The sequence below is a fragment of the Mauremys mutica genome, chromosome 3, assembly GCF_020497125.1.
Source record: "Mauremys mutica isolate MM-2020 ecotype Southern chromosome 3, ASM2049712v1, whole genome shotgun sequence".
Classification (NCBI taxonomy): Eukaryota; Metazoa; Chordata; order Testudines; family Geoemydidae; genus Mauremys; species Mauremys mutica.
In genome coordinates, this window is record NC_059074.1 from 130161399 (window position 1) to 130305577 (window position 144179).

General features: G+C 41.7%; 3 protein-coding genes across 4 annotated transcripts; all 3 read left to right on the forward strand.

The window, feature by feature from the left end:
• Positions 1–4087: 4087 nt before the first annotated feature.
• ABCB10 (ATP binding cassette subfamily B member 10) lies at positions 4088–44083 on the forward strand. Of its 2 annotated transcripts, none has more exons than XM_045011660.1 (13): positions 4088–4104; positions 16748–16948; positions 17329–17531; positions 20470–20604; positions 24123–24269; positions 25368–25503; positions 26471–26566; positions 32497–32706; positions 33472–33551; positions 35831–36011; positions 36273–36316; positions 41238–41272; positions 42116–44083. In XM_045011660.1, the coding sequence occupies exons 2-13, from the start codon at positions 16786–16788 to the stop codon at positions 42369–42371; spliced, it is 1686 nt and encodes a 561-aa protein (XP_044867595.1). In that variant the 5' UTR covers positions 4088–4104; positions 16748–16785; the 3' UTR covers positions 42372–44083. The 2 variants fall into 2 exon arrangements, with proteins under 2 accessions (XP_044867595.1, XP_044867594.1); XM_045011659.1 differs by lacking the exon at positions 4088–4104 and adding an exon at positions 4247–4753.
• Positions 44084–56289: 12206 nt separating this feature from the next.
• On the forward strand, positions 56290–113458 carry NUP133 (nucleoporin 133). The gene is made up of 26 exons (XM_045010925.1): positions 56290–56529; positions 59287–59405; positions 60482–60585; positions 62370–62477; positions 67347–67478; positions 69310–69480; positions 71577–71732; positions 71818–71888; positions 72503–72650; positions 75553–75697; positions 77729–77886; positions 78681–78772; positions 82721–82884; positions 85112–85206; positions 85306–85530; positions 86659–86781; positions 89781–89880; positions 95273–95524; positions 96871–97004; positions 98216–98374; positions 99582–99717; positions 102871–102989; positions 104541–104621; positions 108606–108670; positions 112057–112145; positions 113175–113458. Exons 1-26 carry the CDS (start codon positions 56357–56359, stop codon positions 113309–113311), a joined length of 3456 nt encoding a protein of 1151 aa, XP_044866860.1. The 5' UTR covers positions 56290–56356; the 3' UTR covers positions 113312–113458.
• A 5784-nt stretch (positions 113459–119242) lies between these two features.
• On the forward strand, positions 119243–124130 carry ACTA1 (actin alpha 1, skeletal muscle). Its single transcript, XM_045010956.1, has 7 exons — positions 119243–119689; positions 120987–121127; positions 121584–121908; positions 122270–122431; positions 122953–123144; positions 123261–123442; positions 123716–124130. The coding sequence occupies exons 2-7, from the start codon at positions 120999–121001 to the stop codon at positions 123857–123859; spliced, it is 1134 nt and encodes a 377-aa protein (XP_044866891.1). The 5' UTR covers positions 119243–119689; positions 120987–120998; the 3' UTR covers positions 123860–124130.
• The last annotated feature ends 20049 nt before the right edge of the window (positions 124131–144179 follow it).

Here is a 144179-nt window from a genome sequence, read left to right on the forward strand (position 1 = left end):
GTAGTAGGGAGATTACTTCAGGAAGCCGAAGCACCTGGGAGTGGCCCAGGATGGCATGGGGGAGTAGCTGTTTGACATCTGAACTACACCCTGAAGGCTCTGTGTCAATGACCATCTAAAAGCTGGGAATATATATAGATATAAAAAAATTTAACTCAGGGAAGCTGTCTTCATGTTTTTTAAAGGTCAAGTTGGGGTCATGGGATTAGTCTTTCACATCTAGGTCACTGATTCAAGAGTCCCAATGTGGTAAACACTGAAAGCTGTTTGTTTGATGGCCTGTTTAAATGAGTTGATTACTTCAGTCCAGACCTTAGAGGAAAAGTCTCCACGTAACCAAAATCACTGTCAGAACTGACACCCTTCTCCACAGAATGAGGAGAAAAGCCAAGGACTGGGTGAGGAAAGTGATGGTCCCTAAGAGTTAGGCTTGAGGCATAATGGCAGAGCAGGGCAGAGTAGAGAAACTTTTACTGCTGCTGCCTATCCTGTCCCTGTTCTTGAAATTAAGGTGGGCTTAGTCAGAGTTATCAACGGGGCTTCTTTCACAAACTCTAAATTATCTTTAAAATGTAATTTGAATTGTCTTTTTTTTAAAGTATGGTGTTTTATCTATTCTGAGAAGTTTGAAAGGGTAGGAATATTGTTCTCCTAACCACTTGGGAAACATGCAGTGTTCCCTGTGTATCTAATGGAGGAGAAGGTAACCTAATTCTGTGTATATGTCCCTGTATATTGATGACATCAGGAACATGCTCAGCTCTAGGAGTATCTATTGGGTTCCTGGGAAACGGGGCGGGTGGAAGCCTGCCCCATGCTAACGGATCCCCCCCTCAGCCTAAGGGGAGGATCTACAGGTCCTCAGAAACCCACTAATTGCGGGGGACAACTAATAAAAGAACAGGGACAGGAGTGCGGTCAAAGGGTCATAAGAAGAGAGCCTGACGGGGACACTGAGCAGAGAACCCCAGACAGCGCCCACTGCTCTTCGAAGGCGTCAAGGGAGCCAGCGGACGCCGCCCAGAGGAACTCCGCCTGGAGACATGAACGGACTAAGGATCGGAAACAAGCCCCACAGTCGCAGGAGTCTCCATTGGCCAACCGCCTCTCCCTGGTCGCGTAGATGGCCATTTTAGCCAGGGCGAGGAGGAGGTTGACCAGGAGGTCCCGCGACTTTGTGGGGCCACGGATAGGGAGTGCATGGAGAAGGAGGTGAGGGGAAAAGTGCAGCCAGAAACGCAACAGGATATTGGTGAGGAGCCGGGTTACTTGTCTTCTTCATTGTTTTCAGTATCTCATCCATACCTTTAACCGTTGTCACCATAATTTCATTTCCTTAAAGCTCCTTATTTGCTGTAAATTATCCCCATTCCTCTTCCTAAAAAATAAACATATACACTTGATTTTGCTGCACTTGCCAGCTACCATTCTTTTTTTAACTTATTACTGAGCAGAGTACAAAGTTTTGATAACATCCTAAATGTGGATGACTTAAACTGATGAGTAAGAATTAGAGATGATAAATTAAAACATTATTTCTAGTTTTTTCAAATTTCTCCATATTTTTTACAAAAATTTTTTTCCATATTTTTTAAATAATTTAACATTTTTCTAACAACTGTATTTTCTTACTGAAAATTAGGTTTTTGATAAATGAAAAACTTCAAAAATTATTTTGGGAAAAAATTCAGTACAGTAAAAATCACTATTCCTGGAAAACGTTGATAATACTGGCAATTTTTATATTAAAAATATATTTTTAAAAAGTCACGTGGGAGGAAAGGAACTTTTTAAGCACAAAATTTCAATCCCACTCTAGTGCGAATACAAATGCTTCATGGAAACAAGCATACACAAATATCATCCTTTTTCCACAGGAGAGAGTAACATACAGCACAATTTATCTATCTACATCCCCATGAAAGGACAGACTGTAAAATATTGTTGCCAAATTAATTCCCAGTGAGGGAGTCTGCTTCGACCCCTAAGGAAGCAATAAGAATTAGGGCAGGTCTGGATAATGCCTTGCAGTTTACATTATTCCAGTTAAAGATTTTTCATTACCTTCTCCCTGCTGCTAGCTAATGTTTTGGGAAACACACTTGGAAAACAGCTGCCAGAAATAGAGGAAGAGAGCTGGTTACACGGCATTATTCAAGGAAAGATACAAACCATGCTCTCAGTTCCGTTCATTTAAACACAACGGGGACAGAAGCACCAACTTCTGTTCATCTTTCGCCCAGGGATAGTTTGCTCCTCATCTGATCAATTGGTTGCGTCTCTGTGGCATCCCTGGCAAGGAGGAGCATGAGAAATATCTCAGTGACACTCTTACCCAGAGAGTGATGTGAAATTAGTCTCGTATGTCTCTACTGCACACGTGCACAACTTGTCTTCCTCTCTCAGGTAGGTTCTGCCCCATTCTGTCCTGGCATGAAAAGAAAACTCAGGTAGTTTAGACCCCAGACCTAGCTTGTTTAAAAAAACAAACAAGAACTTAGTACTAACAAGTATTTGAGTATTTGGTTTTAGATCTCATCAATAAAAAATAAGGAGTTGCCTACAAGAAGTGGGCTGAATCTCTCTTCCTCTCACACACACACACTCTACATAAGAACAATCTGTGGTAATAGTAAAAATTTATACTATGGCAGCGTCCAATGGCATAATTTGTGATTGAGGACCCCTTGTGCTTGAAGTTGTACAAACGCAGCTGGGAGACAACCCCTGGATACTTTACTAAGAGAACCATAAAGATGTGCATATCTAAATTTAGGAACTGCCCCATGTCATTATCCCCCTCATCTTTGTTACCCTCACTATGTGCCATTCTAAAATTATATTTTAAGCTCCTTGAGCCAGGGAGTTTGTTTTCTACTTGTTCTATAAAGTGTCTAGAACACTTTTGGGTGCTGTGAAAATAATTACAATCCCAGGATTTTGTTTGGATGTAATATTTTCCAGGTTGTTTTTGCAACCTAAAGATTTCAGCTGGGGGAACCTGAACCTGGCCTGAAAAGCACTCAGAACTATGTACCTAAACTCTCAGAAGTCATTTAGAGTTTTGAGTATGTGAGGAATACAAGATCAGAAATGTAGATAGTACAGTAGTAAGCACTTGTAGTTCTCCATTTCACTCTTTGGACCAGTGTAGAATAGTGATCTCCACAGAGACCTCCCAATTTGCCAGTACAGCTTAGTTCTCAAAACATTTTGTGGGCCACCAAAGAGGATGCAGTGGATCAGAGGTGTTTCTCAGGCCACTGTTCAAGAACTGCTGTTACACGTTGCCATATGTTTTAAAGCAAATCTCATCACTGATTTTAGCAGGGAATTTATTTGACTTAAACACTCATGCCAGTTTATGGCCTTTGAGTCTGATCCTGGAGCCTTTACTGGTAGGAGCAGTCAGGGCTACTGGAGGGGGGAACTAAAACATCTATGTTTGATTGCCCGCTCTGCCGCTGATTTACTATGCAACCCCGAGAAAGATGATTCTTCTCACTGTGCCTCAGTTTTCCATCTTGAAAATGGGGATAATAACCCATAGCTACTTTTGGAATGTGATTTGAGGTCTGAGGATGGCAAGTGCCATGTAAGTGTTAAGTGGTGGTTATTATTATTATTATTATGATGTATGTAGTCTGAGTGAGGGGCCAGGAAGATGGTGGAACTTAAGTTGTCAGCTCTTCAGGCCACAGAGCGCTCCTCAACAAGGCTGAGATTACAAATTCTGCCCATGTGAACTGTCACAACGAGACACGGCTCGCAGTAGACTGGGCAGATAATCAAAGCATGAGGGTGAGTTCCAGCGCTGCTGGGCTTCCTCCTGGGGGCCCCGAACGTGCCCGTGGGCTCTGCTGGCTCCTCCGCGACTGGAGCAAAGAAGAAGTGTCGGTAACCTGTGTCTCCACCTGCGACGCCAGAATGAGTCGTGCCCCGCGGTGCATGCTGCTGATCCGTGACCTTCCCTCTCCTTTCTCCCCCGGGAAGGCAGCTGGCTGGAAGGCTAGATAATAAGGAGCCCGTGAAAGTGACGCGGCGCTGAGAGGAGATTGGCGAATAAGGGCCAGGACGAGGCAGGGGGCGCAGCAACCCCACCCGGTACGGGGAGGAGTTTACCCCTGGGGTGTATTTGAACCATATTACACGTTCCCGCCTCCGCCGCCGTGGTGAGCCGGGCAGGGGCAGCAGGGGGCGCTGGCCGGGGGCCGGGTTCGCTCCTGGGCTGGCGTTGCGGCGATGAGCAGGAAGCCGCAGCCCGGCCCTTATCAGCGGGCGACAGGCGGGGCCGGGCCCCAGGCCCTGCGCTCCGGCTCCATGGGCGGCGGGGGGCCGCGGCTGTAGGCGCCTCCTTCTCCCGCGCCGCGCGGCAGAGCCGGGAAACAGCAGCGGCAGCAGCAGCACCGCCGCCAGCGCGGCCTCCCCTGCCCCATGGCGGGCTACGCTCCCCGCCTGCCCCTGCTGCTGCGGAGGCTGCTGCCGCCGCCCTGGGCTCGGGCCGCCCGGCTCCCCCCGAGCGGCGCCCGGCTCCTGCTGCTCTCGGCCGGCAGGTGCGGGGCCCCAGCCGAGCCCGGCCCCTTGCGCCTCCTCTGCGGCGGCGGCGCTGCCACCCGCTCCGCGTCCTCCCGGGCTGCGGCGGCGGCGGCGACCGGGGAGCCGGAGAGGAGGAGCGGCCCCCGGGGAAGCGGGAGAGACTCGGAGGTGAAGAGGCTGCTGGCCCTGGCGCGGCAGGAGCGCTGGAGACTGACAGGTACCTGCTCCTGCCCCCTCCCGGCACCGCCTGCCCCCCCGCCCAGTGGCTGTTACCTGCCCCAGCGCCCTATACTGTCAGCCACCCCAAGCTCACTGTGACACCAGCACCCCTTGGCAAAGGGCCCCCCATCTTCACAAACAGCTGTCACCGCAGACCTGACAAACTCATTGCACCCAACATGTGTCTTACAGGGCACTTACTCACAAAGAGGAAGGTGGAAGGGAGGTAGCCTGTCAAGAGTGAGACTCTTTGTGAGCTGTGTGCTTGGGTAATATTGAAGGAATAATGTATTTACCTTAAAAGTCTGCTTTATAGACTTGGAGTAGAAATTAGTCAGCAGGGGATAATATGTCTCCGTAATGGTCCTTTTGGGCAAGGGGGATTTGTCACCCTGACTATCCTGGCTGGTGATGCAATGCAAGGCTCAATTGTTTAGCTTTGCACAATGGTAAGACTTTGAATGGGACACCATCAGAGGCAATGGCAAACAACTGAAATGCCTTAAAGGTAAATAAGAAACATTACAACAGGACTGGGGTTTGCCCTGTCTGCAAATAGAAACAAAAGGCTGCTTTCAGTATAACAGAGGAGGGAGTAGCACTCTGTATCCTTTCACTGAGGAAACCCCTTGTGAAACAGGGCTGCTTTCATAAATGTTTGGATCCTGGTGTTTAGGACACCAGCCAACTCTGCAAACAGACTGAACTTTGAGGGGAAAGGAGGAACCTACTTTATGAGATAAGAAAGATAACTCTTGATAAGTGTAGGCCCAGGTTCGCATTATGGTTTTGTTTTATATTGTAATCTTTTATTTCCATCATTCTTGTTTCTAGTTAAATCCTCATTCTTAAATAAACTCTTTTGTTTTATTATAAGTGCTTACAAGTGTTATATGGTTTAAAGGGGCAGTGCTTTAAGGTAAAACGGGTAAACTGCACTTTTGGGTGCAGAGGCTCTGTGATTTCTGTGAGTAGGCAATTTCAGGCTCGATATCACAGGGGAACAACTAAAAGGGACTCGGGGATTGGAGTGCACCTATTAACCTGAAAGGCGAAGTTAGGGTTGACAAAGTCCAAAAGAGAGTGCTTGAGTGACTGAAAGGCTGGTGGTGTAACGAGCTGGCACCCAGACAAAGAAGACTACCTCTCACTGGAGGTAGGGAATAACAAGATGACTCAGGGTATGTCTACATTATGAAATTAGGTCGATTTTATAGAAGTTGATCTTTAGAAAGTATCAGAGGAGTAGCCATGTTAGTCTGGATCTGTAAAAGCGGCAAAGAGTCCTGTGGCACCTTATAGACTAACAGACGTATTGGAGCATGAGCTTTCATGGGTGAATACCCACTTCATCGGATGCATCCGACGAAGTGGGTATTCACCAACGAAAGCTCATGCTCTAATACGTCTGTTAGTCTATAAGGTGCCACAGGATCTTTAGAAAGTGATTTTATACAGTCGATTGTGTATGACCCCACTAAGCGCATTAAGTCGGCGGAGTGCATCCTCAATACCATGATTAGCATCGACTCACGAAGCGGTGCACTGTGGGTAGCTATCCTTTAGTTTCCTCAGTCTCTGCTGCCCATTGGAATTCTGGGTTAAGCTCCCAGTGCCTGATGGGGCAAAATGTTGTCGCGGGTGGTTTTAGGTACATGTCGTCAGTCTCCTCCCTCCCTCCATGAAAGCAACGGCAGACAGTCGTTTCGCACCTTTTTTCCTGGGTTACCCATGCAGACGCCATAGCACGGCAAGCATGGAGCCTGCTCAGCTCACCACTGCTGCTATGAGCATTGTAAACACCTCGTGCATTATCCTGCAGTATGTGCAGAACCTGGCTAGGAGATGCCAGCACGAGGACGATTGTGAGGAGGACATGGACACGGACGTTCCTGAAAGCATGGGATGTGGCAATTGGGACATCATGGCAGCAGTGGGGCAGGTTGATACAGTGGAATGCCAATTCTGGGCCCGGCAAAATAGCACAGACTGGTGGGACTGCATAGTGTTGCAGGTCTGGGATGATTCCCAGTGGCTGCGAAACTTTTGCATGCATAAAGCCACTTTTCTGGAACTTTGTGAGTTGCTTTCCCCCGCCCTGAAGCGCAGGAATACCAAGATGAGAGCTGCCCTGACAGTTGAGAAGTGAGTGGCAATAGCCCTGTGGAAGCTTGCAACACCTGGCTGCTACCGGTCAGCCGGGAATCAATTTGGAGTGGGCAAATCTATTGTGGGGGCTGCTGTGATCCAAGTAGCTAATGCAATCACTGACGTTCTGCTATGTTGCTGTTTGGAGGCCTTGAAGGAAGTTGATTTGCTGAACATTTAGGTTTGATTTTCTTTTTTTTTTTCCTTTTTGTTAACCTCTTCCCAACTGACATCTTTAATGCCAGATTTTGGCCTGAAGCAATTTTTTTTTTTACTGCCAAGTTATAAGCGGTTGGCATCCTTTCGTCTGTGAGAGACCGTGGGAATTGCAGCCTGTGATGTAGATGGTTTGCAATGTCTCCTGTGACTAAATAGTCCAGTCCAAGATTTGCATGATCTTTGGCAGTTACTGCAAATGTGTGTGTCTTGGTTGGGAGCCGCTTGCTTCCTACAGGCTCTTTTCTTTTCAAGCTGTAGGAGCCAGCTTCTGTCATGGACTTTGATGCCCTAATGGAGATGACGGCACCACTTGTTATGATCACTTGCCAAGGTTTCCCATTGATTAAGATAGATTACAAATTACTTCATATCTCGCTTGCATGTGCCTTTATAGCGAAGCTTGGGACATCCTGTTGATCTTGTTCCCTCTGATAGCTCCCCATATAGTATGTCCTTGGGTATGCTTCCATCTTCCAACCTACTCAGATGGCCCAGCCAGCACAGTCGTCTTTGCTTGAGCAGAGCTGAAACACTTGGTAAATTTGCCCTTTGAAGAACCTCTGTGTTGGTGACTTAATCTTGCCATTTGGTGTTGAATATGTGGCATAAACAGCGTAGGCGGAAACTGTTCAACCTTTTCTCCTGATGAGTATAAGTTGTCCATGTTTCCCCATACATGAGAGTGCTGAGGATGCAAGCTTAATACACTAGCGTTTTGGTTTTAATGGTAAGTTTTGGGTTGTTCCATGGTCTTTTAGTTAGTCTGCTAAAAGTGGTGGCAGCCTTTCCAATGCGAACATTTAGTTCAGGGATCAGCAACCTTTGCCATGCGGCCCATCAGGGAAAACCCGTGGTGGGACAGGTTGGTTTGTTTGCCTGTCGCGTCCGCAGGTTCGGCCAATCGCAGCTCCCACTAGCTGTCCCAGGCCAGTGGGGGCTGCGGGATAGGCAGCCAGCACATTTCTCAGCCCGCGCTGCTTCCCGCAAACAGAAGTTCCCTGATTAGCACTTGCCAAGTTATAAACACCTGAAAAACATTAATAATGAAAACTCCCGCAGGCATTTAATTACAGTAGAAGTAGCAAATACTGTTGTAGATGCGTCTGTAAAGGGAAAATTTCCTGTGCTGTTTTTTCTTTTTTGTTCATAACTTAAATTTTTTTTAAATAAAAACCAACCAGGGTTTGCAACTATCTTGTTACTACTGTGGGTTGGGAAATTGACCCTCAAGTACTCCTTGGTAGTTCTTTTACTTTTATCTGAGAGAGTTTTTTTGTGAGAAGACAGAGGCTTACTGTTGGGTAGCAGTTTCACTGTACGAAACACACTGTGGATATAAAATGCTGGTTAATCTCTTCAGTGTTCTTAGCTGATACAAATGGCAAACAAATGTTTTAGTGTCTATATTAAAACGTTTGTATGTACAGTTTTGTTTTATAAAAGTTAGACTCTTCAAAATTCCTTTCATACACACAACAATAGTGACACCTCTCAGGTGCAGCACCATCGCTTCAACCACTACACTTTGTAGTTTAGTCATTTGGGAATATTTTTTAAGCACAGAACACGAGTTTTAATCGTATTTTCATTAATGTTAATGAAAAATATGATTACATGCCATGTTGAGAATTTACTCCATAGTTACTCTGTTGTTTTCAGGCTGGATAAAAATCAATGATTTAAAAAAAAAAAAGGATTTTTATGATTTAAATAGGTTTTTTCTCATAAAGCATTTTATCAAAAAAATCCTATCTAAAGATACTTTTAATTAAGATACATTATAGCTCAAAGATACCTCATCATGGAATTGGGATTATAAATTATAATTCTATAGTATGAGACAATATATTCATGTAATGTTTAAGAAAAGTTTTGTAAATGAGTTCCAATAGTTCATGGATTAGGGACCCAATCTTATGGGGTTCCAGGGGCTTCTATATAGATGATTTAGGTTAATCTTTCTATCTACCCAATGGGACTCAGTGCTCAGTCTAGAAGATACCATCAGAGATGCTTAGTTTTGCAGTTCTCAAACTGTGGATTTGTGTCTCCAGAGATAACATGCTTGTTAACAACAAAAATGTTTTAAAATAAATAAATAATATAGAGAGGTGAGAAATAACAGACCTCAACCCTATTGTCCCTCTGCAAATTTGTATACACAGAGTCAATCCCTTACCTCTCTCTAAAAATACAAAGTTTCAGAAAGTTCAATGAATAGAAGATTGTTGGGGGTGGAATAGATCTGGATAAGGAGAAGAAGTCTGGAGATAAATGTGAGAAGGGAGGGACAAGCAGTAGAAACCAAAGTGAAACTGTGTGAGCGGCATATTCCAGAAGTCTTGAGGTCTTTCTGAGTGTAGCCTTCATTGATTTGAGATCTACTATACCATTCTCTCACTAGAAGGGAAAACCTATAATGGCAGCAGGCTGTAAAAGAGACCTAGTTTGGGAATAAGAACCATTCAAGAAATATGTTTGCTGCTGATGTTTTAAAGAAAGTCACACCAGTGAACTGGTGGAATTCACTTAAGCACTTGGATTCAGAGACTGTTGAAGTGAGAATCTCACTTTAACAGCAGTAGCTTCTTCTGCTGGTGTAGAAAGAATATTTTCTTCCTTTGGACTAATTCATTCCAAATTGAGAAATCGTTTGGGACCTGAAAAAGCAGGAAAGCTTGTTTTTCTTTTCCAGATTATGAACAAACAGGAAAATGAAGGTGAAGACAACTGAGTTAGCTGCAGAAGCCAGTATTTTAAGTTTATCATGTTGACTTGGCTGACACAGTCGATTTAATTAATTAATTAATTAATTTAAATATTTCATTTAACTATTTTAGTTAAAAACAATTTTAATAAAAACAAACCTGATTTTAAACAACTTGAATGTTTAACTAAATTCAAAAATTCATATGCTTGTTTTGTTAAAATATTATGTTTGTTGTTGAAGAAGAAAATCCAGAATACATAATGTTGTTGTTTTAGTTAAATATCTGTCTGGTGATGTTCTCTTCCTAATACAGCATGGCAAGAAAATCCTCCAAATATTAATGATTAACTTGTTGAATTGGAGATAGTTCACCTCCCAATGACTTCATAAATATCTGCTTCATTTACCTTTGGTAAATGAAATAACCAATCATTCATTCTTTTTCTGGTAAAACTAATCTGACAAGTTTTCAAAATAAATGACTTAAAAATGTATTGTGTGTACCTTCTAAAAATGAAAACTACATCTATCTCGGAGTTGTGAAGAATATGTATTAAGGTTATAACAACCAACAATTATGCACTTTTATGTAGAAATCCATGATTAAATCGGGTCTTCCTGACTAGTGATTTAAATCAAATCTACCCTGGTTGTTTTGTACAATGAAGTTACAGGGTTCTTAATTCTCTAATGTCTCCAAGTATTAAGGAGGGTGACTACTATAAAGAAGATAGCTTCAGGACTCTTGTGTTTACCTGATTGCATGAGACCAACAAATGGTGCCTTTGGCTGTCTAGGATGGCACCTTGATCACAGAAGTTAAAAATAGAAAATATGAGATCAAGATCACAGGAGTTAAAAATAGAAAAGATATGAGATCAAGTCCAGCTCCTGGAGAGAGAGGATGTATTCATTATTAAACTGATATTATGCTTGACCTTACATTGCGTTCTAGGTCACTAGCATTTGTCTTTTACTTTAGTTTCTTCTGCTTTTCCTTCTGGCCTTTTCCCATCTCATTTGTCTGCTGTGCTATGCCCAATCCTACACTCTAATTACTTGTAGTTCCATTCCTGACCTGCATGCAAAACTAGAGGTATCTTCTTGCTTTCCATTGGTAGAGTGTCTCTTTCCTATAAATACTCAGTGCTTATTTGCTCAGAGTAAAAGACAAGTGTTTCCCCACCAGGCTCTTCTGCAAGTGAGTAATGTTTTGGAATTGTGTGCTCATTCACCATAATCACTTCTTCATAAGTAGGGCCCTACCAAATTCAGGGCCATGAAAAATACGTCAGAGACCATGAAATCTGGTCTTTTGTGTGCTTTTACCGTACACTATACAGATTTCATGGGGGAAACCAGCATTTCTCAAATTGGGGGTCCTGACCCAAAAGGGAGTTGCAGGGGGGGTCAAAAGGTTATTTTAGGGCGGTCATAGTATTGCCACCCTTACTTCTGCGCTGCCTTCAGAACTGGGCGGCCGGAGAGCGACGGCTGTTAGCCCGGCGCCCAGCTTTGAAGACAGCACCCTGCTATCAGCAGCGCTGAAGTAAGGGCAATACCATACCATGTCACCCTTATTTCTGCACTGCTGCCTTTAAAGCTGGGTGGCTGGAGACTGTCGGCTGCTGACTAAGGGCCCAACTCTGCAGGCAGCCGTACAGAAGTAAGGGTGACAATATCATACCATGCCACCCTTACTTTTGCACTGCTGCTGTTGGCGTCTCTGCCTTCAGAGCTGGGCTCCTGGCCAGTAGCCGCTGCACTCCATCTGCCAGCTCTGAAGGCAGTGCCACCGCCAGCAGCAGTGCAGAAGTAAGGGTAGCAGTATCACAGCTCCCCTCCCCCTACAATAACCTTGCGACTCCTCCCCCCTTCCCCTGACTCCTTTATGGGTCAGGACCCCTACAATTACAACACTGAAATTAAAGATTTAAATAGCTGAAATAATTACATTTGTTATTTTTAAAATCCTATGACTGTGAAATTGACCAAAATAGACTGTGAATTTGGTAGGACCCTATTCGTAAGTGACTATAAAAATATTGCTATCACCACCTCCTGGTTCATGCTAATAATTATCTTATTTACACTTCAGTTGTGGCAAATGACACTTTTTCATTCTTCTAAAAAGCTGCATAAAATTGCAGTAGGTGGTTGTTTTTATACCTTTGTATAGGAAATTTCAAACCCTATAAAAACATAATTTTTTGGAAAAAAACCTTAAAGTTAAGGAACAGTATTACCAATTTATCCATGTTAATTTTTCAGACTTACACTCTAATTTTTTAACAAGATTAATGATACAATCTAGTATACGTTCAGTAGTTTGTGATTTCTGGATGGGGTCACTTCCCTTCCTCTTCTGCATCGTGCCCCCTGTGTTCAGGACCCGCCTTACTCCAAATCTCCCTGAAATTAATATGAAAATGTTGGTCAATATGACTGCACCTTAACCTAAATTCACTGGTGGCATGATTTATCATTTTAAAATCACGTTCTCTTTTAAAACATCTTTCTCCCCTGTTGCTGTGAGTACAATCCAACCAATCAGTTTCCCCTGTTTATATAATTACAGAGGTGAAACAGTTCACCTATATAGAAAGTGCTATCAAATAAACCAGACTAGCTTAACAACTTTTTTTTTTAGCATGGTGTTTTGTTTTTTTGCTACAGTGTTTTGTTGGTATTACTAACAAAGGTATAAAGTTTTAAAAAGTAATTCAATCAGCAGTGTGATTTAAGGTGGTAGTGATCCTTTAAAAAGAAAATTGTGGTAATGGAAAAGTGCATTGATCTTACTTGCAATTCGCTGATTGTTTAAAAATTAATATACTCAGCTTTCTCCAGGGAGATGCTTTTGTCACACCAATAGGTTTGAATAAGTTAGGGAGATAGTGGATAACAATTAGATTTATGTGAATTATGTGTGTTTTTATTCAAGTTCATATTTGCATTATACCTATTTGAAACATTTAATGGTTAAAATAAAATCGGGATAAAGTAGTACTTCATATGATACTGTACACTTGAAGGTTTCTTATTTCAGTCCCAATGTTGGTATGTGGAAACTCACTGCATTTTTATTGTTGAGATAGACTAGCTTATATCTTAATTAAGGGAACATAATTGACATTTAAAAAACAAACGTGTTTGAAATAAATTCTATACCTATTATTAACACCTCTTACTACTAAAATGACATACCATAAATGCCTAATTTACTTGTAACCCTTCATATATTTTGTTTGTATCATGTCATGTTCTGATTTCTCTGCCAGACTTTGGAGCACGTGAATGTCTGGTGTTATAGGCTGAACAACAGCACGGAGTCATCTGCATATTGTTGGCATCTGAGCCCATAAAGTTTCACTACTTCTACTAGCAGATGCTATTGTGTAGATCCCTGTAGTACGCCACAGGTAAACAGGGCCGGCTCTGGCTCTTTTGCTGCCCCAAGCGCGCAAAAAAAAAAAAAAAGGGGGGGGGGGGGGGGGGGGGCCGCCAGAGCAGCAAAGCCTGGGAAAAAACAAAAACAAAACCACAGCGGCAAAGTGGGGTGGGGGGGACAAAAAAAGGCGCGGCTGGAATGGCAAAGGGGGAGAGGGGGAACTGCAGCACAGCCGTAGCAGCAAAGCAGGGGAAAAAACAAAACAACAACATAAAACCACGGTGGGGCTAGAGCGGTAAAGGGGGTGGGGGGGAACAGGGCCCTGGAGCGGCAAAGCAGGTGAAGGGGGAAAAAAAAGAAAAAGAAAACACGTTGCAGCTAAAGCGGCAAAACAGGGTGGGGGGAAACAAAAAAACGGTGCAGCTGGAATGGCAAAGCAGGGAAGAAGAAAAAAAAACAACCCTGCAGCACAGCTGGAGTGGTAAAGCAGGGTGGGGGAAAAACAAAAAAAACCCTGCACGGCTGGAGCGGCAAAGCAGGTGGGGGAAAAAAAAAAAACCTGCGGCGCGGCTGGAGCGGCAAAGTGGGGGTGGGGGAACGGCACGGCCGGCAAAGCAGGGGAGAACAAAACAAAAAACCCTACAGGGCGGCCAGAGCCAGGGGACTCCCTGTGCTGCAGAGTGTGTGCCCGGTCTAATGTGGGGGAAGGACAGGGAGCGAGGGGGGAGAGAGAGAAGGGGGGCAGCCAGGGCTTCAGGGGGGCGCTCACCCCATGGCCCCGACCTCCACGCTGCCTGCCGGGAGGGCTCCGAGTTGCTCCGGTTGGTGGGGAGGGAAGGACGCGGGCTGCCCTGCCAAATTTGCTGCAGGGCGCTCCCCTCCTCTGCCCCCTACAGGGTGGCCAGAGCAGCAAACAAACAAACAAAAAGCGTCAGTGCCGCCCTAGGTTTGGGCGGAATGCCGCCCCCTAGAATCTGCCGCCCCAGGCACCAGCTTGCTCAGCTGGTGCCTGGAGCCAGCCCTGCAGGTAAAGGAACCAATGACACAATTGCTACCCTCTGGATATGTCCTGTGAGGAAGAACTCAGTCAGTTTCATAGTGTGCTTTTTGGACCCCTGCCACTTCTCTGAGACAGGATAACAGTATCTGTGATTGACTGTACTGACTGCTGTGGGGAAGTCAAAGAGTATGAGTATAGATCTTTTCCCTTTTTCCATGGAAAGAAAGAGAGCAGCCATCAATACTAATACTAATACTGTTCCAGATTCTGGCCTGAAACCTGACTCTAGGATCGAGGCTACTGATGTTGGGCAAATGTCTGAAGATGTCTCTTTGCTAGCTTCTCAATATATTTATGAAGGCAAAAGGGATTAGTAATACAGTAACTCCTCACTTAACGTTGTAGTTATGTTCCTGAAAAATGCGTCTTTAAGCGAAACGATGTTAAGCGAATCCAGTTTCCTCATAAGAATTAATGTAAATGAGGGGGTTAGGTTCCAGGGACTTTTTTTTTTTTACCAGACAAAAGACTAATACACACACACACGCACAGAGTATAAGTTTTAAACAAACAATTTAATACTGGTACACAGTGATGATGATTGTGAAACTTGGTTGAGGTGGAGGAGTCAGAGGGTGGGATATTTCCCTTACTGCTAAATGATGAACTAGCAATTGGCTGAGCCTTCAAGGGTTAACTCTCTTATGCTACAAGACAGTAGGAATAGTATGCACATCTCCCCTTTAAGTACACTGCCTTGTTAATTAGATCAACTTGCTGAGACTGCAGCAGCTGCAAGCTCCCTCTGTCCTGAGCCCTGGTGTGTCCCCCCTGCTCTATGGAAGGCAGAGTGCAGGGGCAAGGGGGACACCCTGACATTAGATCCCTCTTCCTCCCCTCCCCCCCCGCACAGCAAGCAGGAGTCTCGGGGCGCAGCTCCAAGGCAGAGGGCAGGAGCAGCACATGGCAGTGGGGGGAGGGACAGCTGCAATTGCTAGCCTGCTGGGCAGCTGCTGCACAGGGAACTTAGGGAAGCGGGGAGCTGATAAGGGCAGCTGATAGGGGGGCTGCTGATCCAACCTGGTTCCAAGCCCCCACCAGCCAGCTGCAACGGGCTGCTCTTCTTGCAAGCTGTAGACAAAGCAGGCGGCTGCCAAAGGACGTTAGAAGGGAGCATTGCACAACTTTAAATGAGCATGTTCCCTAATTGATCAGCAACATAACAACGTTAACCGGGACAACTTTAATTGAGGAGTTACTGTAACATGGATTACTTGGTTTTTCACCTTCAAGACAATGTTTAGAAGTATTAACACATTGTATCTAGTATTTAAATAAATGGAATAGTTCTGTAATCAGTAGTTTACTACGCTGGTAATATTTACTTTACTAGTATCAAAGTAAACTAACAAAGAATTATAACAAAACCTGCACCAATGATGAATGAAGAATAGCTGATTGAAGCTGAACCCAAGCAAGACAAATTATACTGCTGGATAGAGGAGAGTGCTTTGAAGAGTTTGTAGACCTGCATTTCAGTTCCTTGTCTACTCTACAAAAACTTTTGAAAAAATAACACTGGAAGTCCTAGCATAATTAGGCTACTGGCTGCTAACTATTTCCACTACTGTTATTTAACCTAGCTGGTAGCAAGTCTAATCTGCATTATGCTGAAAAAGGTGTCAGCAGCCACTGGGCTTGCTAAAATAGGGTTGGTGTTAGTGAAAAACTTGTCTAGAACTTCCCTAGCATAAAGAGGGCCCGAGGCAGTGAAGACCTCACCTCAAATTGAGAAACACTCTCCGTCTCATAAACATTCCAGTTCTTCCATGTTGGGCAGTACAGACCTTTCAAGATCCAAAAAAGGAGCCATTGTGGTTTTTGTTCCTCACTGTACCTGCCATAATTTCCCTTGCAAAATAAGGTGCCATCCAATTGGAGGGGAAAGTTTGAGCCCAGACTAATTCTCTTAGGTGCTCATGAGAAAGAAAGCAGCACACAACCACCAGAGTGTTATAAAAGGCGGTTGATGTAGTAATAGGGTGGCTGCAGATGCTGCTCTGACCAGATCATTTTTCCGCTCACTGAGTGTTCTTTCAAGAATGCATATACCTTTTTGTTCTACTACGTTCTGGGTTATGGATTCTGTTTGACTAAACCACCAAGACACACAAGCTTTGTCTGGAAGAGGGAGCTGTATGTTATTCTGCCTGTTGAAAATACATCAGGAATCTTCTGTATTAGACAAGATGCTTTTTTTCCCCCCTTCCAAAGCATCTGTTTGTGAGAGACACTTTTTTGAAATAGGCTCTGCCACACCTTCCTGCATACAATTTTGCTGAGGCTGGTGCATTTAATAAGCAGTGTAAAATTGATTTTACAGCATTCTATTCAAGATTAAGAGCCAAAATAGAGCCCTGAAATACAGTTCTGGAGAACTCAAGTATTAATAGAAAGTAAAGGACAGTTTATAGGTACTATTAAAGTTTACACAAACTGAGTGACTTTTTTGTTTTGTTTCCAGCTGCTGTTGGCTTTCTGACAGTTTCCAGTGTCATCACCATGTCAGCCCCTTTCTTCCTGGGGAAAGTTATCGATGTAATTTATACAAATCCCACTGGAGATGTCACCGACAGCCTGACCAACCTCTGTGCCTTGCTAAGTGGAATTTTTGTGTGTGGTGCTGCTGCTAATGCTATTCGTGTCTACCTCATGCAGACTGCAGGTAAAAACAAAATGGGGTCAGGAGACTGTCTCCCTTTTTGCCATAGAAACAAAGTATTGTATAATGGTCTGAAAGAAGTCCCTGAAGCTAGCTGAGATCTTCTCTGACATAACCGTCAGTGTACTTTATCACATAGGATGCGTGTGTTTTATCCCTTCCAAGAGAGTTGTTAATCATTTTTATTTGATGAGAGAGATCTTAAAACTCATTTTGTATTGATTCCAGCTTTTTATAACATTGTAGCATGACTTCTGTGTTGCAGAACCTTGTATGAAGTCAGTAACTGGTCTGTGTGTGTGTGTGTTTGTGGCTATTTCTGTATGTAAAGTTTTGGTATGTCATGCTTTGCTGGAAATAGTCATCCTTTTTGCTCCTTATAGGACAAAGAATTGTGAAACGACTGAGAGCAACTATGTTCTCTTCTATTCTGAAGCAAGAAGTTGGGTTTTTTGACAAAACCAGCACAGGAGAACTGATTAACCGCTTGTCTTCAGACACAGCACTGTTGGGCCGTTCCGTGACCGAAAACCTTTCTGATGGACTAAGAGCAGGAGCTCAGGCATCAGTTGGGGTTGGAATGATGGTATGTCTGTCATCTTCTGCCTCTCCCTCACTGCTCACAGCAGGTTCAAGGCTGTATAACTTGCTATCCAGTAATGGCTGTGTGTGTGAAGGTTCTGTAGTCTGCTATAAAAGCTGTTTGTGCTTTGTCGAGGCAGATATATTCCCCTGTTTTCTTAATATCTACAATCCCCTTTACACTTATAAAGTTTGCGGATGATACCAAGATGGGAGGGGTTGCAAATGCTTTGGAGGATAGGATTAAAATTCAAAATGATCTGGACTAGTGGTCCACAACCTTTTTGTGGCCGGTAGCACATTCATGTTTTCAGAAGAGTGTGGCGGGCGCCAACAATTTTTCAAGGCTTATTTTGTATTTGTACATTAAATAATATGAAAAACATATTTAATATTACTAATATATGAATCTATAAGATAAAAAGGGTAATTTTACATGGAAAAGGTATTAATTAAATTATTCAGCAATTACTCTTTCACCTTATCATGTGAATTTGCTCTTTTTTATCTACCTGTAAGAAAAGTTAAGGAGTTTTTAAAAAATAAATATCATAAACAGTTTTCATCTTATTTATTTTAAAAAAGTAAAACATTGTTGAACTGCTGGTCCAAATATATTTATTATTCTTACTTTAACATAGAATGAAGCCTGCAGCCCCAGAGTTCTCTGTCCCTGGCAGGCACAGGGCCGCGGCTTCTCTCCAGTTTAAGCCGCGGCCCCGCACCTGCCGGGGACTGAGAACACCGGCGCCTGCCAGGCAGGGGCAGGGCTGCGGCTTCTCTCGGGCTTCGAAGCCGGAGAGAAGCTGCAGCCCCGCCCCTGCTGGGGACAGAGAACTGTGCCTGCAGCCCCGGAGAAGCTGGAGAGAAGCTGCAGCCCCACGCCTGCCAGGCACAGAGAACACCGGCGCCCGCAACTTGCAGCCCTGGAGTTCTCTGTCCCTGGCAGGCACGAGAGAGCGGCTTCTCTCCCCTGCTGGACACTACGCAGGCGCACATAAATGCCCCGGCGGGTGCCATGGCGCCTGTGGGCACCACGCTGGGGACCACTGGGATAGCTAGTCCTGCCATGAGGGCAGGGGACTGGGCTAGATGACCTCTCAAGGTCCCTTCCAGTTCTATGATTCTATGTACTCCATTGTAATAAACTGTGCCTGCAGCCAGTTACGAGTGTGCTACAAAGTGGATACTCACTTCTGTATGACAAGCCATGATGAGAGAGATGGGGGAAGAACTCTCATTGTGTTCTGTCCTTTTCTTTTTTTGAAGGATCAAAAATGAACCGTGTGCCACATTTCTTAGGTTTCCCCATTCATATATTACCCAGAATATAGCTGTCAAGTGGCATGCGCCTGCATCCACTGAAATTGTAAATGGAAGTGTTGTCATTGACTTTAATAGGAGCAGGAGAGGGCACAAGGGGCCTGATCTAAAACTGGGTGAAGTCATGTGCGTTGGGCCAAAGCCTCGTTGAGCAGGGTCAGCCTTAAATATCAAATTACTGATAAGAATTTTGCAATGGATAATAGACTGAGGCAATGGCTTGCATGGGTAGAATATCAATAAAGGGTTTCAGTGTTACTGATGCACAGCAAGCAAAACACTTTCTGGTGGTGGGTCAGGTTCCTAATTTTTAGTACATAAAAAACTGACACTTCCCTCTCCTCCCCCTGTTGTTTATCTAGACTGAACTTTGTTATGCTACCTTATCTCAGAGAATTGGCAACTTGGTGGCAATCCTTTTAAATGATAAGCATGGTGGTTTTCTGGTGTCTGTTGAGGAAAGACAGACAGGAAAAAGTCACTTAATAAAAAGAAAGGCTTTCTAGTTTGGCAGTGCCAGCAAAAGTTGGCAAGAGTTTCTACTCTCTAAAAATGTAAAGCATTATTTAAGTCTTAAAATTTTATCTCTGATAAGATATATGACTTTCAGTCCTCTGTTAAAGTAAATGTTATGGGCCTGCCCTTATCCCACAATATAGATTGTCTAAGAATAACTTCTCATTAATTTCCATGAGGAGTTCTGCTTAAAAATTGCTGGCATGGTATGGTCCTACTAGGTTAACAGGAAAAATAAATTACCTGGGGTGGAAAGGCTATTGTAAAAGTGCCTTACAGTCTATCATATTAGTAATACATCTGTAGGATCATTTTTTAAATGTATCTGCCAAATTTTTATCCAGAACACCAGAAGGAAAACAACCAAATGAAATAACATGCAATAATAAAATTAACACTTTTTAAAAAAAAAAAGCCGCCTTATAGTATTCGGCTACTTTTGCATAGATGCTTTGCTGCTGCTTGTTAATTGTGGGTGATGACCTTATAGTATAATTAACTAAATCCATTCTTCTGACACACAAAAAAAGTAAATAGGAATTACCTTTGCTGGTACTGCTAGATGGTAAAGAATATTGGTGGTCTCTTCCATTCCTCAACCCCACTAAAATACTATGCAATATGTCTGTTCTCTACATGCCCTTACGCCAAACTTTCTCTTCAGTATTTCATTGTTGATGGTGATACTTTGCATTTCTCTAACACCTTCTGTTAAAAAAGATGAAACCTTTTACAAATATTAAAAAATTAGGCTTTTTAACACACTTGAAAGGGTGCTAAATAGCATTGTCATTTTTACAGACAGGTTAAGTGACTTGGCCAAGCCCATACAGCAAAGAAGTGGCAGAGTCAAAAATTGAATCCAGACCTCTTGACTTGCAGTCCCTTGTTCTGACCAGTAGCTAACATTCCCCAAATGCAATAGAGGAATGGGCATTTTGTCTGTACGAAGTAGAAGACAAAGGGAAGAATTTGTGATCACGCTAATTTTACAAACGTCTGAAAGCAACCACACTGCATTAAGTCTATGTACTAGTGTATTTTAGCAAGACTTCTTTATTTGTATGCCAAAATATTAACCCCTGGACACTTACTTCTTCTAGTTTTTTGTTTCTCCAAAACTTGCTGCATTTGTTCTGAGTGTTGTGCCCCCTCTGGCTATCATAGCTTTGATTTATGGAAGATATCTGCGAAAACTTACTAGAATGACCCAGGATTCCCTTGCAGAAGCAACACAGGTAATCTTGTTAAGAAACTTGAGAGATCATGTTAGCTAAAATTAAGTTAAATAAATATTGTAGAGTTGCCGAGGTGCTGAGGATAAGAATACCTTTCATTGCGCTGAGTCAGACCTGTATTTCAGTAAACATTTTTTTTTTTAAAAAGCTTTATCTACAATGTAGCATGGAGTATCTAAGATCATACAAGATTTAGGAATTCTGCTGAGGAAAGGTTAAGGGAATTGGGTGCTTTCTCAATATGACGTATGAAATCTTATATGGTTTGGGACCTGGCTGTATGTGGGACTACATCTCTCCTTGGGCCATAGTATTGCATTTGAGATTACTAGAGTTGCTCCAGCTGAGCTTCTTAGTATAAGAGGTAGCAGCCAGCAAGTCATTCTTTGTGAGTGGCCTTGATCTTGGAACTGACCCCACACTCCCCCTTGGAGCCACCTGAGCCCAGATTTGTTAACCTTAAGGGCATGGTGCAAAATTAATCTTTTTCTCATAGACAATTGGCGAAGGGTTAAGACGCAAGTTGGAGGGACCTCATTATTAAAGGGACATTTTGTGGGAGGGGTTTTGTTATCTGTGCTGGGGCATTTATATTTATATATTGTAAAATAAAACTACTGAGAAGATGGTAGCGATCTCCTTTAATAGCAATGCTGGGGACAAGATCTAGCTGAAATATCCACAGCCCTCATCTGTGTAAGCCCTGGAATTGTCATAGTTATAGACTCCTTGGCAAATTGACCTGTGCAGAAGAAAGATTAGCCTTTTGTTCATCTCTCCCATCCAAAAGAAGCTGATCTCTTTGAAAACAGGTTGGAGATTTGCCTCTTATGCTTTGAAAAGGAGGTAAAATTGTACCGTTTTCCAGTACTTTTGTTCTTGTAGATATGCTGCTCCCAAATCCTGTCTTACCTCTCATGTCGGAGCATTGTTCTGGCATAAGATCATGTTGGTGTCTGTTAGTAAGCAGTCTGATTGCATTTGGATACTTCTAGAACTAACATATTTGTTCATTTGAAGTGAAATTTACCCACTTAATTGGAATTAAGACTAGTCGGGCTAAATTCATACCTAAAGCAACTCCATTGAAATGAATGGCGTTATGCAAGCAACGAATTCAGCCTTTTCTATTTAATATAGTATATACCAGAGTATTTGTTTTGTTTTTTCTTCAAGTCATAAGAACATAAGAACTGCAATACTGGGTCAGACCATGGTCCATCTTGCCCAGTTTCCTGTCTCCAGCAGTGTCCCATACCATAGTTGCAGGGGGAGCGTACAGAACAGGGTGATTATGGAGTGATCCATGCCTGTCTTTTGCTTCCGGTAGTCAGAGGTTTAGGGTTACCCCAAGCATGGGGTTGCATTCCTGACCATCTTGGCTAATGGCCATTGATCGACCTATCCTCCATGAACTTATCCATTTCTTTTTTGAATCCAGTTATACTTTTGGTCATCAAAACATTCCATGGCAATGGGTTCCACAGGTTGGTTGTGCATCATGTGGAAAAAGGGCTTCCTCTTGTTTGTATTAAATCTGTTGCCTGTTAATTTAATTGGGTGAGCCCTGTTTTTTGTATTATGTGAAAGGGTAAATGTCACTTCTCTATTAATTTATTTCCACACCATTCGTGATTTTATAGACCTCTGTCATAACCCCCTTTGTCCTCTTTTCTAAGATGAAGAGTCCTAATCTTCTTAGTCTTTCCTTGTATGGAAGCCATTCTATACCCACGATCATCTTTCTTGTCCTTCTCTGAATCTTTTCCAGTTCCACTATATCCTTTTTCAGATGGGGCAACCAGAACTGGACATTGAGTGGAAGTTTTCAGAGAAATATCCATGGTGACTCAAGATCTTTCTTGCGTGGTAATAGCTAATTTAGACTCCATCATTTTTTGTGTATGTGTAATTATTTTTTCCAGTCTACATTGCATTGCACTTATCAATGTTGAATTTCATCTTCCATTTTGATGATCAGTCCCCAGTTTTGTGAGATTCCTTTATAATTCATTGCAGTCTACTTTGAATTTAATTATCTTGAGTAATTTTGTGTTGTCTGCAAACTTTGCCGCTTAACTATTCACCCCTTCTCTGTATCATTAATGAATGTATTGAACAGCACAGGTCCAAGTATGGATCATTGGGGGACCCCATTGTTCACCTCTTCCCATTGTGAAAACTGACCATTTATTCCTATACTTTGTTTCTTATCCTTTAATCAGTTACTGATCTATGAGAGGACCTTCTCTCTTATCCTATGGCTACTTAGTTTCCTTATGAGCCTGTGGAGAGGGGCCTTGTCAAAGGCTTTCTGAAAATCCAGGTACGTTATATCTACTGGATCACCCTTATCCACATGCTTGTTGACAGCCTCAAAGAATTCTTAATAGATTGGTGAGGCATGACTTCCCTCTAGAAGAGCCATGTTGACTCTTCCCCAACAAACCGTGTTTATCCGTGTGTCTGGTTCTGTTCGTTAGTACAGTTTCTACCAGTTGGACTAGTACTGAAGGTTCATTGGCCTATAATTGCCAGGATCACCTCTGGAGCCTTTTTGAAAAATTGATATTACAGTTGAAACGTCAATTTGGGACAGTACTTCAGGTTTGTCATCCAAAAAGAATAGTACTGATGTGGGGTTCTCTTCTCCCCCCCCTCCACTCCTCTGCAGCAAAGACTGATGCAAAGAATTCATTTAGCTTTTCTGTCATGGTTGTCTTCCTGGAGTGCTCTTTTAACATCTTTGTTGTATAGTGGCTCCGCTGCCTTTTTAGCAGGGTTTCTTCTTCTGATACACTTCCAAAAACTAATAGTAATTTATTTATTTATTTATTTATTTTTTACCTTTAGCAAGTTGCTTCTCAAATTCTTTTTTGGTCTGCCTTACACTTTTACTTGCCGGAGTTTGTGCTCCTTATTTTCCTCGTTAGGATTTGACTTCCAGATTTTAAAGGATGTCTTTTTACCCGTAATGGCCTCCCTTATGCTGTGGTTTAGCCATGGTGGCATTCTTTTGGTCCTCCTGCTGTCTTTTTTTTTTTTAATTTGGGGTATACATTTATTCTGAACATCTATTAAATGGTGTGTTTTTAAGTAGTCTCCATGCTGCTTGTAGACTTTTTACCCTTATGACAGGTCCTTTTAATTTCTAACATCCTCATTCTTGTCACAATTACAAATAATGATAAATAATCCTTTTTAATGTTCACTCCTTTCTTGGGTGGCTTGTTTTCTCTAAATTAAGATGTTTAGAACTCCTTTTTCTAATCACTTGGCACAATCCTTTCATGCTAATACTCCAGCTAAACCAGTTTTGAAACTCTTTTTTCAAACTACCTTGACATAGTTACTGTTTCCAGCTTAATAGAATTAAAAAACAGAAGTGAGGAAAGGGCAAAATTTTCAGTGGTATTGAGAGACTAGGATAGTTGTACTGATTTTACTTTCAGGCATTCCAGAATGTGAGCCTACCATGAGTATCTGTATGTGTGTTTTGTTTTTTTGCTTTAATATAGTTAGCTGAAGAACGTATCGGAAACATAAGAACTGTTCGAGCTTTTGGGCAGGAGATGACCGAAATGGAGAAGTATACAAGCAAAGTTGATTACGTGCTGCAATTAGCTAAAAGAGAGGCATTAGCTCGGGCAGGCTTCTTTGGTGCAGTAAGTATATTATGGTAGCGAAGAATCCACAGAATATGATCAAGTCCTGGAAACCTGTGATTCTTTTAAATACACACAAGTGTGCTTTCAAAGTTTTAGACACACACACACACACACACACCCAATTTACTTTAAATTGGATTCCTATAAAGGTATGAGAAGAATTAGTTTTTTCAGTTCTTTTCCTCTTCATATCATTTGGTTAAGTAGGGAGCTGAATACCAAATTCTACTGCATTTGCAAAGTCATGAGGCTTAATTCACATTTGTAGTTTACACCTCCCTGCACCAGCAGAGACCACTGTCTCACAGGAGATTCACCTTTTGGATAGGACAGGTAATGCATATGCTTCCACCCTCCTTCAGGGTTTTGCTTAGGGTACCACAGTTCTAAATTGTGGATTGGGGTTCCATAGGTGTCCTGCCAGAATTGGGTGGGTGAATTAGCTCGTCTCAGGGTTGTCCTAGCCATGGGCCAATTCCTAGGCTAACATTGGTCATTGTGCCTCCCAGTAGAGATATAGGTGCTTGTGTCCTAACAAAGTCCCTCTGGATAGACTTTCTGCTGCCATGGGCCCTGTGCCACGAGTTTTATCTGCAAAAGGTGGTGTTCCACAGGATTGAATTGTCCCATTGTGTGATTTTTATTTTGAGGTTCACCATGGTTAGGCCATTTTGTATCTAATAATTGTTGGAGGTGGGGCACAATTTCTTCTAGAGCCCATCACAGCTGTTCCTGGGTCGGGGAAGAGATCAGTTGGGAATGATACAAAGCTGTCCTTTCCAGCATGGAGAGTGAAAGACTGGTCTTCAAGTGCCTGCATTCCAAACCCTGCACAGTAGCATTTTACCTGGCGTCTGCCTCACCAGACTGATTATTTACATTCTAAGAAACAAAGTTAGGAAACTAAACATGAGCAAAATTTAGTCCTATAGAATCTTAAGATTACACTAAAGTCCACTTACTATGGAGAATATTCTTTTAAAAAAAAAAAACCTAAAACCCAAAAGCCTTAACTTAGAGCATTTTAGAAGATGAAATTGAATTTATAAGGGAAGATCCAGTTTTTCTTCACTGTCGTTTTTTTTTCTTTCCCAGACTGGGCTTTCTGGGAACATGATTGTCCTTTTGGTTCTGTACAAAGGAGGATTACTGATGGGTAGTGCCCACATGACTGTTGGTGAACTCTCTTCCTTCTTGATGTATGCATTCTGGGTTGGAGTTAGCATTGGAGGTATGGAATATGAAAGACACAATGTAAAACATAGGATAAAGGAATTTTTTTGATGTAAGGGAAAACATTGGTTTTAAAAACAAAACAAAAACCTCAAGTGTGTTGTAATTCTTAGACCATTCTCAACTGAAGACATTCATTCTGAGAAGATTCATAAGAATTTTTCCAGTGAGTATGAGTCAATCAGTATTAATGGCTTTTGACTCATTAAGACCATATAGTTAGTTTAAAGCTTTCCCAAGAGAATGCAATGGTTACATTTTTCAAGGTGCATTTCTTCAGTGTCTGGTTTATAATGCTAACTTTTCTTGATGATGATCTTTCTGTAGCCTATGATGGTGTTTATAATTTAAACAAATATTAAGGTTTTATTTGGAATAAAATGTCTTGGTCTCTGTTCAAAGAAATTATTTTACAAAGGAAGGCATGTAGGAGTTAGCTGTAATTCCACACGGATAATTGTCTAAAGCTGCATTGGATCTTTAAGTGCCAGCAGAAGACTATTGTAGGGGATTGCCTTCTAGTGCAAAGGCAGAAAAGGACATCTCTTCTCTTTCCTGCTTTGCTCCGCTTCCCCTGTCAGTGAAGATCAGAAACTGTAATCTGCTGACCCAGGGACTAACTGCTCCTCTTTAGGGAACAATCATCACTACTGCACACAGGCAAAAATGAAGATAAGGTATTTCAAACAGCTAGCTTGTCAACTACTTGGAAGAGGAGTTTTTAAAGTGAGTCTGTTGCTTCTGATACATTATTGTGCCTTGTTAGTTTGAAAACAGACATTGGCTCAGTGTTTCTGGAAGGGCAGTGAGGTCTACTTATACACTTTTATTTTTCACTGGGCCTCTTTACTAAGCCCATCTCCATGTTTTCCATGATACTCATGGATGCTAAAAAACGGGTTATTTTTTCTAATATAATGTCTTCCATGTTCTTGGGCAATGCATAATGTTGTTGTTTGTTTTAGGTTTGAGCTCTTTCTATTCTGAGCTTATGAAAGGATTAGGAGCTGGAGGACGTCTGTGGGAACTTATTGAAAGAAAGCCAGAGCTTCCATTTAATGGTGGGTTCCTGTTTCTTTACCATTTTGCATTAGTGTTGTCTCTGACTGGTTATCAGGCATTTGACAACAGGTTGGTATTACTTAAAATTAACACCAGCTTGAAAATTCTCATAAAGAAGCTAGATTCAATAGAAATCTTCCTTGGCTACTGTCAAGTTATCTGGAGTGGCTCAGCAAAAGTATCAACCTAATGGCAGACAGAAGCAGGGCACGCACCTCAATTTGGTTGTGAGTTCTGTATTTACACTTCACCAACCAAGTATCGAGTGTGAGCTCTGCACAACAACAGCCTCACCATGGAGTGTCTCAGCCTCCTTGGGTACTCTGAACTATCTTGCCACCCAAGTAATCTTGCTGTTGTGATTTTTTGGTGTAAGGGACCATCTATCACAATAATATTCAGGTAACTCCCAGCCCTAAAGGACCAGTCACTTACCTCAGATCAATTGCACTTTAGATCCTATATCAAAGACTATGCTTGTAGCCAATCCTATAATTCATTAACTAAAGATTTATTAACTATGAAAAAGTGAGAGTTATTTACAAGGTTAAAGCAAGTAAACATATACACACAAATTAGTTATAGTCTTAGGCTCCAAAAGATAATAGAAGCTGCTGTAATATGCAAACGCTATAAATCCTCTAGGGTTAACCTAGGCTAAGCACTGGGGATCCCTTGCTCATGCTTAGAAATCTTGCCCTCTCCAAGTCCAAGAAGCACAGAGATGCAGTTTCTTCCTGTCGGGAATTTCTGTTCTCTTACCCTAGAGTTCCCATGCACGTCTCCTCTTCATGGGTATGGGGGGAGCAATCAACAAAGTTTTATTTTGTCCTCTGATGTTCCACGACGTTTGTCTGATATCTATGGGCTGCCTTTGGTTGGGCAGGAGATAACACCTCCTGTGGTAAACTAGTATTTCACACTTGGAAATGTTTTTCTCCTGAGTGTGGGGGTTTACAGTTTGAGAGCATACACTTAAATATTACCTTGTAACATGGGATACATATATAAGTGAGTTGACTGCATGCAGCAACTTACAAGCATTTCATAAAGTCTAAATACAGTTTCATAAACCTAATACCTATTTTAAGAATACTAACATGCCAGTTGAGCCAGACTGGTTCCAGCTTATGGATTTGCCAGTGTTTCGTTGAGGCCCAGGGTCCTTAGCATGAGCTGGCACTCGATCTGCCAGCATCACATCTACATTCTTTGCAACAATATTTTATTGATTAAAGAGATTTTCATAGAAATTATAAACACAGAATTTGAATTCAACAGTTCTTCATTCAGGGTGCACTAATGAGTTTATTACCTGGCCTGGTTCTAATTCTTTAGACACAAAATGTATTACTCATCAGCATATTACTCTAATGTTGATGTCTTTCATATTGGGCCATCTTTACAGTATGAGGATGGAGGAAGAGAAGGGGGTTTTGGTCAGGAATGCACTTCTTAATGTTCAGTATTTGTGCTAAAGAAGATAACACATTACTGTCTTTAATTGCCGAATAGATAAGGGACTAGAAGGGTGAAGAAAGGACTCCAAATGGTACAAATGCTTCTCTCTTAATGAGGCAAATCTCTAACTTACTACAGACAAATGTTCACATTGATCAGGTTAAGAATAGCTCATTGATTTATGCTGTTAAATATTACACAGATTTAATAACCTAATGATGTGGATATAACAAGTATATAGATGAATATAGTTTTCACGTGTTTTAGTTTACTATCTAAGTTTTCTTCTATGGGTGTTATATTTTTCTCTTTATAAATTTGAGTGATACAGTTGTTTTTAAAAAAAAAAGCTCTCAAAAAAGTTAGATGTGCAAAATCCATCTATAAATCTGAGTGACATTTGTTCCTTGATGTTGTAATAAAGGTTTGTTGCCAGCAGCACCTGAAATGTATTGCTGCTTTCTTTAGTCATTATCACCAGTGTGAAGCCAGCAAGGGTCATTCAGTGGTTGAACCCATTGAAGAATTTTTGGATAAACACCACTGATCAATGTGTACTTAATTCCTAATCTGCATTTAATTAGTTCAGTGAGGTTATCATAAAGACAGAAACTGTTATTTGGACTTGATCAGTTAGATCCCACTGAACAAAAATCATGTATCACTTTTGGCACCATGTATGTAGATAACAAACATCATAAAGCAGTATTTTTATCTTGGAGTTCAAGTGACATGTAAGAAAAACACTCTAGTTTTCTTCTCGAGATTTATATTGTCCTCAGAAATTCTTGATTACAAATGTAGCTATCAGAGTGGGAGGGGAGAATATGGCAGCAGACCAAGTAGAAGTGTTTTGAGTGAGCTCTGGCTATAAGGAATAGGTTTTTCATCTTATTGTATGTTTTTAGTTTTGTATCAATTGTTCTGTTTCTGCTTCTTTGGCTAGAAGAGCTAAGAGTTCTAATCCTGGCTCTGATGCTAATTCACTATGTCGCCTTTAACCTCTTTGCATCTGTTTCCTAATCTGTAAAATGGGGATGACTCTTCCGTATTTGAAAGGAGTGTTATGAAAATTGGTCTGAATGATGCTTTTGAAGATGTAAACCCTCTTTTATATAAGTGGAAATGAGTATTAAATCTGATGAGCAGGGGTTAAGATTTGGAGCAGAAAATCTTTTGTCTCACAGGTAACTAACAATTTAGCTAATGTAACCTCCTCCAGCAGTCTTAGACTTCAGCGTATTACAAACTGGAGGTAACTTTTCTAAATTAAGATAGCTAGAGGTTTTTAATTTCCTTTCAGCATGAAACAAATTCGTAGAGAAGACTATAGGTCTCTGCCTCAAGGAGTAAATATGGAGGTGATTTCAGAACTAAGCATACAGTAAAGGCAAAACAGCTTTGTTGCCCACACTCAAACAAAACATCTGCTCACTCTTCTGCATGGTTCTGACCTTCATTTACTCCAATGTTTTTCCTGACAATATCTCAGTATCCTAGTTAGACTGTTTTTCTACGTGTCTCCAGAATCCAAAGAGAGGAAAAAGAATTGTGTATAGCTTTGATATTTTTTACATTAATATATGGGGAAATATAAAGGAAGGACTTGCTGCATCAGACTTCCTGTACTGTTGAAGCATTACAGTGCAGTTTATGGGAGGCATTCCAGAATAACCGGACTCAAAAAGAGAGTTCACTGATATAGTAACAATTGTACTAAATAACTTTAGTGTTGTTAAATTGCTATTGAGCAAATGCATCTTTAAATGAACACTTAATGAATTTACACATTTATCACACAACTTAACATTAGTACCTCCATGGTTTAATGTCGGAGAAGCAGTTTGAATCCACATGCAGCAGCTATTGACAGAGCAACTACAGTTGAACTGAATGAAGATAAAAGACTGGGAAAGAGGAGGAAATCTGAGCGGAATGGAAAGTGAAACAAAGAAGCATTACAAATATAGTTAAACTTGCTACAGATGATCACTTATTACTATACTCACCCATGCCTATTGTCTATCTACCTGCTTACCAGTTTAATAAAGTGAATAAATTAATACCCTGATTGCACTAAATTATCCTTTGCATAATATGATTATCTGTTATACCTAGGGCTTTACTAAATTCATGGTCCATTTTGGTCAATTTTACGGTCGTAGGTAGGGCCCTACCAAATTCACATCCATGAAAAATGTGTCACGGATCATGAAATCTGGTCTCCCTTCATGAAATCTGGTCTTTTATGTGCTTTTAGTCTACGCTATACAGATTTCATGGGGAAGACTAGCGTTTCTCAAACTGGGGGAACAAGGAGTAATGGTCTCAAGTTGCAGAGGGGGAGGTTTAGGTTGGATATTAGGAAAAACTTTTTCACTAGGAGGGTGGTGAAGAACTGGAATGGGTTACCTAGGGAGGTAGTGGAATCTCCTTCCTTAGAGGTTTTTAAGGTCAGGCTTGACAAAGCCCTGGGTGGGATGATTTAGTTGGGTTTGGTCCTGCTTTGAGCAGGGGGTTGGACTAGATGACCTCCTGAGGTCCCTTTCAACCCTGAGATTCTATGATTCTATGGGGGTACTTACCAAAAAGTGAGTTTCAGGTGAGTCGCAAGGTTATTTAAGGGGGGTCGTGGTATTGCCAGTCTTACTTCAGTTCTGCCTTCCGGGCTTGGCAGCTGGAGAGGGGCAGCTGCTGACTGAGGGCCCAGCTCTGAAGGCAGCAGCGCAGAAGTAGGAGTGGCCGTAGCATACCATGCCATCCTTACTTCTGCGCTGCTTCTGGCGGCGGCTCTGCTGTCAGAGCTGGACTCCCAGCCAGTGGCCTCCACTCTCCGGCCATCTAGCTTTGAAAACAGCATCGCAACCAGCAGCAGTGCAGAAGTAAGGGTAGCAGTACCACAACCCCCTCTACAATAGCCTTGCGACCCCCCCGACAATTCCTTTTTGGGTCAGGACCCCTACAGTTGCAACACCATGAAAGTTCAGATTTGAATATCTGAATTCATGAAATTTACAATTTTTAAAATCCTATGACTGTGCAATCCTATAACTAGGGCCTTACCAAATTCACAGTCCATTTTGATCAATTTCACAGTCATGAGATTTTAAAAATTGTAAATTTCATTATTTTAGATATTTAAATCTGAAATTTCATGGTGTTGTAATTGTAGGGGTCCTGACCCAAAAAGGAATTGTGGGGGAGATCACACGTTTATTGTAGGAGGGGTTGTGGTACTGCTATCCTTACTTCTGCGCTGCTGCTGGTTGCGACGCTGCCTTCAAAGTTGGATGGCCGGAGAGCGGCGGCTGCTGGCCAGGAGCCCAGCTCTGAAGGCAGAGTCACCGCCAGCAGCAGTCCAGAAGTAAGGATGGCCTGGTATGCTACTGCCACCCCTACTTCTGCCCTGCTGCCTTCAGAGCTGGGCCCTCGGTCAGCAGCTGCTGCTCTCCAGCTGCCCAGCTCTGAAGGCAGCAGCACAGAAGTAAGGGTGGAAATACCCCAATTCCTCTAAAATAACCTTGCAACTCCCCCTGCAACTCACTTTTGGGTCAGGACCCCCAACTTGAGAAATGCTGGTCTCTCCAAGAAATCTGTATAATATAGACTAAGAGCACATAAAAAAACAAATTTAACAGAGGGAGACCAGATTTCACGGTCCATGATGCGTTTTTCATGGATGTGAATTTGGTAGGGCCCAAATGTACTAAATTACTTTCACTGCACCTATTGCAGGCTCCCTCTTGATTTCCTATCCTCAGACAGTGAACTCACATAACATATAGGTTTTTTGTTGTTTTTTTTCAAAGTTGGTGTACTCTATACATACTTTGTAGGATTTACCAGGGCCTGAACTGCTTGTGATCCTTTAAGTCTTAGGTATTTACAAGCTTTATGCTGTTTCAAAAAAAGAAAAAAGTGACATTTTTTCTTTGACCATTCACTCACAATAGCTTGTTCTGGTATTTCACAAACTGAAGACTTTTTCAGTTTTTACTGAGCTGTCGCTAAAGGACACTGTATTGATTGGTCTGTTCTGCCTTGGACTTCAGTTAATTCCATCAACCATTCTTTTTTATGTTAAAAATCTGAAAAAGGCCGTTAGTGACTTGTTTGAATTCAATCTGGAAGCAGATTTGTTCCAGTGACAGCTTGGCTGAGAAACTAAGCATCGAATAGCCAATGGAGATTAAACTACTCTTATTGGTAAAGGTGCAATATTGTACGCTAGGAGGTTTAATCTCCATGTGTTACATGTTAAAAATGGTGGGGGATCCACTACAGTTTTGCATAACAGGTGCAGCACTCAAGCACCTGGTAAATTGGTAATGTGATCTGTGGTTTGGCAAATGTTGGGTGCCTCTGTAGTAGCCAGCAGGTTTTATGGAAAGCTGACCTGCCATTGTGGAGGTTGATATATTTTTATTGTCATTCAGCTTCTTCTGTATTTTAATTCTTCATCATTCAGATGGAATTGTATTAAACAAAGACATGTTCAAAGGTGCTTTGGAATTCAAAGAGATCCACTTTGCATATCCAACACGTCCAGAAATTTCACTTTTCCAAGACTTCAGCCTTTCCATTCCGGCTGGCTCTGTTATGGCATTGGTTGGCCCAAGTGGCTCAGGCAAATCAACCATTGTATCTCTTCTGTTGAGGCTGTATGATCCCATCTCAGGTACGTTTATATGTTTCTGTAACTGCCATTAGAAATCATTAATATTCTGCATCTAAGAAAACACTTTTCTGAACAACCAGTGGGGGTGTAATGGAAGGGTTCTGAGTTGAGGTCCCAGCCTGAAAGCTAAGCAGAAGCAACACTTTCCTCTTTACGAGAGAGTGTGCCTCAAATTGCTGGGTGCTTGATGCAGCAGTTCTGTAGAGTCCTGTGCTGTTCTGTGTAGTCATGGTCACTGCGACATGGGGCAAAACCGATGTGATAACATTAAAAGGCAATCTGTGGAGTAACCTGCCAGTCATTGCCTCAGAGAGGGGGAAGAATGGGCCCCAGCAGCTTAAATAAGGAAAACTCTGTGTATGGCATGGCCTTGCTTCCTCTGCACCCACTGGCGAGAGACTAGCACTGCCAACGGTACTAGCCTGTGTCAGCCCGTGCACTCAGAAGCGCAAGGACAACCACTGTACCTGGCCCCTGCACCCAAGGAGATTCTGTGGACACTTTTCTGCTTCACCCCCGCCACATCTCTACTTTCTTGCACCTGACAGACTGAGGCGCGATCTTGCCTCGCATGTTTAAATGAGCACAGTAGAGTGCCTGAAAAGGGACAGGATAAATAATTGCTCCATCAAGTACTCCACCTTTGTAGGACTGAGAAAGAGCACATCTTTTATGAACACCTGAAAACAGAGTATTTTCCTCCACTGCTTTCTGCCTTTTGTCAGTATCTTATATCCTGTATAACTTAATGTTTCTTAAATTAAGGTACTATCACCGTTGATGGCGTTGATATCCGGCAATTGAATCCACTCTGGTTCAGGACTAAAATTGGAACAGTGAGTCAGGTAAGGAATAGGGGAATTTCTACGTGAAAGAAGAAATCTGTAATCAGTTACTACTGTCTCACTTTCTAATTTTGTACTGTTAAAGACTTGTTTACATGGACACTTAGTGTGCGGCAAACTGGGGTGAGACTCTACAGCACACTAACTTGCCATGCACTAACTAGTCATGTGGACCCTGCTACCACATACTAAAATTTTGTAGATTCACACCCCAGCTTGCTGTACACTCCAGGCAACTCTATGCTTAAAATGGTGCAATGGCGCAGCTCTGGTGCTTTAATGAAGACACTCTCTGCCAGTGGTGGGCAACCTGCAGCCCGCGGGCTGCATACGGCCCATCAGGGTAGTCTGATTTTGGGCTGTGAGACATTTTGCTGACGTTGACCGCACGCAGGCATGGCCCCCGCAGCTCCCAGTGGCTGCGGATCGCCGTTCCTGGACAATGGGAAGTGACAGTGGTCCGCTGCTTCCCGTAGCTCCCATTGGCCGGGAATGGTGAACTGCAGCCGCTGGGAGCTGCGGGGGGGCCATGCCTGTGGATGGTCAACGTCAGCAAAATGTGTCTCAGCCCAAAATCAGATTACCCTGATGGGCCGCATGCAGGCCGCAGGTTGCTCACCCTACTCTATGCTGATGGGTGAGAACTCTCCTGTCGGCGTAGCTAATCCACCTCCCTGAAGCTATGTTGATGGGAGAAGCTCTCCCACCGACATAGCGGTGTCTACACAGGAGGTTAGGTTGGCATAACTATTTCATTCAGGGGTGTGGATTTTTTTCACACCTTTGAGTGATGTAGTTATACTGATAAAGGTCTGTAGTGTAGACAAGCCACTTGTCTTGTTTTTTCACAAAAAGAAAGAAACTCCCTCTTGCCCTCATATGTATTAATTAGTCACTGTCATGTTATACTATATTCTAAAATGGTAAATTCCCAATTAGTCCCAAACTGCTTGTTCTGTGGTCTGCAAGTGTCTGATTGTGTAGGTTAGGTAAGTAGCTCCTGAAAGATAGCAATCACTGGTAAAATACCTCTTGTGTAGGGCAGTGTTTCTCAACCTTTTTGATACCAAGGACCGGCTTGCTGCCTTCCTAAACTATGTCAGGGAGATTTCAGGGACCAGTGCTGATCCACGGACTGGTCATTGAGAAACACTGGTGTAGAGGACTGGAAAGGACATGGTTCACAACTGAGAACATAAGTTGCTTGATTTTTGAGGGACTTTCTTATGAATAAATAGTCAAGAAAGGACCTCCAGAAGCTAATGCTGCAGATATGCATGACTGCTTAGCTCCATGACTCCCACTGATATTAATCAAAGTTACACAATCCTGTGCTTACATGCTGCTTTGAAAACTTACCTTCTATTGGCTAATCCTTTTGCTTCCTTGCTTACACAATTATTTCCATTATGAAGGCATGCTAATATGACACTGTTGGCGCTTACTTTTCTTTTCTCTTGTCCCCCATGCTAAAGGTGCAGAAAGTACACATTCAATTATCCCTTAAAGAGGAGCCACCCAAACAGTTTGAAAGTAGTACAGGCTTTTTACAGAAAGTCTTCATAACATGACTGGCTGGCTAGCTAACTGGGGTATCACAGCCCAGTTTTTTTTCTAATCCAAATGTACTTCACAATCCAAAACATCATCTGTATTGCAAGACAGTACCACTGAATATCCTTCATGTAGGAAGAATCTCTTTTCCTTGTAGGCATGTCAACATTTAGTTTTTCTTAATTTTTAAAAATCTCACCTTGTCCAGTTTTGAGTTACCAATAATAAAAGTTACAATAGGAAACCTTTCTGTTTCATACAGAGAGCAGTCTTATCTTGTCCTGAATACCTTCTCATTGTACATCATTTGACTTGCCTTCTATTTCCTATGCCTGTGTTTACACTTTCTTGCTGTTTCAGTACACAAAGCATACAATGTAGGTAGCTTTCATAAGAGATGACCTGGTATCCTAGAAACTTGGGTTTTCTGAATGAACAGATAGCCTTGAACTCCTTCTGGAATATTAGGAGTCAGTGGTCATGTAAAGTGTCATTTGAAAAGTTTTCCTCAAATTTTATAATCTGGACTTACCTTTGACCTCTGACCTCAATGTTAAAATAATTGGGACATTATTCATTAACCCGAAAACATTAGAGTGTGCAATAAATCTTAAAACTCTGTCATCTACTTGATGCTTTAAAAGGGACTTATTTTACTCGAGATTTACTAAGAAAACATATATACTATAGAGATACCATATGAGCTATGTTTTTGCATTTATCAGGAACCAATTCTGTTCTCCTGTTCTATTGCTGAAAATATTGCCTATGGTGCCGAGGACCCTTCTATGGTAACTGTTGAAGAAATCCAGAAAGTTGCTGAAATAGCTAATGCTGCCAGTTTCATCAGAGACTTTCCAGAAGGATTCCACACTTTAGTTGGAGAAAAAGGCATTCTCCTTTCAGGTATACCTCTGACTTAAAAAAAAGATATTGCCACAGTAGAACAAAAAAAAGGCTTTATCCAGCTTGCTTTTTCAGTCAGTAGCTTTTGTTGGAGTACTGTTGTCCTAAGCACTTAATCCCTTCTTCCCCCAACATAAAATCCATTTCAGTAACTAGCAGAGATCTGTTCATGTCTAGTTACAGTCAGTTTAGATCTTTAGTTACAATCAGAACCTCTTCTGTTTTACCTTTCAGTTTAATCTAATAAAACGTTTTTCTTAGGTGGGCAGAAACAACGAATTGCAATTGCTCGAGCGCTGCTCAAGGTAAGCTTAAAAAACAGCTATTCTTTATTTAATTATTTCAAGAAGGAAAAGGAGGGGATGTCTCTCTCTCATTGGGGGGAGAAATATTTTGAAATATTCAAAGTTCTGTATATTGATGAGGGAGTTGGAAGAGGAAGAGAGATATGGTTAAGGCAATATATTTATTTCAAGTTTAATGCCCTTTAATTTCTATTATGCCTGATGCATTCTTTTTCCTGTGGTTAGGCTCTGACTAGAGCCACTCTATAAGGAAGACTGTAGGCCAAGATGGGATGGTTCACTTAATAAGCCTTGCTCAAGACCAAGGATGATTTCCACTTTAAATATGGTGTCAGTGTCCTCGCACAACTTGGTTTCCAGCCAGATTCATAGACTTAAGGTCAGAAGGGACCATTATGATCATCTAGTCTGACCTCCTGCACAATGCAGGCCACAAAATCTCACCCACCCACTCCTGTAGCAAACCCCTAACCTATGTCTGAGTTATTGAAGTCCTCAAATTGTGGCTTAAAGACCTCAAGGTGCAGGGAATCCTCCAGCAAGTGACCTGTGCCCCATGCTGCAGAGGAAGGCGAATGTCCGAGAACAATTCTAGGGGAAGGTGAATGCAGAGCAATAACACTGGAGATGCCCAGACCTCCAGTGGGGGCAGCGTGGAAATTAATAATGGGAAGAGCATTTGCAAAATTAGTCGTCACCAAAAGATTTGTCTCTGTTCCTATTTCACGCTGCGGTGTTAGTTAGAGGAATCAGTACAGATTTTTACTATATTAATTAAACACTTAATTTTATTTAACCAAGCCAAAAACTTAGTGTCACTTATTTGCTTTGGCTGTAGTCTTCTACTTCACACTGGTCACTTAGAAATTGAGTGTCAGAGCTGGAATTGTAACAGAGTTTGACTGGGGAAAAGTAATGGTACTGCCTACCATAACAGGAGCTGAATACTGCCCTTGCCTGGGGCTAACTGCATCACCACTTCCCTATCTTTGAGCCTGGATTCCAAAAATCCAACCACAGCTTCAGCTTTAGGAACACAAGACAAATTACGAGTGAGGTTTTGCTTCTCTCCCACACTCATTCTGCTCCTCATACAGCAATATGCTCATTGCTGCCATTTTAATTTGATTAAACTGAATTGGTACCAGGAATAGGAAAGTAAACCAGAACTTTAGCAATCTGAAGCCTGGTCTACACTAGGCGTTTAAACCGGTTTTAGGAGCGTAAAACCGATTTAACAGCACAACCGTCCACACTAGGAGGCACCATATATCGATTTTAATGGCTCTTTAAACCGGTTTCTGTACTCCTCCCTAACGAGAGGAGTAACGCTAGTATCGGTATTAACATATCGGATTAGGGTTAGTGTGGACGCTGATCGACGGTATTGGCCTCCGGGAGCTATCCCACAGTGCACCAGTGACCGCTCTGGACAGCAATCTGAACTCGGATGCAGTGGTCAGGTAGACAGGAAAAGCCCCGCGAACTTTTGAATATTTCCTGTTTGCCCAGCGTGGAGCTCCGATCAGCACGGGTGGTGATGCAGTCCGAAATCAAAATAAAGAAAGAGCTCCAGCACGGACCATGCGGATGTGATCACTGTAAGGGCAGGCAAATCCGTTCTATCAGCGCTCCGTTACAGAAGATGAAATTCAGAATCCTTTTTTAAAAATCTCCAGACAGACGCCATAGCAGGGACTCAGCGCACTGCAGCGTGACAAGCGTAACGGAAAGCCAAAGAATCAAATGGATGCTCATGACCTGGAGGACTGGAGGACTGAAGCTATCCCACAGTTCCTGCAGCCTCCAAAAAGTATTTGCATTCTTGGCTGAGCTCCAAATGCTTCTAGGGTCAAACACAGTGTCCGCGGTGGGTCAGGGCATAGCTTGGCAATCTACTCACCCCCCCCACCCACCCCCAGAAGCGAAAGGGAAAACAATCCTCTGACTCTTTTACATGTCACCCTATCTTTACTGAATGCTGCAGATAGACACGATGCTGCAGCCGTCAACACCAACATCCTCACTCCCCCCCTGCCATGGGTGGCTGATGGTACAAAAGGACTGGTAACCGTCCTCGTCATCAGCCTATTGGCACATGGGGCAGTAACCATGCTGACTAGCATCCGTCAGGTCGATCAAGGGTGCCTGGCCCTAATTTTTTCTGGTGGATGGTGGATGGTGCAGTATGGCTGGTAACCATCGTCATCATAGCAACAGGGGGCTGAGCTCCATCAGCCCCCACCCTTCATGTGTAAAGAACAGATTCAGTTGCCCCTGGACTAGCAGAGGGATGCTGGGCTTCTCTCCTACACACTGCTTAATGTCCTGTCTGGACTATCATAGCAGCTGGAGGCTGCCTTCCACTCATTTCTCACTAACAAGTCACCATGACTTTTTATTCCTGCATTCTTTATTACTTCATCACACAAGTGGGGGGACAATGCTACGGTAGCCCAGAAAGGCTGGGGGAAGAACGGAATCAACAGGTGGGGTTGTTACAGGAGCACCCCCTATGAATAGCATACAGATCATAGTTTCTGCAGGATCTGACACAGAGCAGCTGTGCTCTCTGGTTCTATGATACAGTGGTTATCTAGTACACTTGCCTATATTCTAGGCAGGACTGATTCTATTTTTAGATACCAAAAAGGAGGGATTGACTCAGGGAGTCATTCCCAATTTTGGCTTTTGCGCCCCTGGCTAAGAGCAGCCAGGGGCACTTATGACAGCAGCAAATGGTACAAAAGGACTGGTAGCCATGATCATCTTAGTTCCAATTTATGGAAGGGTTTGGATGGTGCAGTATGGCTGGTAACCATCTCTGCTGTCATGCAAAAGCAAAAGCATGCTTCTGTGTAGCGCTGCTGAATCGCCTCTGTGAGCGGCATCTAGTACACATACGGTGAGAGTCACAAAAGGCAAAACAAGCTCCATGATTGCCATGCTATGGCATCTGCCAGGGCAATCCAGGGGAAAAAGGCGCGAAATGCTTGTCTGCCGTTGCTTTCCCAGAGGAAGGCGTGACTAACGACATTTACCCAGAACCACCCGCAACAATGATTTTTGCCCCATCAGGCACTGGGATCTCAACCCGGAAGTTCCAAGGGACGGGGGAGGCTGCGGGAACTATGGGATAGCTAGGGAATAGCTACCCACAGTGCAACGCTCCAGAAGCCGACGCTAGCCTCGGACCGCGGACGCACACCACCGAATTAATGGGCTTAGTGTGGCCGCGCGCAATCGATTTTATAAAATCGGTTTTACAAAACCAGTTTATGCAAATTCGGAATAGTCCCGTAGTGTAGACGTACCCTGAGCTGATAAAAGGCCTGTTTAGGTCATTTTATGCATTTTCATGGCGTTGCTAATTATAGTTTGCAGGGCACTTTGGATAAAAAGCTTGGTTTGTTGAAGTTTCTGTAGAATATAAACCAATGGCTCTCCCATGTCTTTTGGGGGAACTCCTTGATGTCATTAAGAATAGAAACTCCATGCCTTTTATGAAGGAGAGTGAGGTTTGGGGTGAGTTGACCATCTTCTGAAGATAATCTTTTTTCAGCCTGTAAGTTCTAGTGATTGTTGACCAGAGGAAGGGGGCCTTTATTTTAATGCCTAGAATCTATAAATTACTTTTCATATATTTCAACACCAGTGGATCCTCATTACCCCTAGTAATGCACACTGATAGATTCCATCTTAACATAGTCTGTTTGGTGTTTGCTTTGTTTTTAGCATTTTAGATGACTGCAAATTGTGTTTCTTAGGATATGTCTGCATTGCAGTTAGATATCTGTGGCTGGTCCGGGGCTGCGCAGCAGTCTAGTTGTGATGTAGATGTTCCTATTTGGGGTGAAGCCTGAGTTCTGGGATCCTCGCAAGGTTCTAGAGTCCGGGCTCCAGCCCAAGCCAGAACATCTACACTGCAATTACGCAGTCCCGCAGATTGAGCGCTGCACATAGGCACGGGCCAGCCAGGGGTTTTTAATTGCAGCATAGACCTACTCTTAAAGCTCTTAGGAAGTTGAGCTGCATCCAACCCTCTCCAAGAGAGATGAAGGAAGAATGTGGTGTTAAAATACAAATTGCATTGTTCCTTTTGTGTTTAACTAAATCTCTTCTGCTTGTTCAGTCTGCTTTTGGAATAGTTCTTGGAAATGCATGCTGTGGGCAATTCCACCGTACACTATGGTTCTTTATATTTCCAGTGTGTGTTCTTGGCCTCTAGTGGTATGTCTACACAGCAAAGAAAAACCAACATCTGGCTCAGGTTGTGGGAATGTTTCATTGCTGTGTAAACTTCTGGCCTCCAGCTGGAGCCTGGGGTCTAGTACCCTGTGAGGTGGCAGGGTCCCAGAGCTCTGGCTCCAGCCCGAGCCTGGTAGCCTGTGCAGCAGTGAAACAGCCCTGCAACCGAAGTGGGCCGGCCACTTTTTTTTCCCTGTGTAGACATATTCTCAGTGGCCTGGTGCATTCCAGCCACGCAGGAAGTCCCAGGTGCAAGCTAAATGTTGTGTTCATGTGTAACAGGAGTGAGACTGATTATAAACAAACGATAGATGGACCCGCATGAAAGATTCTAAAATCAGGGGAAACAGTGAAATCAACCCTTAAGTGCTGCCAAATGCACAAAGTAAACAAACTGAAAAGATGAGATTTATGATAGTGATTTTTAGGTGTTAAAGTAACAGTAGTAGGTGAAAAAAATAAGATAGATGTGATATTTTTATTTATATTCTATCCTTTTACCGTCTAGACTTATTACCTACTGAGTCTCACGTTGTATTCAAGTCTTCTGATGAAGCAAATAATTTTGCTTGTAGTTTTAGTCCTGTTTGTGAATTTTTATAATAAATAGAATTTGTATCCTTCAGGTCTTGTATAACTTTGATTTTAATCATAATTTTACTTTGTTCTTCAGAATCCTAAAATTCTTCTTCTAGATGAAGCAACAAGGTAAGGAATAAAATAAAGTAAAGCTAGCAAATGTCCTATAATTAGAGCAGGAGACTTGGAGTCAGGAGATCTATGTTCTGTTCCTGTCTGTGTGTGACCTTGGGCAAGTCGTTTAACTTTTTTTTTTTTTTCCCTATCAATTGAATGGAAAAATACTTAAAGATGCTCTGATGAAAGTTACTAGATTAAGTGCAACAGACAGTACCTTATTACTTATTAAATAAAATGTAACTCCTATGAAATATTTGTGATTTACATTAATACTAAAGCATTACACAATCTCAAAGATTTTTGTATCTCCACTTTATGAAAATATTAATGTTTGTAAGTCCTGAGTGGATAGGCAGAAGTACACCACATCCACTGTAAGTTATTCAGTGTTAAATTTCAGGGGTGTACGTGTGTGTGATCTGCATACTCAGGATGGACTGTCTGCACTAGACTTTTTCACTAAAAATTTCTCACCATTGCTACCACTGGCTCAGCTTCATTAATGGTAGCAGATGTAAGAGCTCTAGTGTGAAATCCTTGCCCCACTGAAGTCAGTGGGAGCTTTACTGACTTCGGTGGAGTCAGGATTTCACCCCTGGTGTAGAGAACTCTCCAGCCAGCTGCCAGTATTGTAAGCACCAAGTCAACTAATTCTGCTCACAATGAGTCTACATGACTCGGTGCTTAAAATGCTGGCAGCTGCCAACACTTTGTCTTCACTAGCAACTCCACTATTATTACCCTGTTGGAAAGGCAGTGATGGGAGAGCTTAGAGAAAGAAGCCTAGTGTAAACTAGGCTATACTGATTTTAGAGAATAATGACACTTATTTTTTCTTTTCTTCTGAATTAGTGCTTTGGATGCTGAAAATGAGTATCTAGTGCAAGAAGCTCTAGATCGGCTTATGGAAGGGAGGACAGTCCTAATTATTGCTCATCGTCTGTCTACCATTCAGAATGCTGATTCTGTTGCAGTTCTTGACCAAGGCAGAATTATTGAATGTGGAAAACATGAGGAACTTCTTGCAAATCCAAATGGACTTTTCAGGAAACTAATGAAAAAACAAGCATTTCTTCAGAATAGTAAAACTTTTGCATTAAATGTGTAAAATCCAGAGAAAAGGAATTTTTAAAAGGAAGTATAAGGAATAGAAATTTACAAACTACGAAGAATATAACTTGTTTCTAGTTATGTAAAGTAAATGTTATATTTTTTCCAAAGTGTACAAAATATCATTTTGAAACGTAGATGTGTTTAAACTTTTTATTCAGAGATTTTTAATAATTATTGTGACTTTTTAAATGTCCACAGCACTGAAATTGTTTTCAAAGTGTATAGATTCTTCTGCTTTGTGGTAACTTAATTGATTCAGTATGGCATTTTCTCTATTTTAACTCACTGTATAGCAATGAACTTTATTCTCAAGCAAGTTCCTAATTTTAGGGAAATTAGAAATCCAGAACCTGGTAATTTCACCACCACCATCTCTTGCATACCAGGGACCTTTTGTTTTCTGGGCTTGTCACTGTACTTTGGCTTTAAAAGACTGAAGTTCAGAATTGTGTGACAGTAGTGGCAGGAGAAAAACTCTTCAGTCTCCTTTTTCACATGCTGCTTTTTTCTCTTCCCTTTCAAAATAAAACTGGAAGTTGAGGGGTGTAATCACCATCTGCAGTAACTGTAGATAATTATTTATAAACAGAAGTTATTTTAAATTATTTGGAAGCTTGGATGGGGAGTAGTACTCTTGAGAGCTTCAGGTTTTACAGCTAGGGCAAAGGGAGCAGAATTCCTGCTAAACATTAGCTTGTAGTAGAAAATTCTAAAATTTGCATGCATCTCCTCATTTCTGTATTCTTCTGGTCTTTACTTTCATTACACTCTAAAGGTGACCTTTAAAGGAACAAACAGTGGGCTTGTGCACTTTTTTTGCCTCCTTGTAAAGGGTATATAAATCATGCTCAAAGCTTTATTTACAACTTTTTTCTATTCTCTGTTAGAAATTCAAGTCTTGTTTAGCTATGAAGACTCTGTGGCAACCAGAAAATTAGTGAAATTACAATATCACAATAAAAGACTGAAAGTTGAGCAACTGAGATGGGAGGGAATATTTAGTCAGTGTTTAACACTTCCCTAACTCCCATGACTACCTGAATGCTTGGGTGAAAAGATGCCTTGTTAGATATGCAAAACCCTTGTCCCTTCAACTAAGAAGAAGTACACAAAAGTGTGAGAGCACCAGCAAAACCAAGCAGGACCAAATTTGATGTTCCTGATACTTAAGTTTAAAAAAAAAAAAACCACACACACACACCCGTCTAATACGGACCTTTTTTTATTCATTGTGAAGAAATAAACAAAAATCCAAAGCCACTTTAAAAAAAAAATCTTTTACAACTCACCTTAAGAGCAGTCTATGCTGGCGTAAGCCTATGCATTGTTAAAATAATTGTAAGCAGCAGGTGAATTTCCTAGTACAGGGTAAGGCCTCAGTAAAATGTATGCTTGAGAATGGTGTACTGCAGCTGCTTGCAGTTATACATTTCAGGAACAGCTTGGGGTAAATAAGAAAGAGAGCAGGCAGCTGGGGGAGGAGGGGAATGTACCAGACAATGAACTTTTCAGCATGAATATTAAACGTCCCTGTTTTAGGAGGAAAAGCTCTAAGTATTTTACTTTCTACCTTAGTTATGCCAATAATTAGGGTTGCCAGGCATCCAGTTTTTGACCGGAATGCCCAGTCGAAAAGGGATCCTGGTGGCTCCAGTCAGCACTGCTGACCAGGCATTTAAAAGTCTGGTTGGTGGTTCTGCAGGGCTAAGGCAGGCTAGTCTCTACCTGTCCTGGCACCACACTGCGCCCCGGAAGTGGCCAGCAGGTCTGGCTCCTAGGTGGGGGGGACATGGGGCTCTGTGCATTGCCCCCACCCCAAGCACTGGCCTCTGCACTCCCATTGGCCGGGAACTGCGGACAGTGGGAGCTGGGGGAGGACGGTGCCTGCAGGCAACAGCAGCACGTGGAGCCTCCTGGCCCCTCTGCTTAGGAGCACGGTGCCTGGACAGGCAGGGAGCCTGCCTTAGCCCTGCTGCACCCCTGACTGGGAGCCGCCTGAGGTAAGCCCCTGCCCCGAGCCCCAGCCTTGAGCCCCCCCAAACCCAGAGCCCCCCTGACTCCAAACCCCTCATCCCCAGCCACATTCCAGAGCCTGCACCCCCTAGCTGGAGCCCTCACCTCCCCCTGCACCCCAGCCTAGAGCCCCCTCCCACACCCTGAACTCCTCATCCCAGAGCCCATACCCCCTCCTGCACCCCAAACCCCTCATCCCCAGTCCCACCTCAGAGCCCGCACCCCCAGCCAGAGCCCTCATCCCCTCCCACACCCCTGCCCCAGCCCAGAGCCCCCTTCTGAGCCCCTCATTTTTGGCCCCATCCTGGAGCCCACAACCCCAGTTAAAGTGAAAGTGAGTGAGGGTGGGGGAAAGCGAGCCACCAAGGCAGGGGGAATGTAGAAAGCAGGGGGTGGGACCTCGGGGAAGGGGTGGGCTTAGGTTGTTTAGTTTTGTGCGATTAGAAAGTTGGCAACCCTATATGCCATTGTGTGAAACATTAAAAACAATTCTAAAAACCACCACAGGCTAAAAATGCTGACAGAAAATGCTTTAACTTCAATACTTCCTACCCATTATCTCTCTCTGTACCCTTTCAAATGATGGGCTTGTTCCTAAAAACCATTACTCATATGAATAATCATTCCTCAGGTAAGGTGCAGAATGAGCTCATAAACTGTGCACTAGGTGTCTGGACCCTGCTGCCACACTGTAAAAGTTCCATAGCATGCTTTAATCTATTTCCATTTCAAAACAGCCTAGATTAAAGCACACCATGAAACTCTTACCACCTATACTGTTTTGAAATGGGAGTAGATTTAAGTGCACTGCGGAACTTTTAATGTGTGGCGGCAGGGTCCAGATGGACACCTAGTATGTGGCAGGCTAACATGGGTAGATTTACACACCAGTTTGCCACGAATTAAGTGTTCCTATAAACAAGCCCTAAGAGTCATTGGGATTTGGGCTCCTAAGTCACTTAAGCCTTTTTGAAAAATTTAGCCAGTTTGAAAAGAGAAGGTGTATATACCATAACCACCATGCACCTGCTGCAGGGAGCTGTCATTTTCATTGTGGGTAGGTGCCCAATCCACAGATCCTGCAGTGCATGCTGGGAGTACTGTATGTGGATGTGGCACACTGTATGTGGCCAATACAGCATAGCTAGTGACGTTCTGCAGAGTTTTGTTTTATATCACTGCAATCCTACTAGTCCAAGCTTCAACAATACAATTCTTCAGCTTGGAGGCTTTGTTAGGGAGATTTAATCTTTCTGCTAAGAAAACCAGTGTATTTTTTAAAACGCTCACAGTATTGCATTCTGGCTAATTAAGGAAACCTTCAGTGGCTGACCGTATAGGCTAAACCCAGCAAACTGTTAGTGTGCATCTGAGACACTATCGACAGACTTGCTTTGCCAAGGACAATTTTATTTCATCCAGTCTGCTAATTCAATGTGGTCTTATGAAGGAAAACGGGCCACGCTTAGTTGGAGTATCTGAATAGTGCACTATAGCACCCTGTATAAAACAAACTTGTTTGTTATACTCACTGATTGCATTTTCCAGCATTGCCCTCTTCAGTTGTTTTTAGTAATTTTTTTGTATCCTGAATTAAAATTTATAAATAAAAATTGTATTGCATCTGTCATCTCATGGTAAGACATACTGCTTCATAATGATGTGACAAGAACTTCAATCATTTCAAAGAATGATTAAACAGTTCTCCTTCCAAAGACTTGAAATTTAGAACATTAGTGGTGATGTACTCAAATGAGAGTACATAGAACTCCCATATAATTTAATGGAAATCTTGTTCAAAACTCTGAAAGTGGAATATGGCTCTGTTTCTTGCGGTATCACACTTAAAAAAAAAGAATCCCCATTTAGTTACTCCTTCAATTTAATTATTCCATACTTGACACATTTCTTGGATTGTTGTACACATTAAATAAGATGACCAGCCTGTCCACTTCAAAAGCCAAATTCTCAGAGAGAATGAGTAACTACTTTCTTCATTCAGAATTGTAGGCACTCAACAGGGGTTCAGCATCTCTCAGGATTTGACCCTAAGAAAATAAAAACCTTTTCTGTAATGTATAATATAATTGTATTTAGTGTTGAGTGCTTGCTGCCCCAGTGACAGGCTAGCATTGACTGCCCCGTTCACTGTGTTTCTAATTTCGGATAGTATGAATGCTTTCCTGAGGGAGCTAGGACACTGAAAATAAAATCACTGTCTTGCAAGAATTATTTTGATTAGCTATATTTAAATATTGAATAAAGTATTATCACTGTTAATTATTGGCATGTGTTTGAAATAGAGAAGATTCTTTAATTCAAGTAGCTGACTGCTGCTGTCAAACTATATTTTTATCGTCTGATACATAGAACCTCCCTCATTCTCTTCAAAGACTGCATATTGGCAGTCTACTTCTTGTGCAATACAAAAGATTATCATTCCTGACAAAGTGCTTAAACAATACTGCCTTCACACCACTTCCACGCTGCTGGGGTTAGGGTAACAGTTGTTCAACTGTCTTGCGAAAGTTTAGTGGCTGTGTTAAACCAGTCAACAAAAAGTTGTCAGCACCTTAAAATGGAGGCTACGAATTATTGGAGAAAGGAGCCAGGTCAACAGTTGATTTACTCTACAAGTGAAGGACAGTCTTTTGTATTTTGTGTGATACAAGAAGCTGCATTTCTTATTTTTTGAAGAAAAACATCACTGTTCTGTCAGTTTGGCACATTAATTTGAGCCTCTGTATTGTCCCCCAAGATACCTTTGTATTCAAATAAATTAGGTTTATATGAACCAGCTGTCACAATATCAGTTCTTGAAGTCGTATACTAACTCTGCAGATCACAAGTCTGCCTGCTTGTATCTCCTAAAACAAACTGTCTTCCCAGGTAGGTAGGCAATTCCCTAATTTTCTGCTGTAGCCTTTAAACAAAAATCTAGTTTGTGCCTATTACTTTTCCAGAATTTCAAGACAAGCTTGATCTTTTTTAAGAGGTGTACCTGAATGTTAACATCTCTGCACATTTCAAATACTTGGTGATGGGTGAGGGCAGTTCTGGGGCAAGTGCACCTAGCACAATAGGGTCCTGGTACGTGACAGACTCCTAGGGGCTACGATAATACAAATAATAAAGAATAATTTAATTTCTAAGTTGCTAGTTCAAATCCAGATCAGGTCAGCATAGTCTTTTATTCAATGCCATATGTGAAATGAGATGATTGTCTAAGTTCATTTCCTAGGTGAAAATGGCTAATAGGTACAATTAGCACTAGTTGGCATTCTTTCTCCTGTGCCAAAGTTTGAATTACTGTACCTCCTTTCCCCCGGAGGCAGTGCACAAGAACAGTTAAGATGGGTTGACAAGGCAATGAGGGGAAGCTTCATTGCTACAGTAGCTGCTTTGTTAATTAGTAAACGCAATTTAATTAAGCAAACCTGTTGTAAGTACTATATTCTTTTAAAGTGTGACATAAGTTATGTGACAGGGAACTAAATAACATTATAAAGTGTTTTTAAATCTGTTTTAATGGGTGTTGGGAGGAGTAGATTGCACTCCAGTTCCTTTTTTGGTTCTCCAGCCCTCACTTCCTTATATTGTTTGCATTCATTTTTGTGGTTGTTTTGTTTTTATGAAACAGCCATAGCATGTGAGTTCCATGCCATTACATAGGGGTGAACTATCATAACAAGGAAGAACTGCAGGATAATAATTAGTATAGGATGGTACAGTGAAGTCCTATTGGACATTTCTGATTTATCCTCTCCTGTAAAGCAAGAACCAGAGGACACCAGCTGAAATGAAAAGGCAACACCTTTAAAACACCTGAAAGGAATTTTATTATAACTAATAAATCTAATACTGCAGGTATGATTGAGGCTAATAGCTTAGTAATATTTTAAAAAATGGACATATGAATATGAATAGTAACTTGTTTCTCTAAGTAGGAAAAGTAAAGGGTTGGATCCTCAACTGATATAAATCAGCAGAGCTCTATTGGCTTCAAATTATGCAAAGGAGGATTTGTCTGTCTTGAAGCAAGAGTAAGCCTATAAATAGCCTGTGGGCCACATCCACAACTGGTATAAATTGACATAGGTCCCTAACTGGGGATCTGGCTCAAGAACTGTTAAACTTATCCCTTAAAACAAGAAACTAATCCCCAAGTGAGGGTAAGGAAGAAATTCCTTATACCCTGTATTTTTACACTGTACAATTGGCCAGGTGCCATACCTCTCAATGTACCAAGGCCCAAATATGAGAAGCAATGTGTGACCCACCCAAAGCAAGAGATATAAGAATTATTTATGCAATTTGGTTTTGGAAGCTTAATGATGTAGGAGTCATTACTGTAATTCAGGGAGCGTATGAAGGTTTTGGAAGAACATGGAATGGGGTGCGAGGGATGGGGATGCTCCCTAACTTCCCTTGTGGCATGTGGAGTATGAAGAAGTGCTTATGTTTGTAATGAGAGAGGGGTGCTACTTGTGCCTGGGTTGTGGGGTTAGCGGAGTCCATCTCTACCCTCTCTACTTCAGCATAATGATGTGTGTGTGTTCCTGATGCTAGGGAGCCTGTCAACTACATCTCCTAAAACCTAGGGGCCTCTGGCTTCCCCTTCATGCTGCTCCCTGGTGGCTGCTCACCAGCATCACACAAGTAACATAGTTCCAAGTTTGTGGCCATGGTTGGCAGGGGAGACTATGCTTTGACTATATCCATGTGGTTCTTCCCAGCTGCTTGAGGTCTGTTTTATAAGTATCTAACCATGGAGATGCAGCCTGAAGTCTCCTGCTCTCCAAATCTGTTTCAGTCCCACTGGGTAGCTTCAATCCTATTAGAAATTAAAAAAAAAATTATAATAGCAGCCATTTCTTATATGGGAAAATTATGAATATAATGGAGAAGATAGGAAAAAACAGTAATAGCTTTGCTGATTTGCAACCTTATTTCTTTGAAGGTATGTTTGAAACATGCTAGCAATGATTTTGTGAAAAGTGTGACTGACGCAAACCGGCTGTTAGCAAAAAGTAAAAAAAAAGTCTTTAAAATCCTGTTTGTTTAATTTTCTCTCATAAACCGAGTAACAGATTTAGTTAAAAATCCCCAGACAATTCAATTTCAATCTCCTTAGAGTTGATGCTGTAAGTGTGCTTTCCCCAAATCTGTATTCTTCATACAAAGCATGTCTGCTTTGAATGGAAAAACTGAACCTTTACCTAATATGGAGGTGCTACTGCACATCTATAATGTTTTTTCTATAACTTCACTTTCATGATTCCTTATTTCTTATGTCATCTTCAACATTAAGGGTGAGTAACAACAAATCTGTGTAGAACATAGTTAACTTGGACAAAAATAAGTTACACTGCTCACAACAAAGGAAATTTTAGAGATATGGCACATGCATCACTGGGTTGAGTATTAGTTTGCCTTCCTCTAAACGAATGGTTTCTAACTTCAAAAGCTTTCCTAGCAAGTTGTCTCGGGTGCTTAATTTTCACTAATAAGAGTTTGTTACTTGCAACCTGTTATCTACTGCTGCTACGTATGCCCCATAAACCATTGCACTGATTTCCAAAGCAACTATTTTGAAGTACCCTGGGACTTACCCAAAGGACGTGGGTGTATCTGAGGAGGATTAGTTTGGGAAAAATCACACATGGAGCCCAGGTAAGAAAAAGGTTGATAATTCCTGTGGCAGATCTGGTAAAGGCCTCTGTTGGAGATGCAATACTAGACTAGATGAGGGACTATTTATGACATTGTTACCCCATTTGTCTAACCACTCAGGTCAAATTTGGGGTGTTGCAGGTTGCCCCAGCAAAGTGAGATGGAGGGATAGGTACTTTTTTATTTATTCTCCCCCCCCACACACACACCCCGTTTATTTACAAGGAACATACAAAGACCTATTTTCCCAAGGAAGAAATAAAACACAGGAGGCAGTTTCTTTGCTTACAGCCCCAAGCCTCTTTAGCCAGCCTCCTCCCTAGGCTTTTCTCAGAGTCACAGGTGGGCCAGGCTATCTCCTACTTTTCTCCTGAACACCGGGCCTCTCAGTCATAGGATACTCAGTGATACCTCAGTCTTGCTTCTTCCAATTGCTGGCAGCCTTGGTTGCATTAGTCTATGTGTTGGGTAGAGCCATGTGCTTGTGCTTTGGACACTTATGTCTGTCCCTTCTTTCAATGTTTTCCCCAGGAGTTGAAATTAAGGGAGGTGTTTGAATTTACAGGGGAATGAGAGGTGAGACCGAGAGGGTGAAGGCGGGCTGCATGGCACCACAGTAAAAACTGAAAAATGTTTCACGATCATTTTATTAGATTTAACTCCTGTTTTAAAATCATCACACAAAGTTGGCTACTCAAGCCTGCTATGAAGCACTACAGCTACATCCTTCTTGGTTTCTTACTGTAATTTTGCACAACTCCATTAATGAACTTCTCGAATGCAGTGCATTCATCTTTGGTAGCTTCTTGTGTGTCCGGTCTTTCCAGTCCTTCATGATATGTTCATGATCAGGCAGACGGTAACTTCTTTCAGAACACAAAATTCTATTCCGTGAGGAAAAAGAATTCTCATCTTAAACTGTAGCTGTTGTGACTGAGAGGAGCAAGAGATGAATTCCTACTTCTTTCATCCCAGGAAACCTAGCATAAAGATTGGGTCGAACCACCAGTGATGATAAAGTAGAAGCTGAAGTCAAACCTTCATTCGTTCATTGTATGATGTTTCATTCTGTGTTCAAGTTCTCTATTCTGTCCTGATCACATAGTAGCCCCATTGCTGGTAGTGCCTCACTCTACTCAACTGTCATTGTTTTATAAGACAGGCATCTGTAAAAGCTACGTAGAGGTTGAGTAGAATCCAGAAGTTGCTGTTGTAGATTTGTAAGAATCAATTCTGTGTACTTTTTCAGATGGCTTAACAAACACTTCTTGGCCTCTTCACTTAAGGAGTCAACATAAGTCTCTTAATTAATCAACTTCTGAACTGAAGTCTTTGCTGCTTCTAGTACGTTTTCAATTGATAACTCTCTGATCCAAGTACAGTTTTTATCACTGGACAAAGATCTACTATTGTAGCAGGTGCTTGGATGGCATTGTTTAATGACCCCAGTGGTTTCAATAGTAGACTTACAAGAGAGAGAATGGCAATAGTCTTCACTGAACTTAGTAGCAAAAGTAGTCCACCAGCCTTACTACTTATATCTGTCCCATCTCAGTAGATACTTTCCAAAGCCAATAATAATGCTTGCAATAATTTTAAGACAACTACCAAGGATCACTCATGATAAAGTCAGCGGGTTTTCCCAGGTTGGACTAATTTTAACTTCAGTCCCAATGTATCTTCTATTTTTTCCAAGACATTCAGTCCTTTTGGACTCTTGCTGAAAAAAAGAATATGACTAAGATCTTAAATGTACGGCTTTTTATGTCTTTTGAAGATTCTGCAACTTGTACTAGTGCTAGTTGTAGTAGATGGTGTTTGCAGTATGTATAAGAGAGATTGGGATTACACTTTTCTCTGGTCAAAGCTTGTACTCCACCATGTCTTCCAAAGTAGTTTGCAGCTCCATCAACTGCACAAGCAGCCATCTCTTTGGGGTTCAATTTACAAGCATTTAACTCTTCTAAGATATGGGTTGTAACAGAAGCAGCCAATGTCTTCTATAACCTGAACATCTAGAAATGCATCAACTCACCTACCACTGACATCAAGATAACACATACAATGACTAGGGCCCTACCAAATTCATGGCTGAGAAAAATGTGTCACGGACCGTGACATCTGGTCTTTTGTGTACTTTTACCCTATACTATATAGATTTCACAGGGGAGACCAACATTTCTCAAATTGGGGGTCCTGACCCAAATGAGGGTTGTGGGGGGGGTTCACAAGGTTATTGTAGTGGGGTCACAGTATTGCCACCCTTCTGTACTGCCTTCAGAGGTGGGAGGCTGGAGAGCAGCAGCTGCTGGCCAGTCACCCGGCTCTGAAAGCAACACCCTGCTAGCAGCAGCGCAGAAGTACAGGTAGCAATATCATACCATGCCATCCTTACTTCTGCCTTCAGAGTTGGGTCAGGATCCCCACCATTACAACACTGTGGAATTTCAAATTTAAGTATCTGATATCATGAAATTTACTATTTTAAAAATCCTATGACCATGAAATTGACCAAAATAGACTATGAAATTGGTAGGCCCCTAGCAATGACTTAATTCTTGATGCCCATTTGCATTGGTGCATTCATCAGTCATGTATTCACATTTTCTGAATGTGGTCAGAGAGTTCTTCACTTTAACTGCTGAGTCTTTCACTGTTGCATTGCATGCTTCTAACCAGTCAGTTGAGTTTCTTGCAGAAAGAGAGTGAGCATTTGCTGGTCTTGTTTAGAACCAGTGTCCAACTTCAGGATTAGCAAATGACAATGCCCCTACCATTGGCCTCATTTGTAGTATTGCTTGCTTAAATAGAAAGTATGATGCGAAAGCCATATTTGTTCACATAAACTGTGTGAGTCTCCAGAATTCTTAACAGCCTCATAAAGTACTTCTAAAATTGGCTTTGACAGTTACTGGCTTATAAGGCTTTCTGCACGTCGATGCAGTCCAGAGGCTTTGTGTTTTGCATCCTTTTCACAGAGGATGTCAACATTGGCTTTGCTGATCACTCCGGCAAACTAAGCTCCTCCACTTATACTATATAAATCCATGGTATGCCCACATCTCGAATACTGTATGCAGTTCTTGTCACCCCATTTCAAAAAAGATATATTGAAATTGGAAAAGATTCAGAGAAGGGCAACCAGAATGATTAGGGGTATGGAGCAGATTCCATCTGAGGAGAGATTTAAAAAGACTGGGACTTTTCAGCTTGGAAAAGAGACAACTAAGAGGGGATATGATAAAGGGTCATAAAATCTTCACGGGTGTGGAGAAAGTGCATAAGGAAATGTTATGTACTTCTTCACATAACACAAGTATCAGGGGTCACCTAATGAAATTAATAGGCAGCAGGTTTAAAATGAACAAAAGGAAGTATTTCTTCACACAACACACAGCCAACCTGTGGAATTTTTTGCCAGGGGCTTTTCTGAAGTTTAAAACTATAACAGGGTTCAAAAAAGAACTAGATAAATTCATGGGGAATAGGTCCATCAAGGGCTATTAGCCAGGATGGGCAGGGATGCAACAAAGAGTGGCCCTAGCCTCTGTTCGCTAGAAGCTGGGAATGGACGACAGGGGACGGATGGATCACTCCATGATTCCCTGTTCTGTTCATTCTTTTTGAAGCACCTGGCATAGGCCACTGTTAGAAGACAGGATACTGGGCTAGATGGAACATTGGTCTGACCCAGTATGGCCATTCTTATGTACAAATTAATATTGTAATAAATATTTAGTACAGAAACTCTCCAAGATAATGACCTCTTGAGATAGCGATGTGTGAGATAATGATCTTGGCAAATAAATCATTTTAAAAATCTTGGCCTACTAGGATAAGTATATTTATATGTTTCCCTGTCACAAATCAAGCATTCTGGAGCAAAATCACTAAAACATAATCCAACAAACAAGCATTCCTTTAACGTGTCCTCCCTTCTCCCTCCACTGCACCCCACTCAGAGTTGTCTTTGGTCAGTGGAGACCCAGAGTTCAGAGATGCTTTCATGTGAGTCCACCTCCCACCCTGGGGGCGGGGAGGAGAAGGCACCTGGCTTGTTCCTCCAGCTGCTTGCTCTGGCCACTGTTGTTTGTTGTGCCACTCTTCACTCCACTGCTCTATTGCCGGTGGTCCTGCGCTGTCATCTTCTGATGCCACCTGCCACTGTGACATCTGCAAGTCAGTCTCTTGAGATTCCACCCAGATCTCAGTGCTAGTGCAGGTTGGGCTGTTTTTTCCACAGAAATACTATCCCACAGCAGGTCTAAGCACTTAGACCTGATTATCAGTGATTTCAGCTCTAGGGTTACTTAAAAAAAACAAAAGACTCTCTATGGAGCCTAATCAGGTCTATCTTTAAACAGGGGAGAGGGCAGGCCAAACAGTGCCTGTGACTCTGAGCCCACCCTCTCTTGTCACTGGGATCTGGCATCCAAGCCCCCTGCTTAGCGAGTGCAGTTCAGTTGAGAGTGACCAATGCTTAATTTGTAATGAAAGAGGTGCCAGGACTCAAGCAAGTTTTTTACTTTCATAACTGATGTGGCAAGCCCAGATGTCCCAGGGCTATGAACTGCCAAGCCTAGATATGCTGGGGCTCAGTCCTGGCATACACTGGCACAAATTAATCACTGAGTGTGACCCCCCTCACTCAGGACAAGCTAAGTACAGTTCTGCTGCCCTTTACTCATACAGTAAGGATAACATTTCATTACTCCTGCATTCAATACTACAGTGATTTGTAACTCAACACCAGCCAAAATTGCACTTAGGCAACACAGCTCTGCTGGATACCTAGGCAGAGTAGGTGTGTTCATGTAACTAGTCTGGTCCTGAAGCCTTTCCCCACCACTTTCCAGCTCATTACTGGCTGTCAGATGAAAGCTCATTCAGACCTTGCTTACAAATCATATTGGCCAACATCACCAAACTGAATGTGTCAACATTGTCATAAAAAAACCAGCTGTGTGAGACGCTAATCTTTGTCCATACTTTTCAAACCTACTATGCTTTTTCAGTATTTTATCATATACTATATATGCTTTTAAAGTCTGTATTGATGTTTCAATTTTAAGTCAAATTTCCAACGGACTAAATAGGCAACACTGCATGTAACCAGTTGATCTCTGGGTGGATGATGGGGAAATTCAGAAGGGGTGTAGGGAAATCTCTGCCTGATTTCCACTCACTCAGAATGAAAGGGGGTTGGGCAAACCTCACGCCTGACACCAGGGCTGGCCCTAGACCAAATTGTGCCCCAGGCAAGGAACAGCTTCGGTTCTCCCCACCCCTGCCATTTGTTAAACTTTTGACTATCTTATTTTTTATTGCATTTTGTAGCCCATTTCACGAATTTGATGTTAAATGTAGTTCTCAGAAAGTCTGGAAGGTTCCACGAGATTCTACAAAGATCCAAAACATGGTGGTTAGTGAAAAATGAATCCATGTATCGAATACCTGAAACACGTTACTTCAAACATGCTATTTTCCCTTTTGCCGCTAACAAACCCCCAAACCCAACACCCCTCAGGCGGTCACCTGCCCCTAAATCTGGCCCTGCCTGACCCCAAGGTTTAATCCGAGCCCAGATGAGGATGCTGATGGACTGAGCGCGTCTGAGCGGAAAACCTCCAAGGCATGGAGCTCAGTTCCATGCCCCCGCATCCAGTCAGCACTCCGTCCTGTGTGCCATGGACAGAGAACGCTCCTTCCCGCTGAGACCATCCAACAGTGGTAGCGTTACTAATTTGGTTGGACATATTCCTGGAGGTTTCATCACATGACATAATCTTGGAGACTTGGTAGCCCCAGGACAGGGCGCATTGGGGCTTCCCCCACAAGAGTTCAGTCCCTGCATCTTGTCATGGGGATCACCTGGCCCTGGCGGCACCGCCACTGCCCCCGCGTGGCGCGGGAAGCTGTGCAACCCGCCCCTGCAGCGCTCTGCCCGGACGCGGTCAGGCACTCGGGACCCCTGTCCAGCCCCCTGCTTGTGCCTAGCCTGACTCTGGGCTCGGAGGCAGCGAGGTTGCTGGTGCCCCGCGCGCTGCCCGCCTCCCTGCGGCGCGAGCTACCACCTCGGCGGAGCCGCCCCTCCACTCCCCCCGCCTGCAGCCGGAGGCGCGCGCCTGGGCCCCAGCTGACTCCTCCCTCTCTCGGGGAGCGGGGCCGGGAGTGTGACGTAGGCAGCTGCGACGCCCGGAGCTGAGCGTGTGGCTCGCGTACGTTGGCGGCGCGCGCGAGGCCCGGCACCGGCAGTTGGTACCTCGCGCCAGCTCCCGCCCTGCAGCTCCTACCATGTTCCCTGCCGCCCCCGGCTCCCCGCGCACCCCGGGCGGACCGGCCCGCAGGCCCCTCGGGGCCGCCGCCGTCTCCGTTCCCCGGCCGGGCGGCAGGAAGAGCCTGGCGGCGGCCGGCTCCCCAGGGCTGTTCTCCCCGGTGGGGAGGCGGAGCGGCTCCCTGTCGGCGCGGTGAGTCCCCGGCGGGGGCGGTGGGTCTCAGTGCTCAGAGCCGGGCTGAGGGGGGCCGCGGCTCGTTTGTCCCCCCAGAGCAGCGGTCCCTGTTCCCCGGCGCTGCCCAGCTGGAGTGGGAGTGACCCGGCTGCGCCTGGCATGTCCGCGCTGTGCGGTGTAACCGCGAGGCTGCTGCCTGGGAGAGCCGCGGGCAGAGGCACTGAGCTGCCTGCCGGCTCGGGAAGCCTCTTCCCTTCCCAGCAAAGGGCTAGAAACGTAATTGGTGTTGTTTAAATTAACAGTCTGCAGCGGGCCCCCCCTCTGTTCACAACTGAAATGCCCCAGTGGGGTAGATGGGCGAGGTAGGATTTGTAAATCCAGTGTAATTTTGACGTGGTCATCTACATTTTGGGTCTCTTGCTCATTCTGTAAGCCTGCTTTACTATTGCAGTGCTCTTCAGAAACTTGTATGGTTTATTTCATGAGTATAGGGACCTAGACTGTGGTTCAGGTAATCTGTTTGATCACCCAGGGGTTTGTGCATTGGCCAATTCCTTTGTGGCGTTGTGCAGAGGACACCCCGTTCCTAACGTCGGTGATGTAAGCACGATGTCTGCCCACTTAGATTGTAAGCACTTTGGGGCAAGGATTGTTTTTGGTTCTGTGTTCCTACAGCAGCTAGCACAGTGAGCTCCTGTGCACAACTAAGGCTCCTAATGCTGTGATAATTGAGATAAACAAACAGTGTTTCCTTTAGCTCATTATAGTGTTCATTTTCTGTTTGACATTTCTAAGATGATGGAGCACAGGTCTTTGTTAGGTCTTGTGTGATCTTGTGGCTGCTGATAGTAACCCTGAAAGTTACATGAACTGAAGCCTAGCATATGATGATTTCCATTCATTTTATGTCTAGAATGATTGTTAGTTATACCTTTTTAGTTTTTGGGCCTCTGGTTGTCAAAGTTTCTGTGACTTTAAAAAATCACTTTCCAAAAAAACGTACATTGTTCCCTGTCCCACATAGGTCAGAAGTGTTATAAATCCAGAACAGTTATATGACCCTTTAGAATTCAATCTCAAAAGTAGTCATTTGCTTTTGAGACTCACAAGTGTTGCTCAGATGACATTTTCAGCCCTGGGGGATTGCTAGACTGAACTTTCAGCCTGTTTAGCATGGCAGCCAATTCTCACTTGGTTTCACGTTTGGGTTACAGAGAGAGTCTTTCTTTCTGATTGAAACATGCGATTGCAGTGTTTTCTGGCTTGTTGGCAAGGAAAGGGCACACTGCTGAGAAGCAGAGAAAATTTGTAAAGAACTGAATTAGAGTAGAAAGGAATCTAATAGCAACCTAACAACTTTCTAGAAGGAGCTGTGATAATTGAGCCTACAAATTTACCATAGTTTAGAGTTTTATGGTAAAAAGTGCAAGTTCATAAAATGTCACAATAACTTATAACAGGGATCAGCAACCTTTGGCACGCGGCTCATCAGGTGTAAGCCCCTAGTGGGCCGGGCTAGTTTGTTTATCTGCCGTGTCCACAGGTTCAGCCGATCGCAGCTCCCACTGGCCGCAGTTTGCTGCTCCAGGCCATTGGGGGCTGTGGGAAGCAGTGCGGGCTGAGGGAAGTGCTGGCCACCCTTCCCTGACGGGCCACGTGCCAAAGGTTGCCGATCCCTGACCTGTAATAACAAATGTTGATGGGAATAGATGCAAGGAAACCAGACAGAGAAACTAGATTAGTCTAAACCAAAAAGTCATTGACATCTGTTGAAATTATGCTTGTTAAAAACAGATGATGTGGAGCTGGAAATTAATGTACCAAAATTGGTTTGTCAGATATTAGGCCTAATTGGTGGACAAAATAATGAAGGATATGAGCTATTCCACCTTCACCCCCTTTTTGGGTTCTTAAAAGAGAGACTGGGGGGGGGAAATACAGAGCAAAGATCAGACTGAGCCTACTGGAGTGAGTTTCACCATCATAGCTGTCACCCCCACTGTCTCCTGGGACCCAGGCCTTTTTTGTCCTAATCCTGAGGGATGTCCTGATCAGATGGGGTCAGAGGGAGCTATCCAGGTGATATTGCTACCCCCTACCAGCTCCAGCTATATCCCCGACACCACCTGAGATAAAACAGGATCTGACTTTTACAGAAGCAGGAATAACATCCGTTCCAGCCCATCTCAACTAATTTATTTTCATTTCCCCAAAAGGAGTTTTACATTTTTAAAAGCAGCAACAGCTGTAGCTTGTACCAATCATCTTCTTCTCTTTTACCAAATAGGACAGATATTACCATCTTTAATATAATCTGACAGACTCACAAAGTATTTTTTTCCTTCTAAAACTCTTTCCAGCTAAAAGTTTTGCCGTTACAAGTGCCAGTATGACTAGCATGTTGTCGGCAGGAAAGCCGACAAACAGCAGCTACACTGCATGACTTAGCAGCACGGCTGTAGTGACACAGCCATGTCACTAAAAGCTGTGTAGTGTAGACATAGCCTTTGTTTAACACTGTTTATTGTTGGATTGTGACTGGGTTGCGTTAACACCTTTGGTCCATTTATTCCATCTAAATTAATACAACAAGGGAAACCTAATATATTGACTTGTCTTGAGAGTTCCCAAAGATATGCACTTGTGCCCCTTTTTCACAGACCTGGCCATTTAATCAAATCTATCTTTTAAATAATTAAAAATGAAATAAATATTATATATTAAAATTTCAGGAAACATAGAAAATTAATCACAGCTGGTGTGGTTTTTTTTTAGAGCAACACCCACAAGGGTCATACAACATCCTTCAGCCAGTGAGACTATCAACTATGATGTTAAGAGTTTTGGATCCTCTCTCCCTGTTAAGGTTATGGAGGCCCTAAGAATGGCTGATGGTAAGGTTTGCATTTCTTTTTTCTCCACATGGGAATTGGATTAGATAAAGGAAAAATGGTTAATCTCTTTATACTTGTAAATGCAAATGGCTTCTAAAATTCAAGACTTGGGCACCACACTACTGGAAATGATGTCTGTTTTGAGAGTGCAATGCAAAACTTTATGAAAAAGTCTTCCCTCAATAACAAAGGCTGAACTAATATAAAAAAAATCCCTTCCAAATATAAATAGCTGAATCTAGGAATGATGAAGGAGCTGGATCCTTTATGGACAAAGTTTAATGAGAGTCCTAATTTTGAATTTGGCACCTAGATAATACAGTTAGAGGCATATTAAAAATGCCTAAAATAGTGTATAAAAGGGGATTGTGTGTGTCAGATCCAAAGGATTGAGTAAAGAAATCAAGTTGTGTATATGTTTGTCTATCTTTTTTAATCTTTCATTTATTTTGTACATATCTCACACTTCAGGTGCTTTAATAGTTTTTTAAGAACACATAATCCAAACTATTAAAACACAAATACATCCGCTTGATATAACCCAATCCGACGTAATGATATAAAACCAGCAGATAAATAGAAAAAGGTACCCATTATTATCTTCTGATCATTCTCCAAAAATCCAGGCAAATGGGCTTTGCCTTGAAACCAAGAATCTTTCTTCAGAGATTTTTCTCTACATTGCTGTTTCTTTTTTATAATGGTTTACTGTTTTAGGTTTACATTATATCTGGAATAACTTTAAGTAATTTCGTCAGTGATTCTGCTGCTCTCAATTCTTATCTAATAAGATGTAAATAAAATGTAAATGGGTCATTTTCTTGGATTGACTTACTTTCAACTTTTGAGAGAGAAATGTATGTTACATTGAAATGTATTTAAACAATATTTGGTAAATGAGCTTCTTGCATTTAATTAGCTAAAGGACATAGAATTTTTCATGTGGCATTGGATCTATTAGAAAAAAATTTCCCCTTTTCCTACCAAAATGAATATTTGGTAGTTTAAAGATTATTCTACAGAGTTTTAGAAGTCTTATTGCTTCATGAAATTTTATATGGTCTTTTTGGATGTAGCTGATGACCCATTAAGCGTGCAGGTGGATGAAAGTGGATGGGCCTGGCTAGTCTACAAAGAGAGGCTGATTATTTGGAAGATTGGTCAATCACCAGTTGCTAAGGTAAATGGGCTGTCAAAATGATGATGAAAAAGTGGGTATGTATGTGTTATGCTAATTGAGCAAGTTTTTCAATTGTGTGGTTTGACCCAAAGGGTAGTCGACGAACTGAGACCTATAACTCATGTGAAAAAGATGAATGGGTTTGTACGAATTGGTGGTAGCAACTCCATAAGAAAGGTGAAAGCTTGCTGTTAGAACTTAACTCTTGTATTTTCTCTCTGTGCAACCTTAATATTATATTGGTTTTTTTTAATTTAATAGATGTCTCTCAAGGCAGATGCACTCTAGTGATTTAAATAATGTTTTTAGAAATTAGCTAATATATTAAGATTGGTTTTGATAATCCTGTGCCTGCTCTTCAACATGTACCATGAAACATGATTCTGTATAAGCCTCTTGTATTGTAAGTGGATGTTTTGATTAATTTTCTTTTGTCAAGAAAATATTTTTACTTATGCACCAAAAAACACTCAAGCGAAAAAACACTTCAGTGCATAGCAGTTAACATCTGTAGGAGCCTGTAGTTGTTATAACAACAAGGAATAGAGACATTCTCCAGTCTCTCTTGATGATAGGGAATATGTCTTTCCTCCTCAGTCAAATGCAGTGTGCATTTTCCTTCCCTATTCAACAGTCATGATTTTCTCAAGCACATTTCTTTGGATGATTTTACCATCTTGTATTTGAAAATGTACAATCAGTGTTCTGGCTAAAAGGCTTCAAATAAACCTGCTTTGTCCGTTGTAGTGTTGAGAAGCACTCTTATCCTGTGTAATTTGTGAATTGTATTTGAAAATAATGTGTAAATACATTTCTGAGCTATCAGCTGGTTATGGCAATCTTGCTAAAAATGACATTTGTGACACTCCATATGGGGACCTAATGTTAGAACTTAAGATAGTTTAAAAGCAGAAAATTGGTTCAAAATTCAGAGCTTACATTTTTTTTAAAGAAAGTGCTTGATATGTTAACAGTATTGTTCTGATTGGTAAACCCATATTAGTGCAAAATAAAAAGTAGTTCTATTATTTTTAATTGTTATTCCAGTAGCACCCAAACCCTCCCCTCCCCACTCCAACCAGGATTAGGGCTCCATTGTGCTTGGTGCTGTAGAAGCAGATAGTGATATGGTCTGTGCTCTAGAGAGCTTTCAATATAAAAGACTCGAGCAAATGAAGGGTTGGGGACATGGTAATAACATACATGCAGATGAACCTGATGATTAGCACAGGTTGTTAGTTGTATGGTTTTTTTTTGTTTTTTTTTTTTTAATTGGGGGTAAAAGTGGGGTGAATTTATGTTCTTTAACAATGGGTTATCTGAGAGGCCTCATACTACTGCCAGGCTGGGACTGTTGTATCTTCTCCAGCCTTCACCTCCTGAAGAATTTCTCCAAGTGCTGAGGGAGCATAATCTGAAAAATGGCTGGCATTATAAATCACATTTAAGACATTTTAATAAAGAAATAAGTTCAGTGAAACAATTGCCTGCTTGTTGGCAGACACAAGCTTCTGTCTGGTTGACAGAAGACTGGAATCTAGAATTCCTGTATTTGTCATTAAGATGGGAATGAAGCATGCCTGGGTAACACAAATGTGACTGTATTCTGATAATCCTCTCTAAAACCCTTTGCTGTAGTTTCATGTAATTTGAATAATTTAATTATTTTCTTTTACCTTAGTACCTACTGTCAGAACAAAGATTAATAGAATTTGTAAAATGGATATACAAATGACTTTGTCTGAGGCAGGTTTATAATAGTGTCTCTTTATTCCTTGTTGTAGTTATCTGTATGCAAGGAACTACAGTTGCCATCCAGTGATTTCCAATGGAGTTCTAGCTTGGCAGCTATATCCTGCCTCAGTACCTCAAGTGAAGTACCTTCTCTACAGGTAAGCAACTTAACAATTTAAAAAAAAAATCATCTATGAATATCCTTCTTTGTCATTCATTCATTTGGCAACTGCATTCCCTGTGTTATAATTAAGCTTGGCAGGATTCAGTTTTAATTGATAACTGTCAATAAACATCGATTTCTGTTGACACACTGAAATTGACGAAAAAAACATTGGTCGGTAACTGTCAGTGTGCCTATAGGGATCTGGTGTCACCAGCCCTCTGGCCCTGGAGGGAGTCCTCTGCAGCCCTGCTGTCACGGGAGTGAGTGGGTCAGTCTGTGGCAGTGAAGCTGCAGAGGGCTCTCTGTGCTGCCTCTGGGTTGGTGACCCCCGATCCCTGCACACAAGGTGCAGGGGGAGGCTGCAGTCTTGGAAGGGCAGAGCAGGGATCTCTGTCCAGGACTGTGAGGAAGAGGAAGAGTCCCTGGCTGTGGGTGTGGCCACCCCACTGCTGATTGGCTTATGTGGCAGTGCAGGGAACCCTCTGTAGCACTGCTGTCATGGATTCTCACTCACCAGCTGGGAGTGCTAGGTGGTCTCTGCTTTGCTCCACCAGGATGACAGCCTTCCCTGCTCCTTGTGCCTGTAGGGATCTCTCTGCAGCTCTGCTGTCACAGTCCCACTCACTCATGAGCCAGGAGTTTGGGAGCCATTCCCAGGCATGAACTGTTTGGCCGTGGGGTGGTGTCTCCTGTGGCTTGGGGCTCCTTGTCATCTTTGCTGTCCTGGCTGGGGGTCTCTGCTCTTCCATTGGCCCTCCCATTGGCTGCACAGGCAGCACCCTGCAGCCCTGAAACACTGTCCTACCCCTAGCCTCAGTCCTACTCCCCACAACTGTAAAAATAATCAACATTTTTTATTGTTTTTTATGTTTAAAGTTAGGGAAAAGAAATGAAATCTGCAAAGCCTAATTATAAGCTACATCACAGTCAAGATAGCAGGCACACATTTAATATACTTAAGACAGTTTTTAAATAATTATTCTTTGTTTGGTAATTAAATGTAGTAATTAGAAACTTCTTATATTGCAGTTCTTAAAGGATTAATTAATTAAAAAAAAAATCAGACTAGGGAAAATACCATCATTCAGCAGTGGGACGCTCAAAAGTTTAGTCCAGACAAGTGAAATTTGAACTTAGTGCTTCCTGAAAAAGTTATGCATTATCTGTGTTTTCGTTCTGGGTATGTGGACTGCCTGCAAATGAAAACTGTTTTTTTGCCTAAGTTTCATTATGAATGCCATCCAACACTGGAAGAAATAGGTGATTTGCCTGCCTGGGCCTGCTGCTTTGCTAAATACTTCTTGCACTGTGCAAGGATGAGAACCCAGGATCAACTAGTTATACACTATATTGCACTGTTGTGCACTATATTTTGTGTAACTACCATTCACAAAGAATATGAGATAGTGGCCAGTTTTCATTTTCAGTTTCAGGTTGTACACAGCATTCATTCAGTGCGCCCAGAGCTTTTCAGTGAGGGTCAGATCAGCAGCTAATCCTTGAAGGGAAGAAGCCATCCATCCTGGCATCATCTTGAATTTCTAGGTGATAAAAAGAGGAGGTAGCATTTTGCTGTCACACCCCTCCTACCAAACTTGACCCCTTTAACTCTTGCCACAGTTTAATCATACTAGAAGTAGTATGAGAGGCGAGAACATGCGAAAGCCTAAATTATTAAATTCATCTTTCCTTAGCTGGGTATGTTTTGCAAAGACATGACTGCTTTGTGGACCACAGTAGTAAGGCTGTAAGGGGAATATTAGTGGTGGGAAAACGGCAAGAGGTTGGGTCAAAGGAATAGCTCAATGACATCTTAAACTACAACATTATAAAATAAATTACTGTAAAATTTTAAAATATAATTGAACTGCTCGGTAATAGTGACCATAACGTAATTAAATTTAAGATCCTTGTAGTGGGGGGAAAATACTAAAGAAACCCACCACAGTAGCATTTAACTTCAAAAAGGGGAACTACACAAAAATGAGGAGGCTATTTAAATGGAAATTAAAAGGAATAGTCACAAAAGTAAAACGTCTTGTATACTCCAAATTAAAACAAAACAAGTCAGTAAGAGGACCAGAAAAATGCCGCCATAGTTAAACAAGAGAGTAAAAGAGGCATTTAGAGGCAAAAAGGTATCCTTTAAAAACTTTGGAAGTCAAATCCTAGTGAGGAAAATAGAAAAGAGCAAAAACTCTGGCAGGTCAAGTGCAAAAGTATAATTAGGCATGCCAAAAAGGAATTTGAAGAGCAACTGGCAAACGACACAAAAACTAACAGCAAAAATGTCTGGAAGTACATTAGAAGCAGGAAGCCTGCCAAGCAATCAGTGGGGCCACTGGATGATCAGGGTAGTAAAAGAGCACTCAAGGAAGACAAGGCCATTGCAGAAATGAATTCTTTTCATTGGTCTTCACTGCAGAGGATGTGTGGGAGAGTCCCACGCCTGAGTCATTGTTTTAGATGACAGATCTGAGGAAATGTCCCAGATTGAGGTGTCAGTAAAGGAGGTTTTGGAACAAATATTCACCCAAGAGTTCTGAAGGAACTCAAATATGAAATTGCAGAACTACTAACTGTGGTATGTAGCCTGTTGCTTAAATCAGCCTCTGTACCAGATGACTGGTACAGCCATTTTTAAAAAAAGGCTCCAGAGACAATCCTGGCAATTACAGGCCAGTAAGCCTAACTTCAGTACCAGGCAAATAGGTTGACATTAAAGAACAGAATTATCAGGTGCAGAGATAAACACTGTTGGGGAAGAGTCAACATGGCTTTTGTATAGGCAAATCATGCTTCATCAATCTATTAGAATTTTTTGAGGTTGTCGTCAAGCAGCTGGACAAGGATGATTGGGTTAGGTACAGTGTACTTGGATTTTCAGAAAGCCTTTGACAAGGTCCCTCAGCAAAGGCTCTTAAGCAAAGGAAGCACTCATGGGAGAAGAGGGAAGGACCTCTCATGGATCAGTAACTGGTTAAAAGGTAGGAAGCAAAGGGTAGGAATAAATGGTTAGGTTTCACAGTGGAGAGAGGTAAATAGCAGGTCCTCCCAAAGAATCTGTACTGGGACAAGTCCTGTACAAAATATTTATAAATGATTTGGAAAAGTGGGGAAACAGTGAGGTGGCAGAGTTTGCAGATGATACAAAATTACTCAATTGTTAAGTCCAAAGATGATTGCAAAGAGTTTCAAAGGGATCTCACAAAACTGGATGACTAGGCAACAAAATGGCAGATGAAATTTAATGTTGATAAGTGCAAAGTCATGCACATTGGAAAACATAACCCCAACTATACACACAAAATGATGGGGTCTAAATCAGCTGTTGCCACTTAAGAAAGAGATCTTGGAGTCATCTTAGATAGTTATCTGAAAACATCCGCTCAATGTGCAATGACAGTCAAAAAAGCTTAACAGTGTTAGGAGCCATTAGGAAGGGAATAGATAATAAGAAAATATCTTAATGCCACAATGTAAATCCATAGTATGCCCACTTCTTGAGTACTGCATGCAGTTCTGGTTGCCCCATCTCAAAAAAGATGTATTAAAATTGGAATAAGTAAAGAGAAGGGCTACAAAAATGATTGGGGTATAGAACAACTTCCATATGATGGGGAGATTAAAAAGACCAACGATTCAGCTCAGAAAAGAGACAACCAATGGGTGGGATGTAATAGAGGTCTCTAAAATCATTAATGGTGTGGAGGAAACGTTATTTATCCTTTCATGTAACACAAGAACCAGGGGTGATCCAAATAAATTAATATACAGCAGGTTTAAAACAAACATAAGGAAGAAGTACTTCACACAACATGCAGTCAGCCTGTGGAACTCCTTCCCAGGGGATGTTGTAAAGGCCAAATGTGTAAATAGGTTACAAAAGAATTAGATAAATTCATGGAGAATAGGTTCATCAATGGCTATTAGCCAAGATGATCAGAGATGTAATCCCATGGCCCTTAATCTCCAACTGCTATAAACTGTGATTGGACAACGGGGGATGAATCACTTGATAATTGCCCTGTTGAGTTAATTCTCTCTGAAGTATCTGGCACTGGCTATTGATAGAAGATAGGATAGTGGGCTAGATGGACCATTGGTCTGACCCATTACAGCCATTGTGATGATCTTATTATTTTGTGATTTTTGGCCAATCAGTTGATGAGACGTAGTGCTTCCTGTCCAGATCTTTACTTGGATAAAGGCACTTCACCATTCTTTGTACTTGACTTTGGGTGGATCTCCAGGGAGAGTGAGCCCTACAGAGAAGAACTCTTCACCGAAAACATCCTGATAGAAACATTTGAGAGTTTGTGTGATTATTCTCTGACGAATACATTTGTAAAAAAGGCATTGTAGAGTTTTATGTTTCTCTTAATGGTTCCAAAACAATTTTTTTTGGTTTATAGGTAAAGAGATTTTTTTCTCTGTCAGCCTCGCAGCTGACATTGGATATTCGTTAAGCTGAGTTTCTGGGGTCACATGTCATGACCAGTAACAAAGATTTTGCATCTGGAACTTAAGTCCTTTGCTGGTCCTTACAGCAACAAATCTCACTTGCACTCCATAGCTATATTGGCCCTGCTACATGATCGGCAGTAAAAACTATATATACTGTAATGACTCAGTATATACATCTGTTGAGTTAGAAATTGCCATTTTTACATAATCCTCCTCCTCCCCCCTGAATGTGCTTTAGTTGTGTGTGTGTGTATGTATATATTTACCAATTTTGTGTTTTTACCGTCTTAACCTCTGGGACAGTCAAAAGAGATTAATATTATTAAAATAAAAAGTTTCATCCTTATTATAGTTCATCTATATCATGTGTTGACTATTTTTCTGTAATTTCAAGTCTCTGTCAGCAATGGTTGCCACCAGCGAAGGGTTTGTACGTTATTGGCCCAGCCTTGTGCATGAAGGTTCCTATACGGAGACTTTTACAGACTTCGGAGGCTCTCTGTGCAGTTTTCTAACAGCTGTAAAGGTATAGTACAAATTTTGTTTACATCAAAAGTATTAATTTGATTGCTAACTTAGAAACAGGAAAGAGTATTTGGAGCATCAAGTCCTAAACCCCTAGGAACTTTAATAAACTAAACAGTTGCAGAGTGAACTATGTGACTTCATTATGGATAACTTCACAGAACTGACAGAGAGGCGATACCACCATGAGTGAGAGCAAGATCCCTTTCCTCCCAAAAGTACCAGAATATGACAAACATGAACAGATAATTATTTTGTGCATGAGCTTGTTAAACTGGATATATTTTTTTATAAATCCCAGTTCAGAAATTAGATGTAAGCAGAGTAAACTGCAAAGATAAAATGGTGGTAGGACTACTTATATTCTTTTTTTAACCTGTTATAAACAAGGAATTGTGATTTTTTTTTTCACTTAAACATTACGTGTAATTGTTCATTTAGTTCAGATGTCAGTAGATTGACCCTGTTGGAAAAATTTTACCTGCATTTTGCAACTTCTAAAACGTAGCACATCCAAAGTCTAATTTAAATAAAATGATTTTCCTTTTAGGGCCGAATTAGTATATTTATATGTAACATTTTTGATTAGCAGTGAGTATTAAAACATCCCAAAACAACACATCTGTTGTTTGTTTAACTTAAAAAGTCTGATAAAAGAATTAAGCTTCTATCAGAAAATGAAAGCAATTGAAAGTGTGTGTGCAGGCATCTCAGAGATTTGAAGGTAGGTTTACTAAACTGGTAAACTGAGACTCGGGAGAAAGTTCAAATGGAACTATACCACAGCATTTTGAGAAGTGTAAACATTCGTTTGAAAACATTACATAGAATTTTAGCTTTGCAATTTTTGTTGACTGAAATATAATTCCATAGGCTAAATCTTGTGCAGTGTTTAGAACATTAATCATTGTTGAACTCCAGTTTAATATTTGCTTTATACAGACTTCTTTCAATACTTCTGAGTAATGTGTTTTTCACAGTATGGGCTATATTCATCTCCCATGTAACACCATTCAAGTCAATGACTTTGCACAAGAGGTGAGCCTGTCCCTGTCCTCTCCACTGCTGTTGCCAAATAGTGCTGCATTTCCTTTTACAAACAATCTGGCATCTTTTACAAAAACTACACTCACTTACCAAAATCATTTTTAAAAGATACTGAAATAAGTCTCACAATATAGTCTGATGGATATTTTCTTATGCAGTTAGTTGTGATGTGTTCTATGTAGGTCAGGACACTTCCGTGAAAACAGCAAGCTACCCTTGGAAAGAATTTTTTGTTATGGAGCAGAGCCGTTCCTAATAAGATTATGAAAATGAGCATTAAGTTCACAAATAATAGTTGGTAAAAATGTTCATTAAAGGTGGACTATTTTTGTGATCAATAAAACAGTTTTTCAAAAAATGTGGTTAAATATTAATTTAAACATGAGTAACCTAACAAATATATTGTGTGCTATATGCCATAATTTAAGCCTTGGAAGAACTATAAATAGTTGTTAAAACATCTGATACATTTCAGTTTTTATGTAACGTTTTATAATTTCCAGGTAAAGAGCATGGCCTATTGAAAAGCTGACCTTTTTAACCAAGTAAAGTTTTTCCCAGGCTTTTACAGCCAGCTGAGCTTTAAATTAATTTGCTGGAAAAATGTTTCATGGTATATCTCTGCTAGCCCTCGGGTTCTTTGTACAGTAGCAACAATGGCTGTGTTCCCAATCCTGTTTTTCTCCTGGCCTGGTACAAATAATCCTTATTTGACAGTAATTGTTGCTGAAAGTTGATGGTGTGTCTTTTATGTGTCTAATGTAGACATTTTTACTTTTTGTTAGGGAGGAAGTTTTGTTTTATCATCTTCAAGAGGCCAGCTTGTTCGATTGATACCAGACAGTTCTGGTAAGATCCACCAGCATGTCCTGCCACAGGGGCAGGGCATGTTTTCTGGAATTGGCCGAAGAGTCTCTTCTCTCTTGGGGATTTTATCTCCCAGTAATGATGCTGCGGTAAGTTCAAGAAATAAATTATTATAAATAGATTTAAAAAAAAAAAATTATGCCATGTTCCAACTTGTCTCACTCCTTCCTTCCCTTTTCACTCACTGCTACTTAAGGACATACTGTATCAGAATACAGATTTTCTGAAACTCACTCCATATCAATTATATTCATTAAGGCTTAAAAAAGAAATACTTTACAGTAGTGGTTTTCAATCTATTTTCATTTGTGGACCCCTAAAAAATTTCAAATGGAGGTATGGACTCCTTTGGAAATCTTAGACATAGTCTGTGGACCCCAGGTTGAAAACCACTGTTCTTTAGTAACGACAACCTTTCGCAGACCTCTTCGACATAGTCTGCGGACCCCTAAAGAAAACCACTGCTTTACAGCACTGTTGTAAACAGGAAGGAATAATTATCTTGCAACTGTTTTTAAATTTCCTCAGAAATCATAGCATCTGTGTGCTCATTAAATGGATGATCTGCATCCAGTATGATCACTTGGACTTGAATCCTCAACCTGATTTGTGTTCCAGAACTGGTAATTCATATGCTTCCCAGAAGATTCCCTGCATTGCGTTTGTCAAACACCCAAGTGGCTTAAAGCCTAGAAAACTGGAGTGTACTACTGTCCCTCTTATTCATTTGTCATAGATTATCCCTGTGGTAATTGAATGTCAAAAGCAAACTATAGTTGGTATCCTATCTAGATGTGGTATTTCTCAACAGCCTGTGGCCCCTTAGTTTATTTTGTGGAGTGGCATTAGTCTTACACAGCATATTGTCTTCCTTTCTGGTCCATACCATACCTGATCTAGCAATTTAATTGCTGAGTGCTTGTGTATTTTTTAAGATTTTCACCACAGGAAGACTAATTAAAGTTAATCGAAAGAAACTTTAGTGTGTGCTTTACTGTCCAGTATTATCATTCAAGTCAGGAAATGCCAAAGTTAAGGTTGTATCCAGTGTAGTGGTACTTGTGTATTCTAAGAATCTTTAATTATATGTCCACTTACCATTTATCAAATATAATGTACAGTTTTCTATAAAACTAGATGTGTGGTATTTTGTAGTTTTGTATATATACTCTGCTTATGCTGACAGTCTCTGAAAGTCACTTACATACAAGATGAGCAATGAATGAAGCAGGCCCTGTGTCATTTGCTGCATGTTATATAATATTCACTTTTCAAGGTTATATGGACATCTATTAGTATTATTTGTGACTTATTTTGTGATCATATTGTCATGCATATCCATAAGGAAGGACATAGTTTAACTTGCATATGAATATTAACTTTGGCATTTTATGTTTTGAGTTCTTAACCATACAACTCATATTAAAAAAAACAAACCTGTAAAGTTAAACATCAGCAAAACATCCTATCCCATGCACCTTACTAGAATCATAGGAAAAAGTACCCTTTTGTCTATCTGAAGAGCTGCAGTTTTAACAGTCAAATGCACAAAGACTCATGCAGTCACTTCTGTGGAGACCGTGCCTCATTTCCTGTGCATCTATAACATATTTACTTCATTAGGCAAATGCTCTTTCAGGTCCTTGCATCACCCAAAGCATGATTTTTAAAGTATACATTGAACTATAGCCTGGTGTACACTTGAGATGTGCAGAGAATGACGCAGGGCAAATTGAATGACAATGGAGAAACTATTAGTAACTCATAGGTTCTCCCTAGATAAAGGGATGCCAGTGGTTGTGGATCAACTCAAGTTTTGTATGTGAATTTCACAAAAGCTGGAGAGGAGCATGAGAGATATTTTTGCTATTTTTTTTTATCCCATAAAATAAGACTACTGTCTGGAATTATTTTGATACTTAAATCTTGTATCATAGTTAAAGCAGAGATTGTAAGCTCTTTCGGGACCATCTTTTTATCCCGTGGTTATATAGCCCCTTGCACAATGGGGTTCTGGTCCATGAACAGGGCTCGTAGGCACTACAGTAATAATAATTGTCAAATTGAGCATGCATAAGTCTTATCAAATTAAGAGTGGAGTGGCACAGTATATCAGAATAGTCAGAACATACTTTAACTGACAAAGCTTGCTTTTTTTTTTTTTTTTTTTTTTTGGTTAATGCAGCTTTCTAGTGTTCTTTGGGACAGAGAGAGATCAAGCTTTTATGCACTGACCAGTTCAAATCTAAACAAATGGGAGATAGACGATTCTACTGAACGTCAAGTTCTCAGCTGGGATATCAACAGAATCCTTAAAGAACACATCACAGATGCAATTTGGGTAAGAGGCAGTAAACTTGAAAAATAAAATGAAATTGGTAGTTAGCTGCTTTATTTCTGTCAGTGTAAATTAGTGTCTTTTACAGGGCTCTGAAAGTAACTATGAAGATATTAAAGGAGGAGTCAACGTTCAGTATTTGGATTTGCAGCGAAACCGGTAGGCATGAGCATTGTGTCTAGCAAGAGATGAACCATGTGCTGATTTGATAAGTGCTTTCTATTTTCCTACATTGTTTTATATGTAAATGATTGGGATTTTAATTACTCTGAAAGCTGTTGGTGACAAAGCAGACACCTCAGTGCAAATAACTAATTGTACTAGATGCAATAGTATTAGTAACTTAATGGTTTTAAAAATTCTTTACCCAGAATAACCCTATTAGGTTTCTGTCATTTCATGATAATTTTCTTTGCAATGTTTTTTTCCAGGAGGCTGGGTAAGCCAAATATAACTTCTGTGCCAGCGAACCAAAATAACTGGTCTCTCTGGCTTCTATTGGTATTACTTAAACAGCTTGATGGGAATTTAGTTTTCCACAGATTTTCAGTTTCTAGAAACCATTGCTGTTGCATTAAGAGCGTTAAAACAAGAAAATACTCCATATACCGCCTCACTGTTTTAAGTGGAGACTAAAGTTTCTGTTTAATAAAAAGACACTTTTCTAATACATTAGATACCTAAAAATATTATTTATGTAGTGTCCTACCTATGTTCCTGTATTCTGAACCATGGTGCATGTACTTATTGTGTGTTGCTTTTTTGATAAATAGTGATGGACTGGTAATTTTGGCTGCAGCATGGCATCTTGGAGACAGTCCATGTCTCACCTATTACACTCTCATAACAGTGGAGGATAAAGGTTACCACATGTCTGATGATGTTGTTGTGGAGGTCACCCAATATAATCCACCCTTTCAGGTATGGAGTCATTGGACCTTTGCTCTAAAGTGAATTTGGAATTGGTCTTGGAAATAATGTATCCAGGCAACATTTTTTGTGTGTGTTTTATTTTCCTCAGAATTAATATAAACAGCTTTTGATGAGAGCAGTACCTAAAGTTCAATGTAAAATATTTAAATTTCACGTAAAATATATAAAGTAAAAACCCACAGAAACTCTCTCCTTTTTCCCAAGTGGTGTTGCTGAGATATTTCATACTGTTTAGGTTTACTATCTTGCCCTCTACATACCGCCATCTATCTCTCTGTTGTAAGTAGCTTTATTATAAAATCAGTTTTGCATGAATTATGAAGTAATTCATCTCCAGTGTCTTGAATCTGAAGGAGAAGGCTGAAGGAATTTTCTGAAAATGAACAGCAAATACAGAAAAGTTAAGAGTAAAACTTAGAGCAACGGTTTTCAACTGGGGGTCTGAGCCATTTCAGGGGGGCTGCAGGGCCTGTGGCCAAAGCCCCGAGTCCCGGTGCCCCCCATGGGACCAAAGCCCTGGTGCCCTGGCACTCCCCCTGGGGCTAATGCCCTGAGTCCATGGGCGGATTTGGGTGGGTATGGGGGCATTGCTCCCCCAAACTGCAGTGCCTTACCCAGAGCAGGGAAGTCATGGGGGCAGCTCCATGCCCCCTCCACTTCCTTATCTCCCCTAGATCCCTGAGGCACCCCCTCCCCCGCCAGGTTAGAGGATGGAAGCTGGAGCCGAGCAGTGTGGGGCAGCTGCTACTCCAGCTGGTGCCATGGAGCTGACAGCCATGGCATTCCCCTGTCTCCTCCTCCTGCTGCTGTGCCTGGGGTTGCGACTGCTCCTCAGCTCCCAGTCCCCTTTGACTGCTCACGCAGCTGGTAGTGGAGAGCAGTGACCGCAGGGTGGGGAGGCACTCCAGGCACATAGCCCGTAGCTACCTCTCTCCCTGCACCCTGAGTTACCCCCCTGCCTGCACTCAGCCCCTAGGTAACCTCCTCCCTGCATTCTGAGCTACTCCCCCATGCCTGCACACAACACCTAGCTACCCCCTGCCCTCTGAACAGTTTTCAAACTTTTTGAGCTGAGCCACCCCTCTTTGAGTTATAATTTTTGGTTGCACCCTCCTCTCCCCCAGAACCCAGACAGGCTGTGGTGAGTGGCACTCCCTTCCTCCTCTCCCCTTCCCCCCGCCCCCGTAGAAGTCAAACTACACCTATGTGTGAGGGCTCTCCTGCCTGGTGGCTGGAGCCCCAAGTCGCGGCCCCCCACCCCCACATACACACACTGGGCCCTGGGGTTTTTATAGCATGTTGGGGGGCAGGGGGCTCAGAAAGAAAAAGGTTGAGAACCCCTGACTTAGAGGTTAAAAGCGATTGTTGAGATAGCTTTTAATTTTAAAGCTTGTTCTTTGTCTTTTTAGAGCTTTTAAAGCAGTTAAATAATACTGAGTAAGAAGAAAAAAGGATACTTGAAGAGCATTTCAGCCAGATGTGAATCTTCTTGTCTTTATTTTAAAATGAATCTTTTGTGAGATTTGGGCATTACCTGATTACATAGATTTATATGCTGTTAATCAGTTATTCAGACCTTAGTAGTTCAGGAGCCAAATTAGCGATCAACATTACCCTAAAGAGCCTCAGTAGTGTGAATTCATTGTTTCATTTACTATAGTACTATATATTTAAACAGTATGACAGGGAAAATAAATATTATTCTCACAGCAAAATGACTAAGTATTATTTTATCAGCTACAATTGGTTAATAACATAGTAAAAGCATCCTGATTGGTTAATAACTTTGGTTAATAATTAAATCGGTGTTTTAATATCATGTGCTGCAAAGAGCTGCAGTAGACTCTTTAAAGAGCCACTTGTGGCTTGTGAGCCTCAGTTTCAGTATCACTGCCGTAGATTGTTTTATAGGGTACCTTGTGCTATATATACTGAACTAATTTTTTAATCTGCAGTTGCATCTTTATTTTTTTATACCTTGTACTGATGCTCAGCAAAGCCAGCTGAAGGTTCTGAATTCCATTTAGTATCCCCAATATACATACCCTTCTTTCCCCCCTCAGATGCAATCATATGCTCAAAAAAGAGGCTTTGCCTCCGCTGCTGTCCGACTTGTTGATATTTTAGAACCTCATACTTTTGCTAAGAACTGAAAAACCAGACCAGCTTCGAATTTAAATTTCCTGGCTTCTGATGGATATTTTGGGGGGAGGGTAGATGGGGGGGGAGGGGGTGTCAGAATCTTAGCTTTTAAAAAATGTATATACTCTGTTATTTGATACATCAGTCTGCTTTACTAGCCTCTCTAATACCAATAATCTTGAATATTTCTGATAATTAAACCCATCTATACCTAGTTTTCAGCAATCAGATCTTTAGTTACAGATGTACTGCAGATTTCTAACAGAAATCCATGAAGTGTGCTTAAAGTATGTTTGCTTACACAACTGACACTTCACAAAAAATGTTTCATGAAGTGTCAATGTCTCTTTAATTAAGCTTTTACGTTCATGAATATTAGCTTTGACCTAACTTAATATGGCTGGTATTTCTTCCATGGTGTCAATTTTAAAATTGGTTCTTACATTAGGAGTGTCTAATGGCTGCTGAATTACTGATTTGTTCACCTCTTTCCTATCCTGGTGAAAGTATACCTCCATCTCTTTTGGAGTTAGCAGGTGATGAAACAGATATTAAATATTCAGAGCAAATTAGAAATAGAAATTGGGATCCTTTTAAAATAACTTTGTGATAGATGTGTCTGTCGTGTTAAAATTAAGAAAAGGCAGATATTCATGTTTGTACAACTTTTTGAACATTTTTAAAGTGCAGTATTAAGTGTTAAATATTGTTTATTTGTGTATTCTGTCATTCTTCTGAACACTTGTAGTCTGAAGAACTGGTGTGCTGTTTCGTGGTCCCAGACTTCTGTAACCATGCTGCCTATCTGTACACTGAAGATGAGGTCTTTGCTTGTTCAACTGGAACTGGAAGAATTTCTTTACCACAGGAGAAAATTTTTTTTGGTGCACAAGGTAATAGCAACAGGAAACTTACCGTATATACTTGATCATAAACTGGTTCGTTTATAAGCCGACTCCCCCCCCCCCCCGGACCCCCAAGATGGATAAGTAAAAATGGAAAATTTTTATAACCCATTCGTAAGCCAACCCTATAATTCAGGGGTCAGCAAACTTTGGCTCCCAGGCCATCAGGATAAGCTGCTGGCGGGCTGAGATGGTTTGTTTATCTCAAGCGTCTGCAGGCACAGAGGTAAACCTAAGTAAACAAAGTGTCCCGGTGCGCCAGCTGCTTATCCTGATGGTCCGGGACAGCAACTGGTGGGGATTTTTTTTTGTGGGGGGAAAAGCTGGGAGTCAGGGGAGTAACCCCTGTGACCACCCCTCACGTGACCCCACCCCTAGCCCAGGACCCCCACACACTCCCTATCCCATTCCTTCCTACCTTATCTGGGGAGGGCCAGGAGAGGATGTCTCTGACCTGGCTGGAGCTGCTCCGGCAGGCTGGGCAGCGTGACTGCAGCCTGCTCCGGCGGGCCAGACCAGGCAGTGCGGCCGCAGCATGTTCCAGCGGGCTGGGCTGGGTGGCACGGTTACAGCATGCTTCGTCAGCGTGGCCATAGCCTGCTCTGGGGGGCAGGGCTGAGCAGCGAGGCTGCAGCCTGCCAACCCCAGAGCTGCAGCTTGGCCAGAAGCGGAGAGACTCTGGCCCCGCCTTTTCCCTTCTGGATCTGCTGGCTGTGCTGCCTCTCCTTGCTCCCTCTATTGGAGGGAGGGGCTGTGTCCCACCTCTCCCTCTCTATACTCGTTCATAAGCCAACCCCCTTCTCTGGTGCTTCCCTTTTTACTAAAAAAGTTCGGCGTATGAATGAGTATATACGGTAATTTGTATTAACTCACTTAGTTAACCATATTGACAGAATATTTCTTCATTGATTTTAATTATTTCCAAACTGCATTTAGATTGAGCCATATGTTTTGGCATTCTGTTCCTTCATGCAAGGATCCCCAGTTACCTCAAAACTAAAGATTGAGGCAACATGGGCTGATGGAATGAACAAAGGTTTGGCAGTCAAAAGTCTGAACTCTAATGCTAGTTGTTGCTGCTAGTTCTTTCTCTGGCCTGCAGCCAGTCACTTTACTACTTTACATCAGCTTCTCTGTGTGTGAAATGTAAAATAAGTTGTTTGTGCAAACAATTTCGAATATATATACACACACACACAAGTGCCGAGTATATTTTTTTCATATACTGCTTGCAAAAAGTCTGGGATTTTACTCTAAATATGGGATTGAAACTCACTTGACAGGAGACGGACAGAAAATGAAAATAAGATGATATTGTGTAACTGTGCAGCCCTATTTTTAAATACGACCGAATCTTGCTTATTCTGATAGACTCATAGAGTTTAAGGTCAGAACAAACCATCATCATCATGACGACCTGCGCATTGCAGGCCACAGAAGTTCACTCACCTACCCACTCCTGTAATAGATCCCTACATTCTGGCTGAGTTATTGAAGTCCTCAAATCATGATTTAAAGACTTCAAGTTACAGAGAATCCACCATTTACACATGTTTAAACCTGCAGGTTACCCATGTTGCAGAGGAAGGCTTCTCTGCAAACCAAACAAATCTCTCTCTCTCCACCTGGAAATTTCATTTCACTTCTCATCAAAGATTTGAGTAGACCAGTGTAGTGAGGTCTGCTATTAGTATTTTATAGTACAGTTCTTTTACTAGGATAGTATGGTGTACAACATGAAATAAAGCTGGACTTACTTTAATATGTGAGAATATTTAATTAATCTGGTTTTTGGATTTTTTTCTATAATTAGGTTTGTTTGCTTAGTTATTACCTCATATCATTCAGTAATCTGCAGTGAGTCTTATTGTTTGTTTGAATGATCAAGTCTCTTGTGAATTACTGCTGTTAGCTGATTCATGGGAAAACTTAGTAAATGTCTACTTGAAGATCAAGCTATGAATGCAGCATTATATAATCATTTTATTTATTAAATGCCTTGTTTTCCCTTCCCATTAGGGGATAGCATTTTAGGAGCAGGTTCTTACACCGGAGTTCCCATATTTTTCACCAGAAAAAGTGGGCTTGTGGCCATCTTTTCTAGGGAAAATGTGTCTGTGCTTCCTGAAGACCTTGAGGATTCCCTGTCATCTTCTGTAGCTGGACCAAACAATGAGGTAATATTTAGTATGAAAATTCAAAACCTCGTAATGCAAAAAGAAAGTATGCCTAGAGTTCACTCACCTTCACAGTTTCATTCACAGAAAATTTTAATTTTTGTATAGATCTAACTGAAAATTTTTTTTCAAAACCCCCCCAAAAAAAATTTCAAAACCCAAAACAATTTTTACAATATTTTGAAATTCCCAGTCAAATTGATATTTGTCAGCCAGCTCTATTCATTTGAATAATGTGCTACTTTAATTCTACTTTTTTTTATCAAGTAACCCACTCTTTTTAGAATGGAAAAAAGTTTTTTCACGTCCGTATTTAACTTTTATACAATATGCATTTACTTAAAATCTCAGATGAGTTACCTTGTCAAGAATATTTTTCTAAAGCAGAATGTTTTGCCCAAAATTTTTTAGAGAGAGATGGAAGCTGGGCTTTTAGTATGGGGCTGACCAGTTCTTTAGTTAGCTAATAACTAAGAATGAATTGGTCAGTATCCCATTTATCTTAACCTCTAGGATCAGTTGCTGTAGTAGTACCTCATAATGGAGGGACCTTATGACCATTACTTTGGCTAGATCAGTCTGTACAGCTTCTGAACTGTGATCCTGTTACCTTTGCCCCAGTCTCTTTTGTTGTTGTTATCAGCAAGAACATCCCACAGGAATAAAAACTTTAGATTTGGCAGGTCTATTATAATCCTAAACCATTGTTATTTTAGAAAGATTACTTTCCTTCCATACTGAGGTTTGTATTTGCCTATGTTCCCTTCGGTCTAAATTTTTACTTTACATTTCAGGGTTCTGCATTTGATGCCACCAGTAGAATGGAGATTATAGCACAAGAGGATAAAACTAAATTACTGAAAGTTGCTTTTCTACAGTACTGCAGGTATGAGGAGTCACTATGTTGATATACTAGAGAGGGCAAGTTTGTTTTTAATTAAGGGATTCTCTTGATAAAAATAAAATGCATGCTGATTAATTAAAAATCACTATGTTTAATATATCCCTTTTCTAGAAAAGTGTGTACACACCTTGGACACTGTTGAGTAAATTGTTATTGACAATTTTGTTCTGACTAGCTGTTTTATTTTCCCTGAAATGCTTTTCATATTGGTTGAATTTTTCTGGATTTTCAACACACACATCCCACAGCCCAAAAAACCCCAAATTAACCAACCAAACAAAAAGCCCACAAAAAACTGGTAAAAATGTTGTTTGGTTTTCAAAAACATTTTTCAGTTTTTAGATTTTTTGTGGTTTAAAAAAAAATCACAAGAGATTTTGTAAAAAGAACCAATTTTTAAAAAAAACTTATCACGTGAAATAATTGGCATTCTTGGACCACCTAGGCAGTGATTCATGTTAGAAATGAGTAGACTTGTGTATAGCTGTAAAAAATGACTAACCTGCCAGAGCTGGTATTGATGGTCTGATTGATACAAAATAAAGCTATTTTAAGCTTAAAATTTTGTTTGTCTGTTCTCTCAGTAACTGGCATTAGTGAAGAAAGTTAGGGAAGAATGGAAAAATCCTGACTATTTTATTTACATTTAAATGGGCAATTTTCAGTATTACTTTAGAAGATATTTTTTATACAGTGCCATGAATGTGCATAGTGCTTCTCAAAACATAGTGATTGCCCTGATAAATGTGTGATCTAAATTGACAAAAACTAGAGGAGGAGATAAATGCTGGAAAAGGTGGAGTGACCCAAGGGTGAAAACAGTAAGTTTGTTTGCTTAGTGATTTGTGCACATGTCTTCAGGGCTGCAGACTTATATTTTTTTATATTAGAATAGAAAGAATATAGTAATCTATAATCTATAAAACTAAGCCTCCTAGAATAATTGAGGTTGGAGAAAGGACTTCAAAGAGAGGATGGAGGCATGGAAGAGAGAGTCAGAAAGAGCATTCCATGGATAAGGGGCTGCATGAGAAAGACAGAGATTTGTGTGGGAGAAGTGCATGAAGGGGACTGTCAGGCGAAGCAGAGAGATAAAAAATCGAGTTGTGGAGATCCTTAAATGCAAGGAAGAGGACCTGAATTAGTCCGGGAAAAGAGAAATAATTGAGCTCAATTCTTGGTGTAGAAAGTTGCAACCATAGAGGTTAATGGGGGAATAGATTTGTGACAGCAGGTTGAGTAAGGGTATTAGTAAGAGAACAAGAAACAGTGAGGCTCACCAATATGGAAGCTGAAACTGAAGGTTGATGGTATGGAACTAGAAAGAGAGTCAAGAGTTAAATGGAGAGAAAAGAGAAGGGTGGGAGAGCAAGCTGGAATGATGAACGACAGCATTGGCAAGAAGGGATGGGTGGATAGTTAGGTGAGTACTTCAGAGAGGAAGGGGAAAGTGAGGAATTGTTGGAACAACAAATACAGCTGCCACCTGGGCAGCTGGGAGGAGAAATCACCATCAGAGAATGGTGCCGGGTCAGAGAGAGCGCCAGTGCTAGAGTGAGAAATAAATTGTAGAATGAGACATCATTTTGCAGGATAATGCAGGAAAAGGGAAGATGATGAAAGGATATGGGGTATGCAGTAGATTACTGGGTGAGTAGTGTTTTTGGAGGAAGGAGAGTAGGAAGCAGCTGTAGAGAAACTGAAAGAAGGGGAAGATGGCAGTTAAGAGACTGAAGATAAGAGGAAGTATTTGATGAGAGTTGGAAGGACGGGGTGAAGAGGTGAAGGTGCAAACTTGGAGTGGTAAATGGAAGCTGTGATGAGGGAAACTGCACGAAAGTGAGCCATTATTTGGAGAAAGATGTTATTGGATCAAATGGTACCAGATATGAGAAGGAATGGATAATCTGAGCCATGGTAGGTGACACCTAAACAAATACTTTGCCTCAGTTTTTAATAAAGGTAATGAGGAATTTGGGAGTAGTGGCGGGGTGGCTAATGGAAACAAGGATATGAAAGTAGAAATGACTACTTCCGACATGGAAGTCAATCTCAAACAGCTTAATGGGACCAAATCAGGGGCCCCAAATAATCTCCATCGAAGAATATTAAAGGAACATGAAATTGCAAGCCCAGTGGCAAGGATTTTTAATAAATCCTTAAACTTGGGGGTTGTACCCTACGACTGGAGAATTGCTAATATAGTACCTGTTTTTAAGAAAGGGGAAAAAAGGTGATCTGGGAAACTGCAGGTCTGTTAGTCTTACCTCAGTTGTATGCAAGGTCTTGGAACAAATGTTGAAAGAGAAAGTAGTTAATGATATACAGGTAAATGGTATTTGGGATAAAATACAACATGGTTTTACGAGAGTTGAATTTTGCCAGACCAACCTGACCTTTCTTTGAGAAGATAACTGATTTTTTTAGACAAAGGAAATGCAGTAGATCTAATCTATCTGGATATCAGTAAGACATTTGATACAGTTACATATGAGAAATCATTAAATTGGAGAAGATGGGATAAATATGAGAATTGAAAGGTGGACGAGGAACTGGTTAAAGGGGAGATTACAATGGGTCATATTGAAAGGTGAACTGTTAGTCTGGAAGGAGTTTACTAGTGGAATTTCTCAGGGATCGATCTTGGGACCAATCTTATTTAACATTTTTATTAATGACCTTGGCACAAAAAGTGGATGTACGCTAATAAAATTTGCAGATGACACGAAGTTGGGAGGTATTGCCAACATGGAGGAGGACTGGAATATCATACAAGAAGATCTGGAGGACCTTGAAAACAAGAGTAATAGAAATGGGATGAAATTTAATAGTGCAAAGTTCAAAGTCATGCACTTAAGAGCTAACAAGAATTTTTGCTATAAGCTGGGGACCTATCAGTTGGAGGCAACAGAGGAGGAGAGAGACTTGGGTGTATTGTTTGATCACAGGATGACTATGAGCTGCCAATGGGATGCAGCCATGAAAAAGGCTAGTGCAATCCTAGTTTGCATCAGGTGAGGTATTTCCAGTAGAGATAGGGAAATGTTATTGCCATTATACGAGGCACTAGTGAGACCCCATCTGGAATACTGTGTGAAATTCTGGTCTCCCATGTTTAAGAAAGACTAATTTGAACTGGAACAGATGCAGAGAAGGGCTTCTAGGATAAGAGGAGTGGACACCCTATCTTATGAGAGGAGACTCAAGGAGCTTGACTTGTTTAGCCTAACCAAATGAAGGCTGAGGGGAGATTTGATTGTTCTTTATAAGTATATCAGAGGAGAAAATGCCAGGGAGGGAGAGGAGTTATTAAAGTTAAGTGTTGCTGTTGTCACAAGAACAAATGGATATAAACTGGCCATCAACAAGTTTAGGCTTGAAATTAGACAAAGGTATCTAACCATCAGAAGAGTGAAATTCTGAAATAGCCTTCTAAGGGGAGCAGTGAGAGCAAAAAACCTAACTGGCTTCAGGCTTGAGCTTGATAAATGTATGGAGGAGATGGTATGATGAGATTGCCTACAACGTCATGTGGACCATCTGCAACTGCTACTAGCCCCCAATAGCAAGCCAACAGGAGCATTCGGCACATACATTTTTTTTAGTTAAAATGTTGTGTTGACTGTTAGCTTGGCTACTGGAAAGGCATTCAACAGGCATAGCTAAACATCAGGGGTTTTTGGGTCAAAAGTGACTGCAAATTACTTACCCATCAATAAAATAGATAATACCCCTTTGAAATAGGTAATTATACTGAGATGCTTTTTAAAATGTCAGGTTAAAGGTGGTCCGTACAAACAGTGTTAGTGATTATAACCTAAAAATTTCATAAAAAGGATAGTAGAAAAAACTGCTGGTTGGGAGAATTTTTAACATTCTGGCCACTTTTGATTACACTTTGTTTTATGCAGCCTTTCTCTTTCATTTCAGAAAAGATGTAATTAGTGCACAGAGCATGGTTGTTAAGCTCTTTCCACCAAATGCAGACCTGGATTCTGATACTGAACTGGATAGAGCTGTAATTCAGATCAGTGTAGACTTAGTGGATGATTACCCTGCATCTGACCCACGATGGGCTGAATCTGTACCAGAGGGTAAGGCTTAATATTATTTGGGGTTTTATATGTGGGAAGTTGTGCACAGTTTTCTGTTTAAAAAATAAATCATAAGGTAAGCCCTATGCTCCATGACGTGAAGGCAATTTTGGGGACTTGTGGATTGCTTAGTATTCAACAACTTGCATTGATTGCACCACTTTGACCTTTCTTTCCCTACCCTCACTCCGTCTTCCTAAACTAATCACCAACAGCCTCCCCACAATTTTTCCTGTGCGCTCTCAAGTGTACTTTCATGGGGGTAAAGAGTATTTGCCTTTGACCATGTGTTTCTGCATGGCAACCTCTACTCTAAATAGCTCCTTTTCACTCCTTTTAGTGCTGCTGTTTCTCTAGTAATGCTAAGAAGAGAGGAGGGTAGCAGTTGCTGCAGAGAGAAGCTACATGCAAAGGCTAAGTGCCACTTTCTTACCTCCCCAACCCCTGCTGGAGGAATCTGGTGTAGGTGAAGCACTAAAGCAAGCCACCTTCTGATCAGACCCTCCTTCCTGAGTAACTACCCATGAGAAGAGACTTTCCTTTATATCTCCAGGCAGCAGTTGCCCAGAGCTGAGCATGGACTTGGCTGGAAGTTTTATATGTAGCATGTATGGTCATGTGATGCTTTTTTTGGCTATCATTTCTACCTGGCAATCTATAAGAAATTATGAAATATCAAATACTAAATCTTTAAAGATTCACAACATATTGTGATACAGTATGGCCAGCGGGCAACAGGAGAGGGTTAGAAGGGAGCCTTATTCCCTGTAAGGGGAAGAAAGTTTGCTATAGATTAACTAGAGCACCTGAAGCCAATTAGAGCACCTGAAGCCAATTAGAGCACCTGCAGTCAGTCACATGATAAAAAAAAACCCTGCTTCAGTCAGACAGTGTGGGAGTTGGAGCAGAAAGGATTGGTGTTGGAGCAGAGAACAATTTGGAGGAGTTGGAGCAGAAAGACTTGGTGTTGGAGCAGAGAACAATTTGAAGGGAAGCAGAGGAAAGTTTGGAGAAGTGCTGCAGTGGGCTAAGAAGTCCAAGACCCTAGGTAAGGGGCACCTGGCTTGTGCAGAGGGAGGGCAGGAAGCCCCCCACAAGCTGAAGGGCAGGAGAGGGAAGTAGCCCAGGGGAAGGAACTGTCAGTTCAAGTGGCTCACCACTATCCTCAGGGCCCCTGGGCTGGGACCTGGAGTAGAGGGCGGGCCCAGGTCCCTCCCTCTCCACTCCCCTCCTCTAGGACACTAGTGGGGCAATTAATATTCCAATTCAGGGGCAAGAAATGGTGCCCTGAAACCCCCCCCCCCCAGAAGAAAAAGTGCAAGACCATCATAATAGTGCCGGCAATTTGCCACAATATTGAAAAATAGACATTAAATTATGAATGCATTATCTGAATTGATTTCCTGTTAGTGCAAAAACTGGTGTTGATTAATCAATAAATATTTGAAAATAAAAATAAAAGCCTGATAAGCCTACATGTGATGGAAACTGCAGATGCAACTGTTCTTGTGAGTTTCACATCTTAGCAGTCTTCTGATAATAGAGTATGTAGAAGTTGTGATAATTCTAAAGCAATAAAAAGGTACAGTGGAGCCCTACTGGGATGTCAAACACACATATATACCCAAAGAAGCTTCCACTCCACTCACTGGTTCCTTAAAGTCTTTGCTCCTTTGTGTAAAAATTTTATCAGGATACTCAGATTCAAACCCTGAGGGAAAGGAGTGAGCTTGAGCCAATCATATTTAAAACAGCAATACATGGCTACATCCGGGGTGAAGAAGAGGGAGCAATTTCTTTTTGCTTTGCTAAGTCCATATGTGCATGGAGTGTAAAATCTGCAGTGGTGAAGGTGTATTAGGTCTTTAATAAACCTTTAATCAGGATTCAGATAGTTATCTTCATTTTAATGTTGTCCGTCTTCCATATTTATATATTTGTTTTATTTATATTACAAAAACTTAGTTTTAGGTTGTATTTTCAGTCTCTTAAGATCAAAACAAGGTGATCTGATTTAAAAAAAAAAGTCCTGTCTTTGTGTAAAAGTTTTTGTTAGTATCAAATACGTTTTTTTCAAGGGTTTGCTTTTGTTCTTTTTTTGTAATAATTGAAGACAGAAAAGCTGCAAAATGTAAGAGATCTTAAATTCCAGCTTGCAATACCATGGACTTTTTAAAAAATGCTCTTAGCTAAAAATCTTCTCTTCACACACACATACTCTTTTCAGAAGCAGCTGGTTTCAGCAACACATCCCTTATTCTCCTTCATCAGTTGGAGGATAAGACGAAAGCCCATTCCTTCTTCATTGACTTTCTTCATCAGGTAAGGTCCTAAAATTCTGCTGGCCTGAACACTTGATTAATATAATATAAAAAATATATATTTTGCACATTGCTTAACTTTTTTTTTTTTTAATAAAAGGTTGGCTTATTTGAATGTCTGGGCAGTTTTCCTATAAGAGGGATGCCAATGACAACTCGATTGTTGCTCTGTGAACATGCAGAAAAGTTATCAGCAGCCATTGTTCTCAAGAACCACCACTCCAGACTGCCAGACTTGGTGAACACTGCTATATTAATTGCTTTAAACAAAAGGGAATGTGATACTCCACAAAGTCTTACCCCTGCAGATGTTTTCTTTAGAGAGGTAAGACGAGGAAGTCTCCTTGATTAATTGGAACCCTTTTCATGATGAATTATTATGTTGTAAAAACTGAAATACATTAATGTGTAAAATAAGACTTGATTCTTCTAAAACAAATTTAACTTTCCAGAATTCTCCTGTTAAGACTTTATTAGTAGCATTTTCTCTCATTTTAAAACATAACTTTTTGCATGCATCTGCAACTAAAGTATGAATCCTCATTGACATCACATAGCTAGAGTAAAATTAATCTGATCTCCAACCAGTTCAGCTATAGGAAGGATGAAAAGACTACCACATTTTCCCTTCTCATCAGAGAATTGTATGCTAGGATTGCCATGTTACAGGAGAGCACTGAAGGACACTAATGCTTTCTTGGTAGGTCTCTTTCTCAAAGCTAGCAAAACGTGTCCTCATCTCTTCATTCCCTTCCTGGAATGAGTTGTAACTGCTCAGAGCCTTTCACTATAATATATTGTCCTCTCTGATGCAGTATGTGTAATCTAATTAATCAATTACATTTTTAAGGGAAACATTCCAGTTGTACTATGTTCCAGTTGTGTCCAGTTTACATTAATTTCCTCTGTTTCATCTTAACAATGTGCAATAAAATGTTTAGATTTAGTTTTAGATTAATTATGTACAGAGTATTAATAACCAGTGACTGGTTTATCCCTAGGAGAGGTGAGAACTGGTGTCAGCTGTGGAGAAAATAAATAATAAGAATTGTGATGCCTGATTGAAACAGTTGTCTGTGTAGTCCATTATCCTTTTCCTAACAGTAGTCAGTACCACATGTTTCAGAAGAAGGCACAAGGAGCCCCATAATGGACAATCATGGAAAAACCTGAACATATGGGGAGTTTCTTCCTAACCCAATTGGTTTGTGTCCAGAAGCGAGAGGGCTTATAACCCTTTAAAAAAAAAAAAAGCCCAAAACTCAACTAAAATAACTGGATGTTTCAATATCTATATAAATGTTTAATACTTTTTTGTATTCCAGTAGGCTGTTTAATCAAGATCCTGTTAATACTTCAGTATTTTTCATATATAGTAATCATTTGGCTGTCACATATCACCTGATAATGGGTAGGCTTGTGTTCAGTGCAAATATTTTTGTATGTTTTACAGGTATCCCAGATAGATACGATCTTTGAATGCTTATTAGATCATGAGGAGCAAATCTTGAAGGATACACCAATTGAATCCATTGAGTGGGCCCAGATAGTTGTTGATGTGAATAACATCATAAAGGTATCAAATTACATTGATTAAATGAAACACTCAAGAAAAAAACCAAGACCAGAATTTAGCAAGTTGAGTCCAACCCTACTTTTCTGAGTATTAGTAAGCAAGAGAAAGTTGTCGAGAATGCAGTATTGTTTCACAAAAAACAGGAAAGAGAAATAAAGAAAACAAGAATTATTTCTAAATATAGAATTATAGAAATGTAGGACTGGAAAGGACCTTGAGAAGTCATCAAGTCCAACCCACTGCTCTGAGGCAGGATCAAGTAAACATAGACCATTGCTGATAGGTGTTTGTGCAACCTGTTTTTAAAACTTCCAGTGATGGGGATTCCACAAACTCCCTTGGAAGCCTATTCCAGAACTTAACTACCCTTATAGTTGGAAAGTTTTTGCTAATATCTAACCTAAATCTCCCTTTCTGTAGAGTAAGCCCATTACTTCTTGGCCTACCTTCAGTGGACATGGAGAACAATTGATCTGTCATTTATAACAGCCCTTAACATATTTGAAGACTGTTAACATTTCCTCATTGGTCAGGTCTTCTAAACTTTTTATAATTTTTGTTGCTCTCCTTTGGGGTCTCTTAAATTTGTCCACATCTTCCCTGAAGAGTGGTGCCCAGAACTGGCCACAGTACTCCAGCTGAGGCCAGTGCTGAGCACCACAAGGGCTGGATAGAGCAGGACAATTACCTTCTGTGTCGTATATACAACACTCTGCTAACATACCTCAAATTATATTAGCCTTTTTTGCAACTGCATTACATTGTTGACTCATACTGAATTTGTGATCCACTATTAACCCCCAGATCCTTTTCAGCAGTGGTATCCTTCTTACCAGTTGTTATCCATTTTGTAATTGTGCATTTGATTTTTCTTTCCTAAGTGAAGTAATTGTATGTCAGTTTCCCCACCTGATTAATAAGAAAAAGGACCTTGCAATGTTGAAAACAAAATCATTAAAGAAGGCACATCTGGGTAGGAAACTTCAAGAAATACTTTGACTTTGCAAATCTAATTTCACTTTTGTCCTTTATCTAGGCTATTTAAATATCAAATGCCATGTGCATGAATATCAAGGTACTAATAAACAATGAGTAATGTAGGATTTTATTATATGGATATTACTAATAGAATCATGTAAACTTCTGGACCTGCTCAGTCTGTAGTAGAAATTAATAAGCTGCAAGAGTTAAGAAAACAAAACAAAACCCAATGCCATATATGGAACCCTTTTTAACAAGGCTTTTACTTCAGCTAGGCCAAATATTGGAAGGGCAGAGTGGAGGGATAGGGTGAGAAATACAGAAAACAGTAATTTGCATTTCTTGGCTGAACAAAAACCATGGAATATGTATTACTTGTTTAATAACAAATGAGTACTACTAATATTAAAAGAAGTGAAATTGGTAGAGTTAGATGGTTTCACGTATAGTACAGGAATTATTTGTGGTGCTGGATTCAGTCATCGGAAATCCTTCACTGCTGCTCAGTACAGTAACATGGGTAGTTCTCATAGACAAGTTGCCGAAATAGAAGAACTACCCATTAACTAATATGAAAGTGCATAAAACAAGTTTTAAGAAGGATCCGTTAGGTGCCTCGTCTTCCTTTCATGTTTAATTATTTGACTTTTCGTCTCCACTCCTAGAAGTGTCATACTAGATAAAAGCTTACTGAACTTTCTAGGCTGGCATGGATATATTCCAGAAATATAGAATCACATTCCAAGATCTTGTCAGAACAGAGTAACACAACTGTAGTGAACCATATGTTATCTTGAGAGCCAATTTCTCTCACAATTCTGACAGAAACCAAGTGCTTAGGCAGCTCAAGTCCCAGAAAATCAGAGGCACTGACCCCAGTAATGTGTCAAATCACCCACTTTGGCCTTCTTTTTCCCTGTTATGTCCCAAATCTTGGATTTGTTCTCTTTGTTATGATGGTCCTGATGATCTGATTCAGTCTGAGTTCCCTTTTGTTCCACTACATCTGCCCTGCCCAATTACTAGAGCTCAAACATTTTCCCGATTTGTTTTTTCCCCCAGTTTGTCCATTTGACAGAGCTTTGTGTAAAGGTGTACCTCTGTATTGGTCAGTTTCACTTCTTCCTGGTCTCTTGAACAAGACCATGATATCACCCAGTCAAGCACTGTTCTGGAAGAGCTTATAATGCACATACTTCTCCAGGCATTTTAAGAGTCTGCTTAACAGTAACAGCAATTCATTAAGTGTTGCTGTGTCAGCATGTGGGGCTTGGAAAGTCTCCTTTCCCAAACTACTGCAGGGAGGCAGAAAGGAAAGTAATGAAAAGCAAGGTCATGTTAGCTTTAACCACCCCTCTTTATCTTACAATGGATCCAGAAGAAAGGTGGAAGGAGATACACTTAGGCTCACGATCACCACCAGATCTTTTAATGGAGCTGAAGGAGTTTGGATGCCTCCACAGACCTCGAGGTGGCAAGATGAACCCCTTCACAGAGCTGGGAGGCACCGAAATTAGTGTAAAATCGTAATGGGGGGGGCCTCCATTTCCTAGTGGATCCCTTAATAGTCTCTGGAAGCCAGCATTGCCACTTTTACTTCTCATCCTTTTAGCAGGAAGGAGATGATGAAGTGATTGCCATGAACTGCAGCAGTGCACAGGAGCAGGGAGAAAGACCAGTATTAGACAGGGGATGGATAGTTGGCCACATCCTCTGAGCTCAGAAGGTAGCTGAAGTACTGGGGTGGAATTGAGGGTACATGGTGACTTTCCCTCTTGATGGCTAGCAGCCTGGGAGAGAATATTGATAACATATGTGCATAGCAGAGAATTTACAGCTCCTGGGCATGTACATTAATGCTCTTGCTGGGCCTCTGCATACTCTCCTGCTGTTTGAGAGTTGCATGCAGCAGTAGAGGGTGAAAAAGAATTGACACAGGAAAAATGTGATTGAAAGAGAAAATGTGGCAAGTTTGTGAAATTGACCAGTTTTTAAGGTGTCCATTTAATGTTGTGCAGGATATGCTACAAGCTGCCAGCCAGTATCGCCAGTCTAGAGCCTCTTTATATAAAACAGGAGAGCTTCCGGAAAGAGAACCTGAATATGTTCCATGGACAGGTGAGAATAGTGAAAATGTTAGGCAAATTAATATTGGTTTTAAAACATTAGCAAATACTGTTCACGTTTTTCAGAACATTTGACTGTATCCTCTGAAGTCTTTGTGTTAGCTCAAACTGTGAATATTAAACTGGACAGTGCTGTTATGTGCTATTCTAAGCTTGTATGTAGATATTGTGACAGACCCAGGCCAGTGGGGTACAGGAGTCTGGTAGAGGGCAAATATACTGGTCACTGGCTGAGTAGTTTTCTGTTCCCTGAGTGACCAGAGCAGGGGCTGCACTAGAGTAATCAGGAACCTGCTAGAACCAATTCAGGCAGACAAGCTGATTAGAACACCTGCAGCCAATCAAGGCAGGCTAATCAGGGCACCTGGGTTTAAAAAGGAGCTCACTCCTGTCAGGGAGGGGGGAGCCAGAAGAGAGGAAGTGCGTGTGAGGAGCTGGGAGCAAGAGGCACAAGGAGCTGAGAGTGAGAGGGTGTGCTGCTGGAGGACTAAGGAGTACAAGTGTTATCAGACACCAGGAGGAAGATCCTGTGGTGAGGATAAAGAAGGTGTTTGAGGAGGCCATGGGGAAGTAGCCCAGGGAGGTGTAGCTGTCATGCAGCTGTTACAGGAGGCACTATAGACAGTTGCAATCCAGAGGGCACTGGGCTGGAACCCAGAGTAGAGGGCGGGTCCGGGTTCCCCCCAAACCTCCCAACTCCTGATCAGACACAGGAGGAGTTGACCCAGACTGTGGGGAAGATCACTGAGGTGAGCAAATCTGCCAATAAGCGCAGGACCCACCAAGGTAGAGGAGGAACTTTGTCACAGTATCCATGTGGATAGTAGAACCTAATGGTTTAGTTTGTTGATGAATGGTTGGTTTCTCCATTACTGATGATATTCCTTTAAGCTTGTTGCACTGGATACTGAGAATCTGGCTACAAAACAAAGGTGCCAAAAGTTGGGAGGCAGGTCTAATTTTTGTTTTTAGGGTGTCTTGATTCCAGCTGACAAGATCATGATTTTTTTGTATAACTTTCAAATGAAGCATAAAATATTAATCTTGCTCTGTTTAAAACAGGCAGATAGTGTTCAGGGCTCCCTGTCAAGAGTAAAAAACTGACAGTTGCCCACTTTGCTTCTTTGTTGAGTATTTGTGCTTTGCTACTCGAGGATGCAATGCTGTGAAAACTTGTCAGAACAAGTTTTGTTTTGCAATGTAAACATTTTAAAGTTTTTCTTCCTGCTTTTGTCCATGTGGACCCCTCTTATGGTATGCATGTGCCTCATGTACCCAAAATCAAAATCTTCCGAACAGCAGGATGCGTTGGCGTTATGTCTGTCCTGCATGTCATGGTGACCCCATGTCCAAGAGCATATATAGATCAGATTGGCTTTGGTCACCTCTGTTCCCACTTCTCATCCATGGCAGCAAGACTTATCTCAGTGGTGTCTGTTGCACTCTGCCTCATAGTGCCTTTTCTTCTAAACTGATAATTAAGGTAGCTAGTCCAGTTAGTTTTTAAGGTGATATTTTTGTCCTGTTGGCAGTCTATTAAGTGTTCTGTTATTTTAATGTATTAATTTTTTTTCTTCTGACTATTATGAGCTGAGATCTCTCCATGCTTAATGGCTAAGTCCAAACCATCTGGCTTCGAGCCATGCCCATCACGTAATGGACTCAGTCTAACTGGTTGGGCATGGTAGATAATTCTTGGTTTGCCAACAGCCATGTCCTGGACCATTGCTCTGTATGCAGGTCCTTCTTCTCTGTCAGAACCACTTCTCCATAGATACTTAGTTAAAATTCTACCTGTTGAAGCAATCCACAAGATTCTGAAAATGCTTCTCAAACTCCAAAAAGGGATGCTCTTCCCAGGGATACCCATCCTTCAGCACCCCTTGGGGTATGGATACTCCCATTACCTGTATCAAGAAAAGGGCATCAACCCTTTCAGCTCCTCTCGACACTCCAAACCGATTTCAGCACTGGCTGCATGCTTGGTGCCAAAGCCCTGTATCACTTACACCACATCAAGGCAGGGCAGATCTAAGCTACTTTCTAAGGATGGCTCAATGTGGCAGTCCTCTTTCCCAGAGAGAACAAACAAACAAAAAAAAGTCATGGGTTTTCTGACTCTTGTTAACTGACCCGAAAAGTCTAATCAGTTCAGACTGCCTTTGCTCCACCCAGCTCCAAGCAAAATCAGGTCCACTCCCAATACCAAAACTCATTATTGGCAATGACTCCTTGTTGTCACCAAGACCCTTGGTACCAGACCCAATACTGATACAGTACCAGCAGATAGTTCAACTACAGACATTGAGCCACCAGCCCCAGCTTGGTTACCAGTGCTACCAGCACAGACCTTCCCAGTATCAAAAAGAATCAAGCCTTCAACACCAGTATTCTCCATCTCATTAGAGAGAGGTCATAACCGCCTGTAGGTCAAATATACTCTTCTTCCTCGTCTCCCACCCACCCCTTCTTTCTTGATAGCATCAAGCAAGGACCCTTCTCCAGATGTTCAGCTCTCCCTCCTCAACCTGTTCCTTGGCAAACATCACCTTTGAGCCTCAGCACCTACCCAGCTCTATCCATTTGGCTTACCACTCTGGCTTTATTGGGCATTCTGGCTCCAGGAGCTACTCACACCCTTCCTGCAAATGACCTAGATCACCTTCCCCAGTTTCCCTTACTAGGCCAGTCAGCAAAGCAGGTCTCCAGAGGGAACAAGGGGGGGAGAAATGTGAGGAGGAAGTAGAGGAGTAGGAGGAAGATGAGATGAAAATACTCATTTTAATGTGATGAATATTGTTATTGTTAAAGTCCTATGCTATGGGAGAGGACATAACATTTATTCTCCTCCTCACTCTTGCAACCTCTACTGCTCTCATCTCTAAGTCACCTGTTAGTTTGATTCTGTTCTCATGTATATTTGCTGCCTCTCCAGTAGAAGTGTTTACTTGGCACAGGTTAAAATCTCTGGAAGCCACTGAAGACTTGTTTGTCAGGGCACCCATCAGTGCAGCTGAATTAGCAGTGGCATGAATAGTAACTCTGGGAAATAATTTGCAGATTAAGGCCTCTCTGTGTTGGAGTGCGCTGTGTTGATGCATGCAGAACCTTGTGACAAACAGTTTGGTAGACTAAAACTGTCCTGTAGTAGTTAGAGTTGTTTGCAGTGCCTCATTACAAGGGTTTCAGAATATTTTCTGATCTTTATACTTTTTAAAATTAAATTGTTAAAATAAAACAGGTCCAAAAAAATCCCAATATAAACTTTCATTTTTTTTATTGATTGGATTGAAAGAAATCCTTTTTTCCTACTGCTCATCAAATCTCTTGTAATCAGTTACAATTTTAGTATGTGTCAGTGTCAGCATGTCAGTCTATATTTATGGTATGTAAATTGGTTCATTACTTAAAAGTAAAATTGCTTTAGTTGTACTTGGTTTTTAATGTACATATGGCATAAGAAGTTAGGGGCTCAGAGTTAACCTGTGGATAAAATGGGAAGGTTAGAATTAATGCTTAGTATTAATAATGTGTTAAAAAAAAAGAGGGAATATTTTAAAGAAATAGCTAATTTCATTGCAATTTTTTTCTGGGTTGCTGACAAATTCAGATTTGAAATTTGCAATGTGATAGTTCATTCTATACTGAGTGTTTCAGATGTTCTTTATATTTTTTTCTCCATATTTTCTATTTCCCCACTGGTATTTGAGTCACACCAGCAGCGGTGTACATAGCCATCACAGCTCTAAATAAGACATTTCCAGCTCCCAGGCCCTCTTCCGCTCAAACAGGTTCCTAGCTACTTCTCACAGAAGCTTATGCGCCTCCTGTTCCATCAGCTCTGGCCTTCCAGTACATTCCTGCTTTGTTGACAAGAACTGAGGGGCAAAAGATTCCCTGCTATTTGTTGACTTTTGGATAGTTCTCAAGAGGTGTTAGCTGGATCCTGTTGTATTCCCCCAGCTCTATGGAAATGTCCCAAGAAAAAGCTCCCTCCCTAGCTCATAAGTGTACACTACTTCCCTACTGCTTAGTTCTGTCTAGGGCAGGGCCGCCCAGAGGGGGGGGCAAAGGGGGCAATTTGCCCCGGGCTCCGCAGGGGCCCCCAAGAGAACAGCGGAGGCTCCCGCCTCCGCCCCTCTCCTGGAGCCTCAGCGCTTGATGTCTCCAGCGGAGCCCCTGAGCCCCGCCCTGCTCTGAGCCGCGTGGTGAGGGGGCGGGGCTGGGAGCTCCGCTCCCTCCACTCGGCGTGGAGCTCCCAGCCCCGCCCCCTCACCACGCATCTCTGAGCGGGGCAGGGCTTAGGCCCCGCCGGCCACACGCTGCAGCTGTTGGGCGAGGCGCTGAGACTCCAGGCGAGGAGGGAGCCGGGGGTAAGAGGCTGGGGCCGGGGGGAAGCGGGACCCGCCGCCGAAGCGCAGCCCGGTCTTCGGTGGCGGGGGGCCCCTTCCGTTCCGGGACCCGCCGCCGAAGTGCCCCGAAGACCCGCGGCGGGGACCCTCCCCCCGCCGCACTTCGGCGGCGGGTTCCGCTTCGGCGGCAATTCGGCGGCGGGGGGCCCCCGCCGCGGGTCTTCGGGGCACTTCGGCGGCGGGTCCCGGAACGGAAGGGCCCCCCGCCGCCGAAGACCCCGGGCCCCCGGAATCCTCTGGGCGGCCCTGGTCTAGGGATCACAGAGAGGGGAAGGACACCTTTTCTACCACTGTTCTCTTACCTTCTTTTGCTCCTGTGAGATCTTTACATTGTGTATAATTTTTAAAAAATTTAATATAGAGCTTCAGAAATTATACCATTTATAACAATTAAAAATAGTGAAAAAGCAGCAGCCAGCTGAACTAAGACAGCAGCAGCTCCACTTTTGTTATGTTCCCTTTAAACACCCTTTGGGGAATTGTGTACCTGTGGGTTCCCAGAGTACTGTACCAGTGTGATAACTTCTCATGCTTTTCTAGTGCACATGTAGGCACTGACAGAAGCACAAAGTAAACACTGAAAATGTGAGAAACACTACAATCTTTTAGATATATTTTGCATGTGGTGATGTATCTGTCTGTCTTTTAATGCAGGGGTTCTCAAACTGGGGGTCGGGACCCCTCGGGGCCGTGAGGTTACTACATGGGGGGGGGGTTCAACCTCCATCCCAAACCCTGCTTTGCCTCCAGCATTTATAATGGTGTTAAATATATTAAAAAGTGTTTTTAATTTATAAGGGGGGGTCGCACTCAGAGACTTGACATGTGAAAGGTGTCACCAGTAAAAAAAAGTTTGAGCCACTGCTTTAATGTCTATAATTGTGCTCCCTTCATACTGTCATAATATATTAAGTCACAAGCTAATTATAGAATCTAATTTTGTAAATGTTTACTGTTTTTTATCTTTCCAAGCATCTAGTGGTCCAGCTGGCATACGAACAGCAATAATACGTCAGCATGGAATTATTCTGAAGGTTGTTTATCCTCAAGTGGACAGTAACCTCCGTAGCATTGTGGCTGAACAGTTGGTGTCACTGCTAGATTGCTTTCTAGATGGCTTTGTTTCTCAGCTTAAATCCGTGGACCGGCCTGCTGATCAAGATAGATACAATAATCTGGAAATGGAATATGTTCAGAAAAGATCGGAACTTTTGTCTCCTCTTCGTAAGTGCTGATCTCTTTTCTTTCGTGTAAGGATTAACCATTCATCTAGGAAACAATGCATGGAATGTTTGGATCCAAGCAAATACAGAAAATAAAAATAAAAATAAAAAATTGTTCCATATCTAGAGTAATATTACATTTATATGCAGCATATTAGTTGTTGGTTTGTTTGTACTATTTAATGGGGAAGTTAGCTATAGAAATAGATTGAAGAAAATGGAATTCTTATTGTAATGATCCTAAATCAAACCTGTGTAGCAGACGGAAGTCTCCTTCCTGAATTGTAAATTCAGTGCATTCTTTCCAATTACTTATTGCATAGCCTGATGCCAGGAACTTGATATGACTTGACAGTGTTGGATGAAAATAGCTTTAAAATATATTTCTAAATAAGTCTATTTTGTTGCCACTTAGCCATAGATCTGTGTGAATATTTGTCAAGTGGTACATTCGTCTAACAGCATAAATATTAATTGTATAATGTTGATTATATATTATTTTAATAATCATAGCTTAATCATAAATAATTATAGCATTGATGTAGCCAAAATATTTTGGGTTGAATAATGTAATCTTGGAAACAGTGCTCACTTATAATAGGTAGCACAATATTTGGTAAATTTATTAACCTGATTTTTTAGGCTTAAAATGAATTAAATTAATAGAACAGTTGAATATTAAATCCATCAGTTTTTACAATTATGATTAGGGAAGTCTTTGCTAAGTAAAGAAATTGCATGTGTTAGTCTTTTTATACTAACATACATATATTCTGGTAGCGTGTAAATATATACAAGCTCTGTAGCATTGTATTCAGTTTAAAGCTTTAATTTCCTTAACACACTGATGGCTCTTGAATCTCATGTCTCTTGACTTTACTTGGATCAAAATAGAAGTGACCAATAACATATTGTGTATATGAATCTAGTAATCCTCATAATTGTTTTGTACATTGACAAAATGTCTTGTCTTGTTACTTTCTCACTTTTGGTGATGCCTGATTATGAACTGTAAATATTTATGAAAACAAAGAATTTCAAAAGGTTTAAATGGGAGTGGTTTACTTACTTTCAGAAGTAGCTGGGTGCCTAACAGGCCTGTGTGGCTCTGAAAATCTCTCCAGATTTATTGTGCTGCTTACTGTATATATTACATGTGTATGCATGTTTACATAAGCATGCACATCAGTTGTAGTTTGAAAGCACAAATAAATGCATACTTGATATACAACTATTTTTATATTGCAGGGATTTTGAATTATTTTTATTATTGTGATCCAAAACAGCATGCATCCTCTTACAGACTGTGTGTGTTTGATTGACTTGTTTCTCTTTTGGGTTCCCTAGTTTCCCTAGGACAGTATCAGCTGGCAGCTGCTTTAGCAGAGAAGTATTGTGACTTCGATATCTTGGTACAAATGTGTGAGCAGACTGATAATCAGGCCAGACTACAACGTTATATGACGCAGTTTGCAGATCAGGTAACTTTTTTCTCACTCATTTAGACATTGTTCTGCAGTAAGATGGGATATAAATCATTGCCAACAAAACACTGATGGTAATTTTAGGCTTTCAAAATCCAGTTAATAGACTTTGATATCTTAGGTCATTTTTATATTTAAAAAATTATTTTCCTACTCTTTTGGTTCTCCATTCTAAGTGGTACAAAAGTAAAATGAATCTTGCTGAACAAAAAGATTGTATCTAGAAATGGGATTTAAACTTGTTTAGTGGGTGGTATCCCTCTTCTGATATTCTGTTAGCTTCAGGATATGAATTTTAAACAGGAGATTCAGTAGTCAGTTTATCTACTACTAACAGTTTTTATCGTTTTTAGTCATTTTCTTCTGAGTCATTTTGGCAATAAAGTAAAATGTTTTAAATTGTTTGACTCACCTGTACTACATAACATATGTTCAATCCTAATCTATTTCTAAGTCTTGCAAGTACATGCACAAGGAAAAGTTACTTGTAGTGTTTTGGAGTCTTCTGTCTTTGCAAGTGTGTGAGAGACTTCCACAATCATGCATCTAATTTAAAGCCTTATAAAAAGGTGATTCTTTACGGTGGTTTTATATATCACACCGAAAAGATACAAACAAAAGAATCCTTTTGTTTTTATTATAACTGTTGAGTTAGAAATAATTTGGTCAAAATATAGTAAAACTCTGTGGTAATCACAAGCAATGTGTACACAGTTTGAAATTTGAGAATTAATAGATCAGTCTTGAATGCATTTTATGTACAATGATTCTGCATGTGAGAATAATTCATAACGAGGGGCAAAATTCTCCACTCAGAGCCCTGTGGCAGACTTCCAAACTAATATTCTACTTTCCCTTCCTACTCAGATTGCTTATTGATGGCAGTGAACATTACAAGAGTAAAGAACAAAGATGTAATCTGTAACAACTAAAGTTCATACTGAGGATGTTCCTTTTGAGACAAAAATATTGAGTTGCTTATAGATTAAAAAATATAGAGAATGGTGTAGATCCTCTTCCATAGACACTTATATTTTTGATCAAAACACTAGCTTTTTCACTAGGATTTTGTTAAACACTTTTCCCTCTGGTTTTGTTGAGCAGGTAAATCCATGTTCTAACCACCTGTGGTCTGTATAGCATTTGTGTTGAAACTAAATTGGACATAAAAACTGACATCAGTTTTTAACATCTCCTATAATCTTCAGAATTTTTCAGATTTCCTGTTTCGTTGGTATTTAGAAAAAGGAAAGCGAGGAAAGCTGTTATCTCAACCTATTGCTCAGCATGGACAGCTGGCCAGTTTCTTGCAAGCTCATGAGCATCTCAGTTGGTTACATGAAATCAATAGTCATGATTTGGAAAAGGTAGGATTTTTTCATATAAAATTAACTAAAATGTTTGTTTTAAAACTAACAATTTGTTGAATACACACAGAAGTGTAAGGGTGTACTAGTCACGACTCTTTGATGTCACTGACTAATATTTTGGATCAAGGAAGCTTTTATTAAAACACCCTTCACACCTTCAATTAAAGTAAAAGCATTCCCAATGAATATTTCCTAACGCCCTCAATAAGTCTTCCAGCAAAATCAGGGAAACCCGAAGTTGACATTCTTGATTCTTTAAAAGATGGTAAATCTTTTGTTGTTTTTTTTGTTTGTTTGTTTTTAAATAATCCTTTCCAATTTTTTTTTTACATCATAAAGAAGCTAAAAAAAGGTCATTGGTCCAATTTTTAAAATTATTTACAGGTTACCTTTAAATGGTGAACATGAGTAATGTGCATATAGGTCTTGAAACTGGCTTCTACTACATTTGGGTTGATTTCTGTGGCGGGTATCTTTGAAATATTGATCTTTATTGTCCAGTTTGTTGACAAATTTTCCTCCCTACTTCTCACTGTTCTCTTCCTTGTCTCCTCCCACCCATTTTTCTTGATTCATGGACCACTTCCCTTCATCCACCCCCTGAGTAGAACTCTGTGGTGCTAGTTTGTTTTCCCAGCCATTAACCAGAAACTATTAATTTCAACCCATATGTACATTTCTTGTATAAAATACGGAATAACATAGCCTCCACCCATGCATTATAGATCTGTAATGTCAGTTTCAATGACTCTGTAAACCAAAGGACCTAAAAATCGTCAATATAAACTGAGTTAATAGAGATTTGTAGTAGTGGGAGTTAAATTATACCTCTACCCCGATAGTGAAACATATGTATTGTTACATTTCCAACCATCCTTACAATAACATTCTTGTAGCTATATGTATTAAAAGACGCAGACAAGTTTGTAACAACTTAAAAAAATTAAGTTACGATAATTTTATTAATATCACTTTTGCATCAATAATGAAGTCTTCTTGCCACATGTCCTAAACAGCAAAATGCAAAACTTCAATTTCCAAGTTGTGCGACACTTTTTTTGGAGTGTTATAGCCTATAAAATTTTGGGGGGGAGGGAGGGGGTTAAAGAAAAAATAGCCATAAAGGTTTAGTTCTAAAGGAGTCCATCTGTTCTCTTTCTCCCTGTGCCTTTGATGTTATTTCTAATACCCTTCTTAACTTTAGGCTCACAGAACACTGCAGGCTTTGGCAAATGTGGAGACCAGATATTTTGCAAAGAAGAAAACTCTTCTTGGCTTGAGTAAACTAGCTGCATTGGCATCTGACTTTTCAGAGGACTTATTGCAAGAAAAAATAGAAGGTAAGAAATAAAGAGCAGAGCAAAGAGAACAGCAAGATGATGAATTTCTTTAATCAGAATCTTGTTAGTGTTACATATGGTAAAGTTAAATCCTTAGTGCTGCGTCTTTGGAAGTTTTCACCATCATTGTTGTCCAGTGTCACTGGAAAATTTGGACCCTAGTTCAAGGGTGTATAGTTATTTTTTAAAAGGCACTATCAGTTCCTCTGGTAAATAGGTTAATAAAACTACTGCAATTTTAAAAAACAAAAACTCAAAACCACCTCTGATCATTTCTTGGAGCCTGATGGTGTATGGTGTCGACTGCCTTTGGAGTTGAGGTTGCATGGTGCTACATGCCCTCATCTAGTTGGAGGAGAGAGCTTTTGGAGCTTTAAAAGCCTTTCAGTTTTCCTTTATTAGTATATTTGCAATGTGAAAGTCTAAGCATGTGTACTGTTAACTCAGGTTGTCATTTTTTTTTTTAATATGTCACTTAATTTTTTTGGTAGGGAAATGGTTTCATAACACTTTAATTCAAAACGCATTGAGGTTGAGAGCACCTGTTCCCTCTCCAAGTGGCTATACAGGTCCTGGAACCTTGCTCCAGTTTTTAAAGTGTAATATACCTTTCCAATGATAGTAACTATTGCTGCATCTTTACTACCAGATTGTGGAAAGGCTCATGAAAGATTCGTAATAAATAGCTGCTGTAATATTGCCAAACAGGGGGAGCATTATAACATACTTCACACAATCCCTAATACAATAGTATTTTGTTTTTGGTTTAGTACCTATTTATGGCTGTTCTTGAATCATCCCTTTCCTGTTATCTGCAAAAAGAACAGGAGCACTTGTGGCACCTTAGAGACTAACAAATTTATTTGAGCGTAAGCTTTCGTGGGCTACAGCCCACTTCATCAGATCCATAGAATGGAACATATAGTAGTAAGAAGATATCTATCTATCTATATATATATATATATATACACATACATACAAAGAACATGGAAAAAGTTCATGTTCATGAAAAAGTTCATTCTCACAGATCTTGGGAGACAGACCAGTCCTTGCTTACAGACAGCCCCCCAACCTGAAGCAAATACTCACCAGCAACCACAGAGCAAAAACACTAACCCAGGAACCTATCCTTGCAACAAAGCCTGATGCCAACTCTGTCCACATATTTATTCAAATGACACCATCATCGGACCTAATCACATTAGCCACGCCATCAGGGGCTTGTTCACCTGCACATCTACCAATGTGATATATGCCATCATGTGTCAGCAACTTGGGTTTGAATAGAGATTGGGAGTGGCTGGGTCATTACACATATTGAATCTATTTCCCCTTGCTAAGTATCCTCACACCTTGTCAACTGTCTCTAAAATGAGCCATATTGATTATCACTACAAAAGTTTTTTTTTCTCCTGCTGATTATAGCCCCATCTTAATTAATTAGCCTCTTACAGTTGGTATGGCTACTTCCACTTTTTCATGTTCTCTGTATGTATTTATATATCTTCTTACTATATGTTCCATTCTATGTATCCGATGAAGTGGGCTGTAGCCCACAAAAGCTTATGCTCAAATAAATTTGTTAGTCTCTTAAGGTGCAACAAGTACTCCTGTTCTTTTTGCAGATACAGACTAACATGGCTGCTACTCTGAAACCTGTTATTATCTGTGTTTTTAAACTTAATGACAGTTCATTGCATATCAACACTATTGTCATCATAACTTTCATTCTTAATTCAAATACTCGGACTGGGGATGTATAAAGCTCCTCGTTCAGATTTTGTAGGGAGGTGACCAGTAATCTGTACAACCCCAATGAAATAATACTGAAAATTACAAAGGATATTAATGGTAACTAAGCAAACTTTTTGAAACTGTGTCCTTTGGTTTTTAATACACTTCTACCCCGATAGAACGTGACCCAATATAACACGATTTCAGATATAACGCGGTAAAGCAGCGGGGAGCCTGAGGCTCTTTAAAACGCCAACAGAGCCCCGCTGCTTTACCGCATTATATCCAAATTCATGTGGAGCCCTGGGCCCTTTAAATCCCCACCAGGACTCTGGCAGCCAGGCTTGGGCAGTGATTTAAAGAGCCCGGGACTCTGGCCGCTGTGGGAAGCCCTGGGCCCTTTAAATCCCCGCCCGAGCCCTGCTGCCAGAGCTCTTGCCATGATTTAAAGGGACCAGGGCTCCCCACAGCAGCTGGAGCACCGGGCCCTTTAAATCCCCGCCGGGGCTCTAGCAGCCGGGCTCGGGCAGTGATTAAAAGGGCCCAGGGCTCTGGCAGCTGGGCTCAGACGGTGATTTAAAGGGCCAGAGGCTCTAGCCGCTGCTGGAAGCCCCAGGCCCTTTAAATCCCTGCCCGAGCCCCGCTGCCAGAGCTCTGGTGGTGACTTAAAGGGCCCGGGGCTCCCCGCAGCGGCTGGAGCACTAGGCCCTTTAAATCACCATCTGGGAAGTCAGTCCAGTCTGGCACGGCGTACCGGACCATACCCGATATAACGCGGTCTCGCCTATAAGGCGGTGAGATTTTTTGGCTCCCGAGGACCGTGTTATATCGGGGTGGAGGTGTATGTTTAATCTCCTACATAAACTTTTTAAATAAAATAAACTGGCAGCATCAAATTTTGAAGTTAAAAAGTCATATTTTTCACATTGGGGAAGCAGCCACTCTGGAAACACATAGCAATGCTGATGTGAAGAAACGCCTTTGAAACGTAGTGATGAGAGCCTCAGATGAGTGAGGGAGAATGGTCTTGTGGTTAGGAACTCAGGAGATCTGGCTTGAGTTCCTGGTTTTGCCAGAGATTACCTATGTGACTGTGGGCTAGTCAGATAATCTCTCTTATTAAAATAAGGGTAATCTGTCCTTTCTCCCACCTTTTGTCTTGGCTATTTAGACTGTACTCCCTTCAGAACAAGAACTGCCTCTGTCCAGTGCCTAGGACATCAGGGCCCCAGTCTCAGTTGGGGAGTCTGTGTGCTTCTGTAATACAAATAATTAAAAAAAAAACTAAATAAACACACTCTAAGACAAATAACTTTGTAAACTGAATAGTTTTGTGACTTGTCAGAATTTATTTGTATGTTTAATGATCATAATATGAATAATAATGTGAAATATTCTTCCCCCCTAACTAAATGCAAGAAATATCAGAACAGGAGCGTTTTCTGTTGCATCAGGAGACCTTACCTGAGCAACTGCTGGCTGATAAGCAGATGAACCTCAGTGTCATGCCTGTATTGACTGCACCTCAGCTTATTGATGTATGTACCTCAAATTTTCTTAGCTAAAGTTTACCTATGTGCTGCTATTTTCCACAGAATTGGTGAGAAGATCAGAATTGAATTGTCTTTGTTATTTAAAGGATGGTTTTCCATCCCACCCTCAGTTGTAAAATATGAATTGGTTATCTATACTTAAGCCTCCATTATGGCTTATGATTAAACTTCAAGGTATTGCTTCCAGTTCCTGCTTTAGCTTCCTGGTTGAACATGTGCACTGCCATGATGCATAGAGCAGATCGGAACAGAATCAAGAGCTGAGCTATTGGATTGGGGCACTGTGTGGATACATGATAACTTGGAGCCTGGCTTAAGAGGCAGAAGGGGCCCAGAACTTGCCACCCTTTGGAAGACAGGGATGCTGCAAAGTGGAAGAGCGGGGAGGGCTGCAACCAGGAAGGAGGGATTTTGACAACCAGCTGCACTGAGAGCCAATAGAAAGTCTTTGATCCCCTACAGAAAATCCAGCCAACAGTGTGCCAGAGCTGACTTTCTCTCCTTTGTCCCTCACTTCTTTTTGCAGTAGTAGCTACAATCACAAATTGCCTTACCAGTTCCTATGTCCTTTAGATAGCATGATCTTTTCATCTGCTTCACTTTTATCATCCACTGATGTGTGCAGAAAGTTATAGAGGAATGCACATGTTGCTACAGTCACCATCAAAAGAAACCCGAACCTATCAGTGATGTCTGTTCTGGTATTCATTGCTCTCTGTACAGCCTCTATAAAAGAAGCAGCAAGTTGCACATTCTGTCATTACTGTCCCTCTGTCTTCTTGGACTTGCCCTGGTAGTCAGCAAGTTTTGAGTCCTCTACCCACACCTTAAACTAGGCTAGTTAGAAGGAAGAGGGAGAGGAGGAGATATCACATAATCCTTTTTCAAGCAGTTGGGACACTGTCAGCTGTCCAGTTTTCCTCTAATAAGTTCCTGCTACCATCAAATCAGTGTCCTTAGTCACTGTTTACAACCAGGAAGTGATAATCAGGGGCTGGGAACAAAATATATTAGTCTTAATCTTAAATTTCAATTTAAAATCCTGATTGAGGGTTTCCTGTATGGAAACTCTGTATTAAAGGGTGAGTTGGCAAAATACGTGTCTGCAGCTTTAAATGTAAAAGGCTGATTTAGAATTTTGATCTCAAGCATGTCTCTTTTCAGGAGACGAACGATAGAGCATGCATTTTTATATTGCTGTGAGCTCATTTTATTTGTGGAGCTCAGCTCTGGCTACAGTAGGCTAGGAATGTTGCAGCCTTAAACGGCATTTAAATTTGAAACCTGTACTATAGCAGCCTTATATCCAATATAGTCTTTCCACAGACCATTGTCATGTGGGTGGAATGCTAGTCTAAAACCTTGACAATATTCCTTACCATAAAAATACTTGCAGCCGAATCAATACATATTTCAATGAAAAGGTCACATAAGTGGAAAATACATGGTGGTCTTCCCACAGGGTTCTTCACGGTATCAGTTTACATCAATTTGCAAGCTAAGAATAATTCTGTACTTAATCTTTTCATACCATAGCTATACATATGTGATGAGAACAGAAGAGCTAATGAGTATGACTTCAAGAAAGCACTGGACCTGCTTGAATATATTGATGAGGTAGGAAAACTGGTTGGATGATCACAGAATCAGAGGGAAGTATATTTTAACTTCTCTGAGCTGGTGTTGTTACTGTAACTAGAGGATTAAATACTGGCCCTTGGTGCCCACCAATGGAAGTGACCTCCTCTAGTTTTTCAATCTTTGGAGATATAATGTCAAATGTGGTGTAGGTCAAAGTAACTGTGGTTTAGATCATAAGTGAAATAACACTTACTCTTGTAAACTGCAACAGGGTAGGCCATCTGTGTTATACTGAGAACCTTGCCAGTCTAGAATTTGTCACCAGACAAGAAGGGGGTGGGGTGTCCATCAGTGTCCACTATTATCAGTTTATGTGTGTGCCAATAAATGATCCAAAATGAGTCTGCCATGCCTCCTCAAATTGAAAAGACCTTTTTGGCCTACGTCTGTGGTTTTTATCATTATGATAGTACTATTTAGGGCATAAAGCTTGCTGTCTTAAGCTTGCATCTTTGAGAGATCACCATTTCTCCTTCCACACTCTTATTCCCTGTTTGCTCACAATTACTCCGGGCATCCTCAGCAGCATTCTTCAGCCAAAAATAAAAGCCATGTCATTTCAGAGCAGGGTTATTTCCAAATTATCTAGGAAAGGTTGCTACAGAAGTGCTGGAAAGCATTTCTGTGCTTCTTGGAATGGGGAGAATCATCTCTGATGTTCCCAGCTCTTCCTAGTCTGGAGGGAAAAGGCTCCAGCTTGAATCTACTGTATGATAGTGCTTTGTGCTACAATAAGGCCATTGTGCTGTCCAACAATAACTTTGTAGGTCACATAGTTATTAAATTTAGATTATTTAGACCTTAAGTTATGGTCTTTCCCTTGTTAAAGTTCCTTTTTGTAATGCCTCTTAAGTAATTCTTATTTGTGCTCCATGTATGAAAAGTTTTATGTAGAAAATATTTGTTTGTATTTTGTGCTTTTATTACACATTATTGTGTGTAATGGAGGAGGAGAAAAATGTTAATGTTTGGGACATTGTATTGTATTGATAGACCCAGAATTAGTTTTCTTCCACTTTAAATAGAAAAATGTTGCTTAACACACATACCCTGATTTGACTGCTATATAAGAACTAAGTAAGTAATAACATTACTTTGGGAGAGAATAGCAGCAAATGGGGTTACTGGTCTTAGTTGCTACTCTTCTTTCATTTGTCATTGCCTTTTTCCAAATTCCCACCATCCTTTATGAAAATAATCATATAGTGTAATTTTAAGAAAATAAGATTTAGAAGAATCTTTCATTTAAATTAGAGAAACTTAGATGTCTGAAAAAAGAATATACGCTGCAAATGGGAAAGCATAAATTAAACTAAAATTTCTGAGTGGACAAGGATTAGGATTTCATGTGCATCACCCATGGAGAAGCATGATTGACAAGAGAAACTGCAGAATTTTGAGGCTAGACATGGGTTGCCTAATTGCTCTTGTTAGCTGTCCCAGTGACACTCTATCTAACTGGCAAAAAGCTAATAGCACAAGGATTTTGCTCACACTCTTGCTTCCAGAATTCCCTCAGCCTAGGTTTCTCAGTTTCTCCAGGGGGTGGGAGGTGTTAAATAGCTGAGATGCCCAAGAAGGCTAATGGGAAAACAAATGGCCTTTTGTGGTGACAGCATCATTATCTGAGCAGGAAGGTCTCATGCCAAGCCTCTTGTATCTGTGCTAGAGGTCTGTCTGCACTAGGGTAAAGGCGTATTTTAAAGACATGTTAGCTAACACATTTAAAAACTCTAATGTAGATAGGGTAAACTGTATTTTAACATGAGAGTGTTATCTGGTCATGGTGAACACCTAGCTAGCATGTAAGACAACTTGCCCTGGGCACAGTAGGTTTTTAAAACAGATTAACTAACATGGATTTTAAAATAGAGATAGAGATAGATATGGGGTTAGAGAAATTCATAGCCTCAGCTGCAGGTGGAGAGAAACTGCCTTTAATGGTTGAAGTCTCAGCCAGGTTAGCCCATGTTGTCCTAAAATAGGAGTTGCACTCAGACAAGTGATTCTCCCCTCCTTCACAGACTTACGTTTCCCTAATAGCCACGGCCTTCATGGCTGCCAGAGTGCCAATGGCACTCTTTGTCCCCTTTGTGAGAGACATTATCTTAAACTTTTGGCTTTGCAAGTCAAAGCTAAAGTCATTTCTCACTCTGTCTTCAAACATCAAAGGGCATTTTTCCAAGGCAATACTTTAGAGCAGTGCTTTTCAAACTTTTTAGGCTGCATGCCCCTTTCCAAATAAAGTAGTCTAATCTACCCCCATCTGAGACAGGCAGAAGCGATGCATGGTGGGCATGCCGTCCGATTTCTGCCTTCCATTTAGCAACAGCTCCTAGAGGTTTTCAAACTATGGGATGCGGAATAACATCCAGGGAGAGAGGCAGTGACGCCAGGCAGCTTTGGCCAGCTCCACGTAGTCTGGCTCAGGGAGGGAGTGCTACCTCCATCCCCTGACTCACCGCAGCAGGCCACCCAGCCTGGGTTGCGGGGAGGTGTAACCAAAAATTATAACTTGCGGGCAGAGGGAGTTCAGCTCAAAAAGTTTGACAACAGCAGGTAATGCTCCCTTTTCAGTAGCTCAAACATGGGGCTGATATTCTCAGGTTTTTATTTTTTTTTATTTCTAATTTCTATCAGATGCTTTTAGGTCTTATTAGCTATTACTCCTTTCTCAATTAGGTTTAAATAGGTGAAATCATCCTTAACTGTCTGACATGAGCACCGAGATCTTTCATCTTTTTCATCTACTCACTATATCTCAACCAAAATGCAGTAATTTGTGGTTTCCTGAAACGGGTCTTTCCCATAAATGGGTGGCAGTTGAAAAACGTGGCAGCCTTACCATCATGCTGTAGTTGATTTTTCTATATTTATTAAGACCTACCTCTGCTAGTCACTGTTGGTTTATCTCTTAGGCCCTACTCATGTTCATATCACACTCTTCCATTGCTTGGGCTGTGCTGCTTGGCTTCTTAACTAGAGGACCTGTTTGTATTTGCTTTTATTTTGTACCATTTTTGCTGACTTTCCCACAAGTTTTGTTCTTTGTAACATGCGCCAAGCATACAAAAAAAGTAGAACACGGAATTATGCCCTAACTGTTGCATTGAATGTAGAGTAAGTTTCAATCTTTTCTCTCCTGTTGATTCTTTTCTGTTTTAGAACACAAGATTATTTACCCTTTGCAAGCCTCTCAGATTTGGTGCTAACAATTGTCCTGCCACTAGGGCAGTAGTGCAAAATTACTCAGGGTCAAATGATGATGTATTGGCCAATTAGATGGTTTGACAAAGCAAGGGTATAATACAGCTGCATAGAAACATGCATACATAGTACAATGCTTACTTTCTCTCATACTACATTGTGCTTATGCAGTACTGTTTTATCTGAAGATTTCAAAGAACTAAGTCTCAAAACTCCTGTGAAATAGAGCAGTAAAGTGAGGCACAGGAAGGTTATTGCTTATCTACATTAAGCAGAGCTGAATAGAATTCAGAGGCTATGTGAAGCTTGAAGCCCCTGCATTTGTGAATCAAATGAACCAAATGACTGAATGAAATTTGGACAAATAGCAAGTTTTAGTAAGTTTTTGTGTAAAAACCATGTGAAATTACTGCATTTTTCACTGTTTCCATCCCAAGTCATAACTGGGCATCATTTCAGGTACCTGTCCCAAGTGTTGAAGTGGTAACAAAACTAGGCAGTTTTGCTTTGAGGGTTTTGAGAGGTGTTCTGCTGCTTTGACCACTAGACAGTACTGCCTCTCTGCAGTGAAGTGACAAACCGGTTCCTATGTACTAGTTACCAATATCAATTATTCTTTTGTAAACAAGACCAAAGAAAGCATCCAAGTCAACTCTGGGTTCTGGATGTGATGTGGTGGTTAGGAAAAACCCTTTTTGTCTTTAAAAGAAAGCAGCAGTTAATATTAATTTTCCTTTTCTTTTTAAATTGAAGGAGGAAGAAGTGGATGTAAATGATCTTAAGCTTAAAATTCTTTGTAAAGCTCTCCAAAGAGACAGGTAGGTCATAACTGAACATACATGAAGTGTACAATTTTCTCTATTCATAGCATTGATTTTTCTTAATTGTAAATTTCTGTACTAATCTCCAGCTTCTAATATCAGATTGAATGTTCAAATGGTATGTATGTATGTTTAATATAGATTCTGAAAAGTCTGTCCAGGACAGTGCGTGTTTTTTAGAGTGAGGGGAGAGGTATCACTTACAAAGCTACTTCTGTAATAGTTTATCCATTAAATCCTCTAGCTATTTTACAAATACTTTAAACATTTAGGGAATTAAAATGCAACTATGTGGTTTCTTGAATTTTCTTTTGCCCTTTAATGGGGGAGAGAGATGACTGGCTATGAAACTAGATTTTCTTCTTTGAGGCTAACAGCATATTTCCACTTCTGGAATAAGCAGATCCCAAGCTTTGGATCTTCTAGAGCAGTGTTTCTCAATGACAGGTCACAGTTTAGGAAGGCAGCAAGTTGGTCCTTGGTATAAGGTAGAGAAACACTGTTCTAGAGTATTGTCCATTGACACTACTGCTGGAGACTTTCATGTCACTTATGCTGGGCACAGAACTACTTTGACAAATTATTCTCTAGAGCTGCAGTGCTAGATGTTCAGCTCTGGACTTAGTTGAGTTGGACAGCTCCTTGGTTCTGCTATGTTGGACACAAACGCTTTGGTAAGCTGTTCCTCACTTTGTAGTCAACAAAACAGGATCATTGGTACTGGAAGAGACCAGGGACCTAAATATTGTTTTAGCTAGCTATAGAGCCGCTTTGACTGATCTCCAAAGTCAGTGCTGGACACACCTTACTAGACTTAATCAACTGGATCTGAAGAGTTTCCCTCATCACCAGCGTTTGAGGCAACCCTCCTCTTCACAGATCTCTAAATCAGTGGTTCTCAACCAGGGGTACTCCTACCCATGAGGGTACACAGAGGTCTTTTAGGGGCTACATCAACTCATCTACATATTTGCCTAGTTTTACAACAAGCTACATAAAAAGCTCTATTGAAGTCAGAACAAATTGAGTTTTCCTACAGTGACTTGTTTAGACTGCTCTATATATTATACACTGAAATGTAAGTACAAGATTTATATTCCAATCGATTTATAAGGTAAAAATGAAAAAGGCAGCAATTTTTCAGTAATAGTTGTTGTGACACTTTTGTATTTTGCTGTCTGATTTTTTTAAGTGAGTAGTTTGTGAGGTGAAACTTGGGGAAGACAAGACCAATCAGCCTCCTGAAAGGGGTACAGTAGTCTGGAAAAGTTGAGTCACTGCTCTAGATAATGCCCATGACATATAGGCACCCTTTCCTTCTAGTTTTCAAATGCTAGTCAGTCAGATTTTTGAACTATGGTCATACTCCACCCCCACTCCAAAGGGACAGAAGGGAAAAAAATAACCAATGAAGGAAGAGCATATTCCATGCGCACTGCACCTTTGGCAGCCAAAAGGAGCTGAAGAGCAGTTGGAGCCACTCCCGCTTAAAGGGGAGGTTCCAAAGGACAGGGATTTCCAGAAAATTCCCAACTTGCATGGCCAGGGAGCATTTATCCTACAAGTGGGAATATGCAGGCAATATAGTTACTTGCTGATTAGTAACCTTCCCCACTCTTTATTATATTGTGGGTAGGTTCTACTTTAAAAGTCTTCACAATTACAGCCTAACAAGTTCTAGGCTTTGTCCATGCTGGGCCAAGAACAGAGTTTAGAAATGGTATTTAAACACTGCTAGAACAAATTTTAAACATGGCTCTCATCCACATTGGCTAGCTAATCCGTATTCAAACCAGTTTGGGTGGAATAGTGTTTAGATAGTTTACACATAATTTCCAGATTTGCTTCCCAGTTCACTGAGGTTCTGCAGCCAAGGAGGTTAATCTCTGTTCCAAAGGAGGTAGTAGCCATTCTCTCGTGTCTGCAAAATGCTACATTAGGCATTCCACAGTACCTGCTTTTAGGGATGGAGCTTGTTACATTCCCTATCTTGATTACTATACATGGTGACTGGATTCTTTGGTACAACACCGAGACTCGCTAAGCATGCTTAGCAACATCCTAACATAGTGCTGGACTTCATTTCTCTCATTCTCTCCACCACTCATATGCCTGTTGAAGGAGTGAAGATAGGGGAAAAGGAGGGTAACAGGGAACTTTGTCTTTTTTCTCCCCAATAAAATCATGGGTGAAATCCTGACTCTGTTGTAGTCAGTGAGAGTTTCTCCCCAGATGCTATGTTTTGTTGTTGTTAGCATACCTCTTTGGAGACATGGCTGGGAACTGACCAAATCATCCATTTCCCAGTGACCACACAAGATAATTATGTCCGTTTTAGGACTGAAATAATGGGTATATCTACACTGCAGTTAAAAACCTGCAGCTGGCTCATCCCAGCTGGCTCAGGCTCACAGGCTAAGGTACTGTTTAATTGCAGTGCAGATGTTCAGGCTTGGGCTGGAGCCTGGGCTCTAGGACCCTGTGAGATGGGAGGGTCCCAGAGCTTAGACTGCAGCCTGATCCCAACATCTACATCACAATTAAACAGCCCCTTAGCCGGAGCCAGCTGGCACAGGCCAGCTGTGGGTATCTAATTGCAGTGTAGCCATACCCAGCATAATTCCAGGCTGCATGGCATTTGACATTAGGGACAAGAAACCTCAGCAACTGAAAAATCCAGTGCCAACAGCAAGGGAAGTTATTTTAAATCAGGGTTTTTTTCCTCCCCCTTTCTGCCAAGCAAGAATGGTTTGAATTAGGGCTTCAACAGCAGCCTGACCTTTTCCCTTGAATGACTCAGCATATGTGATCACATATTAAGGCTTGCATAGAAACTATGGATATTTTGTGCTGAGTTAGGGCCTTGAAATTTTAAACCTTTCACTCAACGTTTTGTTCTTCCTTTGCTTCTCCTGTTTAAAAAAGTTTGTTGGCAAGTTGCCTTTGCTTCTGTGTTCTGAAGTATGTCTTTTTACAGAAAACTCTTGTCAGAATGGTGATTGTGGAATAATTAAAATAATTGTTTAAACAATCTTACTTAGACCCATGTGTATAATTGATTCTGAGTTCTCTAATTGAAGCAAATAACTTTTTTTCTGCTGTTACGGTTTAGTCAGTGGGGAGGCATTCCTATTATCTTCTTTATTAGACTGTCTTGTAATGCCACAATTTTAATAAAATTTTCCTCTAAAATATTAAAAAGATAACCAGTTCAGGATGCAACGAACACTAGCTTTCAACTGTAAAAATGCACACAGAATACAGGTATACTCCAAGAAAATGTATTACTGTTTTAGTATCAGGTTTTTAATGATCCTGTTCTCATATTTGATCAAGTTTTTAATCAACTTTACAACTTATAATTTATACTTTCTGAGTTGCAGTTGGTCCAGTTCAGAAGGTAAAGATGATCCAATTGAAGCATCTAAAGACAGTATATTTGTGAAAATATTACAAAAGTTATTGAAAGAAGGTAAGTTTTGTTATATATAAAAAATACTTCCTCAAATTGCTGTCATCCTTGTTTTAAAACATACTTAACAAAATAAACAGCTTTTATCTATAAAAAGTAGAACAAGTAAGATGTAAAAGAAGCAAAAAAAATTGCATAAGTAATTCATTAGATAAAAATGTGACCATGGTGGCACCCTACTCTAGCTTTTTGTATTGTTAGGGAGGCGACAAAACATGTAAATTCTCTCTCTCGGAGCCTCCAAATTACATATGTTTTGCAGGAAGATAGTGTTTATTTTTTAGTAACTCATTATTATACAATGGAACTCAGCCTCCAGTGTAAAAATCCCCTATGGGACAGGAGGAATTTTAAGACACCAGGATTAATTCAGAATGGCTTAATTGTTTTAACTCACACTTTTAAAAAACTAACAAAAAGCCCTGTGTTCAGACCAATCAAGCAACATGACAACTCAAAAGGAATTTTTGGGGGGAAATTTTATAAGCAGCTAAAAGAGATTAGAATAATAACTCAACCTTTAATTTAAAATTTAAAAAAGCTATATTGTCAAATGAGAGAAGCTTGAAGATTATAATTATGAAGTGCATTTCTTCAGAACAGTTTTATGTTGCATTTTTAAACCTATCTGATTCTTGATCTTTTTTAAGGGCTGCAGTATCCAGTCATTTGGACTAAGTCCATTTTAACGGATCAAAAGTATGATTCGACATAGTTTTTTTGGTTTTTTTTTTGTTAAACAGGCACTTTGTGGAGTTTACATAACTATTAAAATATAGAATATGAAAATGGTCAAATTGAGGAGGGGAATATAATCTTAATCTTTAAACAATGAACTCAGTTTTACAGAACACTTTATAGAGTTGTTGCACTGCATGACACAGTAGCTGGAATAGAATTAGAACAGTCTTTACAACTGCAAATAAATGATTCAGGAACTGAAATGCAGGTACAGATGTTTCCATTGGCATCAAGCATCCTTTCTAAGTATCTTACAGTTTCTATAATGCGAGTTTATTTGTGTTGTAGGAGTTCAGCTCAGTGAATATTTACCGGAGGTGAAGGACTTGCTGCAGGCAGATGAACTTGGCAACTTGAAATCCAATCCTTATTTTGAATTTGTGCTAAAGGCAAACTATGAACACTATGTTCAAGGACAAGCATGATGACTTTTAACATTTTTGAAAGTAGAAACTTCTAAAGAGTGGAGTTAAAGCAGTGTATACTTTTTTACATTCTGTACGTACTTGGTTAAACCTTTGTAATAAAGTTTACAGTAATGTGTTTGGCTTTTGAAATTACCAGTCTTTACAATATAGTTAAGTCTCTTAATTTTTCTCTGGGAAACTCACCTTCTCTCCCGATGGCTGTAAATGTATGGTTGATTTTCATTTTCTGTGCCTCTTTTGGTTTCACATTTGTTCTGTACTTTTGTCTCGTGTGCAGGAAGTCTCAACACTAGAGGCACATACACCAGGGGTGAAATCCGGGCCCCATTGAAAACCATGGGAGTTTTGCCATTGACTTCATTGGGTCCAGGATTTCACCCCAGGAGTATATATTGGAAAAAAATACAATAAATGTTAAATGATGGCCGAATATATAGCTTTTTGGATTAAGAAATGAAAGCCCTGCTTGTGTAAAGCACTCTGCTTAGAAGTTAGGCTTTTGGTATAAAACTTTGCATTGATACAGCACCTTCCATCTGAAGAGATCTATGCAATACATGGATAGGTAAGTAGTCCCCATTTACAGAAAAAGAAACTGTCACAGAAAGGATAAGTGACTTGCACAAGGTCACTCCCTGTGCCAGTGGCAGATAGGGGTAGAACCCACATCTCCTGACTCAAAAGTCCCCTGGCCTAGCAAATACATCGGTCTTTCAACTTGTACGTAAATGCAGTTTTTCACATAAATTTTCAGCAAATCCAGAGCAATTTTTTATATTAAGGTTACAAATACAAAAGTTATCTGTAGATTTTTACATTTTTAAAACAATGAGATTGAAGTTTGCACCATACAGTAATTGACAATAAATGCCTAGAATCTAAGCTCCCAGGAAACCTAGAAAGCAGTTACCAAAGTGAGAGTCCAGGAAGACTTTCCTTACTCGAAGACTCATTCTTTACTAGTAGATGCCAACTTACCCCCGTTCACTTATCTCTGACACGATGATAAAAAAAAAAAAAAGGTCCATGTAACTCTTAAAACATTGTAATGGTTCTAAGGCTGAAATAACGGGTTTAATTTAAAATCATATAAAAATTGCTTTAATCTGACAAATCGCAGGAGGAGCTTTTCTTTTACAAATAGTTTAATGTCCAGAGAGTGAATGCAGAGCAACTTGCATACCCTTATGCTCTACTTGCCCTGGCTAGGTGCCTGCTAAAACAACTTGATCCAACAGCTGAGAAGGTCATAAGTTAAATCAGTTGAAGAGAATCCAATTTCTAGTTTAAAAAGCACAGCTATCGCACCATTGCTTCCCCTCCTCCCTGTGCTAATAAAGTGCTCAGGGCTGAAAGGCTGAACATGTTTGGAAGAATAGACTTCTCTAGAGATGTTCTAACTAATATGGAAAAGATACTCATTAGCAACCTTGTAAAAAGTCAACAATTAAACTTCACCTGTTTCTACAGTATTACATGGCTGTGAGAGCCGTTGGTATAACTTACAGCTTTGACTTTACAAAAAGGAATAATTCAAAGTATTGGAATTTTACTTACTCATGTAAAACACAATGTTAAATGGAAACGGGATCTCAAATTATTTAAAAAACTAAACATTTAGGAGATGGGAAATGGTATATCAAATGACTGGCACTCTTTGTAAGGATATCTTATTCCTGGGCTTTGGCTTTGTTAAAATTAGCTTGAAGTGTCTAGTAATGTGGACATTTCTGGTCAAGCCTTGAACATACTGATGGGATTTCTCACCCCCTGCCCCTCTGACTCATCTCCATACAGTCTAACCACCTGTACCCAGTCATAATCCACAGAGTATGCCAAGGGAAACGTCTCAATAGCTGTTATACTTAGTCAAGAAGATAGATTTGCTAAAGTTTATGTATAACTATAGATTGGAGTAGATCAAGAGTGAACAGCAAAGAAAGGGTTATTTAATCATTCTGTTTTGCAGAAAGTCAATATTTATCTATAGGTTGTAAGCTTCTGCAGGCAGATTGTTTGTCCTGTGCAGTATGGATTACGCATCCTCAACAAATGACCCATGTAATTTTCACAGCTAAGGCTCTTTGGTCTAGTGCTGGTGTAAAAGGTACTTTGCATTGATACAGTACCTTTCATCTGAGGATCTCTAAAGCATTAGGCTGTAGGCAGTAGATTAAAAAAAAACACCTTTAATAACTTCCTTACTCAAACTGAAGTTCAATATTTGGATATTAGGAATGTTCAGTGTGTTCACCATGTCAGTATAAAATTTGAAAGGTCAAGATTACTGGGGTATTGTCCCTTTGCATGTGCTTGTTCATTCTATGCAATCAGAACTCCCACTGATTCCTGTTGGAGATCTGCTTCCATTAGGGCAGATGAGGTCCAAAGTGTATATTACAAGAGTTGCACAGTTAAAATTTGGTATTTGCTCCTATTTCCAAGCTTTTCTGATAATCTATTAAAACAAAGTAACAAAAGTTTATGGTGAACACTTCTCTTATAGAACAGACTTCTCTCAAATAGTGGCACAGAGAAGAGGTCTTCATTTAGCACTGCATATGAATGTCACGGCTATCCTATTTTGCTGCATAATAGATCTAAAAAAATTGCAACGAAGGGGAACAGTTACAATAATTATAGACTACTACCTGTTCCTGCAAGAAAGTTTTCAGTTGTCCATGTGATTAAATAGGGGAGAAAATGTTCTCAAATGTTGGGGGGGGCATGCAAAGGGAATACAATCTTTAATTATAACATTTGTTCAGCATTTCTTTCCTTGCATAGGATACAAATCATTTTAATGTCCAACCCTCACTTGTAAAAATCACAAGTTTAAGAATTATGAGAGAGGGTGTGAAGTCGTGATTTGTATCGACAAGCAGAAGAAACTGGACATTCCAGTACGGAGATCAGTTTTATTCTCGCCCTGTTCTTATTGCTGGAATTTGAACTGACTTGTGGCTGTGGTGGCTGAACACTGAAAAAATAAATATTGGTTTAGCCCCTCGTGCCTATCCTATGTTTTAATCACAGAGAATGTATACGGGGAAGTGGCCTTTTATGTGGAAAATTAATATTGCCACCAGGCATTCGTCTATATTAAATTGCTATATATCATACTTAGCTATAGTATCACTTTGAGATACCATGAGATTTGTGGTAGGAAAACCAAAATGGTATATGTCCAATAATTTTTTTCAAAAATTACATTAAAAGGTCACTGACAATGCTTCCTCTGTTAATATTTTAAGCAGGGTTTGTGCCACTATATATGGATAACGAGTACAAATACAGCTCATGAAATAACTAATATGTATTTTAGTCTGCTGCTGAGCATCTTTTTTAATACCTGATTATTGAGATTCCTTAAAATCCTCAGGAAAGGTAGTTTCTCTTTATGGAGAATTTATGTAGGTTCAGTTTTAGGCAACAGAGTTTTGGGAAGAATGAAGAGGAGAAAAAACTGCAGAGAAAAATCATCCCCCCCGCCCCCCCAGCCTGCTTTACGACAGTAGCATGGCAGGAAGTGGAAATGGAAAGCGGCAGCAAAAAGACATAGGGTGCAGCCAGAGGTGAAGGGGAGAGCTGCCAGACTAGGAGTTGCCGAGATTAAATGTTAGAGAAGAAGAAGAGTTGACCGTCCGGATAAACCTTGCTGCTGGGGAAATCCAACTGCAGAAAATGCCTTCTCCTTCAGAGTGGATCATGGTAGCACAGAGACTTCCTCCTAGCACTTCTTTCTCTACCCCACATTTTAGTTGTCTTTTTTCAGAAAAATTTTCCTTTAGCTACTCCTACCCTAATTTCTCCAAAGTCAGTTGCTACAAACCAGACCTGCTTTCTTCATCTCCTTTACCTGATTCTTCCTTCTAATTGTAACAGGAATTTCTAAAGAAAGTCTTTCACCTATGCCAAATAGAATCACTGCTTATTCAGAGCCTGGCTAGATGAATAGTTAATTCCCCTTTATTTAACGATAGAGTAGTTTCATCCAGTCAGAGGCAGCTTATCGGTAAAACTAATTTACCTTTTTAAAAACCCTTACGGGTGAGCTATTCTGAGTCACACATCAAGTCTGTATTCTAAGCCAATCAGAACTCAGCAGGTCAATAATGGATACAGTTCATAACTGCAATTGGAGTGCACCAGGATCCAGCAGCTAGTGCTTAAATCTGCATCAGACTTCTTCTGGTATTAGAAATAGTCACGGGAATAAAATTTTCCCAGGACCAGTATCTTTTGAAGGGCTTCTTTAACAGACATCCACCATTACCCTATGCATTTTTTTTTCATATGCATCTTTAACAGACCCAATAAAATCACTGTGTTTTAAAGAGCTTGCTAATATGAAACTGATTTTTAAATGTAAGGTCAGATCCCATATAGGGCAGTGGTTTTCAAACTTTTGTACAGGTGCCCCCTTTCACATAGCCTCTGAGTGAGACTCCTCTTTACAAATAAAAATACTTTTTATATATTTAACACCATTATTGATGCTGGAGGCAAAGCTTGTGACCCCCCCATGTAAGAACCTTGTGACCCCCTTAGGGGTCCTGACCCCCAGTTTGAGAACCCCTGATATAGAGCAAATGAAAGCATGAGAGGGGCATTCAACATAAATAAATCATAATTTACTGTTTCCTTTTCAGCTTTAGATTTTCTTCTGTGCTAATTCCCCTTCTTACCAACACAACCTATTTTTCTAAATGTTTTTCCCCTTTTATGTCTATACTTTGTTGGGATGAATACAATTCCTATTTATGGAGGAAGAATGGCCCCTTCCCTGATTTGGCAAAGAATTGTAAAAGAATGGAATGGTACTTAATACGGTTCTGTCATCCCTACCTTAAAATTTAAATTACAGTACAAGCATTTTTTTCCTGAAAGTTACAAACGTCTCCTCCTCCATAACTTTTGTGGTGGATGCAGAGAGGCCTTTGTTAATTACATATCTAGGCTATCTTGCTGGTTGCTGAAAGGATCATTAGGAAATGTAGGAGCAGTTTCCTCTTCCTAATTTTACAGAGAAATAGCCTATAAAAGGATATTTTATGGTGGGCTACAAACCAGAACACTTCTATCTTCGGCTTCCATGGAGAAAACACCTGTTGAGCACAGGGATTCCTTCCAGCATGTGTTTGCACATTATGTACTTTAGAAAAGTAGATGTTAGTTACCATTGCTGCAAGTGAGGCTGCTTCTCTCTTCCACTAACTTTTGGCATCACATCTTTCCTTCCCGTCCCACTAAGCTAGCCATTTATTTCAATTCTCTCCATAAGCAGCTGCTGTGCTTCCTATCCTAACAGAAGTTGGACGACTACCAACTGTACTTCCAGCCTTCCCCAACCCAAAATGACCATTAAACCTCTACATGACCATAAGTAGATTCAAAGCCCTTGAGAATTTTTTTTAAAAAATATATCTGAACATATCATAGGTATAAATAGCATAAACAACAGCAGCCCCACTGCGCATGGGAGCTGTCCAACCTATACTGGCAACTAGCCAGAACGTGGATCTTTATCATCCTCTATATATAAAACTGATTTTGCACAGTATTTTTTATTATAAAAAGCTGCTGCTGTGCAAGGATTAATCTGTCTATCAAACAATAAAAAATCTGCAGTGATTAAAACACCAACAACAAAATGTGTCCCCTTGCAACAGCCCTTTCCCCTGGGGTGGAGAATGCTAATTAGGAGGCAGCATCCAGCGAGCTGTGTGTGTCTGGCACAAACTGCCCACTTAAAGAGACCGCACACAACTGGCGCTGGGCGCTGGGCGGCCGGGACTGGCGTGTGGCGGTGCGCGCTGGGGCAGGGACTTGCCAAAGGCTGGGCCTTAGCAGTGCTGGAGCGGTACCTGCCGCGTAGCTCCCGAGCCCCTTGTCCCCCGGCCCTGCTCTCGGCCCCTCCTCCTCGGGCCGGGCCGGGCTCGCCCCCCACCCCGGCTGCCCCGAACCTGCGGCCGCTGCCGGGCCGGGGGCTCCCACCCCCTGCGCCGCTTTCTCCTTTCTGGGTATCGCGGGGCCGGGATTATTTCGGACACGAGCCCCCCCGGCCCCTTCCCCTGGCCCGAGGCGGGGGCCGGGGAGGGCCCGGCAGACGCTCCTTATACGGCCCGGCCTCTGGTCCCTGGGCCCGGGCCAGCAGCGCCTTCTTTGGGCAGCCCCGCGGCAGCGCAGGGGGCCTGGGGGGCTCCGGCCGGGCGCGCTCGCTGCCCAACACCCAAATATGGAGACAGACGGGGCGACATTCCTGCGGCCGGCGGCGGCGGCGGCTCTATAAAGACGGGCCGGGGCCGGGCAGCCCACCGAGCTGGAGAGCTGCGAGCAGCCTGACCCGGAGCGGAGAGCCAGGAGCCACCCGAGGTGAGCCCGCCAGGCCCGCGGAGCGCGGCCCGAGACTAAGCGGCGGCTGGGAGCAGCCAAGGCGCCAGCCCCCAGCGGCGGGAGCCTCCCCCGCGGCAGAGGGCGGCCGGGCGGGCTCGCAGGGCTCTGCCCTCGTGCTTCGGGGGAGGGGGGGGATCGCGGCTCGGATCGCTCGCGAGGCAGCGAGAGATTAGCACGTCTTGCCTGGCCGGCGGCCGATCTGCAGGGCAGCTCCCCTGGAGCCCAGGGGAGGGAGAGAGCGCTAGCGCCAGCAGGCGCCTTACCCCTCCAGTGACTCCTTACGGATCGTAATGAACAGGGAAACCCCTTCAGTGGCTCTTGGGGAGCCAGGAGTCTCTTTTATTGTAGCCCAGAGGACGGGGGAGTCAGATTTTAAGGAAAAGCGCAGTACCATAGATTTTCACTATTCGTACCATCCAAGGTGGTACTCTAACTTGGATTGCTTCCGTTTTACATCGCATCTTCTTAATCCCATCCAATTGAAACCAGCACGTTTATTGCTTCAAACTTTTAAAACCCTTAAATAACTATGCAAAAAGTAATTTTTGAAAGTTTACTTCTCCTGTCTCTTAGTCTCCAGTTTTTGCCACGCTATTGAATCAAAGTGCCTGGCCTTTATTTTAAATCTGTGGCTTACTATTGTTATCCTGATAAAGGTTTACAATTATTTCTCCTAAATACTCTTGGCAGCTATAACCTACTTTAACTTGTGTTCCAGATTGATGAGATTTTTAAATCAATTGGAGATGATTATAGGATTACAATTTTTACCACCTCCACCACCCCCAAAATATAATTACTGTACGTATCTTAAGTGTATGTATTAAAACTACCAGATTACATGGTAACAATCTCTAAACTTGATAAAATGAGAATCAAGTAATGAATAATGCAGTTTATTGAGGATGTGGTGGATTAATTCTTAGTTCTTTGAGCTAATTTACAATTTTTTATAAGCCATACTGTGTGGAATAAAGATTTAAAATAGAGTTCTAAAATAGAAGGGAAGGCTGGATCTACTTTGAGTTTAAAATGTGATTTTTAATTAACCACTTTAAAGTAGCATAGAAATTTTTGTTTAAATCAAACCCTCTGAGATGTTCATTGGACCTTGCAGCCCCATTCTGAAGCCATGCCCCACTACACCCCTCACCTTCTGTGGGTGGGAAGAGCCCGGCCTCTCTGGGACAGTGGGTCATGAGTGGTGAGACTACTGCTGTGTTGCATTTTCTCCTGTCAGCTCTTATGGTGGTTTGATTTTCTTGCTGTTCCCCAGAAAGCCGACACCATGTGTGATGAGGATGAGACCACCGCGCTCGTATGCGACAACGGCTCTGGCCTGGTGAAGGCTGGCTTCGCCGGGGATGATGCTCCCAGGGCTGTGTTCCCCTCCATCGTGGGCCGCCCTCGCCATCAGGTACGATGCCCTGTCTTCTAGCCCTGCCAGGACTGCAGCTTCACAGAGGTGGTGCTTAAAAACCATCCCCTGCTTTCTGGGGAAAGTCCCTAATCACTTGGGAGGGGCTGACCCCCACCTCCATAATGGGACTGAGTAATTTATATGCCGACTGTGCTACAACCGTCTGCTGTCACACCAGCTGTGACCCAATCACCCTTCCTCCCATCATGAGACTAGCGCATATATATCAATGCCCCAGAAATGTGCTGTTGCAGTACAGGTGTGCTCCATGCTTGCACACCTGTAATGCAATAGCTGCTCTTACATTGGGCTGGATTTGCCCTAGCTGTGACTTGGGAGACTTCTCTTCTGTCCTGAGCTGACTGTAACTCCCCAGGGTGGATAGTGTGTGACTCTCTCCCTCCTTCCCTGGAGAGATGTTAAGCCCCCCAACCCCTTTTTGTTCCTCTCTAGGGTGTCATGGTGGGTATGGGTCAGAAAGACTCCTACGTGGGGGATGAAGCTCAGAGCAAGAGAGGTATCCTGACCCTGAAGTACCCCATTGAACACGGCATCATCACCAACTGGGATGACATGGAGAAGATCTGGCACCACACCTTCTACAACGAGCTGCGTGTGGCCCCCGAGGAGCACCCCACCCTGCTCACTGAGGCCCCCCTCAACCCCAAGGCCAACCGTGAAAAGATGACCCAGATCATGTTTGAGACCTTCAACGTGCCCGCCATGTATGTGGCCATCCAGGCTGTTCTGTCACTGTACGCTTCCGGCCGTACCACCGGTGAGTGAGGGTAATGGGCCTCTAACAGCACCCACCTACCAGCATAGGTGATCCCACCCTCACCCAGGGGCATCCACCCACCAGCATAGGCGTCACCCACCTTGAGCTAGGCCAACACCCACCCTCACCTAGTGAGGGCACCCACCCACTGGCATTGACTCTCTGAGAAATGAACCCCCTGCCCTCAGAAGGCCCCTCATTCTGCTTTAGATTTATGCTGCCACTAGTAAAAACAAACTTTGCCTGCCCCTTCTCCATCCCCTGCAGGGATTTCTCCTTCCCTTGTGACCATTTCCCCAGCCTTGCCTTGTGTCAGCCTAGCGAGGTGCTCGGTCTCACTCGCTCTCCCACCCCCTCGCAGGTATTGTGCTGGACTCTGGTGATGGTGTCACACACAACGTGCCCATCTATGAGGGGTATGCTCTGCCACATGCCATCATGCGCTTGGACCTGGCCGGTCGGGACCTCACTGACTACCTGATGAAGATCCTGACAGAGCGTGGCTACTCTTTCGTCACCACTGGTAAGTGGAGCCTGCCCACCGACCACCTCCTCTAATCGGCAGCACACAGCGGTCACACTCGAGGCTGACTTGTTTAACTTCCATGGGGATGGCCAAATCCTGCAAACCTGCACTCCTTTGTGTGACTAGGGATGCCTGGTCACCACTCAGTGCAATGGGCACTTGTACTTAGCTACTTGCCTGTTAATTGGTACAGGTTTGTACTTAATAGACACAACCTGAGCCTGGGGGACCTGGTGTGTATTTGCTCAGTGTGGTCCTGTTTGATAGATTGAATATTAAACACAGGGATCTGTATCTGATGTTCCATGTTGAAAATCAAGGACCAGGCTTTGATTTCTCCCCCACCTCCCTTGCATTCATATTGTTGATCGACTCGCACAGTCTCCCTCAGAGCCAGAAAACATGCAGACACGCTCTTTTGGAGTCCCTGACCATTCCCCTTGACCTCTGGTTGTGCTGCTTTGCTCTCCTCTCTCCCGTTCCAGCCTTCTAACATCTCTTTTTTTTCCCTGTGACAGCTGAGCGTGAGATTGTGCGTGACATCAAGGAGAAGCTGTGCTATGTGGCTCTGGACTTTGAGAATGAGATGGCAACTGCAGCTTCTTCCTCCTCCCTGGAAAAGAGCTATGAATTGCCTGATGGGCAGGTCATCACTATTGGCAATGAACGTTTCCGTTGCCCAGAGACCCTCTTCCAGCCATCCTTCATTGGTATATAATCCTCTCTCTCCAAAGAAATCCTTCCCTTCAGGGTTACCGATCCTTCTGCTTCACTGGTGAATTAAGTGCACTTACCTCTGTATTCCTTTATCTCTTCATGTCACCAGGTATGGAATCTGCTGGTATTCATGAGACAACTTACAACAGCATCATGAAGTGCGATATTGACATCAGGAAGGACCTGTATGCTAACAATGTCATGTCTGGTGGTACCACCATGTACCCTGGTATTGCTGACCGCATGCAGAAGGAGATCACTGCTCTGGCTCCAAGCACAATGAAGATCAAGGTACATTTGACTATATGGATTATTGACTCATATATTGAGATAAGACTCTTATTTTCAGACAAGTGCAGTGGAATAAGACATAATACTTAACCCTGCTGATCTTCAAAGCACTTTGCAAACAATCAGTTCGAATGGGTGCATCTAACTCTCCCTCTTGGGGAAATGCTATTCCACCTCACTTAACATGTTGTAAAGTTATGTGTAGTAATTCATAAAATGTTCTGTGCCCACATATGGTTTGTTTACTGATCAGAGCTCTGCTTACTCTTGTAGATCATTGCACCACCTGAGCGTAAGTACTCTGTCTGGATTGGTGGCTCTATCCTGGCTTCCCTGTCTACCTTCCAGCAGATGTGGATCACGAAACAGGAATATGATGAAGCTGGCCCATCCATTGTCCACCGTAAATGCTTCTAAGCATGTTTACATGATCACTATGCTAACCACTCTCAGGATGACACTGTTGTAAGTTGTAGGTTGTTGAATACCTGCAACAGCCATGTAACTTTCTATTTTGTAACAATTTCTGTTACTGTTGCTGCAAACTCCACGTGACACAGAGTGTATGTAAAGTGTACATAAATTAATTTATTTTATCTCGTTTTGTTTATTTTTAAAACCATGCCCTGTGGAAGGAAACCAAAAACTTCAAGAAGCATTAAATCATCAGTCATTCTGTCACACCCCATTGGAGTTGGTTATGTCATGATTTATTTCCGTTCCTGGAGTTGAAATCTCTATACACATTCATCCTGTTCTTTAACTGGTTACAATTTAGGGAGAAAAAAAGTTCCAACACTTTAAATAATTGACATAATAATGATGGGAGGTTATTTCACACAGTAGCAATGTTACATTTAACAAACACACTGGGTTATAGGAGGCCAGAGTGCTTCAGAATTAGTTTTCAAAATATATTAAAAAGGTTTGTGTCCTTTTTCCCCCCCCCCATTTAAATATGAATCTGAAACTGCTTTCTTGGTTCTGAGAAACACTTTAATATTTATTATTTTTAGACTTTACGTTTCAATTGCTTTACACATGATCTTCCTACTCTGTGCTATTGTACCGGTACTGCCTTATCCTCAAGTTCAGGTTAACATTTTCTGTGTAAAGCTCTTTTTCAAGGGATTACAGCCTGGCTCTAAAAAACGTGGTCGTAGCTATAACATGTGCCACATCTCATCCTAGAAGCCTCTTCTATTTTACAACTTTTTAAAAGGCTGTTGGGTTGTACAAGTTTCTTAAACTCAACAAAAACAAAACTCCTTTTGAATGAGATGCAGTCTTACACTGGCCCAACGCCAAAGATATATTTCACTAGACAAATGATCCTGTGCAACACACGTATTTCAAATACCTCATTGGAGCAGAATGTAAATAGTAACTTTTTTATAACTCATTTCTAAGTGGAACTGACAGGAGAGGGTTTTCCTTTAGAACTACTCATAAATCACCGGGCTAAACTATATAAAACTTAGCAGAGCCCTTCACTCTTATTTGACCGTTCTGTGACTGCCCTGAAACACTGCATAAAGTAAATGCCCAGCGGCAGACAGGGAGTGGGGCTTAAACATAGATCATTCCACTCCATTATAGACAGGCAAATATCAACTACACTTCCCCTTGGGAGACTGCAGCCAGGGGAAGGGCCCAAATGAGCCTTGGGAGCTTCCTCACAAGTTAGGCAAGGGACTTTGGTGCCTGAGGGAGACCCCTCTTTGGGAGGGGGTTAGAAACTCACTGTTGTGGTTCATGTTCAACAGTTTCAGACTCCGAGTTAGGGTGACCAGACAGCAAATGTAAAAAATCAGGACACGGAGTGGGGGGTAATAGGAGCCTATATAAGAAAAAGACCCCAAAATTGGGACTGTCCCTATAAAATTGGGACATATGGTCACCCTACTCTGCGTCAATCTGGCTACCCTTGTTTGGCTGTCAGCAAATAGTAAAGACTGAACCATAAGATCCAAACCCAACTATGGATACAATTAGGAGGCCCAGGGATAAGCCAGAGCTAACTGTTCAAGCTCCCTTTTATTAGCCACACAGCATTTCTTCCCTGAGAGGAAGCCAGCCCTTTTAGCTCTTGAGTAGGGGATGGTACTCAGCTGCCCTTATTAATTCAGCTGCAGCAAAAATCCCAGCTCTTTCCCCTCTGCTGAAGAACTCCTGACCACTTGCTCTTCAGGTGTTCCACTCTCAGGGACACAGCAGTATCTTCAGGCAAGCCAGTAACCCTGTCCCGTGTGCTTCTCCCTCATGCCCTGGAATGACTGAAATGGGAGCATTTGAGCATTGTGGCATGATTCCGTTAGACAGAAATGAATCTCTAAGAGCCTTATTTCCTATAGATTTCTTGGGCATGATCCCATTTAAATCATTGTTTGCACGGTAAAGTCAAAGATATCACAAAGATCCCCAAATATTGCATTTGTTTTAGATAAGGGTTTTTAGAGACAAGGTATGTGTGTGTGTGTGTGTGTGTGTGTGTGTGTGTGTGTGTGTGTGTGTAAATGATTGTTAGACTAAGGGATTATCACAAAGGGATTCACACTGGTATAGGACTCAATCCTACAAGCTTTACTCGTGTGGTGTGGTTGAATATTTTCAGGACTAGACCAGTTAGTGTCTTCAAAGTATGTAAGTTATTTGTAAGGAAAGACTGGGTGGATTTAACGTCCGCTTGAAAAAAGATTTGAAAGTGGTTACCATTGTTATCAACGGCTACAAATGTTTTGAAATCTACAGACTTTAGCATGAGGTACGTAATATGAAATGTGTATTATCTTTAAGCCTGTAGAATATTTTGCTTTTTAAGGATGTCTATAAAGTGTACAATAACGTTAAGGCATAAGAAAGGTTTGATCTCTTAGCCAAAAGTTTGGGAAGGGTTCACATTTCCTTTTAGCTCTTCGGGCAGCTTTTCTACAACTGCCCTAACCTCATCTACTGTAAACTGCTAGTTAAGGTAAAATGTCACCGACTCACCATAAGACTTGGTTGATAACCCCCGTCTCAGGGGTTTACATTTCAGTTGCTCTTGTTTGCCTCCATCTTAAAAATAACAACCTCAACCCTCCCAAAACAAAAACCCCAAAAAGCTTTTATAGATCTATTTCGCTAAGAGCTGATAACCATTCTGATAACTCCAGACACAAGAAAATACAGAGGACACCATCCTGTCAGACCCCTGCACAGCTATCCCACTGGCCTGTAAGGCCTTAGAGCAGGGGTGCTCAAATTGGGGGTCAGGACCCCTCAGGGGGTCACGAGGTCATTACATGAGGGGTCGCGAGCTGTCAGCCTCCACCCCAAACCCTGCTTTGCCTCCAGCATTTATAATGGTGTTAAATATATTAGAAAGTGTTTTTAATTTATTGGGGGGGGGTTGCACTCCGAGGCTTGCGATGCGAAAGGGGTCACCAGTAAAAAAGTTTGAGACCCACTGCCTTAGAGGAGATGACCCATTTTCTTTTTTTAAATGTTTTCTGGTACCCCTTAAATTCTGTATTAAAAGCTGGCATAAGTGGTCACATATTGCAGTTATGAGCTTTGGATAAATGCCTAGACAAATAAGAATTTTGCTGGCATTTGCAATGATATTCACCCTAATGCAGGGTTTAGGCAGGGCATAGGAGCTGACGTGAATTTCACTCTTAGTTCAAGCTTTTGTTAGTAGGTTTAAAATAATTTTTAAAACTGCTAGAAAAAAAGGTTAATGTAGAAGAGCAGCTGCTCCTCATGATGGGACAAATGCTGCTGTCAGATCTATGTAGGCAGAATAAACTTTCCAAAGTGGGGACCTAAAGTTAGGCTCCTAAATCCATATTCAGGCATCTGATTAAGTGGCCTGATTTTCAGAGGTGTCAAGCACCCTCCATCCTGACTGAAGTCAATGGGAGCTAGGTGCTCAGCACTGCTAAAATTCAGTCCACTTATTCAGGTGCTCAAATATGGAGTCAAGAGCCTAACTTTAGGCATCTATGTGTGAATGTTACTAATTTCAGGTATTAATACCTGGGGAGGCAAACAGCTGTGCATATCTCTCTATCAGTGTTATAGAGGGCGAACAATTTTTGAGTTTACTCTGCATAAGCGTTATACAGGGTAAAACAGATTTATTTGGGTTTAGACCCCATTGGGAGCTGGGCATCTGAGTGTTAAAGACAAGAACACCTCTGTAAACTGCTTTCAGTCAAGCCTGCAGCTTTGGGGCAAGTAATTCAGACCATGGGTCTTTGCTGGAGCAGACGGGAGTGTCTGGCTCAGCAAGACAGGGTGTTGGGGTCCCGAGCTGGCAGGGAAAGCAGGGGCAGAAGTAGTCTTGGCACATCAGGTGGCAGCTCCCAGGGGGTTTCTGTGATCCAACCCATCACACCTGTTTTCCTTCTTATATGGTCAGAGAGTAAATCAGGGGCCAAATTCCAACTGGGTATAAGTGGATGCAACTGCACAGCTTTCTGTGGAGTTTCACTTGCTTTCACCAGTTGGGACTTTAGCGCCTGGTGTGCATTTCACTTGTGTGCTTATTCTGCTCCAGTGTATAACACCACAAGCAAAACAGGACTGGAAACATTTACAAACAGCTTCTGAGGCAGTTTGAATACAACAAGGGTTCAATTGAAATGGTCAGATTTCGCTGGGTTAAACCCTCAGCCCATGCATATTTTGATTCCTTCCTCAAAACTGTGACACTCCACTATGTTTTCAAAATAATGTTTGAAGCCCTTGCAGGAGGTCAGACTAGAATGATCATAGTGGTTTCTCCTGACCGTCAAATCTATAAATTTACCTCATTGGACAACCCCTGAAATCTCTCCTCTAATCCCTTAAGCTAGTCTTTGGCAGTTTCCATTGTTAATCGTCCTTTTTGGTGATTATAAATTTGTATTCTTGATTGGATGCTGAATACATCCGTGTCACTGAATCCCCATTGACGTGGTCTGTGAGGGCAGTCATTGTACAATGCACAGTCTGTCTATTTTGTTAGAGCAGATCAGTATGTGTGAATGTGGCTGTGGGCTCAGTTTCCAGCTCCATGCTTCTGCCAAATAAGGTTGGCATTAAGCCCCTGTCTATGCCCTGTCTATGTGTCATTAATACAGGGCTGTCAACTCACCCGCCTTTGGAGGATGACACCCACACATTCCCTCTGCCACCCACTCCTTTTTGAAACACTCCCATCAGCTGTGCTAGAAGGGTTGGCCAGACCAGTATTCCAGCTCCTATTCTGAGAGGGGCAACGGAGGGGTGGTGGTGGGATAAAATGGAATAGAGAGAACGTGGGAGATAGAAATGGAGGGGAGAGGAGACCCTGGGGAAGTTAGAAACGCAGCAGAGGAGGATAATGGTGGGGCAAGATTGAGGCAAGGAGGGGAAAGAAAATGCTGAGGAACAAATTCACTCTTGTGATCCAGCTGTTTTGTGCCAGTCTGGTGGTAGAAAGGGGCCAGAGAGCAGCCAGAGCACACCAGATTGGGATTTCCTCTGAGGGGGGGGTCACCAGCTGAGGAAGGATCTGGTTACACCAACTTCTACACCACCCATCTCTGTAGCCCCTAGTATAGCGAGCAGGGTGGGGGGGCAGGGTAAGGGCAGAGCACCACTGTGCTGGGGCTATTCTTTGCTGGAGTAGTGTCCCCTTGGGGCCATAGCAAGCTGATATAATTTTGGGAAAGTCCTCAGGCTGCTCTACCATATGCTTGGCCAGGCCTATGCATCAGCCCTCCTCCTCAACTAGGCCCAGTGATCCATGGGCATAGCTGAGAATCTACCCTGGAAGGTAAAAATAGACAGGAAAGAGGCTAAATCAGGAAAAAGGTTTTGAAGAAAGAGGATTTTAGAGAAGAAGATTCATAGAAATGTTTAAATTAGACCTGGGCTCAGATTGCACCATCCTGAGTTGCTGTAGATGTGAGTTTCCCCCAACTTGGTAGTGTAGATGCAGCGTACAGCAACAGATTGGGTATGTCCATCGCTGGAGGAGCACCACTTTCCTGAACAACAGCAGCAGCTAGATCAATGGAAACATTCTTTCATTGACCTAGCGGCATCTATGCCAGGGGTGAGGTCAGCATAGCTACATAGTTCGGGGGTGTGGATTTTTCACACCGAGTCCTGTAGCTGTGTTGACCTAATTTTAAATGTAAACCAGGCTGCATTGTCACTCCCAGAGCTCTTCCACAGTCCCTTCCCTGCTATGATCATTATCCTGGCGTTATTTAATCGTTTACACAGCACTTCTCACAAATATCGAGGAAGCAGAAGACACAAGGCTCAGGGACCAAACTCGCCTCTCAGTGATGCTGTAACTCCAGGGTGACTCCACTGAAGTAAAAATCTGCATTGCACTGAGAGCAGAATCTGGTCCAACACATCTCTCCCTTTCCTGAGAGACGGACCGCATGCCATGAATGCCACACCCCTTTTTATGTTCTGAACTGGGAATCTGCATCCTGTTCATCTCTCTCTCTCATGGTGTTCTGAAAATGTTAAATAGAAAAGCATTTTAACCCATATTAGTTGTTAGTATTGACCTATGCTCCCAGGGCCGAAATCTCCTCTCTCACAGGTTTGATGTCAATGTAGCTCCATTAGTCACGCCTGATTTACACTTTGGAGAGATCAGCATCAGGCCTAGATTAGTCAGCTAATGAGGGCTTATTATTACACATTAAAAATCAAAATAGTAGAGCCGGTTGGAAACTGTCTATTTTTCACAAAAAATATGAAAAAAAAACCCTTTTTAAAACAGATTTCCTGTGAAAACTTTTTTTTTTTTTAAATTGCGAGTGGTAGGGGGAAACCCTTTCCAAAATTTTGGTTCTTGAAAACTGGAAAATGTTGGTTTTACTTTATTGGAAACAATGATTTTCAGTTTTTGTTTTTTCCAAATTCACCCCAAAAGAACATTTTCTGCAAAAATGTTTGTTTTGTTCAAAAACACATTTTTGGGCAAAGTTTTGGATTACGACAATTCAGCCAGCTCTGCAAAACAACTCCCAGAAAGTATTTGTCACAGATGGAGAAACAGCACAGCTGGGTGAGTGTGACCTATTGATTGGCTTATGGGTTCCTACAGGGTGGTGTTGCAAATCCACATGATGCTCTTAATTGACACTTGTTGTTGCAAGGGTGGGGTAGGTGTGGAGAATTCCCCCTGGGGAAGGATGGCTTTGAATAGGAGCCCTGCCAGGGAGGACTGATTGGCAGATGGATTAATTCAGAGTGTTTCCTGGCCATACTCTGCCCCAGAACAGCACCCCATACTTCTGGGGCTGTACTGATTGATCTGGGCCCTGGTTGGAAGGGGAGGTTGATGCAGCACCTCTCTGAGTGGACTCCCTGCACTACGTTTTGGGCGAAGAGTGAAGAATTTGGTGTAACCAAGGCTCTTAAATGCTGGAGTTTGCATTTGGACAGGGGTTAACTAAACAATGTATTGAACTCCCCTGTAGTCAGACAGCTCCTTATTGCTATGCAACTGGCAAGGCTGTGTCCATTGCATGGCACAGACTAGCACACGCTTGGGACCTTGTTGCATGAATAGGGTGACAAGATAGCAAGTGTGAAAAATCAGGCCGGGGTGGGGGTAATTGGCACCTATATACAACAAAGCCCGAATATTGAGACTGTCCCTATAAAAATCAGGAAAGCTGGTCACCCTAGCAGTGTGAAGCTCTTTATTTTGCAAGAAAAAAAAGTCACATTAACTTTAACAATGCACAATAAATACTACTAAGCGTAGGCTTTGAGGCAGGCTATGGAACAGCCGTTCTTGCAGACAGCTGAGCTCCACTCTTCCTGCCGGGATCACAGCCAGACATAGGAAGTTCACACCCAGTTTCACATAACTTTGCCCCAAAAAGCATAAGACCAGATTCTGCTCTTAGTTACACCTGTGTAAATCCAGAGTCACCCCACTGACGTTACTTGGAAATCACACAATATAACTGGGATCAGAATCTGGCCCTGAGCAGCTAGGGAGAATCCTAGGCAGCCATGGAATGGGCCAGCCTGTTAGCCACACCCCAGAGAGCTCCTCATATATGGAATTCTGAAAGCAGCTTCCCTCCCAACCACAGGCTCAGCCCCTCTCCCTGAGCACTGCTCACTGAGCTTGGAGAGATTTACAAAAAACCTCCACCAGCTTATTTATTTGCTCCAAAGCAAATCACTCTTTGAAGCTGAGAAATCCCCCTGGTGAAGGAAAAAAGAAGGAAGGATTGTTGTGCAATAGAGAAGGACTGACAGATCCGTACCTATAGAAACAGGTGTTTATGTTGTGTCTATTGGGCTGCGCCTGGCTCATGGAAGTCAATAGGAGTTTTGTCATTAAGTGCAATGGGAAGTAGATTAGACTCTTCCATAGAGGGTACGTCTACACTGCAATACGACACTTGCAGCTGGCCTGTGTCAGCTAGGGTGACCAGATAGCAAGTGTGAAACACTGGGACGGGGTGGGGAGGTAATAGAAGCCTACATAAGACAAAGCCTTGAATACCAGGACTGTCCCTATAAAATCAGGACATCTGGTCACCCTAGTCATTTGACTCAGGCTTGTGGAGCTTGGGCTGCAGAGCTTTAAAACGGCAGTGTAGACATTCAGGGGAGGGGGGAGGGTCTCAGAGCCTGGGCTCCAGCTCGAGCCTGAATATCTACATTACAATTTCATAGCTCCACAGCTCAAGCCCTGCAAGCCTGAGTCACCTGATATGGGTCAGCCATGGGTGTTTTATTGCAGTGTAGGCATACCCAGAGACTCTGTTTGGGATTTTCAAAAGTACCTGCGGCCTGGTCTCCACACAGTTTTTTGAACCAATTTAACTGTTTCAGTTCGGGGCGTGGTGTTTGGGGGTTTTCTAAAAAAAACGAACAAACCACCCAAACCACAGTTATATCAATACAACCCCTAGTGTGGCCACTTACACCAATATAAAGATGCCTTACACTCCTATAGTTTATTTCCTTCCCTCACAGAAATATCTGTACTCGTGTAAATTGGGTATAACTGCATGTCCGCTCTACAGTCTTCTACCACTTCAACTATATCACGGTTAGAGCTGGGCGGTGAAAGGTAACTCCATTTTCCAGACGATTTTGATATCTCAACATCTGGTTTCATTCCGATTGAGAATGAAATCCAAAAATGTCAAAGGTCTCTTCGAAAGGAAATGGATCCCTGGTGGTTGCCCTAGAGTTGCAGATCCTGGGAGCCTTGCAGTTCCCATCTCCAAGGCAGCCTGCCTCAGGAGGGCTGCCAAGGAGCCACAAGCTGGGGTTTCCAGGCTCCCAGGTCCACACCAGACCTTCAGGCAGGCTGCTGAGCAGCTGAGCTGGCAGAAAAGCAGGCAGAGTTCCACTGGAACGTCATCAAAATCAAACCATCTCCACAGAATGTTTCAATCTGACAAATGAGCCAATTCCAACAACAAAAGAAATTTCATCAGAATTTTTCTGACCAGCTCTAATCAGTATAGTTAAGTGCTACAATGTGCGTAGCCCAGGGCTGAGGCAGGCACCCAAATCCCACTGAAATTCAATGGGAATTGGTCACAGGCTCTTTTGAAAAACCTAGTCTCTGGCAATAGTACTTAGGTGCTCTACATTAATTATTAAAAATATTCCATGCTAACTGGTCCTGCCTTGCCTAAAAGATCCCCTGGCCAAAGAAATCCAGCTAAACAGAGAGGTGACATGCAAACAGAGACCCAAAATCAGATTTAGGTCCTTCAGACCCAATAAGGTTTCACCTTTGGTCTCTTAATTACCATAACCAAATGGTTATGGTATGACATGGAAGTCATGGGCCAAACTATGCCAAGTCAGGCAGTTCAGAGTCACTGCTATCACTTCATCCTTAGTTCATCCTGCTTGGTGCATCTGAGCCTTAGGGCATGGCAGAGGTTTCACGGCAGTCTGCTGACAAGCACCCTGCTAAATCTGAAGTAGCTCCCAGGTGTAGAACTAGTGCTTTTGTGTGTGTTCACTAATTATTTGTGAGAGGGTTTTCATAGGGGTCATCATTAAGAATGCTGAGGAATGTAAAATTGTTGCAGAATAAGATTGGTTTTTTTCCTTCAATTTTTTTTAATAATTAGCAATAAAAATACTTTGTGCCTTTATAGCTTCTTGTCTAGGCATTTCAAAGCATTCTGAAATAATTAAACTATTATTACCATCAAATCCAAGAGGGATTCTACAGCTGAGAAGCTGCATTAATGTGAGTGCAGGATTGAGCTCCTTAGCTAGGAACAGCGGCTTTGTGGTAAAGGCACACAAGAAGGAATCCTGAAAACTGTTTATAATCCTAGTTTTGCCACAGACTTCCTGTAAGAGCATGTGGGCTTGTAGAGGTGGTTTTCTGTACCTCAGTTTTCCCATCTATAAAATGGGGCTAATAATACCTACCACACAGGAGGATTATGAGGATTAATTAACATTTGTGAAGGATTTTGAGATCTTGGCAAGGAAGTAGCTATAGTAATGCAGAGTATTAAGATATGTCTAAACTACAGAAATTATACTGGCATAGCTATGCTGAGGTTCAAGGGTGAGGGGGTGTTTTCTGTTGGCGTGTTGATGGAAGCTCTCTTCCGTTGACATAGCTGCATCCCTACTGGAGTTTTGTCAGCATAGCTATGTCGGTCAGGGATATGGGTTTTTTTTACCTGTAGCTATGCCCATATCGCATTCAAGTGTAGACCAAGTGTAGTCATTCCAAATTCAGCTCCGCAAGTCAGGTCTCATTTTCACAGTACAAATAAAAGTTCTAAAACTCACCACTGGCTGAAAATACGGCACTGCTTTGGTTATGAGGTCCTGCAATATTGATCATCTTATGGGATCCCAGGCTGGGTGTCTCTTCTTTTGGGCCCCAACAAATGGGTACAACACAATATACTCCTTTTCTGTCTGACTGCTGAGTATCCCAGCAGCCCTTTTTACAGATTTGGTCGCTCCAGGAGCACAAACAACTGGAGCTGGTGATGTCTTACAGCACACAAGGATCATAGTCCAAATCCTGAGTTCCAGCTCTCCAATGCCACATTGCAGATGGAGCCAGTGAGAGTGTGAAAGAGCCTGAGCTCTGGAGCTGGGTTTTTAAAAAAATCCAAAATTTTAGCAACTTTTCAATAAAACGTAGCACAATTTTTTCACGAAAATATGTCCCCTTTTTTCAGCCAGCTCTAGTTTGGTACACTCTAGGCAGTGTGGGAGGGGCAGGACAAGGACAGGACTGCTGTGCCATGAAGCTCCAGTCCTAGCTGTGGCATTTTTTGTCTGTGTACAAGTCACTATGGGTACGTCTATGGATTGGTGGGTAGTGTTCGATGTATCGGGGATCGATTTATCGCGTCTCGTCTAGATGTGATAAATCAATCCCTGAATCGACGATACTCCTCCTGGTGAGGTGGAGTAAGCGGAGTCGACTCGCCACCGTGCGGATGGCCAGGTAAGTTGAACTAAGATACTTCTACGTGTAGCTGAAGTCATGTATCTTAGTTCGACCCCCTCTCTAGTGTAGCCCAGGCCTTAGTTAAGAAGAGATTCATCATTTTAAAAGAGTTGGCTGACCCAGCTGGGTTCAGAGTCAGGTTATCCAGTATGTTTATAAATGATCTAGAAGAGCCAGTGACAATATGTACTACTGCAGAATTACTTGTTAGTAAATAGTATGGTGGCTTGTGAAGTACTCCAAACATAGCTGTTAAAACTGGGTGATTAGGCAACGTGATACCAGATGAAATTTAGCAGAGATAAGTGAAAGGTAATACGCACTAGAAGGTATATGTTAACCTACTTGTAAACAATGTTGGTTTCTGAATTATCTGCAACTCCCCAGGACAGAGTGTTAAGCATCTTCGTGGACAGCTCAGTGAGAACATCTACACATTGTGGATCGTTGCTTAAAAAACAAAGGGAATAGATTGCAGTGAGGAGAGAACAAAGGATAAGAAGGAAAATGTTGTAAGGTCAGCATATGCAGTGATGGAACACCCTCTTCTTGGATACTGGACTGAATTTTGATACAATCATCTCAACAAAGACAGAAAAACTTGTGAGAGACACAATGAAAGTGAGTGGAGTCATGGGGAAGATTCCTTACAAGGAGACAGGAAAAATCCTGGGGTCACTGAGAGCCAGATCCTACTCACTTTACTTACATGACAGAATAATCTGTGTGAATAAGGTGATCTGAGTCTGGCTCTTTGTTTGGAAAGGCCAAGGGACAGAACACAGAAGGTATGAAAGAGAGAGATAAAATGATCGAGAAGGCCAACTGAGTGCTCCTATTAACTCTGTTCTGATAAGTATTATTATATAGTCAGAGGCAAATTCTCAGCTGGTGTGAATTGACAGAGCTGGATTTGGCCCGAAGTGCTTTAAGGCACTTGTAACTTTGCAGCATCAGGCCCAAACGCTCTATTTGACGTACACACTTAGAAATGTAGTAGCTTGACTCAGGAACAGTTTTAACTGAAGCAAATAGGGAAAAACACACATGACTATAATTATTCCCATGCAAAAGTATGGGCAGGATCAGGTCATAGATGCAATAAGGGAGAGCTGCTGTGGGTAAAAGTTGGGAAACTGAGTCACAAGTCCACCCAATTTAGGCTTAATCAATTTTCACCTTTATTTTGTACAGTTTCAGACAGAATGATCACTTATAGTGCCTGGACATATATGTGTGCCAGACAAATAATAACAGACAACTTGGGCCCACTTACCAGTTCCATCTTATCCCATTCTGGGGCACTATTCTTAAACGCCAAAAACATAATAAGAAATTAGGCCAACTAGAAAAAGGCCACTAGCCTTATTTTTTGTTTGGGTGCAGCAAAATCAAATACTTTATTATTTCTATTTAGCCTATTCTTTCTTCTAGTTCTGCTGTACCTTCTGGACAGCAGGAAAAAGGACAAGGTGACGTGCTCGTAACCTCTCCCTTGTCCACTGACAGAACTACCGTGCCTTTAAACTTTTCTAGAAGAAGCAAAATCATTACAGGATGATGTCCTGGTAATCTCCCCTTCCACCATCCATGATAGCTGTCATCTTCTCTGATCCTCTCGTGCGGTCCTTCAGTCACATTCTTCAGTTTCTGGTCCAGTTTGGGCCCAAGTTCACTTAGGTCCTTTGTACATTTCTACATTAACTCATCTTTATCCAATTGGCTTTTAGCACATCAGCCCTTTGGGTTTTAGGTAACCTGTACATTATGCACACACAAGCTTCAATTATCCAACTTGTGCATTTTTCCGGCTGGTTTTGCAGTTTCTGGGGCACGTTGATGTGAGCTACCATGTCACTCCCGGAAAAAGCAGGGGTTTAGCTATCATTCCCTGTTTGTGTATCGTTTACTTACATCTTCTAACACAACATCTTACCTTTGGTCTGTCAGCAATGACATTTTAAGCAGATTAGCAATTCCATATAAAAAAAAGAATGGCAAAACCATACTTAGGCCAAGGCCTTGCTGGCATAAGTGTTCTCATCTGTACTCATTCACTATCTGTAACTACAAACAGTTAACATATAACTAAAAACTTTCAATGTTACCATTAACAATTCTTCCTTATATTTCAATGTTATAAGTCATTCTGTGCTATCCTTGATCTGTTAGAAAGGAGAGGAGGAGTTAAGGAAAACATGATGATTCTTTAATGTCAACATTTCTTATCTTCTTTAAAGATGAGTTTTTCATTCAAATTCCAATTTTGTTTATGCATCATTACAAAGAAACTTCATTAGAAATGTTCCTGTGAATACATTTTGAGGGGTGTCTCAATTTAGTTGCTGTTAATAGTATCCCAACAGAACTAAAAACAATAGCAGCAAGAAGGGAGGAGTAATGTAATTAGTTATATGGTCCAGTAATGGGCACAACTCGAGTCTATAAAATGATTAGTTTAAAAATTTTTTAAACCCTCTGCCTGTTTGGTTTTTTTTGTAATTTTTAAACCTCTGCTTGTTTCACACTTTCTTAAAAGTAAGTTTCAAACCTGTCTCTTTTTCTCTATTTTATATCACAGAAACAGAGTGGAAAAGGGCATGCAATAAAAGGAAAAGGTAATAAGTATGTACGTAAAAAAAAAAAAAAAATCAGGCTACAAATATTTCATAGAGCTTGGCAGGCAAGATTGAAGAAGAAACCTCTAAAGAAGAAATTGGAGTACAAGCATAAGGCCTCATTCTGCTCTCAGCTACACCCATTTTATGCCTGTATAACACCACTGACTTCAACTGATTTACAGTATGTCTACACTAAGCCACTACAGTGGCACAGCTACAGTGCTGCAGCTGTGCTGCTCTAGCATAGAGGCTTCCTGCATTGATGGAAAGGGTTTTTCCATTCATGTAGTTAACCTAGCTACCACTGCTCAGAGGGGTAGATTGACAGATTTCTTCCATTGACCTAGCCATGTCTACACCAGGGGTTAGGCTGATTTAACTATAGCCCTCAGCAATGTAGCCAGGTTGATATAATTTTTGAGTGTAGATCAGGCCTTGTACTGTTGGAAGTGAGAGCAGGATCAGATGCTGAGGTTGGAGTTACATCATGGTTTATACCTCAACAGCAGGATGATAAATTGTTTCACACTAGTTTTGGAGAAATCACCCTAAATCAAATTGGTTGAACATGTGTATGGTGCTTATATGACAAGTGTAATGACAAGCCATGTTTGGAATTGCTAACTGAATGTTTAAAGCCAATGTCTGATAAGTTGCTCCCTGGCAGTTTGATTTGTGAGTCACACTGCACAGTCCCCAAACCATGCCCCTCTCTATTTATAAATTCATGCCTTGCTATATCTGACTTGTTAAATAAGCATTCCAAAGCGTGGATGGGATTCTGGTGGTATATCATAGCACCTCGGGAATAATTTAGAAGTGTAATTATAAAAGGCACAGCAAATCTGTGCAAAGATTCCTTCATCCTAGCTGTGTTTTGTCATTGGCACAGTACAAACTGCAAATGTTTTAGGAGAGAGAGGGTGAAAGTAAGGCTAATCCAGGAAAGCATCTCTATAAAGTCAAAGTAGACACCAGACCATGAGGCAAAGTAGACACCAGACCATGCCCCCTAGTGGCTATATGTGGCTTTGCAAGAGGTGTGCTTCAGTTTCCTCAGTGTCTTCTGTGGCCTATTTTCAGTTGTTGAATGACCTGGCTCTTCAGCCAAGACGGGTAACATAGTCCACCAGCCCTTTGCATGGCCTCAGAGCCCTTCACTTAAAGTCTGATAGAAAACAGCAAAACAACTAAATCTTCCCCCCGCAGCTGGTAGCCACCTTGTTTGCAAGCTAGGCCCAGCTTCAAGACATCCCAATACCAGTCCCAGTTCCTGGGTCACTCTTTCTACCCCAGGTTTCAGGCAGGCTGTAGTCCCTGTGTGCAGTCAGGCTTCAGCTCAGGGCTCAGCCTCCCAGGTTTCTCTCAGTCCCCAGCCCAGGTGGAGGCAGGGGTGAGGCCAAGGCCAGGGCTGGATTTACCTTTTGTTGGCCTAGCCATAAGTGCCAGCTTCTCATGGCGCTGGTGGGTGCTCGTGCCTCCCCGCCCCTGGCCTCGCCTCGACTCCACCCCTACCCCACCCCTGCCCGGCCCCCATTCCAACCCCTTCCCCAAAGTCCCTGCCCCAACTCTGCCCCCATTGGACCCCTCCCCAAATCCTGGCCCCACCTCCTCCCCTGAGCGCACTGCATTCCCCCTCCTCCCCAGTGCTTGCCGCACAAAACAGCTGTTTCACGGCGGCAAGGGCTGGGAGCGAGGGGGGGAAAAAGTGGGCATGCGGTGTGCTCAGGAGAGGAGGCGGAGGTGAGCTGGGGTGGGAGGCGGGGCAAGGAGCTGCAGGTGGTGCAGAGCACCCACCAATTTTTTCCCATGGGTGCTCCAGTCCCGGAGCACCCACGGAGTTGGCGCCTATGGCCCCTGCACCAAACATATTTGTGGGCCCCCCATGGGGGCAATGGGGACAGTGAGGGGAGGGGAGGAAGGGTAGAACTGTGGAGATGGAGGGCAGCCAGCAGGGCCAGTCCTGGGCCCCCCCTACACTCTCTCTGCCACCTCTGCTTGCTGCTGCTGCACTTGCCCTTCCCTCCCAGCCACTCTTTCTCTTGCGCAGGTCTAGCAGCAGGGGGAATGGGGAGGAGATTAGAGACACAAGGTGGGTTAGGTAAGATCTATGGTGGACCAGCTTCTGTTGGTGAGTAAGACAGGCTTTTGAGCTTCCACAGAGCTGAAGAAGAAAGCCTGTCTGTCTGTCTGTCTGTCTCTCTCTCTCTCTCTCTCTCTCACCAACAAAAGCTGGTCCAATAAAAGATCTTCAGGCACCCACCTGGTCTCTATGTGAACACCGGTCAGATAAAGGTGGGAGGAAGGGTAGTCTATGTTCAGCACTGCACTGGGACACAGAAGGTGTAGGTTCAATCCATGGCTCTCTCACAGACTTTCTGTGCATGTACCCGCGCCGTTTGGAAATGGGGATAATACCTGCTACTCCTCATGGGAGCGTTGTGAGATTTAACAAATCAGTGCTGAGGTGCTCAGCTACTGTGGAGCTGGGGGTCTATATAAATGGATAGGCCGATACTGGTGCAAATGGGAATCACGCAATTGCCTCTGAAAGAGAACCACTCCATTGTTATGTGGAAGAAGAAGAGTTTTAAGAAGACAAATCTGCTGTAGGAAACACAAATGTTACCAAAAGGTTAAGCTAGTAAAATAACCCCTTGTGCTGTGGGGGGGGGGCTTTTCATCTGAGCATCTTTTACAAACGTGAAGGCCCTATGCAATATTTAATTGATGTATATTCTAGTGCCACTTCACCCAGCAGTACAATTCACCCACCTTTAAGGTAGAACAAGTCAGCAGTTTACCAACACCCAGCAACATCACATAATTTAAGACAGAAAATAAGAAAGAACAAAGTAGAGCAGCATATACATTCGAGCAGGATGAATGTAAGAAGGCTGAATATCATTACAAGAATTGCTAGGGCACCAAGACTAGCATTCCTACGCTTGTGAAAAGTGATCTGCGATCCTTAATTACAAGTGGTCAGAATGCTGAGTTTTCATCTCATTCACAAAATGGCTCCTCCAGCACCAGAGTGCCCCCTTTCCCATACCACAATGCATGGGTATTGGTTTGGTATTGGATTTGGAATGAAAAGTACCAAGATCATCTCTACCCACTACCCCCATCCACTTCCATTTCCCCTTTACCTCTAGGGGTACCTCTGCCATTTGGCAGGGACTCTTCTCCCCATAAATGCATTCTGTCTCTGCTTTCTCCCACAGAAGCCCCCAGTGGGGCTTCACTAAATCCCCCCAGATCCCAAGGCAGCCTCCACAATCCCATTTGGCCCCTCATTCCCACCTCTGTAGGGATGGTAGAAGTTTTCCTTTTTATCCTGCCCCAAGAGTCCCAGTCCATCTGCAGAATTCTGCAAATCCACATTCCATTTCAGGGCAGTCCTGTTTTATATGACCTGGCTTTCCCTATTGATAGCACACTGTTCCCTGCTTCCCTCAGATAGTTCCTTTCATCTCCTCCCTTTGCTTCTAGGGGCTTTTCAATCCGTCCCTTTTTCCAGGCCCCTAGCAGGCTAGACCTCTCTTCTGGGAACCTCAGCTTCTAGGAATGCTTCAGAGAGTTTAATACCGGCCTCCAGGGTATTGGGCTGGTGCCTCCTCACCCAGACTCTGGCACTCTCCAAGAAGCTCTGGAGAAATTGTTCCAGTATCACCAGGTCCATAATTTCCCCTCATAAGTCAAACATCTGGTCTCAGCCAGCGGTAGCCCAGGCTGTCAGTTTTTATGCATATACCCTGGGCCATACTCCAGCCCAGCCAATGGCCTGAAATTTCTGCCGGTTTTTCTTGGCAGAAAGCCCTTCTCAGTCTAAAGAGGCCACCTTCATAACATCATAGTCCTGTTCTTTGCTCAGAGCTGTGTCAGCCACCTGAGCGGCACCTGGAGGGCCCAGATTTCCTTACCCCATCCTGCTCCCATGGCTACCCTCTTAAAAGTTACTAGGAATTCATCTGGGCCGTCCACTGGGCCCATATTGCATAGACTCACTCCCTGCTTATGTCTCCTGATCTCCACTCTGGGACTCACCAACTTCTGCACCAACTGTTGTTGCACCGGTGCCTACGCCCTAATGAATGCCTGCTGGCTCTTCTGCTGCTCTGCCTGCCACGCCAATAGGGACTGCCTTTCAATGTGGTGGGATTGCTCAAAGGTCTGCATTGTCTTTTGCAGCTCCAACTGCTGCAGAGCCTACTCCATGTCCAGATGCCGAATCTTCACCAGTTTCCCCCCATGAATTTCCACTCACCGTGTGTTCGAGGAAAATCAGATCTTGGACAAGCTCCCACTTGTGACAGGACACATGCCCCTGCCCCATCCATCCTTGGCTATCCCAGGAATTGCTCCAACTCTCTTCTTTTAGTGTCCACTCTGTATAATTAATTCAAGTCTCCTCCAGCCACACCTGTACAGAGCAACACAACAGTCCTAATCCCTATGACCTTCAGCCCCTATTCATCAGGGCCCTGGGATGCAATGAAACGCTCTTCCTTGGAATCTCCTTCAATCCAATCTAACCTAATCCAGAGCAGCCCTCCCCTTAATGCTGCCTTTTATCCACCTCATCAGCTGATGGGCCACTTAATTCCTTTACTCACACTGCTTCCTTCTCTGAGTAGTGAATTCCTCCCTGTTTTCTCAATCAGCCCTCACTGGGGAAACTAACTGAGGCTACAGCTATCAGTGTGCTGATCCATCCACTTGACCTCAGCAGTCTGTCACATCTTTACATCCTCTCCCCTCCTCCTTCCTTTATCTTATTTTGCTAATGCCACCCCCTTAACAAAACCTCAACTAATAAATCATGGCACTAATATACTGTATGCTGTTTTCAACCTATTATTCTGTTCTCCCTGCTGATATATTCTGTCCCCTTCCCCCACCCTGTGTCCGTCTTGTCTATTTAGACTGTAAGCGCCTTGGGGCAGGGACTGTCTGCAATTCTGTGTTTGCACACCAAGACATCTAGTTCCCTGGTGACTCACTTTTATGCCAAGACCATAAGGGCATAATTTTCAGTATAGTTATATTATTCCTTAAATATTACTCATACATACCTCTCACACTGATTATGAGCATTGATAAGTTACATGTTTTCAGTAGAGACTTCACATATTACCCCTCATGGACAAATACCATGAAAGTGGTGTATTAGGTGTAGTGAGTTTTTCAGGTCTGAGACAAGAGTTGCTTCAGCTTGCTTGTGAAGTTCAGTGAACCCTTTGCAATGGGCCTTTGTGTTACACGTAGGTACTTCACAGTTGCCAACTTTCATGCGGTAAATAAGCACCCCGACTTTCACAATAAGCCAAAAATCAAGCTAATCCCATTTCAAAACAAGGCCAAAACAAGCCAGTCCCCAAGAAGCCCAACACTCTATGTGACTAGATCTCCCCAGCGTGCAGTCTTTGTGGTGGGCCCGCTGTGCACCCCAGAATCTCTCCCCCACTTGCCCCCCACTTGCCTCTGCTTGCCAGGAGCCGATAAAATAAAAGAAGCAACAAGCTACAAGCCAAAATCTAGCCAACAAGCAACTCACCAGCCAATTAAGCCAAAAACAAGCCCAATTTCTGCATTCTTTTCCCGTAATAAGCATGAACTATATTCTGGCTAGGTGCTCTCTGTTTTAGCATCTGTATAAATAGAACTAGCTGAAAAATGCCAATGTTTCTTTACAATAAATAGTTTATTTTTAAATATACATAATATTCCCAAAAATTTCCTGCAAAATTTTTGGGGTATTTCCATGAAAAACCCCAAACCAAAACATTGTCAGTCCCTCCCTTCTACTTCTCTGCCTGTGTGATGTCCATGGGGAAAAAAGGAGGAAAAAGGATGAGAAATGAGGAGTGGAGGATGAAAATACGAAATTTTTCAGATTTTGAAAAAATACAAAAAAAATTGGTGGTTGAGGGGAAGATTGGTGTGTTTTTTTCATTTAAAAAATCAGAAGAAATTAAAAATGTTGGTGGGAATTTATATTTAGAATAAAAGGTCATTTTCTGTTAAAAATATTTGATGGAGCTTTTGACCCCACTATTAAATCTAACTATACAACTAGTAAGTCTTTGTACTGGTATCCTTCCATAGGAAAGTTGTTTCAAACTTCACGTCATTTGATGCGATCTGGCTCAGTCCAAGGGCAAAAAATATCCCTCCTGAGAGGTCTTTTATCTGAGCTAGGAATAATAGCCTTTCTTGGCAAGAATAGTTTTGCAATGCCTAGGGAAAGGGATAAACTATTTATCTCTGACATTTATAAAGCACCCATCATTATAGTATCTGCACCAGAGGCAGGGAAAATCTCCCCCATCAGCTGGAATGCTGTATATAATTACTACAGTAAAATATTCCATGCGTTTTTACCATCATTCTACGTATGAGCTTTCTTGGAGACATGAAAGAGGAGATTATCTCCTCAGGAGTAAAGAATACATGAGCTAAAGTGGTTGCTTTATTTAAAAGTCGGCCACGCTTTATCTTTATTGCATTCACATTAGACTGAATGTAAATAAGTAAATAGTAAATAAGCTGCCCTTGATTCTTATGAAAGGAAGGGTGTATAAGCCATATAATGAAAATAACATGCAGGCAGCGTAGTGACAATGTCATTAATGCAATAGGAACAATTCTT

Coding starts and splice junctions, on each gene's coding strand:
- ABCB10 (XM_045011659.1), top strand. CDS start 4,435: ATGGCGGGCTACGCTCCCCGCCTGCCCCTGCTGCTGCGGAGGCTGCTG. Junction 36,012..36,272: donor AAAAGGCATTCTCCTTTCAG/GTATACCTCTGA, acceptor CGTTTTTCTTAG/GTGGGCAGAAACAACGAATT. Junction 36,317..41,237: donor TTGCTCGAGCGCTGCTCAAG/GTAAGCTTAAAA, acceptor TTTGTTCTTCAG/AATCCTAAAATTCTTCTTCT.
- NUP133 (XM_045010925.1), top strand. CDS start 56,357: ATGTTCCCTGCCGCCCCCGGCTCCCCGCGCACCCCGGGCGGACCGGCC. Junction 56,530..59,286: donor AGCGGCTCCCTGTCGGCGCG/GTGAGTCCCCGG, acceptor GTTTTTTTTTAG/AGCAACACCCACAAGGGTCA. Junction 85,531..86,658: donor CAGATGTTTTCTTTAGAGAG/GTAAGACGAGGA, acceptor TATGTTTTACAG/GTATCCCAGATAGATACGAT.
- ACTA1 (XM_045010956.1), top strand. CDS start 120,999: ATGTGTGATGAGGATGAGACCACCGCGCTCGTATGCGACAACGGCTCT. Junction 121,128..121,583: donor TGGGCCGCCCTCGCCATCAG/GTACGATGCCCT, acceptor GTTCCTCTCTAG/GGTGTCATGGTGGGTATGGG. Junction 123,145..123,260: donor CTTCCAGCCATCCTTCATTG/GTATATAATCCT, acceptor TCATGTCACCAG/GTATGGAATCTGCTGGTATT.